We start from the raw sequence: 102,400 nt of genomic DNA, 5'->3' as shown, positions 1-102,400 counted from the left end.
TCCTGAAAAGTTAAAATTCAATTTGGTAAGGCAAACTGCTTCAGCCCCAGGCAGACCAACACAATATTGTTCTTGACCTTTTGCCTTTACAGAATGCCTTACGTTTATTGACTGTTCTCTGTTCTGCAACTCCAATAATAGCTATCTGAATTCTTTACTATATGCCAGGTAACAGGTAGATGCTATTAGTTTCCCCATTCTACCTATGAGGAAACCGGCTCAGAGAGGTTAAGTAACTTGCTCAAGGTCACACAGTTGGTAATTGGTCACCCTTGATTCAAACCCTGGTCTCAGTCCAGAGCTTCATACTTGGGATTTATTTCATTTTTCCTGCATCACAGTGTTTATAGTCTTACTATCTAGGAGTATGCTAATGTGATTGAAACATCTGACTTTGGAATCATACAAAGCTGATTTTTATCTCACTTCGACCACTTATTTATATAACTATGGGCAAGTTACTTTATCTGTAATATCAAAGGTATATCTGGGTTTGTGAGGAGCAAATGAGAAATGTAGGTGTAATAACATAGGGAAATCATTTTCTGATAGCTAGAGAATTGTTTTGTTGGGCAAGTGGTTAAGCTGGTGCTGAGGGACATGCACGAGCTGTCTTCTGTGGCCACTGAGCATTTTGTGTCGTATGGGGCATGTAAGCTGGGGGTGGGGTGGGGTGGGGTGGTGGTGGACTCAGCTGTTACTATCAAGGGGAAATCGTTTGAAAGAAGAGAAAGTGGAATACGCATGACGAAATTCTAAGTGTCTGATCTCTTCCTCACCTTGCCACTGTATCTTTTATAAACTGACTTTTTGTTAATGTGTTGTGGCGGTGGGTGGATTTTAGTAGTATTTTCAAATTTTCGAAGACAGCTGAGCTCTATCTCGAGGGTTCCTAGCCAATCTGTTGACTGCCTACTGGATGCCAAGCCCTGTGCCCTTGGTGTTTTCGAAATGTGTGGGTGCTAGCGAGGTTCGAGATCTCCCAGTTTAAGCGGGTTTATGTTCATTACTCATTCAATACGATCCTATGGAGCAGCACAGCAGGTTCTCAAAGTCAGATGACTTGCTCAAGGTCAGACAATAGAGCGGAGGATTTGAACAGAGGTGAACGGAGGTACTCAAGCCAGGCTGCAGGTGAAGACTCTCGCGGTGTGCACCGCCCCTGGCCGATGCCTCCACCCCCACACACCTTTGGGACTACATTTCCCAGCGCCCCTGACGAAGCCCTCCAGCCGCTCCCGAAGCCTCTTCCTAGCTTTTGAACTACATTTCCCGTGGGACTTTGCGGCTCTGCCCTGGTTTTCCCCTACCTTTGCCGGCCGCGCAGCCTCCTTCCGGACTCCACTTCCCAGCAGCGCCCACAGCGGGCTGGGCGGGGCGCGGCGACCCGAGGGGCGGGGGCGGCAGGCGGCCCTGCGCGGGGGAGGCCAGCGCCTCCCTGGGCCTGCCGGGGCGGCAGCCTCCGCGATGCCGCTGCTCGTTGAGGGGCGGCGAGTGCGGCTGCCTCAGTCCGCCCGGGACCTCGTACGAGCCCACCCGCCTCTGGAGGTGAGCGGGACCCGGGCGCGAGGGCTTCGGGGCGGACCCGAGGGTAACCTGTCGGGCGGGAAGACCTCTCCTCTCCCCACCGCCACCGCCCCACGCTCCCTCGAAAGAGATTTTAAACTTGGTGCAGCCGAGGTGCGGTTAGCGCATCCGGAGCCGCGGCGGCCGACTTTCTGTTTTCATTTGAGAGGTCTGTGGAGCTTTTTGCCTTCTTTAGACCTTACAGGGCATCTGCCGAGGTTCCTCTTTTAGAGGCGGGGACGGAGGCCCAGAGAGGTTAGGTGACTTGCGCAAGGTCGCACAGCACCGCGGCTTGAGGCTCCCCGAACTCCCGATTCCCAGATTGGGCGGTCCCTTCTCCCATAACGGACGTGGCCGGTTAAGGCAAATCTGGGCACCCTTCCTTGGCCACTGGCACTCGCAGAGGACCTCCTCCCCGTGGTGAACGTTGCCTCGTCCACGTGTCTTCAGGAAGCAGGAGGTTATTCCAAGGTGTGCTTCGCACAGCGGTGAGCAGGAGCGTCCTGGCGGGGCCCCTTGCCGGCCTCCTGGGGCACAGGGCTCCCGGTTATTTTTAGCCAGAAGAAAGGGCTCTGCTTTTCCCCAGCTGGGTCGGTGGAGAGGACCACGCCCTGATGGAAGGGTCCCCCCCCACCCCCGCTTTTGTCCTCAATTAGATTTCTGAACGCTTGAGATTAGATTCACATGCTCATGTAGGGACCGTTTGGAAGGTGAAAAAATTCAGGACCAAACATTCGACTCATCACAGATCCAGTTAGGGGATAATCAAGCCCCCATTCACTGACAAGACATTCTTAGGCTGGGCAGGGTCCCTGCTCTCAGGGCAGTTAACAGTCTAAAGGAGGGGGGTGTGCGGGATTTTTTAATCAAAGAATGGCTCAAATATCACAAACCATTAAGTGCTGTAAAGAAAAACATGCCTTTTCACTCTGAGATGTGAAACACAGGGCCTGGCCTGGAAGGTTAGGGAAGTTATGCTTGAGGATGCTTGAGGTTTCTTCTGTAGCAGTTGCACAGTGTGGAATTATTGTGTTTGCTGCTTACTTGTTTTGTTTATTCTCCTTTGAACTGTCTCCCAGATTGTAAACTTCCTGAAAGCAGAGTATCTGTCATTGCCTTTGTATTCTCAGAGCCTTGGGCAGCCCCTGGTGTAAGAGTGGGCATTCTGTAAATAGTTGTTACATAAATGAGTGAACAAAATGACAACTGAACTAGGGTTTGACGGATGACATGGAATTACTGACAGCAAGAAGGCAGACAGCTCTGTGTGATTCGCAACTTGCATTTCACAGACAAACTAGTGATATTAGCCACATTTATGGTGGCCTAGGAGATCTAGGCATTTGCTAAGCGCTTTCCTTGGACCCCATCAACTGTCACACTTGTTAACCAGCAGAGGACTCACCAAGGAAGACAATTTCAGCTGCCTTAAGAGTTTAGGTGATCTCTCTCCTTTTTGAAAATTTCCATGATAAAAAGTTAAAAGGATCGATGTCCCAGGCAGGGCACCGAATGTGGAGAGAGGGTGGGGTCTGGTGACATGTCAGGGCAGCTCCTTTCCCAGGAGGTTGTGGCCTGTTAGGGAGACGTGGCCTAGAAGGGCTGTGCGGTAGGGACAGTTCTCCTGAGTGGAGTGTGGAGGAAGGAGGATCCCTTTCCCCTGAAGCAGTCTCAGGGCAGGAGGATGGAGGCAAGAGAGAGATTTGAAAAGGAGAGGGTGGGGAGGGCATTCTCGTTGGACAAGCTGACTGCATTTGTGTGGGGCTGCGGGGCTGGCCAGTGTCCCTGGTGCAGTGAGTATGAGAAGGGAAAGAGTGAAAGACAAACCTGGAGAGGTAGGTTGTACTCAGATTGAGTGATTATTGTACTTAGAGTGCTCATTATTTCATCCAGTAAGGGATGGGAAGAAATAGAAGGATTAATTCTTATTTTTATAGCAAGTAGCCTGTCCTCTTTGTAGAAAAATAGAAAATAAAGATATTAAAAAGAAGGAAGAAACTTACCTATGATCACTGCTATCTTCACATTTTGGGGAATACCCTTACAGAGGTTTTTCATTCTACGTAATATACGTTTAAAAAATGGTAACATACAATATAGTCTGTTTTATAATGTGCTTTTTTCATGTAACAATATGTTGTGAGTATGCAGCACCAGATGTTGTGTAAGCTTTCCATAGCTATGCTAAGAATATAATAATGATAAAAATAAAAACAGTAACAGCAATACAGTGGAACTTGCGGAGCATCCCAGCCCTATGAAGTAGTTGCTATCTCCATTTTACAGATGAAGACTGTTGAGGCACAGAGAGGTTGAGTAACTTGCCCAAGGTCACACAGTCTGTAAGTGTTGAAGCCAGGATTAGAACCCTGGCAGTCTGTCCTTGAGTCTCGAGCTGTGCTGCCCCATAAAATAGCCATGAGACACATGCAGCAGTGACATTTAAGTTAGTGAAAATTAAATAAAATATTAACATTTTTCCTCCGTCGCAGTGGCCACATTTCCAATGCTCAGCAGCCACATGGGGCTCGTGGCTACTGTCTGAGACAGCACAGAGAGAGACCATTTCCGTCCTGCAGAAAGTTCTCTGGGGCAGTGCAGTCTGGAGCTTTCACCCTTAAGCAGTCACTATATGCTCGGTAGCGATTGCCGCAACATCTTGTTTCGTGGGTCCATAGATTTCCACAACATGAATGCAACATAATTTCGTTTCTGCAATTTAAGCATGCAAGATAATTATGTTCCCCCTGTGAACATTCTCAGAACTAAATCTTTATAAGCCCCCGTAATTAGTTTCTAAAGTTTGTATTCCTATATATTGCTGGACTTGGAAAGGTTTTTGATCAGAAAAGTGATGTAAGAAAATCTGTGTTTTGAAGCAGTGATGCTGGCAGCCATCAGTAGGATGGACTGGGTAAGGGATACTGGAGGCAGGGACACAGGTGGAGAATGGTGGCACCCACTGGTCGAGTGCAAGCCTGTTGCACACCTCTTCTCCGCCCGTCATTCTCCCCATTGACCAGAGCAGGAGACGGAAGCACAGAGGGTCAGCACCTCACCCCAAAGCGCCCAAAAGGTCACGGTTAGTGGCAGAGGTGAATGGCAGGGTAGGGCCCTGTACCCAGCAGCGTCTTGCTCTGCGTCTTCTGCTTGTAAATTATATTTTAGTAATTTAAATGTAAGATGATAAAGGACTGAATTAAGGCGGTGCAAGTGGGAATGGCAAAGAAGGCTCAAATTTAGAGCTAATAATCTCTCACAACCACTGTGCTTTACAGCTCACAAAACACTTTTATACTTGCTCTCCAGTTTATGAAAGAACTGGCAGAATATGGCAGCCCAGCTAATGGGCTCTAGGATCATCCCCGAGGTTACAGCTGAGGGATTGGCTGAGTGAGACAGGAATCAGCAAACTACAGCCCACGGGCCAAATCCTGTTTTTGTACTGCCTGCGAGCCAAGAATGGGCTTTGCCTTTTTAAGTGGTTATAAAACAAGTAACAAACAAAACAGTATTCAATGATGTGAAAATTATAGGAAATTCACATTTCAATGTCCTTAAATAAAGTTTTATTGGCACACAGTCATGCCCATTTGCTTACATATTGTCTCTGGCTGCTTTTGAGCTGAGTAGTTGCAGGGGAGTGTACATTCTGCAAAGCCTAAAAAATGGACTATCTGGTCCTTTTCAGAAAAAGTTTGCTGACCCTGGGTTAAGAAAATAGAACTGTGAATAAATATTGGGAAATGAGGATGAGGGGTAGTAGGAGAGACTGAGGGAAAAGATACTAGTGAATATTAGGGTCCTCACAGTATTAGAATTTGAGAAAACTGGGGCTACTTTTATTTCAGAACGTTCATGAGTTTATAAAATAGGACTGTGCATTTTTCCCAAAAAGAAGCTGTTGGGCTAAACATTTTTTCATTCCTTAAAGTGGAAGACAAAGCAACATCCTGTTTTAGATGTTGGTGGCATCGTGTCTTCTGAGAATTTTTGCTTTTATTTCTTTGGGAAATAGCTGTGTCGAAAAGAGCAGTGATTTTTGCTTTTGTTATGAAAGTGATAATTCATTTCTAACGAATAGCTTTGCTTTTGGGTGGTGACCCAGTTGTGAAAATGAGGGGTAAAAATTTGCCTTTACTCAGCTCACCCACCCTCTCCCCCCACCCCCACACCCAGGAAAGAACAAAGCAAAACGTAAGTTAATACTTACTTAAGGAATAATAAAAAGGGAATTCTGAATTCTCTCTTATGTTATTTTAAATTAAGGTGGGGTGAGAAGTGGTATGAAAATGAAGTTCTCACTGATACCTGGTGTTGTAAGCGTTAGAACAATCAACCACATCCAATTCTCTTTGACTTCTACACCCAGCAAAGCTGTCTTGCTAATTTAATTTTATACCACCATTGCACCTTTAGTTTATATCTCAAGTAGAGAGTCTTGTCTCCTTTTGATCACTGCCTTGCTTCCAATTAATGGAAATTTTTTAAAAGGAGAACACGCTGTCCCTAATAAACTGATCATTGTATTGATTGCATCTTGTATTGTTTTAACTTTATTTATCAAAAAATTAAAAAACAAACAAAAAAAATTTCAAACAAAACCAAAACAAAGGAATAAGAAAAACAAATAACCTAAAATAACTACATTGCTTCCAACATGTTCCTTCCACACCCCAAGAAAATTAGGAAACCATAACCGAGAAAAGGAATAAGAAAAACTAATAACCTAAAATAATGACATTGCTTCCAACATGTTCCTACCCTAACCCAAGAAAATAAACAAACTATAACCAAAGGAATAACAAAAACAAATAAACTAAAATGACTACATTGCTTCCAAAATGTTCCTACCATACCCCCCAAAAATTAACAAACCATAGTCGTTCCTGAGTATTCCCATAACATTAAGATTACTCTCCATAACTTATCTGTTATTAGATTATCGTTCCCCCTTCACTATTTGCTGTCTATCGCTAGGTCCTCTACTAATTGCATCTTGAACTAATTGCATCTTGAATTTTAAGTAACCAAACACTAATCTAAATTAGCACCAGTCATGAGAAATGGTGAGAAACCTAAATTTTAAGACTACAAGCATTCTCAAGGCAATATCTACATACGCAATATTTACTCAATTGAATAAGAACTTGTGGCAGTTAAAAAGGAAATTATGATGTATTTCAGTGTTGTCTCAATTTGACATTACTGAAAACAAAAGTTTAATTCGGGTTTCATTCATGAAGTTAACCACCTAACTTTTTTTTTTTTTTTTTTAACAGACTTATTGCAGAAGAATGTATGTAAATATTCTATTAGTCAAATTTGGGGCACCTAATACTAACATATCCCTTTCATAAATTTGTTTATTTATGAGAGGTCCTTTTTGTTTTTCCATTTAATAATAGCATAACTGTATCATAGAACATTTAGAGTATAGCGAAAAGACCACACACAGCAGTAGACTCACTCAAAAATCACTCACATTTGCTCCATTCCCACACAACCTTGGTCATATTGGTGAATTTCCCTCCGGTATTTTTTCCTATGTGTATCTTCATTTTAGCAGTGTTATATTAACAGTGTGTTTATAGCTCTTTTTTCAAATTTTTGTCTTTGTATTTTACTTTTCAGTTAACATGTCAAAACTATTTTCCTACAGTCTTCATTTTTCACAACTGTGCAGCCAGTGGTTGTGAGCTGGTTCAGCATAATTCACTCACCTCTTCTGATGCTGTTCCCAGCTTTTTGCCTCACTGAATGACACAATGCTAAATGCATTTGGGTTTATTTCCTCAATAAAGATTTCCAGAAGTGGGGTTTCCAGGTTAAAGAGATTAGGGGATAGGGAAGTTCTTAACCCCTCTTCCTCTTTAAAGTCAATGAAGGGATGTGATTTCTGAGCCACCCAATCCATTATTCCATGTAACTGGATTCTCTTTACAATTGTAAAATTGTTGAGAGTCTCACACTCATTAGTAAAGAACTGTGATCTTGTTTCATAGGTACTAAAATCTTGATTTGTAGGCAAAAACCCAGAATTTCATTGTTTTCTTTGCATTGTTCCAAGTGCTTATTATTGTTGCCTTTTTATTTTAGCCTTTCGGTCAAGTAATACACACACTTCTGACATACTAGTGTTTCCCACTTTGAGTACACTTTGGCTCTCTCCTCCTCTCTAGTTATTCAAGCCTCACTAATTTACATCACTATTTTATTTTTTTTTAATTAAACAGGAAAGAGCCAGACTTCTCAGAGGTCAGTCTGTTCAACAAGTGGGACCCCAGGGCCTTCTGTATGTTCAGCAAAGAGAGCTTGCAGTGACCTCCCCAAAGGATGGTAGGTTAGGAAGCAGTGAATTGGGCATGATCACAAAAGGCTATTGGATATTTTATTTTATTTCTTTTTTAAACAGGCTCCATCTCCATTCTGGGTTCTGATGATGCCACCACTTGTCACATTGTGGTCCTGAGGCACACAGGTATGAGAGAGATGAAGGAAATCATTACTTAACCGACCCAACATTTGGGAACTTATAATTTTTCAATTTGAGTTTCCTGGTGTCCTATTTGAAACCTGACTTTGCTCACCTTTTTTCTAGCCTGCATGGTATCTCCCTGTGGCCTTGGTCAGAATGGGTTGGCTGGGCAGCACATGCTGTCCTATTTCTTTTCTTGCAGGACATTCAAAGATGAGGAGGTCCAAAGGGACAGGAGTAGACTTGGCTTGCTTTTTGAGTTCTCACTGGAAATAACATGAGTCCTTTCACCCTTGTTCTTCAGGTAATGGGGCTACCTGCTTGACACATTGTGATGGAACCGACACCAAAGCTGAGGTCCCCTTGATCATGAACTCCATAAAATCCTTTTCCAACCACACTCAATGTGGAAGGTGAGCTCCACGACACACTATTATGTGACATTGGGAACTGTGCACCATTGTGTAGAGGAAATGGCTGTGGAAGCGGTTACGGCAACATAGAATGTCAGCATCACAATGTCTGCCTTGTTCCCCTAGAGCAGAAGTTGGCCCAGTGTTGGCACTCGGCCAGTAGTTGTTGAGTGAATAGATGAAGCGCCTGGGCAAGGAAGCAGTACTGGATTTTAAATGGAAGGTTTGATGTTGAACCTGTAGTTTTATTTTCAGTATGTTATTGAATATATGTTACTGTGTCATCAGGCTTTGTTCTGTTATCCTAGATGTGGTATCTCTTCTTTCAGTTATTCATTCACTCTGCAGTTATCTGTTGACTGCTTCCTGTGAGCAAAAACCTATTATAGGTGCCAAGGACATAGCAGTGAGCTGAGTAGATGAGAAAACCTGCCCCCCAAGGTCTTCATATTCTAATGCAAGGAGACAGTCAATAAACTATATAGGATGTTAAATGGTGAAAAGGACTGTGGAGAAAAATAAAGCAGCAAAGAGGCATGGGGTTGGCTAGGTGGAATGGAGTGGCAGTTTTAAAATTCACTGGGTCAGTGGTTTCTCCGTGGGCTGCTGTAAAGGACTGTCCTCTGATCTGACCATCCACTACAGCATCTGATCCTCTCAGTGGTTATAGGAAGTGTCTGCTGTCTCCATTTTGCAGAGGAGGAGGTTGAGATTCGTCTTACCTGGAGTCACAAAGCTGGCTAAGTGGCCGGCCTGGGACACAGGTCTGCCTGTAAAACCAGTGCTCGCACATGTAGCCCCTCTTCCTGTCTCCCCATTTCTCATTTTCTAGACGTTGCAGGCATTTCTCTCATTTGAAGTCTAAGGTAGCCATTGAACAAATAGTTCCTGTTGCGTACAAGTTCTTAGGGCCCCAGGGATTTAAAAACAAAAACCCTTTCTTTTAGGGTTCCATTAGTGTAATACAGATCAACTTTTTATTTTAATTCTTCTTCCAGCTGAGTCTAGGCCACAGGCAGGCCTGGCTTCGGGGGCCTGTGACCCGTGCAGTCACACCGGACCCTGTGCTTCCAAAGGTCCTGGAGTTTCATTTTGCACTGGGCTCCGTAGATTAAATAACTCCACCTGCCCACAGGCCAAGTCTGTGACTCTCAGAACATGACTGTGAGATAGTCCCAGTCTCTTGGGCACGCTGGAAGGTTTGCTGAAACTGTGATTCGGCAGGCAAACATGGCAGTTCAGTGGAGGGCAAAGCCTCTTACTACTTTAATGTCTGTTATGAGGCCACTTGATGCTAGGCCTGGTACTGGATACACATAAGATTCTGGCTTTTTCCCTGGAAGTTTTTGTCTCTCAGTAGAAGGCAGTGTGAAATATGGCAGTGCTTTCCCAAGCACTAGTTTCCCAGGTTGTTGGAGGCCATGGAAAAGGGGGTTTGGTAGACAAGTGGGTGGGAAACTCAGGGTTAAAGAAAATTAGTTTGGTTTTTAAATTGTGCAGTCTCTTAGAGCCTTATTTTTTGCTAATGTGCATTGTGACTCCCTAGGGAGGGACTACTAAGACAGGATTTCTTGTACTTACTTAATTCCAGGAACATCTTTTTTCCCCGTCTCATGTGGATAATGTTCAGAGGAACACACTTTGGGAAAAGTTAGTGTAGTGGAATAGAACAGGTGCCTTAGAAACAGACAGACCCAGGTTTTATGTGAGGACCCCCCAGTTTCCTCCTCTATAAAGTGGAGATGAGAATCTCTCTCTCACCAAGACATGGTGGACATGAAATAAGAAAACCTTTCAAGGATCTAATTCAGTCCCTCCACAGATGGGCTTTTAATCAACAGAAGTTTTCTTCCCTTCCCAGTCCCACACCCTAGTCCTCTTAGGCTAAGACCTTTAAGAGGTTTTTGGAAGTATCCTGCTTTGGGTGGGTAAATAACGTGATACGATTGTATTCTTCTAGAACAGCATCTCTCATTCCCTGTATCTAGGCATAACATTTGTGTTAAGATGTAGGTCTCCTCAGGCCTCAGCAGATTCCCAGAAGCTCCTGGCCTTGGCACCCTCACTCTTTGCCCGGTGTGCCATACCGTCAGGATAAAGGCTCAGAAGCACTGCTGTAGAACAATGGTTCATGGACGCTGAGAACTAAAATTCAAAGTGAAGCCAGTGCCCACTGTCAGTGTGTTGTGCTGGCCTCTGACCTCCGTCCCATCTCTTTGCCAGGCTGGAAGTACACCTCGTGGGAGGCTTCAGTGACGATAGGCAGTTGTCACAAAAACTTACTCATCAACTTCTTAGTAAGTTCCCCCCCCCCCCCAAATTTGATAAAAATTTCTACCTATTTTTGCTTGGATAAAAATCCCAATTAATACAAAACCTAAGAGAGGCACAGTACTTGAGCAATGTAAAGAAACAGGAACCACTCAGTTTGGAATCTTAGCATAAAGATTGCAAAGCATAGAGCTAAATGGCTGGGGGCTGACAGGCATGGAGACAAGATTGTCATTTAAAATAGAAATTGATTCATTCCAAAATGGTAAACATCCTGAATTGTGTAAAACCGAACCAGCCTGCTGGCAGAAATGTCTGTTTTCATCTGCTGCAGAAAATTAAAACAACACTGATTTTCTTTATTAAATTTGCATTTTTTTCTGTTTTAAAAAAAAGAGATGGTTCAGAGTTAACCATGAGGCAGTGAGGTAAGCAAACTCACAGTGCTGGAAAGTAAATTGGGACAACCTGTTGGGAAAGCAGTCTGGCACCGTGTCCAAGGTCTTTAAAAGGTTCGTATCCTTTGACCCAGTAAGTCCTCATCTGGGAATCTATTCTAAGAAAATAATCTGATATGTGCAGAGATTTGTGCCCAAAGATGAGAGGTAAAGCATTAGTTATAACAGAAAACAATGTGAATGACCTTCAGAAGGGGGATAATTACATGGCCATTAAATTAATACTTAGGAAAAGGTTTCAATTACATGGAAAAATGCCTGTGTGCAAAAAAATCCGGATATAAAATTGTCTACATGGGATAAGTGGATATAAAAGTGTCTACAGGGTATGAACTCAGCTGTGCACAGAAAAACATGGAAGATAATACAATGATTATCAACAGTGTTGAGCTTATGGGCTTTAAAAACCTACTTATACTCTCTTGTATTTTCCAGACTTTTTACAATGATCAAATTTTTTATGACTCCGATAATCAGAAAAGAAAGTTACTTAGGAAAGGAGTAAATATGTTCTCTTATGAATCTGTCCCCCAACCCTCTCAGAATGAAGAGAAAAATGGAAAGCCTTGGTTGTCATTTCCTTTGGTCTTGAGGCTAAGAATGTGTCTGTCACTCGGCAGTCGGGGATCTGTGGGTCATTCACGAGTCTGGCCTCTGACAGACAGGCCAGGTTGTGGCTGAAAGAGTAGTGGAACGGAGATTGGTCAGCTGGCTTCCGTCCCTCTGTCCTCTTATATTGCTCAGAGTATGTTCTGCTAATTAAAGAACTTTTTTAACATCCAGTTTTAAAATTCTAATTGTAGGTGAATTTGACAGACAAGAAGATGATATTCACTTGGTGACATTATGTGTGACAGGTAAGTGCTGCTATCTTTCCCAAACAAAGCAGATTTTAGGAACTTTTTATACCCTTCTCCTGCAAGTAGGACCTTGCATCAGTACCTCAGTGGGAGAAGTCCAATTAGCTGGGGGCTTCGCTGACTTTGGGCTCTGGCTTTTCCCATCTGCTGGAACAGCCTTTAGTGCAGATGCTGAGCCCCGTTAAATACAACTCATTGTTCCATCCTTGAGATTTTCAGAAGCTTCTCTGTACTCCTGGAAAGGAAAAAGGGACTGGATCTCAGAGGAGCTACCACCTTGCACAGCAGATTGCCAGGAGGTGCAAATTCTGGGCATGGCAGTTTGTTCAATATTAATCTGACTGCCGTGCCTCTCAGCAGGGAAACAAGAAAACAGTCCCATTTATTTCCTGGATGTGCCCACCACCACCACCACCGCCACTTTGCAATGGCCGGGATCCCTCCTGGCCACTATTATGCAAAATATTAAACAACTGTTTAATATTTACATTTTTCTTTTTATTTGTTAGAATTAAATGACCGAGAAGAAAATGAAAAACACTTTCCAATAATTTATGGCATTGGTAAGTAGGTGCTTATTTCAGCATTGGAGGCTTAGGTACACATTGACAAGGTGGGCAAAATAGTGATTCCCCACTGCTGGCAGTCTCTTCCGCCTGAGGTTCATATCCTACCTAGCTCCTCCGTATATTCACTGGGGGCCTTGGGCAAGTAGCTGGACCTCTCTAACCTTTTCCTAGAAAAGAGAGAATATCCACAGTGTAAGACCGTGAAGAACAAGGCAGTAAGTATAAAGTATAGATGTGCCCTCCCAGAACACTCTCCGCATTTCTTCCCTCCATGGAGGCCAGGTGTGCTGGGGTCAGGGAGGCATTTTAATCTTCTACATAGGGAACCAAGTAAGGTTTCAATGGAAATTCTACAAAAGGAAGTGTAAAGCCATCAGGCTAAAGAAGACCCCACAGCCTCCCTCCTGTGACAGCCCCTAGTATTCCGAGCTTACGGGATAAAACTGGCTGTGCTTGCAGAGCGCTTCTACCTTATCTGTTAATATCTTATTATTTATTTATTTTATTCTCTTTAAATATGTCTGTAATAGTAAAGAGTAAAAATTCACACAAACAAGAACAGACTTTGCTAGGCTCGCAGGCCAGCCTTCTGTTCCCAGCCATACGTAGCACATCTGGCCGCAGGGCTGAGCAGGGGGCTTCGGCCCATGCCTGCTTGAAGAATGTGCATCCAGGGGGGTTAGCTGTTCTGTGTGAGGAGCAGCTCTCTTTGGAACAGAGTCTTCCGATGAGTAGCTCAACTCAGGCCTCAACTATTTTCAGTGAGATGCTTGGCTAAACGGTTGTATATTTCCCTTTCAGAAGGGGGACCTAGAGGCACTTAAGGGTAATTTTGTTCAATTTCCATTCTTCTCTCTCTCACCGAGTCCTTTTATCCATATTTTTTTCTCTTCCTTATGGTTGTAGAAATGTAAGACTGTATACATTTTCCATTTTAAGTCTTTTGTCAGTTGAAAGTCATCTGTTGTCCCTCACAGCTGTCAACATTAAAACTGCAGAGATATACAGAGCCTCCTTTCAAGATCGAGGTCCAGAGGAGGAGCTGCGTGCTGCGCGAGCTCTAACAGGAGGACCTGTGAGTTTGAAATTTTCTTTGTGTTATGGGTTGGGGGGGGCATCAAACCTATAAGCCTCGATTTTTATAGATCTTAGAAATGACAAGTTTATGTCAACTTCTTTGAAGCTGTAAATTATCAAGGAACAACACACACACCCGTAGAAGAAGAATAAATGTTTTTAGAGTATAGCTCAAGAACTTAGTTCTCTGCCTAAAGGTGTAGAGAGAGGGGTGTGTGAGAACCCACAGCATCCAGATCTAAAGAAAATGAATCCTTTTTACTTTGTGAGGACTTTACATGTCAACAAAGCAAGGAAAGCCAGGAAGGGGCAAGAAAGAGGTTTCTCCCCTCTGCACCTTGGGATCTTGCATTCCTTTGGACCAAGTCACTGAAGATCAATTTGCTGGTAGGACTTAATTTACCTGCAAGAGTGATCAAATTAACTTAAAATTCTGATTTCTTTAGGGTGCTTTTCAATAAAAAAATTTAATTTTAAAAGCTCATGGTAAAAATCTAATACATGCTATTTGAGGAGTGGGTGAAATAATTCTTTTAAATTGCTTATAGGGTGAAAAAAACAGATATCACCTTCAGAGCACCCAAAAAGAAATCTCATTTCTGTAATGCTGACATTCTCACTGGAGAGTATGTTTGGATTCAGTGGTTTTGTAAACCCTTTAACATTTTTAGGATTCCTTATGCAATTTCTCAAGTAGCATAATAAACCTTAATTTAGTTAATATTCAGAAGAATATATTTCAGTCTCAGAAACCAAAACTGAACACCGCTGGTTAAGCTGAAAACTACCACTGGAAATTAAGAATTCAGAGAACTGGTCAGTTGGTAAATTAGTTTTTGCAAACTCGTTTTTCCTTTCTTGTGATGGGGCAACAGGCATTGTGTGCTTGTAAGTTGCAATTCACTTGGGGTATAAATGAAGAGGCAATGTTTATGTAGCAGGGAGGAGCATGGACTTTAGCCAAACACACTGGGTGTGATGCCCGGCTGCTCTGATGCCTTGTGGACAGGTGGCTGTGGGCAGTGGGCCTCACCTTTCTGAAGCAGGTTTTCACCCAAAGTGGGGGAAATGCCATCTTCCTGCAGGAGTATTGTCAGGACTAAACAAAATAGTGTCTGTTACCCGTAAAGTGAAGAACCAAACACACTGTAAGTATGCAGTAAGTGGCAGCTTTTGATCTTACGTGAGACAGAATTTTTAAGAAGCTTTTTATCCTTAAATACTAGATTACACTGGAGCTTGCATGAATAGTAAGGTTTGAGAGGTGGATGACATTCCTGAAATTCTACCTTGAAATGTTCTTTTTTAGATGATTAGCATATATGATGCAAAGACAGAACAACTCCGTATAGGACCGTATTACTGGATGCCATTTCCACATGTAGATTTCTGGCTGCAGCAAGATGATAAGCAAATACTAGAGGTGAGAATTTACAGGTTGGATAAGTCTTAAATCTCTGGACCCTGGTTCCCCATCTGTAAGAAAAAAAGGGTTGAGACTAGGTAACAGCTGCTTTTCCTTTTTTGGGCATGGTTTTTAGGATGCAACTTGCAAAACCCCATTTAACGTCTATATCACTTGGGAATAAGATGTAATGTCTTGGATAGGAATCTGCATAGGAAAGCAGAAGCAATCCACTGCTTTTTTCTCACTAACCCAGCAACTTGTTTCTTTTGAAATTTTACAAGTTGTATATACACACAGACACACAGTATTCCAAAAATATCTTGATCAATGTCTAAGAAACACAAAGCAATTTGTGTGTAGGGGAACAGAGCAAAGTTACTCTTCTCGAATGGTAATAATCTTATTTTTTCAGAACCTTTCCACATCACCTCTGGCTGAGCCCTCCCACTTTGTTGAACATATCAGATCTACCTTGATGTTTTTAAAAAAATACCCGTCTCCAACCAACACGCTGTTTCCTGGAAATAAAGCTCTACTCTACAAAAAAAATGAAGACGGCTTATGGGAAAAGATCTCTTCTCCAGGAAGCTAAAACTAGGAATTACCAAAGAAAGCAACTTTTTGACATGACAAAGACCATTGGTGGGGTTGGAAAGACTATGAATTTGTAATCTATTTCGGCTGAGTCCTGGGCCTCAGACTCAGTGTCTTTCACATGACTTTCTAAATAAAATCTTCTTATTTTGGCAAAGGCAATTGTTTAGATTTACTTTTTGCTTTACTAAAAAGTTGATGTCCAGCTTTTTCTTTCTGGTTAGTAATAAGGGGCAGCAGAGAAGCTACCGGTCTCACTTGTTCTATATGCAGCTATTTCAGATACTTAGATAAAGTATTTCTAATTCTGCTAAATTAGCGAATAAAGTAAACTCTACAGTTGAGTGTGGAAAAAAAATTAAAACACAGTATAATTCAGTAATAATTTATATATCCCAGAGGTTTTTTTTGGCCCCAAAATATTTTAGTTCTCCAAAACTGGTTTCTAAATAAATGGGATGAAATGTTTAGAGAGAAAAATAGGATTTGATCTCTGTTCTCCAATATAATTATCTCTAAAATTGCTTATCTATTATGAAACCAAATTTAATCTCAGAGTCATTAAAAAAACCACTGATAAATCTACTCTTTTAGGTATTAGGTCATTAAATAATGCCTTAACTGTGGTTATTATGCAAGTTTTATTTTTAGACATTATTTTTCTGAAGTTGCTTTCCACAGGAAGTCAAATTAAAACACACAGAAAAGTTCATATCCATGTCAAATTAATAATAATATTTAAGAACTGAACTCAATGGTAACAATTTCAAGAAACTTTATTGAAACCAACATTCAAATAGTATCTTAAGGGTGAAATTCTGTTTCAGCAAAACCAATGTAACAATTCCAAATATAAAAACATTTAAAAATTAATCTTGTTAAAGGTGATAGTTTATCCCGCCCCCATTTTATCTGCTATACTTCATTGCACCAAATAAAAAGATAGGGAAGACTTTGTTTAATCATCTGCACCCCTCCCCCAAAAAAGGAAAACTACTTTGATGAGTGCCAAATGTCAGAAATGACATGAAATCAGAGTGTAACTTCCAATTACTACAGTCCACAAACCCAGTGTGAATTCCCCACCATTTTAAAAAGATCGTCTATACCTTGAATTTGCTGGACTAAAAAGGCACAGGGGCCATTATTTGTGATAAACAAAGTTATGCAGTACTTTTGGAAAAGTAGCAACAGAAAGGCAGTAATTAAGGGCTTCCAATTATATGAGCAGCCTGAGAAAGATGACTTTTCTGGTTCCTTTTTCTGAGTTGGGCCCAAGAGGGTGAACTGCTAAAGGAACAGAAGCTACATAAGCTTCATAAATGTGAGATAGGTCAAAGGTATACTTATTTTAAACTTAACTAGATGCTACACAGCATATTTAATACTAGGCTCTTAAGGATAGCATCTTTCAGGTGTTCTGATATTAAATGTAGAAACCAGCACACTCTGTACTTGTGTGCCAATTTAAAAGCTTTACCAGCAATAAAAAAAATTATATATATATATGGTCAGATTTTATAATTATTCTTAATAGATGAGTTCTTTTAATCTGTTTACAAATAGTATATAAAGGGAGAAACAGATTTGTGGCAGGGGAAAGTCACAGACAGAAGCACTGCCCAGTCTAACTTGCTTGATAATCCTGCCACAGCCTGAGTGGACACAGTCCTTACTTATGTCTCCAGGAAAAGCAGCAGTTAGGGATGGCAGGAGAGGGCTTCTGACACACTTGCAATCCCATTGAAACCCATTCTCCTTTAAGCCAAACACAATCCAGTTGTATATTGCAACTTGATCAAACTAAAACATCAATTCAAACAGATGGCAAAGAATGCTGTCTCTCCTCTGTAGAAGTACAGCAGAGAACCCGGAGAGTTCTAAAAGAAAGCTGTTTTACGAAAAAGTCATTATGTGCAACCTAATAATTTACACCTATGTTTAGAAAGAGCAAGTGTTTCAAGTGGCAGGCACTTGAAATGCCAAGTGTTCTTTTTGAATAAAAAGTGTTCACGGTAACTCAGGGAAAAATGGTATTACTACAGTCGGTTAGGATAGAAACAATAGTTGTTTGTTGCTCAACATACCACCAAATTAACACTCAATTCCCCTCCTAAAAAGCTTGGCTTTCAGGCACATATTTGTGCAAAAAACTCCCAGTTAAGCACAAATAACAGTAATTCCTATTGTATTAGCATGTGGCACAGTTCACATTTTCAATATAACTTCATCTTCCCTGAAACAATATTCAGGACAGTCTCAAACCAAACACTGAATTTTATCTTAAGCTCTCCGGCTCTTCTACCTGTGGGAAATCATCTGGGCGCTGGGCCCCATCCTGGAGGGCCTCGGTCTGGTCTGCTTCCGGAAGGGTGGCATCCCCTGGGTGCTGCCCAGTGCTGCCAGCCTCTAGGGTGTCTTGTTCCAGCCCACTGGACAGTTGCTCCATCTTTTCTAAGTCTTCAATGTGACTGACTGAGCTTGTCTCACTGAAAGCATCTGAGCCTCTGAGGGACCTTTTAAAAGGCTTCTGGCCTAAAGGAAGATTGGACGAACAGTGCTGAAAGGCTGGTACAGGATGCGACTGCAACAAAAGCTATCTGAGCAACAAACAATTGCTTTGCTTGGTTTTAACTGCTTCAGCATTCTGATGCATTTTGTTGATAGCATAGGCACCAAAGTTTACCTTAATCAGGAAAAACTTAGGAAAGTAAATACCCCAGTTAAACATGATCTCAAGACCCTAACTTCCCCCTTGGAGTGCACGCAGAGGTTAGTTCTCTTCAAGGCTCAAGCCCTCCCTTGGCTACTGAAATGGCTGTTTAAAGGAACAGTAAAAGCTAATCTTAAATGGAGAGAAAAAGGACCTTGGATTAAAGAACCAAGAAAACAAAGGACTCTAACTACTTGTGAAATTGTACTTTCAAAGTTATCACTGTTAAATATTTATGTGTGTGTGTATATACATATATGTATATATTAAAGTTAATTAAAAAAAAAGGAAAAACAAAGGAATGTAGATAACAACAAACTTAGGGGGACAGTGTTACATGATGCAAAAGTCTATTTTCCCAAGAAAAATATAACCAATTTTCTTCGATATGAATGAATTCAAACATGGAGATGGAATGTACCTGGAAGTCTCTGTCTAGTGCGAGTGCCTGAGGGGGTCGGAGGCGGTGTTACTCCTGTACCTTGTACTTTGGAGACATATGTGTGTTCCGTGGATTCCAGAGAGCCTGCCGGGAAAAGAAAGGAGAGGGGTGGGCGGTAGCTCCTGGCACAGACTGTTTTGGGAGATGCTACCTGCCCTCACTCAGCCTTGTTTGCTGATGAGCTTCTTCCAGCTATTCAGCTTCCCACAGACTGATGGAGGCTTTGGTCCTCCTGAAATGTTCCAGGAACTGTAGAAAGTCACCTCACAGCTGTGCTCACGAGTCCCAGTTCTGCAGGAGTGTCTTACCTTCTCTCCCCAAGTACCCAAAGTACATCTGAAGACACTCAGCCAGCAGTGGGCTCAATCAAACGTGTCTGGGGAACCAGGCCCAACTGGGAAATGTACTTTATCAGCAAGAAATGGATGTTTCTTTGCTAAAGGCTGAGGTTTGGCTGATTAAAAATCAGATTTTATTTTTCTATCATACGACAATGTAGTCATCATTTCCTGGGGAAAGAATAGAGGAAGGGACCTCAGGTTTAGGGACTGGTTTCCTTGGTAGAACACCAAGGAAAAGACGAGTCATGTGGTTTAATACCAACTTCCCCAAATCCTAGGAACTGGTGATATTTGCTGGTTGCCTGTTCTGAAGTAACATGTTACAGTGGTACTTACAAGAATCTTTTAATGTCCCCTTTCAAAAGAAGTCCTTTACTGGAGCAAAACACAAACAAGGACTGTAAGGAATACTAACACTGAACCAAAATGCCCAAGACACTTTATCCCGAGTATCTGAACAGCTGAATGAACACATTTCTTATTGGATTCCAGGAAGATGAGTCTGCTTGCTATAAGGAACAGTATCTGCTTTCATATTATTTCAGCAGTCAGGGGGTGGGAGAAAGGAGATGACAGAGTAACTGGGGCAGATAAATCTGGTATCTTTAGACAGATTCCTGGCCCAGGACTCATTTTAAGAATGAGACCTGTAAAGGCTTCCCAGCATGAGGAGTGTAGGGACCCAAGGGCATTTGGTCAAAATTCTTGACGTAAGTGAGCTCTGTGGAGAGGCTAGTTTGTCCTACCTGCTGTTAAGTTAAAAGTTCTTCCCTTTCGTGAAGATTGTACTGGAGAAAACCAATTCAGCACGGATCCTACTACAGGGATCTGCCGTAACACTCCCTGTAAAACACAACCCGTTGCTCAAGGTCAGCTTGTTGCATCCGCTCCCAGCCTGATGCCAGTTGGGAAGTTCTAATCTGCAGCCTCACCTCTTCCAGAAGTCGTTCCTCATTTGCCTTCTGCAGCTGAACCTGTGCTTCCTGGATTCCTTTCCGAACAACTTCTGTCATGTTTTCCAGAAGCTGTATTAAGACCAAGAAAGGCAACTTGTCTAATGGTCTTGACTGAAGCCTAAAAGAACTATTAACACAATGCTGGGGACAGTTTTCAAAAGTATGTCAGTAAATGGAATTCTGTTTTTTAAAATGTCAATTTAAAAACAAAATGAAAAGTCAAATAGAAAAGGACAAAATGTTATCACCTAACTGACTGAGGCCACTATATGGCTCTCTTTCTACAGAAGGGCACCTGGAGTACTGACCCTCCACCCTGGCTGTATACTGGAATCACCTGGAGACCTTAGAAAAGGTCTGATGCCGGGGCCCCAGTCCATCTCAACACTGTGATTCAATTGTCCTAGAATGGTACCCGTGCTCAGAGCACGACAGTCATTTTTACTGTAATACAGTGCATAGGAGTGTTGATAAGAATGTCATGTGCTGCCAAATCTGTCCTAGGGATAAACTTCTGACAGACTCTGCTTACACCTCCTCAAATCTATAAGAAGTCTTAGACAACTATATGTTGTTCTTTAAAGTGTTTGATCATTAGGATAATAAATTGTCATATCTTAAAAGAACCAGGTACTTAGGGAAAAAAAAAAATAAAATAGAAGAGGACAAAATGCTCAAGGAGGCCTAGGCAGACATACCTTGGTACCAGCCTCATCTCTGCCAGGAAACAGAGAAGAGAAAGATAACCGTTCCTATAATTTGCATGTCATATCAACAGCAAACAGACACACAACTTAACATTTGTGCAAATGGAGCCAGAAGTAACAGCCAGGTTTGGAAGAAATCTGAAGTCTACCCAAGAATGAATAAAGCTGGCCCCTCAGCCTCATTTCACACTTCTCCACCATTACCAAAAATGAATCCCATGACATGTTTCTATCTCCTCTCAGGCCAGTCTTGCTGTGGCACCTTTTTCTCTCTGATTAAAAGATTTCTAGTGAATCAGACATCTGCTTTGGAGAATGTCTTTTAAGCTTTGTAGCCGGGTCCTCCGTGCCACCTGGCCGATAAAGCGTAGGACTATTTACTGGTGGGAAGTTATGGTACCAAAATACCCGTCTTGTGCATCCTTTAGGACCCGGCTCCAATGTTTCCTTTTTCTGGAAGTCTTCCCTAACCTTGTCAGACAGAGTTGGATGAGTCTTCCTTGAGGCTCACCCACCCCTAAATCTACCCCAGAGTGCTCACCACACCACTTTGCTACATGTATCTTCCCCCCTGTCCCCCTAGCCTGGGAGTTTTTCAAGGGCTGGTACTGTGAGAAACCCACCTGAGTTCCTAGCGTCTGGGACAATGCCTGGTGCAATGCTCCAAATGCTCACCGGAGGCATTTAAAAACGTTTTGTCAAAAAGTGAATGAACAGACATTTCTGAGAGGAGCTTATTCCTTCATGACCCCAGCTGGTTGGATAGGCCAACCCCAGAAAAGGAATGAATCACCAAATTAGTCTTACAGACCCTTGAGTTTTCCTCAATTTCTCGGGCTGTGACTGCAATTGTCTCCACTAGTTCAGAAATATCGACGTCATCGCTTGCCATGCCGATGTAAATACAGCTCTTCATACTTTTATACTCAGGGCCTGCAGAAGAGACCGCAGACACAATCAGTTCCCAAGTCCTCTGTCATGAGTCAGATGTTGGTCTGCCCTCCTAAGCATCAACATGACCCTGCGAAAAAGGAGCCTTCCTTTATGGGGTGAGGAAAATGGTTCTCCTAAGGGGAGGGGAGGCCCTGCAGATGGGGAAGGGAGGTGTGAGAATGAGATTAAGTTTAGCTTTCACACAGGATAAGCATGCCTGGTAGGGTGGGGCAGTTCAGAAATTGGCAGAGGGTTAAAAAGACAAACTGTAGTCCACAGTCAGTCCCCCTGTTTATCTGCCCACTATCCACGGTCAGTTCCCCTGTTTATCTGCCCACTATCTACTATCCTTGAAAGGCAGAGACTCTGGGGTAGAAGTTCCCAAAATAGCCTCATAACTTGTTACCAAACTAGCCCAGACTGGCTCTAAAGAGGCCTGGGCATAACCATTATAGCCAGGGGTGGAGATTTGTTCCACCTGTTTCAAATGTTGCAAATTCGTGGGGGAAACTTATTTCAAATGTTTCCAGTTTGTGCCAGCTGCATGTTTCAAATTTGCACGGGCTAGTTAGGCTTGTCCAATAGAATGTAACCTCTGAAGTATCAGCCACTAGAGAAACAGGGGAGGGACTTGCGAGTTAGGTGTAGGGAATAAATCCTGCTGGGTCTATTGTTCTGGGCGCCAACCTCCCACATTTCAGTTAGGCGCCCATTCTTGCAAGATGGTGAATAAATTCTTTTCTTCTCCACAATCGGGTGAGCGTTTATTCCTTTTAGGAATAGTGCTCATTTCTCACAGAGGTATCTGACCCTAGGAAGAACCACACCTTCATGGAACTAAACCAGTTTCCTCCAAAGAGATAAAACATATTTTCCTTTGAGCCAGCTAGAAAACATCCTTCCAAAATTCACAGTTGACTTACAAAAGCAGTAGTTACCCATTTTAAATGTAAGGTCAGATTCCAGTTCATTTAACTTTTTCAGGAGTCCAGCGTGGATTTTTTCTCCTTCAGGATCTGATTTCAAACAGCTCTTATCATCATTAGCATGTTCATACCTATAAACAATACCAAACAGAACTATCTCAATCTACAAAGATCAAATGTCTCTTCAGACAGAGCAGTATAGGCAGTTTCAACAAGAACATGAAACAAGATAGGTGGCAAAGGAGCCATGACACTGTCTCAAGACTGAGCACTTTCAAGAATGTCACAAGGAAAGTCATGAAATGTAGAAAACAAGGCAAGGTCTGGAAGTCTCATCATTTGCAGTATTAAAAGAAAAAAGACAACTTGTAATTCTCTGTATACCCTAGTTAGTAATCCTTTGTCAGTTATGTGCCTGTGTGTGCTTTTTCCTAGTTAATTAAGAACTGTCACATATAGACAGAACACACTTTAGGAGAGTCGTATGCTCACCAAGCACAGTGGCGGGCAGAATCACCTGCTGTACTATGCTTTCTTAAATGCCCAGAAAATCTAGTTGAAGTTTTGTAAGACACTTATATTTGTGACTACACATAGTCATCTTGGATTTCTAAGCTTGTTCAGAAAATGACACACCCATGTTCTGTATGTAACAAAGAAAAATTAACATCACCGGATCAGAAGACAAGCCAGAACTTTACCTGACAACCCCTATTCCAGGCCAGTTGGGGTCATCAACATATAAAAGACCTTCCGTTCCTTCCACTTCCTGCTTGAACTCTTCTCTCAGCTGGAGGGTACAGGTCAGGACCGGCAGCTTGCTCTTTATGCAGGCTACGAGCTGATCCACGTCCTCTCCCTGAGTTCCTAGAACTGAAACAGAATGCTCACAGAATGTTATGAGAAATGCTATTGGAATGGCTGAAAAAATGAGAAGCAGGATTCCCACTTCTGCTCTCAGAAAGGTCAAAAGCTCTAGGTATATCCAATTAACTGAACCTGAGGAGTTTTTTAAAAAGCTACCAAACCCAAGTACAGAAGAATCAGATTTTGAAAATTAATGCTGCAGGTGTACTGGTTTCTTACAAAGAGGATTCTGATAACTAGGTAAACGGAAAGTTGACTGATCCCAACAGCCTGGACTTTAATAGACATGTAATTGTTTCTCATCAGAACAAAGCTCCCAAAGTGAGAGAAATCCAGAGACTAGCTACCTGCTGCTGTCATCAAAGGGCTGAACCGCACACACATGCCCTCGACTTCCAGATCCATGACAGTGAGGCCACTGGCAGGCACCAGCTGTTTCAGCTGTTCTCCCAGCTGCGGAGGAAAGGGCAGGGTGCACGCATTCCCTCAGCACGGAGGCCACATCCCTTCAGGCCCCACCCTCATCCGCTCAGCCCCAGACCGAGGAGGCTGCTAGAGGGCTTCAGTTCCCTTCATTTTTCGATTCTCTGAAGACTTAAAGTAGCTTCCCTTTTAAAACAGTATGCTTTATATTTTTCTTATTAAAAACCACAAGTTCATTGTAGAAAAATCTAGGAAATACAGGGAAACCAAAACAATAAAATAAAAGTTACCCAGAAAACACTATTCAGAAATACCTTTTGTTATCATGTCGGTCTACTGCCCCCTCGTCTCTCCATGTGTGTGTGCGGAGGGGTGTGTTTGAGTTTTTTTGTTCTTGTTAAAAAAGAGAAATTCTACACAAAGTTTTCTTACTTAATTGATGATGACCAGTCCCTCTGCCTTAACATTCAGCTACACGGCTTTTAATACTACTTTGAACTCCACTATATGGCTGTCCCATAACTTATTTACCAAGGGTTGGGCACGTCCATGGTTTTTCTGAGATGAATACTGCTGTGGTGATTGTCCTATTTTTTTAGCATATCAGTGATTAATTCTTTAGACTGAAATGCAAGAAGTAAATTCTGGTGTCAGAGTTGAGGCTGCCAAAACCTAATGCTTTTTGCTCTAGACTGCCAGACTGCCAAAGGTGTTCAGGAGACTCTTCTTATGTGCTCTCTGACACTGCTAGAGAATGCTCACCAGACCTCCAAAGCAGCTGCACTGTAATAAGTATTGTGCATGTTGTTTTACACCCTTGCAGAGCAGCAAGGAAATGGTCACATGAGGAAATGGAGGGAACTGTGTTGAAATGACTTGCCAGAGGTCATGCAGTACGTGAGGTAATGATTTAAGATCAGAATCCAGAAGAGGAACAGCACCCTTGGAGGAGGCTCATGCGTATATGATTTCCCATACATGACAACTGTATTATCCAAAACCGTCAGGTCAGGTGACAATGCTTTGGCATGTAAAAGAAAAAGCAGATGGCTACCATTCTTACCCAGCGATTCAGTGCATCGCAGGAATGCCTCTCCCGGCCGACTACTGAAGGCGCCATATTGGGCACTGGTACTGCCTTAAGCACTGGATCTGACCCCAAAACACAAAAAGGGGATTCACTCCCAGAAACACAGCTAACCCAAACAAACACCTCCAACACATATCACCTAGATCCCAATATTAACCCCAAGGAATATTCTCAAATATTACTGAAATGAAACACATATCTGACAGAGAATTTATGGCTTCCACACGTATTTTCTCACAAAAATTATTACACTTGAATACACTCACGCAAACAGAATTCTTAATTTCATTAGAAAATAATTTTCTTTCAAGGGATTTTTGGAGGAAATCAAAGTGTAAAGTTACACGTTAGCAACTAGTCTACCATGCACTGTGCAAGGTAAATCAGAGTACCTAATAGCATCCAAACCGGGCTTCACAACAGAATTATCCTTCGCCCATCAATTGGCTTGAGTGCCTACTCGTGCCAAGTACTGTGCTAGCCCTCAGGATAGGAGACAGACAAGGTTTTTGTCATCTTGGAGCTTACATTCTAGTTGAGGACACAGACCATAAAGAAAGAAATAAAATCACTATATATTGTTGTTAGTGCCATGAAAGAGGGCGAGGGCTCTAATATAATACGACGGAGTCACCTGAGAAGGACAGATAAGGAAGTCCTCTCTGAGGAGCTGGACATTTAGTTGAGAACTAAGTGAAAAGAAGAAGCCAGCCATAAGAAGAGCGGGAGGGAAGAGAGCACAGCAAGTATAAACACCATGCATTAGGAAGGGGTGAGGAATGTTCTAGGAAAAATAATGGTGGCTTAGACTTGGATGGTGGCACTTGGGCCATTCTTTAAAAATAGGGATCCCTGAGTCCAATGTACTGAATCAAAATATCTGGGGAGTAGAGCCCAAGAATCTATATTTTCAAGTGATTCTTTCTCAGCCATACCAGCACCGGTCCAGGCACTGCATTTGGGAAATACTGGTTTAATTACAGGAAACTATCAGGAAAATGCTAAAGCATTTAGGACTGTAGTTATTGTGAAAATTGTTAAATTCTTCTTAAATGATGACCGAAGATTTTAGTAATAAAAAATATTTTGGATTATCTATTTGACTTGAGACAGTTTCAAATTCAAAGGTCTTAAATGCAAATACACAAATAGCCCTCTTTTAAAGAAAAAAATCACCTACTTGTGCCTGGTAATTCCTGGAAAAATCTAAACACCACTACCGGAGAACTGAGCTCATCTTCCACCTGAAAAATGGAAGTTTGATATTACTAAGTAACAAATTAAATTCCACACACCTACAAGATGAAAAGGTGAGCTTGAAAAACAGGCCAGAGATGTTTTTAATTAAAAAGTTCAAGGGCTAATTTCAGTTGCTAGAGGAATCAATGGTTTAGTAAAATTCTTAGACATAACTATGAACAGTCCTAAAGTACAAACTGCTGGATTATAAATTGTTGTGGGTTTTTTTTTACATTTTTAAAAAAATTCAGTTTTATTGATATATTCACATACCATAAAATCATCCATGATGCACAATCAGCTGTTCATATACCATCATACAGTTGTGCATTCATCACCCTAAGCAATTTTTGAATCTTTTCCTTACACCAAAAAGAATAAAAATAAAATATAAAAGTAACAAAGAACACCCAAATCATTCCATCCCACCCCCAACCCACCCTATTTTTCATTTAGTTTTTGTCCCCATTTTTCTACTCATCCATCCATACACTGGATAAAGGGAGTGTGAGCCACAAGGCTTTCACAATCACACTGTCACTCCATGTAAGCTACAGAGTTATACAATCATATAAGTTTAATTTAATATTTTACACAGGTGCATTGAAACTAAAGCAGGAGGGAATTTTAGTAATAATGGATAAACATAGTTTCACATAAAAGGATCAAAAAAGGCAAGGAAAAGTGGAAACAGAATCAGTGTTGAAGAGAGTCAATCCTTTGTTTGGAATATCCCAGAAATTATGCCAATCTAATCAGGTCTGTACCTTTTTAAACTCACTGGAAAAAAAAAAGACAAAAGTACTTCCCTCTCACCTTGTAAAACTCTCAGAACAGGATGCAAGTCCTAATAGCAATGTAGATAACCAGAGTCTAGAACTGAGTCTATATATTTTCTGTCACTGAAGCAGTATTTATAGTCAAGTAGACCACTACTTCACTAATGGATTTCATAAACAGATAACAACATGCACTGCCTTAAGATAACACAGCAATACATTCATGCTCTCCATTGAACAAAAGTATAGTCAGTCATCAGCATTACCATGGGATCAGGATACAAATGGAGGAGCAACGCCTTTCACAGACTTTTCAGTAATTTTGGCCTGGGTGGGGCTTGGGGTGGGGGACAGGGAGAGGATGTGCCTGGGGAAGATCTCTTAAACAGTCAACAATTCCAGTATTATAATTCCAGTCATAAAAGCTATGTTTCAAGGTTCTGAGTGCAATGACTCATTAACAGGGCCACAACAGGAAATGCTGACTTAGAGAGGAAGGAGTTGGCCCAAGATCTTCGCTACTAACTTTTCAAAGGACAGTGTGTTTACAGTTCATATCAAGCGAGCTTTACATTCAAAGAGCCACTTTTTTTGTTGAGCCAGCTCCTGTGCAAAGTGTATTCACATCTGTTATTTCCTTTAACTTTCATATAAACAAACATATCTATGAATATTTTTAAACTTACAGGGCCTTACTATCAAAATAGAAAGGAATAAGCCCAACAAGCAAGAAGGAACAAAAAAAAAGACCACAAAATTGTCCACTCATTCTCCATCCTATGTTAGGATAAGGAAGAATGATTTGTGTGCCTAGACATGTATATATAGATTGTCTTTTGTTTCCTTCTTTCTTTGAGCTCAGTGGCCTCAGACATCAGTGTGCATAAGAAATACTGTATGTAGACTTCTGGTTCTAGCAACATATTCTAGCTAGTATTCTAGCTAATACTGAAATCATCAATTGTAAATACCTAAAATGCTGGAATAAATAATACAATAACCAGAAAAGTTTAAATCATTGCAAAGGTCACAAAAAAAGTGAATCCCAGAAATGAAGAGAAAGCAGAAAGAAGATTTCTGAGTGTGTAAGCTAAGCTATAGGGGGCAGTGGTTGACATGTATGGGTCTGGAACTTGGTTTCAATGGCTAGGATCTTGGGTTTTGATGCCCAAGTGAGAGTCAGGAGACAAAACTTGGGGATCAAGACAGGTGGTGAGCTTGGAGAGTCACCAAGAATTCCACATAAATCCAGGACCTTTGAAGAACATTCCTTATGAAAGGAAGGACAGAAAAACTCTACCCACTGACCAGCAAGAAAGCTTAACTCTGCCTGAGGCTCTGGATAGGGAGAAAAACATTCTCTCATAAGAAGTCAAAATGGCAGGTGTACCCCACACCCAGGTTTGTGTCCTATGTAGTGTAGGACTCCTAAAGCCATGAAAGTAACATTAAAAAAATGGACCTAGGCTAGTCAAACTGTTGACACACCTACTCAGGTTACATACAATTCCCAAGGGGAAAAACATCTAGCTCATAATAAAAAGTTATAATACACAGGGGGCAAGAATCAGTAAACACAAAGGAGAGGATGATTTGTACCCCCAAGTACTGAGATACTAAAACAATCTGAAATAGACTATAATGACTTTATTTACTGGAGCTACCAAAGCTCTACTGAAATGTATCAAATCTGGAGAAAATCATTCTAAGTTGTTGAAGGTAAAAGTTATTTATTTAAAAACAGATGAAGTAATATACTATACCAAAATTTTGATGTGGTTCACTTTCTTCAAACTTTCTTGCAACCGTTGACTCTACAAATGACAATAAAAAGCCTAAGTAATTTCATTAGATTGTCACGTTAAGAAGCAATTTTTTAAAATTTTTATTCTAGTAACATATGTACAACCTAAAATTTCCCGCTTTTAACCACATTCAAATATATAATTCAGTGTAGTTAATTAGGTTCACAATGTTGTGCTACCAGCACCGCCATCCATTACCAAAACTTTTCTACTGCCCAAGTAGAAACTCTACATTTTAAACCTAATTCCCTATTCCCTATCCTCACCCTGTCCCCTGGCAACCTAAGTTCTGACTCTATGAGCTTGTTTATTTTAAGTATTTTTTTTATCAGTGAGATAATATATTTGTCCTTTTGTGTCTGGCTTATTTCACTTAACATGGATATCAAGTTTCATCCATATTGTCACATTGATCAGGACTTCATTCCTTTTTATGGCTGAATAATATTCCGTCATGTGGATATACACATTTTGTTTACCGGTTGATGGACTGTTGGGTTGCTTCCACCTTTCAGCAACTGTGAATAATGCCACTATGAACACTGGTGTGCAAATATCTGATTAAGTCATTGTTTCAATTCTTTGGGCATATACCTGGAAGTGGGATTGCCACCAGGTCATTATGGCAGTTCTATACTTAATTTTTGAGAAACTGCCAAACTCTCTTCCACAGTGGCTACATTTTACATCCCCACCAGCAATGAATGAGTATTCCTATTTTTCTATATCTTCCAACACTTGTAATTTTTTTTTATTTTTAATAGTAGCCATTCTACTGAGTGTGAAATGGTATCTCATTGTGGTTCTGATTTGCATTTCCCTAATGACTAATGATATTGAGCATTTTTGCATGTGCCTTTTGGTCATGTATATATCTTCTCTGGAGAAGTCTTTTGCCCATTTTAAATTTGGTTGTTTGTCTTTTTGTTGTTGAGTTGAAGGATTTCTTTATATATTCAGGATATTAAACCTTTATTGGATATGTTGTTTCCAAGTATTTTCTTCCATTGCATACACTGTCATTTTATTTTCATGATAAAATCCTTTGATGCAGAGAAGTTTTTAATTTTGATGAGGTCCTATTTATCTATTTTTTCTTTTGTTGCCTATGCTTTGGGTATAAAGTCTAAGAAACCACTGCCTAACACAAGGTCCTGAAGATGCTGCCATATGTTTTTTTCTTGCAGTTTGATAGTCCTGGCTTTTATATTAAGGTCTTTGATCCATTTTGAGTGGACTTTTACATGTGGTATGAAGTAGGGGACCACTTTCATTCCTCTGCAAATGGAGATCTTATTTTCCCAGCACCATTTGTTGCAAAGACTATTCTTTCCCAGTGTCAAAAATCAGATGGCCATACACGTGAAGGTTAATTTCTGAACTCTCAATTTGATTCCATTGGTCTATATGTCTGTCCTTGTATAGTACCGCGCTGTTTGTACTACTGTGGTTCTGTAATAAGTTTTAAGATTGGGAAGTGTAAGTTCTCCAACTACATTCTTCTTTTTTAAGACAGTTTTGGCTATCTAGGGCCTCTTAACCTCCAATATATATTTGATGATTGAGTTTTCCATTTCTGCAAAGAAGGTTGTTGGAATTTTGATTGGGAATTGCATTGAATCTGTAAATCACTTTGGGTAGAACTGACATCTTAAAAATATTTAGTCTTCCAATCCATGGACATGGAATATCCTTCCATTTATTTAGGTCTTCTTTGATTTCTTTTAGCAATGTTTTGTAGTTTTCTGTGTATAAGTCTTTTACATCTTTGGTTATATTTATTTGTATATATTTGATTCTTTTAGTTGCTATTGTAAATGGATTTTTCTAAGTTCCTTTTATCGATTGCTCATTGCTGGTTTATGGAAACACTACTGATCTGGGGGTGTTGATCTTGTACCCTACCATTCTGCTGAGTTCATTTTAGCTCTGGGAACTTTGCTGTGGATTTTTCAGGATTCTCTGTATATAGGAACATGTCATCTGCATATAGGGAAAGTTTTACTTCTTTCTTTCAAATTTGGATGCCTTTATTTCTTTTTCTTGCTTAATTGCTCTGGTTAGAACTTTCAGTACAATGCTGAATAATAGCGGTGACACTAGGCATCCTGTCTTGTTTATGATCTTAGAGGGAAAGTTTTTAGTCTTTCACCCGAGTACTATGTTAGGTGTGGGTTTTTTCATATATGCCCTTTATCATGTTGAGGAAGCTTCTTTGTATTCCTAGTTTTCTAAGTGTTTTTATTTAAAAGGGTGCTGGATTTTATCAAATGCTTTTTCTGTATCAATTGGACTCATCACGTGTTTTTTTTTTTTTCCTTTTTTTCTCTTAATGTTGTATATTAATTGATTTTCTTATGTTGAACCACCCTTGCATACCTGGTATAAATCCCACTTGATCATGGTATATAATTCTTTTAGCGTACTGTTGGATTTGGTTTGCTAGCCTGTTTTGAGGACTTTTGCATCAATATTCATTAGAGATATTGGTCTGTAATTTTCTTTTCTTGTGGTAACTTTATCTGGCTTTGGTATAAGGGTGATGTTGGCCTCAAAATGAATTAGGGAATATTCCCTCCTTTTCAGTTTTCTGAAAGTTGAGCAGGATTGGTGTCAATTCTTCTTGGCATGTTTGGTAATCTTCCCCTGTGAAGCTACCTGGTGTTGGACTTTTGTTTTTTGGGAGATTCCTGATTACTGATTCAATCTCTTTACTAGTTATTTGGTTTGTTGAGGTCTTCTATTTCTTCTTGATTCAGCAAAGGTAGTTTATAGTGTTTCTAGAAATCTGTCCATATCATCTAGGTTAATTAATTTGTTGGTATACAGTTGTTCGCAGAACCCTCTTAGAGTTCTTTTTATTTTGGTGGGGTTGGTAGTAATATCTCCCTTTTTATTTCTGATTTTGGTTATTTGTGTCCTCTCTTTTTCTTCATCAGTCTAGCTAAAGGTTTGTCAATTTTACTGATTTTTTTCAAAGAACCAACTTCTGCTTTTGTGATTCTCTCTCATTTTTTATTCTCTACTTAATTTATCTCTGCATTAATCTTTGTTATTTTCTTCTTTCTCCTTGTTTTGGATTTAGCTTGCTCTTCTTTTTCTAGTTCTTCCAATTTTGAAGCAGTTTTATGAGAGAAAATATGTGAAAACCATATATCAGATAAGGATTTAATATCCAGAAAATATACAGATATCCTATAACTCAACAACAAAAGACCAACAATCCAATTAGAAAATGGGCAAAAGACTTGAATAGACATTTCTCCAAAAAAGATATACAAATGGCCAATAAGCACATGCAAAGATGTTCAATATCATTAGCCATTAGGGAAATACAAATCAAAACCACATATCAAACCCTTAGTAAGGCTACTATTAAAGAAAAAAAAAAAAACAAAAAACACTCAACTCATTGCTGGTGGGACTGTAAATTGGTTTACCAGCTGTGGAAGAAGTCTGGCAGTTCCTCGGAAAGTTATAGATAGAATTACCATATGATCCAGCAATTCCACTTGGGATTGCTGAATTGAAAGTAGCAACTTGAACAGATATGTGCACACTGATATTCACAGTGGCATTATTCACAATTGCCAAAAGACAGAAGCAACCCAAGGGTCCATCATCAGATGAATGGATAAACAAAATGTGATATATACATAAGACGGAATATTATTCGGCTGTAAAAAGAAATGACATTCTGATGTATGCTGCAACATGGATGAACCATGAAGGCATCACATTGAGTGAAATAAGCCAGACACAAAAGGAAAAATATTGTATGATCTCGTGGATATGAAATAATTAAAATAAGCAAATTCATAGTCAAAAACTATGAGACAAGTTACCAGGGTCAGGGTGGGGATAGGGAATGGGGAGTTAATGTTTAATTGGTAGAGTTTCTGTTTGGGGTGATGGAAAATTTTGGTAATGTATGGGGGCGATGGGAGTACAACACTGTGAAGGTAATTAATATCAATGAATTGTATACATGAATGTGATTAAAAGGGGAAATTTTAGGTTGTATATAATTTACTAGAATAAAAACTTTAAAAAAACTTTAGGAGACTGTACAATACAGTGAATCCTGACATAAACTACAGACTATAGTTAATAGCACAATTATAATAATACTATTTCATTAATTGTAACAAAGGCATGCCCAGTATTAATAATAGAGAAAGCTGCAAGTGTGAGGGAAGTACATGGGAACTCTGTATTTTCTGCACAATCTTTCTGTAATCCTACAACTTCTCTAATTTTAAAAAAAAAAAAACAGTTTTGTGAGAGTCTTGGCAGGACTGCCAGCAAGCATCTCAGGCATACAGGCATCTGCAACTTAATGATTTCTAAATCTGGTTGCTTATCTTTGCATTTCAACATCTGCACATATTCCCCAACCTTTCCATTAAAAGTTACATTTCATGGTTCAAGAAACACTTTTTCTAATGAGACGTGAATTTGTCATATTGCCAATGTAAGTAACTATTGAGTACAAAGCACAATACTAGATATTGGGGAAAAGAGATGAAAGGTAAATAAGAGGCCACAATCAGCGTTATGCTTAACAACAGGGTCTGGGTTCACACCCTGGCCCCGCCACTTACCAACTGTAGAACATAGATAAATTTCTTCATCTGCTACTCACTAGCTATGACTTTGGGCAAGTTATTGAACCTCCTGTGCTTCAGTTCCCCCAACCATAAAATGGGGAAGATGATATCTATCTTACCGGGTTGTTGTGAAGATTAAATGGGTTGAGATACACTAAGTGTTTAAAAACAGTGACTAGAACATAGTAAGCATTACACAAGTGATGGCTACCATCCCTCATCACCACTGATGTTCAATTAATCTCTCAATCCCAGCTCCATCACTGATATGGTGATAATGATAGTATCTACCTCATGGGATTTGGGTTCATGAAATTAGCAAATAACTTACTGAATATTGAACACTGGAGACCCTCATGAAAACTACTTTTTAATATCTTGTTATTAATGGACCTTACATTCTACTGCAATTGTGATGATCAAATGAGATGATGCATATAAAGTGCTCATAGTGCTTGGTGCCATGTAAATACTCAATAACTGCTACTCATGATGATGGGGCTGAGGATAAGGAGGAGGACACGGAGAAGAAGGATACTGATTTTTGCTCTCAGGAAATCTATGATGTAGTATGGAATATAAGACATGAGGGTACACAGATAACCACATTTGCTTAATTTCCAAGCAGATTCACATATGCCTACATTTAACAGTGGTGAGTCAGCAACAGATATCATTCAAGTCCTCACAAGTATTTGAGATCACTTTTTGCTTGGAGGAAAATGCCAGAGTTGTGGTGACTTCAAGGGTTTGGTAGTTAATGTCATCATTCTTTTCCTGTACTCCATAGACCAAGGGGAATTAAAAACTCTCCCTCGAGAACCCAAACCTTCCCCAAATTGAGTAAGTTATTATGGCAATAGTCTTCTCTTTTCTCAGAACCAAAACTCAAGACAGAGCCAACAACACACTGAGAAAACCCTCTTTTTTTTTTTAAATGTACTTTTAAAACATAATATGCATAAATCTTATTATTTTTAATGTAAAAATGAGCGATCCTAACATACTATGAACCAAAGGACTACTGCTACAGCAATATGAAAATACTGATTCTTCTTAAATACCAGAATGATAGCTTAGGAAATACCAACTCACCAAGAATATATTTAAAACGAAGATTTATTGTGAAACCTTTATGCATGGCTCACTATATGATCAGGCACTACTGGAAGAGCTTTACATGCATGAATTCATTAAATCCTCACAACAAACTTTTCTTATATTATTATCCCCATTTTACAGATAGGAAAATGCTTTTAAGCTTAAGGGCTTAGCTCTTAAATTACATACATATGTTTATTTGTTTTCTTAACTACAGCATTATTTACATGTTTTTACAATTAGGACACCTCAAAATAATGAAAAGAGAATTTCAACTGCTTCTAGAGCCCTGCCTAACACTTGGGAACCCAAGGCAGCTGGTGTTAAAAATACACATGCAATGCATAATCAACTCCTAACCATCATAGTCCTTCATGCTCAGGAGTCAGTCAGTCAAGTGGAACATTTATCCCCTCCTTTTGCATATCCTTCTCCACTCTTGGCTGTTATCTTTTACTTGTTTTCTGATACCATGCTGACACTTGTTTTCATTTTAATCTGGTTTCACTGTAACACAAATCCTGACACTCTTTTCTAGAACTCTGAACAAGTACCATATACATGCAAGACAATTAGTCTGCTTGCTCATAAAATGATAAATCCAGACAATGTAGTTATTGGATAGAGGGTAAATAAATGAAGTCTTGTTCTGCTTTTACTTTTGCCACAGAATATTTGTGGCCCCTTTAATAAGGTTTCTACTCACCAATTGACAGGCATGCTTTATTCTCTCCACAATCCCATCAAGTCCCAAGTATTGTAAAGATAACCACAGTGGCAGGGCACGGAGTTTGTCTGCTGGCTTATTTGATGTAAGACCGGCGACTAAGGTCTGAAAAAACCAAAAGGGGTTTATTACTCAAAGCCATTAAAATCACACAACCAAACGAACTAGCTACCATTTATTACACACTTAGCATGTGACAGATACTATGCTAGGTGCTTTGCTTGCACTATACATCTGGTCAGCCAACAATTCTATGAGGTAAGTACTCTAGGCAACTCAGCTCAGAGACCTTGCTTTGTCCAACGGTTCACGACTAAGAAGTGGCAGAGCCATGATGAGAATTCAGATCAATCAAATCCCAGAGCCAGAGCTCTTTGCCACTCAAGAGACAGCCCCTTCCACAGCTGCTCTGAGTGCCCTCAAATACCTGAACATTATCAACTAAGCAAAACATGAATGTTTTAGTAGTAAGCACTTAAAGCTTATGTTGAATGTGTCTATCACTAACCAATCCACTCTCAAGAACCACTGCTATGGTTTTGTATAAAATATCATGTTACAACCTTTTGGGCAATAGGATCAGGAGCCTTAAAATACTCCAATTCAGTAATTCCACTTCTAGAAACATATTCTAAGGAAATAATTTGAAATATAGAAAGATGTTCATTGTGTCATTATTTCAGTAACAAAAATGTGAAAACATCCTAAAAGTTCATAAATGGAGAACAATTAAATTGCTTACTAAGTGTGCCAGTTTGAATGTATTATGACCCCCAGAAAAAGCCACATTCTTTGATGTAGTCTTCTGGGGCAGACATTTTGGTGCTGATTAGATTTCCATGGAAATGTGCCCCACCCAACTGTAGGTGATAACTCTGATGAGATATTTCCATGGAGGCATGGCCCCACCGATTCAGGGTGGGCCTTGATCAGTGGAGCCATATAAATGAGCTGAAGGGCAGAGGGAACTCAGTGCAGCTGTGAGTGACATTTTGAAGAGAAGCTACAGCCAAGAGGGACACTTTGAAGAAAGTACAGGAGCTGCAGATGAGAGACATTTTGAAGATGGCCGTTGAAAGCAGACTCTTGCTCCGGAGAAGCTAAGAGAGGACAAATACCCCAAGTGCAACTAAGAGTGACATTTTTGAGGAACTGCAGCCTAGAGAGGAACGTCCTGGGAGAAAGCCATTTTGAAACCAGAACTTTGGAGCAGACGCCAGCCACGTGCTTTCCCAGCTAACAGAGGTTTTCCAGACACCATTGGCCATCCTCCAGTGAAGGTACTCGATTGCTGATGTGTTACCTTGGACACTTTATGGCCTTAAGACTGTAACTGTTTAACTAAATAACCCCCCTTTATAAAAGCCAGTCCATTTCTGGTGTTTTGCATTCCGGCAGCATTAGCAAACCAGAACACTAAGTGGTAAGAGTATTATGCAGACATAAAATGTCATAAAAATTCTTATAAGCATAGGGAAGTATGGGGAAAATGAATAGGAAAATATATGTTACCATTTCACTTACATTAACAATATTTTCTGGAAATGATTAGAAGGAACCACAAAAAAAAGTACTAGAAGCAGAATAAAGGAAATTTTTTGCCTTTCCCCTTTACATTTCTGCATTTAGCCCCAAACTGAATGATGATTATTAGCCACTCCTTATCCTCTTCCTTGTAAGAGCAAGCTTACCAAGGCAGGATCGTCATGTTTGTAAAGTGTCACTGCAGGAACTGCTGGCAAGCCCAGCCATGGGCCAGGAGTCAATGTCATGCTATCACATTTGGTTGCAGCCTACCAAAAGGAGAACAACTTTTGTCAGATTATCTGACAGAATACATAAATTCAACACCCTCTTCCATTCATAAAAACAGTGGTTAATTTTTAATTCCTTCTTAAAAACACCAATATTTAGTAAATTAACAACATACCAGCACTGATGAGGAGACATAACCTAGAGCCAATGTTGCCAGATTCACACTGGAAGAAAAGACACCAGTCTAAGGATGAATTATTTACTGTTGCATATTCACTATGCAGGTACTTAAAAAAAGGCTGGGTTGTTGCAAGCTGATATTTAAATATCTTTCATCTGTGTTATTGGCTTTTATGACAACAGAAAATGTGGTTTATACAAATTTCAGGAAAACCTTGAAAATACATTTTAATCAAGATATATTTCAGGGGATACCTCCTACTTATGTTGTCTAATGAGTGTACCATTTTTTATCTTTCATAGCTTTTTTCTTTCCAGTCATTATTCTTTCCCTGAAGGATAAAATAAAAAAGAAACCTACCTAGCATGACCTGGTGGATATGGGCTATTGTGGGCTGTCCTGCTTTCTCTCTCCTTTCTTCTCTTAATGGCACGCCAACTGCCTTCTGGGAACCACCCCGATCTCTTCTATCAGACCACAAGCTTTGGGTGGAGGAGATACCACAACTACCTGCTCCGGAGGCAAAGAACCTAACTCATCGATGTTACATTTCCCTGGCCACAGTAACTGATTGGTTCAGTAGGAGACTTCTGCAGGAACTTCAGGCCCATTGAACAAGAACTCTGAAAGGCCGGAGCTGCTGCAACTACCTTGCATCATATTAGGAGATTTTCCTCTGTGGAGCCAACACAGAGGAAATTAAGAGGGAGAGAGAGAGACACAGACACAGAGTCCTGATTGACACTATGCCTACAGCCAGTCCTAACACTGGTCTTTTCAGGTATCTGAACCAATAAAATCTCCTCTTCTTATGCCAATCGGTATTATTTTGTCATTTAGGAATAAATAGGAATAAATGTCACTACAAATAAGAGCCTGCATTTCCTTCCTCCATGAACAGCTGTGTGCAGGGCCAACATGGAGCAAACGTCATCATCTACTTACCCCTCCACATGAAGCCACATGCCGTACTTCTCACAGAGTTCTTTCAAACGTCCGATCTTATCTGTGTGCCCTACTGCTGCAGTTCCTAGGATTAGACAAACAAAAACAATACTAAAAGGAGCAAATACTTTCTGAGTCTTTATAGCATCACAGCTTTTACATAAAGTGTCTCCTCATGGGGGAAGTAACTTACCACATTCCTATTTCATTGAGATTTTCTTTGTGGATTTTTAAATCAATTTTTGCAAGTTGATTATGCAAGTTTTGAAAAGAATGTGTACTTTTATATGTACCTATTAAATCAAGCCTGTTAATTGTTGTTATTTAAATTCCTCTCCTATACTTATTTTCTACTTCATCTGTTGATTATTCAAATATCCCACCAAGATGGTGGGTTTGTCAATTTATACTTGTATTCTAACAGTTTTTCCTTATATTTTTTCAAAGTTACATTCATAACATTCATAAACATTCAAACTGTTATATCACTTAGATTATAACTTTCATTAATGTGAAGTCTATTTCACCTCACACTAATACGCAACAGTGCTTTCTTTTTGTTAGCATTTGCCCTAGACAGCCTTTTCCACCCTTTTATTTTTTGTGTCACTTTCTCAGTTACTTTGATTTAGGTGTATTCCTCATAAAGAGTGCACAGATGAATTTGTTTTTTCATCCAATTTGAGAGATTCTTTCTTTTAATATAGGTCATGTATTCTGAAGCCAGTTAAAAATGTTAAACACTCTGCCAGTTTCTTGGTAAATTGTTACACAACAGATTTGCTGGGCAGATCCTCTCTTCAAAGACAGAGCATAAATAAAATGTAGGGTCATGCACTCTCCCAAATGTTAAACAACTAAGATTTTAAAACCTCACCAAATGCCTCAAAACACACTAAAGAAAATGACTCTACTGTGCCAGGAAAAGGACTGAAATCCACCCCCACCACACACATACATAAATGTATCTTAAATTAAAAAAACAAACTTAACTGACACATTTAGTGTGGTTGAAACAAGATCATATGCCAATGTATGGGTTATCTCACATGACCTTCACCAAAATATAAAGCAAAGTGCTGTGCTTTAGTGACAGGATGGCAACCAGATTCCCTTTCCAAATGTTCTGGCAATGTCTGCTGACTGGGAATGTGTACTCTTACGTTTAGGTCTATAATCCATTAGTATTTAATTTTTGCACACAGCGTGAGGTAAGAATCGAGGTTCAATTTTTTCCCAAATGGATATCTCATTATTCTGAGATCATTGTTGAAGAAAACTATCCTTTCTCTATTGAATAATTTTGGTATCTTTGTATAAAAAATCAGGTGACCATATACATGAGGGTCTATTTCTGAATTCTCTATTTTCTTCAATTAATCTCAAATAATCTTAATTATTTGTAACTTCATAGTAAGTCTTGAAATCAGATTGGATAAGTCTTCCAAATTTGGTCCCTTTCAAAATTATTTTACCTATTTTTATATCCGTTGTGATTCCATGTAAATTTTACAGTCAGCTTATCAATTTCTACAAGAAAGTTTGATGAGATTTTTGATAGGAATTGGGTTGACTCCATAAATCAGTTTCAGGAAATTTGAGTCTTTCAATACCATGTACACATACATGGTATAACTTTCCATTTACTAGCAACACCCTGAATTTCTCTCAGGAACAATCTGTAATTTTCAGTGCACAGATCTTGAATATAGTTTAGGTTTATCCATAAATGTTTCATGTTTTTTGATGCTATTATAAATGGTATTTTTAAATTCAATTTCCAATCATTCATTGATGGTATGCAGAAACACAATTGATATTTTCATGTTGACCACACATCTTGCAACTTTGCTAAATCCATTTATTAGTTCTACAGCTTTTCTTTTTACTTAGGACCTTCTATCTATGCAATCAAGTCATCTGCAAACAAAGACAGCTTTACTTTTTCCTTTTCAATTCCTATTCCGTTAATTTTTTTTTTAACCCTATGCCCTCTCCAGGACTTAAATACAATGCTGAACACAACACAGGAGGTAGACAGGAGGTAGAACAGAAACAAGTAGTTGACCTGCTGTCTACAAGGTAGTATTTAAATATGACTTTTTTTTTTTTTTTTAGGAAGAGTAAGATGAGAGAAGCACTTACAATCTAAATTAAAAATTATATACCAGGGCGACGGCACAGAGAGAAGTGGAAGGTAGTTAGTCCCCGGGAACAACTAATGAACAACCAGGAACAACTAGTAAGTAATCTGAAATAACTGCTGGGGGACAACCGTGACTGTCCACACATCGTACACCAACCTGGATTGAGAGGAATGCCTGAGACTGCAGCATAAAATCTGTAAGGAAAAGCTGCAGAACCGCACTGGGAGACCTCCCCCAATGGCAGGCTGAACAGCAAAACCTCGCTGTGGTACAAAGCAGCACTCCCTGAACAAGCGAATATACCTCAGTCCAGCTCCAATTGGGGATTTAATTAACAAATGTGGACTACTCAATACAAGTTACAAATCCCCAAAAAGCAAACAGAAGCTTTTAGTGATGACTGACGTTAAAGAACCAGAAGACTCCGCTGTCCCAAGAGGGAGAGCCCAGAAGACCAGGTGTTACCTCTGGCCGATGAGTGAAACTGGGGGTCCGTGGACTGGCTCTGAAAGGGGGCTTTCTGTGCCTTTTTCTCTCTCAACTTGAGTGGCTCAGTGGAAAAAACCTCAGCCATTTTCAGTTTGCAGTGCTTTGACCCAGACAAGGGTAGAGATAGCAGAGTCAGAGAGACAAAGAACCTATTTAAATGAAGATGATAACTCCCTAGGGGATGTATCTTCTCTAAGAGGAAGGAGGTGGTGCCCAGCTCTACTACCGGCCTTCCATTCAGAACCAGACCCCAGAGCTTGGGGGAAAACAGCCAAACAGAAACTAAGGGGGCCTCACCTTCTTACACCAGTCAGGAGCAACAGGCTGACAGGTGCCACCTGCTAGGCAGGTTAGGAAAAGCACAGTGGCTTGAGGCCTCACAAGGTGTGTCAATCTTCTAAGACACATCCTCAGGGAAACCTGATACTGAATATTGCCCCCTTCTGAGACCTGAGCCAGTTCTGGTCTGGGAAAACATGATTGGGGTAAACAAGGAAGCAAGATACAGAAAACTACAACCTACACTAAGAAAAATGAAGATACGGCCCAGTCAAAGGAAGAAACTTACACTTCAACTGAGATACAAGAATTTAAACTACAAATGCTAAATCAATACAACAAGTTTAGGGAAGATATGGCAAAAGCGATGAAGGGTATAATGAAGACACTGGGTGAACATAAGGTAGAAATCGAAAGTTCGAAAGAACAACTGGAAGAATCTATGGAAATGAAAGAGGCAACACAAGAGATGAAAGACACAATGGAGACATACAACAGCAGATCTCAAGAGGCAGAAGAAAACACTCAGGAACTGGAGAACAAGACCCCTGAAATCCTACACACAAAAGAACAGATAGGGAAAAGAATGGAAAAATATCAGCAAAGCCTCAGGGAATTGAATGACAACATGAAACGCATGAATGTACGTGTCATGCATGTCCCAAAAGGAGAAGAGAATGGAAAAGGGGCAGAAGCAATAATAGAGGAAATAATCAATGAAAATTTCCCATCTCTTATGAAAGACATAAAATTATAGATCCAAGAAGTGCAGCGTACCCAAAACAGAATAGATCTGAATAGGCCTGTGCCAAGAAACTTAATCAGATTTTATCAAATGTCAAAGACAAAGAGAGAATCCTGAAAGCAGCAAGGAAGCTTGATAAGACTATGTCCGGATTTCTCAGTAGAAACCATGGAAGTGGTGTGATACATTTAAGATACTGAAAGAGAAAAACTGCCAACCAAGAATCCTATATCCAGCAAAACTGTCCTTCACAAATGAGGGAGAGTTTAAAATATTCTCTGACAAACAGACAATAAGAGAGTCTGTGAACAAGATACCTGCTCTACAGGAAATACTAAAGGGAGCACTACAGACAGATAGGAAAAGACAGGAGTGAGAGGTTTGGAACAAAATTTTGGGTGATGGTAGCACAACAATGTAAGTACACTGAAAAAAATGACTGTGAGTATGGTTGAAGGAGGAAGATTAGGAGCATGAGGGACACCAGAAGGAAAGAGGAAAGATAAAGACTGGTACTGTATAGCTCAGTGAAACCTAGAGCTCTCAACAATTGTGATAAAATGTACAAATATGTTTTTACATGAGTGAGAACAAATGAATGTCAACCCTGCAAAGTGCTAAAAATAGGGTGGTACTGGGGAAAAAATACAACCAATGCAAACTAGAGACTATAGTTAACAGAAACGTTGTATTACGCTTCTTTTAATGTAACAAAGACAATATACCAAAGCTAAATGCCTATAAGAGAGGGACATAAGGGAGGGGTATGGGACTCTTGGCATTGGTGATGTTGTCTCTTTTATTGTACTTTAGTTTAATTCTATCTTCCTTTTGTTGCTTCCTAGCTGTCATGTTTTTGTTTTGTTTTTCTTCCTCTTTTTTCTTTTTCTTTTGTCTGTCTTCTTTGATTCTTCCTCCTTCTTTGTGGAAGAAATGGGGATGTCCTCATATAGTGGTGGTGGTGGTGAATACATAAATACATGACTACACAGGGAACCATCAATTGTTTACTTAGGATGGAATGTATGCTGTGAACAAAACCGTCATAAAAAAAAAAAAACAGGTTGATGAAGAAACCTTGAGGGCACTATATTGAGTGAAATAAATCAGACACATAAGGACACATATTGCGAGGTCTCACTGATATGAACTAATTATAATATGTAAACTCATAAATATGAAATATAAGTTACCAGGATATGGAACAAGGCTAAAGAATGGGGAGCGGTTGCTTATTATGAGCAGAATGTTCAACTAGGTTGAACTTAAATGTTTGGAGATGAACAGAGGTGATGTAAGCACGTTATGAGAATAACTAACAGTGCTGAATGGTGCATGAATGTGGTGGAAAGGGGAAGCTCAGAGTCGTGGATGTCACCTGAAGGAAAGTTGGAGGTTAAAAGATGGGAATGTACAAAGCAGTGAATCCTGTGGTGGGCAATGTCCATGATTAACTTTACAAATGTTAGAAATCTCTTTCAGGAACTAGAACAAATGTATGACACTATAACCAGAAGTTAATAATGCAGGCACATATAGGGAAAAAAATATACCTATTGCAAACTATATACTATAGTTAGTAGTATTAGCATTCTTTCATCAACAGTAATACATGTGCTATACCAATACTATGAGTCAATAATGGAATGGGGGTGGTTAGTGGTATGGAAGGATTTGAGTTTCCTTTTTTTGTCTTTATTTCTTTTCTGGAGTAATGAAAATGGTATAAAAATTGAAAACAAATTAACTGTGGTGATGGTTGCACAGCTGTATGATGGTACTGTGGGCAACTGACTGTACACTTTGGATCTCTGGATAATTGTATGGTTTGTGAACAATCTCAATAAAATTAAATTAAAAAAAATTATACACCAACACGCATAAAATAACTCCCCAAACAAACTGACAACTAAAGGGACTCTAACAAGCCAACTTTAATTTTAATTAATTTAATTTTAATTAAATATTATAATTTTCATCATAATGCTGTCATAGACTATCTTAAACATGAGACTCAAACATTTATTTTTTAGGCTAAGTACCTAGCTTCTCTCTCATATATCCAAAATGGAACATTCAGGTTTGTGATACCTACCAGCATTTGCAACAAGCAACAGGGGCAGTCTTCCTCGTTCTGTATCATCTTTAATCAGTTTCTCCAAGAAGGCAACATCCTGGGACCAAAAGACAAACCAGAAAAACATAAGATGACTAGCATAAAAGTTACTATAACGAAAAATTATGACTTCCAAAAGAAGCAGATGACTCCCAAATTAACCTTATCTCAAACCACGTCTGAATGTTCATGAAGGTTGGCTGACATATGGGTCAGAAGCATGTGGCTCTTAGGGAATCGTGTAATTACTATGTCTCCTCTTTTAAGTAGAAACATAGCAGTTCAATTAAGCACCAGAATTTCCTTCTAAACATTTAAACATTGAAGGCAGATGACTCTCAAACTAACCCCTTGACAGTTTTGTTTTCTCAAAGCGTAAGAGTGGAAATCAAATAGTTTTCCTTAAAGACTAATTAGAAAAATTAGTTGACGTTAGACTTGAGTTAAAATCTGTGCATACACAGGACCAAAAATTCTCTAGTTTTAAACATTTACATTTAAAGAAAATGTTCTGCACCCACCAAAAATCAGCCAAGAATGCATCTCTAATGTTGCATCTGAACCAGAAAATGCAATTACCTTGGGGAAAAAACAAACAAATTAAAAAAAAAAAAAAAAACAATATACAGAGCCCTAAAATCAATCTCTTTTGCTTCTGGCTAAAGTATGGAGATGCTTATCAGTGATACATCTTAAAAAAAAAAAACTCTAGCAGAACCCGAACCAAAGATTACAATGTAGAACCTCATTTTCAAAATCTGCCCGTTCACAAATCCAGACAACAATGATAAACCTTTAAAATTAAAAGTGTCAGAGGGAAATTCTGGTGCCTAATTGGACTGCATGATTCTCTTTAAAAGAGAAGACATCATGAGTACAAGACCCCTAAGAGCCACATGCTTCTGACCACATGCCAGCCAAACTTCATGGCCATTCAAACAGAAAAGCAATGAAAAGAGCTAAGCAATAAATCAATTAGCTAATACTTCTCTGGAGACCAGCGAATTTCAGTTGAAAGGAATACACAGTTTCAAAACACAATTTTGTGCTACTATTTTACAAATCAAAAGGCTAACTTACCATCTGATGTTGAGATCCAAACATAGTGTTACAGGGCACACGACACAAGCAGGGAAAGGGCAAGCCCAGCTGCAAGGGGGAACACACAAATTTACAAAAAAGGATCTTTGTCACCATTCACTTTTGTCCCCAAAAGACAAACCATAATTATTTTTAAAAATCTCTCTCTTTAGGAGCTCTTAATATTACAATAGATGTTAAACATTCACAAAGTCAAGCAAAAAAAAAGTGAATTCTCAGAAGTTGAGATGTCTTATAACGGGATTTAAACAATGCAGAATTTTCTAAATTAGTCAAGTCATTATTTCTGGTATATGCTAGAACATACCAAAACACAAAAACACCTTCCCCAAAAGAGAAACAACTGAGTTCTGAGCATTTTGGGGGACAATTTGGGATTCTTCCTCCAGACATACAGGTAAATAACATCAGCCAAAGGCAAAGAATATTACCTTATTTCTGGGTGCACCCACCCCTAAAATGTGATAAATATGGACTAGCAGATGTACATTTCTTAAGAGAAGTGAAACCACTATTATGGAAGGAGACAATTACTGTCAAATTAATTTTAGATTCTTCATTTTTAGCTTCCAAACACATGAGAAGTTTATAGTTTTAGGAATTTTAAGCAGTTGTAGCATACTTTCTGTACAACAAAGACAATAACATTTAAAGGCAAAAATTTAATAAGCATTTAATTCACACATTTTCTTCACTAAAGGATGTTTTAAAAAATATTGAGATACCAATAAAACAAACAAAAAATACAGAGATTAAACCACCAATCTCCCAATATTAAACTTTAGCACAAAATCTTCCAGATATTTTCTCAGTATAAATAAATGTATTTATACACAAATATATTTTTATGGGTATAGAAACATACCTACCAGAGTATTTGTAAAAATAACATTTTTGGAAAATAAAAATGTATATAATCCATGCAAATAATAACCCAAAAAGAGCTTGGATAGCTATACTCATATTAGACAAAATAGACTTTAGTCAAAAACTATTAGAAGCGAAAAAGGACATTATATATCGATAAAAGAGTCAATTCAACAAGAAGAGATAACAGTTATAAACATATATGCACCTAAAAACAGGGCCCAAAAAATATGAAGCAAATATTGACAGAACTGAAGGAATATACAGACAGTTCTCCAATAATAGCTGGGAGATTTCAATGCACCGCTTTCAATGTTGGATAGAACATCTAGACAAGGAAACAGAGGACTTGAATAACACTACAAACCACCTAGATTTAAAAGACATTATACAATACTTCATCCAACAACAGAAAGATACACAATCTTCTCAAGTTCACATGGATCATTCTTTAGGCTAGACTTTGTTAGGTCACAAAGTAAGTATAAATAAATTTTAAAAGATGAAATCATACAAGGTATCTCTTCCAACTACAATGGAGTGATGCTAGAAATCAATAACAGAAGGAAAACTAGAATATTAACAAATAGATATTACATTATTAATTTAACAATTAATTGGTAATTGATAATAATATTAAACAACACACTCTTAAACAATCAATGGCTTAAAGAAAAAATTAAAAAGGACATTAGGAAGTATCTTGAGACAAATAAAAATGAAAACATAACATACCAAAACTTATGGAATACAGCGAAAGCAATGCTCAGAGGGAAATATATAGCTATAATGCATATATTAAAAAAGAAAGAGTTCAAACCAATAAGCTAACTACACATAATGAAGAACCAGAAGAAGAACAAGCTAAACCAAAGGTGGAAAAACTCCTAGAAAGGCAAATTACATAAACTATCCTAAGAAGAAATAGAAAATCTGAACGGATATGACAAGTAAAGAAACTGAGTGGCTAATCAAAACTCTTCCAACAAAGAAAAGTCCAGAACCAGATTGCTTCACCAGTGAATTCTACCAAACATTTAAAGACAATTAACACCAATCCGTCTCAAACTCTCCCCAAAAAAGTAAAGACGAGGGAACATTTTCTAACTCATTCTATGACAGCATTGCCCAGCATAAACAAACCTGGATAAAGACAGCACAAGAAAATTACAAAGTAGTTTCCCTTATGAACATGGATGCAAAAATTCTCAACAAAATACTAGCAAACTGAATCTTACAGCATATTAAAAGGATTATATACTCTGATTCATTGGGATTCATTTCAGGAATGCAAGGGTGGCTCAACATACGAAAATCAATGTAATACTTCACATTAATAGAATGAAGAAAAAAAAATACAAGGACATCTAAACTGACGCAGAACAGGCTTTGACAAAATCCAACATCCATTCATGATAAAAAATACTCAGAAAATTAGGAATAGAAGAGAATTTCCTCAACATGATAAAGGTCATATATGAAAAACCCACAGCTAACATCATACTCAATGGTGAAAGACTGAAAGCTCTCCCTCTAAGATCACGAACAAGACAAGGATGCCCATTGTCACCACTGTTATTCAGTATTATACTAGAAGTTCTAGCCAGAGGCATTAGGCAAGAAAAAGAAAAAAGGGCATCCAAAAATGGAAAGAAAGAAGTAAAATTAGTCTCAGAAGACATGATCCTATATAAAGAAAACCCCAAAGAATCCACAAGAAAGCTACTAGAAATGATACACATATTCAGCAGGGTGAAAGATAAACACACAGTTGTGTTTCTATACAAGAAAACAATTCCATTTACAATAACATATAAAAGAATAAAATATCTAGAAATATATTTAACCAAGAAAGTGGAAGACTTGTACACTGACAACTACAAAACACTACTGAAAGAAATTAAAGTAGATCTAACTAAGTTTAAAGACATCCTGAGTTCATGGATTGGAAGACTTAATATTGTTAAAATGTCAATACTACCCAAAAAGATCTACAGATTCAAAGCAATCCCTATCCAAATTCCAGGAGCCTTATTTGCAGAAATGGAAAAGCCAATCTTCAAATTCATAAGGAATTGCAAGGGCCCCAAATAGCCAAAACAATTTTGAAAAAGAAGAACAAAGTTGGAAGACTCACACTCCCTGATTTCAAAACTTAGAACAAAGCCACAGTAATCAAAACAGTGTGGTACTGTCATAAGGATAGACATATGGACCAACGGAATAGGATCGAGAATTCATAAACAGTCCCACACATATATGGCCAACTGATTTTCAACAAGGATACCAGGTACATCCAATGGGGAAAGAACAGTCTTTTCAACAAATGGTGCTGGGAAAACTGGATTTCCACATGTGAAAAAATGAAGTTGGACCCTGATCTCACACCATATACAAACATTAACTCAAAATGGATCAATGACCTAAATATAAGAGCTAAAACCATAAAACTGTTAGAAGATAACATAGTGGAAACCTTCATGACCTTGGATTTGGCAGTGATTTCTTAGATTTGATGTCTAAAGCATGAGCAACAAAAGGAAAAAGAGATAAAATGGATTTCATCAAAATTAAAAACTTTGTATATCACAGACACTATCAACAAAGTGAAAGACCTATAGAATGAAAGACAATACCTGAAAGTCATATATCTGATACAGGGTTACTATCCACAATATATAAAGAATTCCCACAACTTAGCAACAAAAAGACAACTCAATTTAAAAATGGGCAAAGACTTTAACAGACATTTTTCCATTGAGGATAAACAAATGGCCAAAAAGCACTTGACAAGACATTCAACAGAATTAGCTGTTATGGACTGAATCATGTCCCCTCAAAAGACATGTTCAAGTACTAACACCCAGTCCTATTAACGTGTTCTCAGTTGTATTTACACATGCTCTTTGAAGGATATGTGAAGAATCTTTGAAGATGTTATTAGTTAAGATGAGGCCAAATCAACCCAGTTTGACTTCAGCCCTTATAAGGAGGGAGAATTAGGACAGAGAGGCCATGTGACAGAAACAGAGATTAAGTCATATCTGATTGCCTGCAAGCCACCATCAGAACCCTACAGACTTCAGAGGAAGTACTGCCCTGCAAACACCTTGATTTTGGACATCTAGCCTCCAGAACTGCGAGACAATTCCTGTGGTTTAAGCCAACTCATCCATGGTACTTTGTTACAAGCAATCCAGGCAACTGAAGACAGTAGTCACTAGGAAAATGCAAATCAAAACTACAGTGAGTGAGGTCATCAACAACTTACATCAACAGCAAGACAGCTACTGAAAACCTCTCCCCAGAGATTCAGCAAAAAAAAAAAAAAAAAAGGACAATTCTCACTTGTTTGGAACCCTGGAGAAGGATCCCACAATCAGGTAGGAGACGTCTGCTCCGGTCCAGCAGTCTTCTCCCATCCCCTTCACTCATCCCACACAGCTTGGAAAGAGCCCAGAGGCAGCAGCTGGGATCCGTCCTACCTCCCACCAGAGACACAGACTATAAAATCTTTCACAGCAGTGAGACAGATCCCCACCTAGATCCAGACACAGAAACCCAAGCTTACAGGGCCCCAAGGCAGGACGTAAGTCACTGGGGAGGGCAGAATATGAAAGGGTAACAAGGAGGAGTTTCCAAAATGGAGGATTAGGGAGGGAACAGCAGAATCCTTCTCCAAAGCAGCAATCAGCCAGGCAGAAACTGCCAAATCAACTATTTGGGGACCCAGGGGAAAGGGGAGGACATCTCATGGCCAGGTCAGTGAAGGACAAAGAATCTGAGAAAACGCAGTCAGAGACTGATTCCAGCTGTGGGTCCTGGTGCCCATCTCCCATCCTTGAGGAAAACAGCAGCGATCCTTGCCTGGGGGACAGCTGCAGGCTGGGGAGGCAGTGGAAATCCTCCGTCGCAAGAACAGTGGGGGAGAGATCCCCACACTGAACTAGATTTTGGCAGGTAAAGTGAGGGCACAGGAACCCCACAGTTTCAGCCCCGCTGAGTCAGACGCTCACAGGCTCCAGTAGGTAAACAGCTCTGAGGACGAATAAGTAGCCAAGGATCGCCATCTGCTAAGCAAGCCAGAAAATGCAGGGCTTTTCAGACCCCTGCCAGACCCTATCACAGGCACACTGGAGCTGGTCTGCAGCCTCTGCATGGGTACCTGGCCCTGTTTTGGCTGAGAAATATGGATGACCCAAATGTGAAAGAAGTGCCCTAATACAAACCCATGCAATAACTAAATTCTGGACAAGAGAGAGAAACTGACCTTCAGAATAGACCCATCAAGATAACGAGATGACCAGATATCAGCAAAAAATCACAAGGCATACTAAAACTCAAGAAGAAATGGCCCAGTCAAAGGAACAGATCAGAATCAGAGGAGACACAGAATCTGGAACAACTAATCAAAGATGTGCAAACAAATCTCCTGAAATCAGTTCAAAGAAATGAAGGAAAATGTGTATAAAGAGATTAAAAAAGACACCAGAAGAGATAAAGAACAATTTGAAAGACTATACAGAAAAAATAACACACTTTTTTCATAATAACAGACATTATGAAAATAAAAGACATTGTAGATGAAATTTAAAATATACTGGAGACACACAACAGCAGATCTGAAGAGGCAGAAGAATCAGTGAACTAGAAGACAAAGCAACCTAATTTGAATGGACAAAAGAACAACTGGAGAAAAAAATGGAAAATGGAAAAATTTGAGCAGGGTCTCAAGGAAATGATTGACAACACAAAGCACACAAGTATATGTATCATGGGTGTCCCAGAAGGGGAAGAGAAGGGAAAAGGGCCAGGAAGAATATCTGAAGGAATAATGGCTGAAAATTTCCCAACCCTTATAAAAAGACATAAATATGCAAATCCAAGAAGCCCAAAGTACTCCAAACAGAATAAATCCAAATAGACCTACTCCAAGACACATACTAATCACACTGTCAAATGACAAAGAAGAGAAAATTCTGAAAGCAGCAAGAAAAAAGTGATTCACCAAATAAGCCAAATAAGAATAAATGCTGATTTCTCATCAGACACTATGGAGGCAAGAAGTTAGTGGTAAGATATATTTAAGATATTGAAAGAGAAAAATTGCCAGCCAAGAATTCTCTACCCAGCAAAGGTGTCCTTCAAAAATGAGGGAGAGTTTAAAATAGTCACAGATAAACAGACGTTGAGAGAATTCATTAAAAAGAGACTGGCTCTATGAGAACTACCAAAGGGAGTTCTGCCTGCTGAAAACAAAAGACAGGAGAGAGAGATCTGGAGGAGGGTATAGAATTGAAGAGTATTGATACGGGTAACTTAAATAATAGAGAGAGGAAAATATAGATTTGACAAATAAACACCAAAGGATAAGATGGTTGAATTAAGAACTGCTTTTGCAATAATAACTTTGAATGTTAATGGATTAAACTCTCCAATCAAAATACACAGATTGGCAGAATGGATTAAAAAATATGATCCATCTATATGCTGTTTACAAGTGACTCACTTTAGACTCAAAGATACAAATAGGTTGAAAGTGAAAGGATGGAAAAAGATTTTCCACACAAGTAGTAACCAAAAAAATGCTGGGGTAATTATACTAATATCATACAAAGTAGGCTTTAAATACAAAAATTTTATAAGAGATAAAGAAGGACACTATATATTAACAAATGGGGTAATTCACCAGGAAGAAATAACAATCACAACTATCTATGCTCCTATTCAAGATGCCCCAAAGTACATGAGGCAAACACTGGAGTAACTGAAAGGAGTAATAAACAACTCTACCATAATAGTGGGAGAGTTCAACACACCACTCTCTCCAATAGAGAGAATATTTAAACCATCTAAACAGAGGATCAATAAAGAAACAGAACCTAAATAATATAATAAATGAACTAGACCTAAAAAACATATATAGACTACTGCTTCACAGGAGAATTTTACCAAGTGTTCCAAGAAGAATACCATTCCTGCTCAAACAGTTCCAAAAAGTTGAATTAGAGGGAATACTACCTAACTCATTCTATGAAGCCATCATCACCTTAATACCAAAGCAGGATAAAGATACAAGAAAAGAAAACTTCAGACCAATCTCTTTAATGAATATAGATGCAAAAATCCTCAACAAAATACTTGCAAATCTAACCCAACAGCATATTAAAAGAATTATATACCATGACCAAGTTGATTTTATTCCAGGTATGCAAGGATGGTTAAACATAAGAAAATCAATTAATGCAATACACCACATTAACAAATTAAAAGGGAATAACCATGTGATCACCTCGATTGAGACAGAAAAGGCATCTGACAAATTTCAGCATCCTTTCATGATAAAAACACTTCAAAAGGTAGGAATCGGAAACTTCCTCAATATGATAAAGGGCATATATGAAAAATTCACAGCTAACATTATACTCAATGATGAGAGACTGAAAGCTTTCCTTTTAAGATCAGGGACATGACAAGGATGCCTACTGTCACCGCTGCTATTCAACACTGTGCTAGAGGTTCTAGCCAGAACAATTAGGCAAGAAAAAGAAATAAAACATCCGATTTGGAAGGGAAGAAGTAAAACTGTCACTGTTTGCAGATGACATAACCCTATATTTAGAAAATCCAGAAAAAATGACAGCAAAGCTACTTGAGCTAACAAATGAAGTCAATAAAGTGGCAGGATACAAGATCAACACACAAAAATCAATGGTATTTCCAGACATTAGTAATGAGCTACCCAAGGAGGTAATCAAGAAAAATATTCCATTTACAATAGCATGTAAAAGAATCAAATATCTAGGAAAAAAACTTAACCAAGGATGTAAAGGACATGTACACAGAAAACTACAAAAACATTGCTAAAAGAAATAAAAAAAAGAACCTGAATAAAGGAAAGACATTCCATGTTCATGGATTGGAAGGCTAAATGTCATTAAGATGTCAATTCTACCCAGATTGATCTACAAATTCACTGCAATTCCGATCAGAATTTCAACAGACTACTATGCAGAAATGGAAAATCTAATTATTAATTTTATTTAGAAGGGAAAGGGGCCTTGAATAGCTAAAAATATCTTGAAAAAGAATGAAGTGGTTTCCTGATTTTAAAGCATGTTTTAAAGCCACAATAGTCAAAACAGCATGGTACTGGCAAAGAGATAAACATATTGATCAATGGAATTGAATTGAGAGTTCAGAAATAGACTCTCAGCTCTATGGTCAATTGATTTTTGATAAGGCTCCCAAGTCCACTCAACTGGGACTGAACAGTCTCTTCAGTAAATGGTGTTGGGAGACCTGGATATCCACAACCAAAAGAATAAAAGAAGACCCCTGTCTCACACCCTCTTCATAAAGTAATTCAGAATGGATCAAAGATCTAAATGTAAGAAGCAGTACCATAAAACTCCTAGAAGAAAATATAAGGAAACATCTTCAAGATCTAGGAACAGGCAGTAGTTTCTTAGACCTTACATCTAAAGCACAAGCATCAAAAGAAAAAATAGATAAATGGGAAGTCCTCAAAATGAATACTTCAGTGCTTCAAAGGACTTTGTCAAAAGGATGAAAAGGCAATCGACCCAATGGGAGAAAATATTTGGAAACCACATACCTGATAAGGGTTTGATAATCAGAATATATAAAGAAATCCTACAACTCAACAATAAAAAGACAAAAAACCCAATTTTAAAAATGGGCAAAAGACATGAATAGACATTTTTCCAAAGAGGAAATACAGACGGCTAAAGAGCAAATGAAAAGATGCTTACCTTCACTAGCAATTAGGGAAATGCAAATCAAAGCCACAGTGAGCTATCATCTCACACCTATTAGAATGGCCACTGTTAAACAAACAGGAAACTACAAATATTGGAGATGATATAGAGAAATTGGAACACTTATTCTCTGCTGCTGGGAATGTAAAATGGTACAGCGGCTGTGGAGGATGGCTGGCAGTTCCTCAAGAAGCTAAGTTCAGAGTTGCCTTACAACTTGGCAATCCCACTACTCCCAGGAAATTCCCAGAGTATTTGAAAGCAGGGACACGAACAGACATTTGCACACTGATGATCATAAAGGCATTATTCACAATTGCCAAAAGATAGAAACAACCCAAGTACTCATCAACAGATGAATGGATACACAAAATGTGGCATACACATATGATGGAATACTATGCAGCAATAAGAAGGAATGAAGTCCTGAAGCATGTGACAACATGGATGAACCTTGAGGACATTACATTAAGTGAAATAAGTCAGACACAAAAAGACAAATATTGTATGCTCTCACCGATATGAACTAATTATAATATATAAACTCATAGGCATAAAATATAGAATATAGGTTACCAGGATATAGACTAAGGCTTAATATGTGTAGAATGCTTCACTGGGTTGAACTTAAATGGAAATGGACAGAGGTTATGATAGCATGTTATTGTAAGAATAATTAACAATGCTAAATGGTGTGTGAATGTAGTGGAAGGGGGACGTTTAGAGTCATGTGTGTTACCCGAAGGAAAGTTAGAGGTTAAAACATGGGAATATGTAACACAGTGTATTTGTGGTAGACAATGTCTGTGATTAACTGCACAAATATTAAAAAGTTCTTTCAAGCACTACAGCAAATGTATGACACTATTACAAGGAGTTAATAATAGAGGGTTGGTTATATGGGGAAAAATGTACTTATTGCAACCTATGGACTACAGTTAACAGTAATATTTTAATCAACAGTAACAAATATACCACCCAAATAGTATGGGTCAATAATCAGGGGGGATAATGGGTATAAGATTTGGTTTTCTTTTTTCCTTTTATTTCTTTTCTGGAGTAATAAAAATGTTCTAAAATTGATCATGGTGATGTATGCACAATTATGTGATGATACTGTGAGCCAGTGATTGTATACTTCAGATGGTTTGAATGGTGTGTGAATCTCTCTCAATAAAATTGCATTAAAAATAATAATAAATAAATACTAAATGAAACTTGGGGGAAAAAACAAAAACATCACAGTGAGATACCACCAGTGAAGGAGTATGATGGAGACATTACAAATAAACTTTACTTTCATGGAGTATATTATACTTTAAAATGCTCGTGTAAGTGAAAAAAGGCCAGGTACGATCATGTAAAAACATGCATATACTCTTTGATTAAAGTCTAGAAAGAAATAAAGTAAAAAGTTTACTGTGGCTACCTGTAGGCAATTAAAAAATTTATATCTTTCAGATATTCTTCAGTTCTAATTTCATTAGCATGCATTTATATTTTTTACAATGACAAAACAAGTATTTAAAAAAAAAAGTTATCTTCCTTTTACCAGAAAAGAACAGCCGCTAGCATGATGAGTCTACACCCTTTAAAAAGTTTTAGGACACAACAAAACATTGCTTCTTTAAAATATCCACCTTATACCACATTACCTGATTACAAAGATATTGGCCCAGGCCAGGCCTAGCAGCAGCACTAAGATATATAACAGGTTTTTTGTTATATAACACATTAAATCCATCCACTACGAAGTCTTCATAGCGAGAATGAATGGCAAGCCTACAGATCTTTGCAAGTCCCTCTCTTTCTTCTTCGTGGAAATAAGCACAGCCATTTTCATACCTGTAAGAGACACCCACATATCAATGTGTTCTTATTTCTTGTTAACCCACATGACATAAACCATAAACCTGTGTCTTTTACTAAATCTGACAAAGGTAATTCCTCAATAATGTCAATGTTATCTCAGTACAAAGCAAATTATAATTTCATAATATATTCTCATCTTCCTTATGACATAATTTCCTTTCTACTAATGTACAGCTAATAATTTGACTAAAACTATTTGAATTCAAATCATTACTCTATCTTCTTTTAATATGTAACAATTAGTAATCCTAAAAATAAATAACTGCTGACATTAAAACCTTACGTCCTTATATTCTAAGTTCTTTACATATATTCATTAACTAATTTAATCCTCCCAACAATTCCATGTAACAGATACTAATACTATCCCCATTTGATAGATGAGGATTAAGAGATTAAGAAATCCTTCCGAGAGAGAGCCAGATTTGAATCAGATTTGGAAAAAAGATGTCTCACAATCTATACCTGACTCATAAATGTCTACCTAAAACTAAAAATTCATAATGTCTTTACCTGAATATTCTGCATAGCCATAAGGTAGTATCCGAAAGTATCCTAGTTGTAAGTTTTCTCAGTTTCTCTTTGTCCAGAGTTGAAATATAAGCTCCAAGACTATGGCCCAACAATGCTATATGACCTTGTTCTCCAATATTCTGGATTCTGTTAATCAAAATTCATTATTTAAAAAAATTACCAGAATCAAGGCATGTAGTTACTAGGAAATAAAACTTGGAGACACAGTACTCCACAGAAATTTCTGACAGAGTAGAAACCTACTTAATGGCCCATAAGGCAGTAATTAAGATAAATTTTGAAAATTGAATACATATATGATATTGATAGTTTGGGGAGAAAAATATTTTTAAACTCCAAGTCCTAGGAGACATAGCCTTCTTTTCATTGATATAAAAACATACAAACTTTTTCTGAATAATTTTCTCTTAAAATCTTTTTCAAAAATTAAATGCCAGCCTTAAGAACTATGGAGGGCAGAGCTGAGATAAAATGCACAGAAAATTGTTTTTAAGAATCACTAACTGAAGATTAATTCCCTGCATTAACTAGCTATTTATAACAACAATACAATAAATTCAAGGAGAATTAGGTACTATTTTATATACCTAAAAGGGATTTACTAACTGCAAATCAATAAGAAAAAGACAAAGAATCAAACAGAATAGTAAGCAAAAGACAGCTCATAGAAAAGGAAATACAAATGGGTCTTAAAAAATAAAAAGTCACTAACCTTGTTCATAATAAGAAAAAAGGCAAATTACAACTATGCTGAAATATCATTTCTCCACCTATCAGATTTGCAAAGATCCTTAAGTCTGACAACACCCTTGCAGGCAAGGTGTGGGGAAAGAGGTACTCTCATACATTGCTGGTGAGACTGTGAACCGGCACAACCTCCTTACAGGGACATTTGGCAATATCTATCAAATTACAAATGTACATACTATTTGACCCAGCAGTCCCACTTCCAGGACTTTATTATAGACATCCTTGCTTCTATGAGAAATGGATGGTTATTTGCTGCAACAATATTTATAAAAGTAAAACATTAATATGAAACTAAGTAAATAAAATATGGTTCATCTGTTCAAAGTAAACCTAAACAGCTCTAAAAAAAGAAGAAAGCTCCTTACGTGCTGATAGACAATAAACTTACAAGAAAAAGGCAAGATGCAGAACAATATGTAGAGTATCTATGAACTGGAGGAGTAGGTACAGATGGTTTTCTTGTATGTGTGTGTGTACAGATACACATACATAAAACATCTCTGGAAGGATACATAAGAATCTGGTAAAATGTCCCCCTCTAGAGAAGAGAACCACGTAGGAAGGCAGATGTAGGAAGGAAAATTCTCTATCTTTTTTTATCTTTTGAATTTGGAATCAGGAAAATGAAAGCATTATTTATTCAAAAAAATAAATTTAAAGAGAAAATGAAACTAAATAAACAGATAAACAAAACAAATGGATAACCCATAGACAATGTGGACTGCCACCCAACCAATTCAGGTGCAACAATTCTTAGCAACCACAAAGAAAGCAGAAAAGCACATAGCAGTTGTTCTTTGGTCTCTTGCCAGCCCCTAAGGCAACTATATCATAATAAATATAGAATTTAGTTTTAATAAATACAGTACCTTCATTTTACAAGATATCTTAAGTCTGAGATATGCCACTCAAAAAGAAAATATAAACATAATTTTAATACTATATGTAACTCAATGAAACATAGCTTATTATTTGAGCAACTTGTAAAATTACAATCAGTCTTGAAATTAAGAACACATATACTTTCAAAGAGAAGCTGCAACCATTCTCCATTACCGGCAACTCTGGGGCTCCTCATCTTCATCTCCGTGAATCAGATTCTGAACCAACTGGAGGATGCTCACCATATCTTGTCCACTGCAGAATAAAAGAAAGTTGATGGGCTGGTGGAATTAGCACACATCACCCCCACAACTCTCCCACTATTTCGCTCATCCAAATTAGCTTTGATAAAGATTTTTTAAATTGAGTAGCTCCAAGAGAAAGAATACGTATTGAAATACAGTATGCAACTTTTATTTATTATTTTTTTTGTTTTTTTTGTTTGTTTGTTTAAAAAGCAATTTATTTTAAATTGAGGTAAAATACACATAACACAAAAATCACTTAACCATTTTAAGTGGCCAATTCTTTGACACCGAGTACGTCGACAAGACTGTGTACCTCTCTCCGCTCTCTATTTCTAGGCTATTTTCAACATCCCAAACCACAGCTCACTCTCATTTAGCAATAACCCTGCCCCGCTGCCCGGGTCAGCACTGCTCTGCTCTGTCTCTGGATCTGCTTCTTCTAATGTTTCACATGAGAGACCTCAAACAGTATCCGTCCTCCGTGCCAGGCTTATTTCACTCGACATGACGTCTCCAAGGTCTGTCCACGTAGTGGCCTGTCCCACACTGCACTTACTTCGCGGCCGAGTGACCTCCCGTCTCGTGCCCGGGCCCGTGTGCTTCTCCGTCGTCTGTGGCCAGCACTGGGCTGCTCCCCTGTGACTCCCGCACCCGGCGCTGCTGTCAACACTGGGGCACAGACGGCCATCCCGGGCCCTGCTGCCAGCGCTTTGGGGCAAATACCTGCGAGTGGCATCCCTGGGCCACATGGTGATTCTATGCTGAATTTTCTGAGGAACTGACAGACTGTTTTCCACGGCACCTGCACCATTTTACGTTGCCATCAACGACGTATGGGCTTTCCCATTTCTCCGCATCCTCATCAACATTTGTTACTTTCAGTTTTTTTCATAATAGCCATCCTACTGGGTGTGATGTGGTATCTCAATTTAGTTATAATTGGCATGTCTCTCCCATGGCTAATAATGTTGCGCATCTTTTCATGTATTTATGGCCATCTGAGTATCTTTGGAATTCTATTGGCCCACTTTTTAGTTGGTTGTCTTTTTGTTGTTCAGTTGTAGGAGTGCTCTATATATTAAAGATATTAAACCTCTATCAGATACCAGGTTTCCAAATATTTTCTCCCATTCTGTACTCTGTCTTCTCAATTTTTTGATAATATGCTTTAATGCAGAAAAATTTTTCATTTTGATGAAGTCCATTTTATCTTTTTTTAAAAATTGCTTGTGCTTTGGTGTACAATCTAAAAACCCATTACAATTACTACATTACTGTCTTTTTAATAAGTGGCTTTTTTTTGGTAATTTAACATTTTTATTCCCCTTTCTTTCCTTTTCTCTATATTTTTCAGTTATTTTCTTAGTGGCTACCTTTGTAATTACAATGAACATCTTAAACTAATAACAACCTAACTTGATGAGTACCAACTTTGTTTCAGGAGTACACACACTCCCTCTTCCTGTATGTCTCCAACCCTCCCCATTTTTATCATTAATGTCTCAGATTATATAAAAACCTGAAATTATGAACTGAATTTTTTTAAAATTAAATTCAGTTTTATTGAAATATATTCACATACCATACAATCATCCAGTGTACAATCAACTGTTCACAGTACCATCATATAGTCATGCATTCATCACCCCAACCTATTTTTTAACATTTTCCTTACACCAGAAAGAATCAGAATAAGTATAAAAAATAAAAGTAAAAAAGAACACCCAAATCATCCACCCCATCCCACCCTACTTTTCATTCAGTTTTTGTCCCCATTTTTTTTACTCATCCATCCATACACTAGATAAAGGGAGTGTGATCCACAAGGTTTTCACAATCACACTGTCACTTCTTGTAAGCTACACTGTTATACAATCATCTTCAAGAATCCAGACTACTGGGTTGGAGTTTGACAGTTTCAGGTATTTACTTCTACTATTCCAAAACATTAAAACCTAAGAGGTATTATCTATATAGTGCATAAGAATGTCCACCAGAGTGACCTCTTGACTCCATTTGGAATACCTCAGCCACTGAAACTTTATTTCGTTTCATTTTGTATCCCCCTTTTGATCAAAAAGATATTCTCAATCCCACGATGCCGAAGCCAGATTCATCCTCAGGAGTCATATCCCGCATTGCCAGGGAGATTTACACCCCTGGGAGTCAGGTCCCATACAGGGGGGAGGGCAGTGAGTTCACCTGCCGAGATGGTTTAGTTAGAGTGAGAGAGAGCGGGCCACATCTGAGGAACAAAGAGGTACTCAGGGGGAGACTCTTAGGCACAATTATATGCAAGTTTAGCCTCTCCCTTGCAGTAAGGAGCTTCATAAGGGCAAGTCCCACGATAGAGGGCTTGGCACATAAAACGGCCACTCCTCAATGTCTGTGACAGCATCAGCATCAGTCCAGGTGAGGAAGTCCAACTCTTCTGCATTTTCCCCCAGTTCCTCAGGGGGACCCTGCAAATATATTTTTATTCTCTGCCCAAATTACTTTGGGATGTGTCACTATTTCACTCTAACCTATACAAACCTACCATATCTCACTTCCTATTCAAAGTTCTGTGTAATTGTGGCGTTTGAACAAACTGACTGTAGAGTTATACTGTTTAGAAAATATAGATCCTGCACCAAATAGACATCTCTTCCCTTGGTCTCACATGGAAGTTGAAGTTTTAAAACACAGTTTCGACCTTTACCCTTTGGCCCGGTTTGCCCTAGTCTTAACCAGATCTGCTTCATTCATATCACTAATTGAAGTCTGGGCTCTTTTTCAGCTTTTTTTTTTTTTTTTAACAGTTGCTTTATGTGCTAATACTGACATTCCTATCTGCCGAGCTCTAGCGCTGGGTTTCAGGTGTCACAGAGATACCCAACTGAACTGAATTCTTAATATAAGCTTCCCTGTGATGAATTAAATCTTCTACCTAAATAGGAGTTTGAATTTTTAAAACTTCGCCAGCATTGCTTTAGCAATATTTCTATACCTCTTAATTTGAATCTTGGAATACAAGACAAAGAATATTTAATAAGCATATTATAAGAGCCAAAAGCCCCTATAAGATGTTGGAAGGTCACCAAAGCAGCAAGAATACTCCATTGCCATTGGTATAGCTAGTTTCCTTCCATGTAGGAATCTTATGTAAGAATCAATTATTACCACCTCTCCACCCCTCAAGCTGTGAAACTTGAGATCTGCTTAATGTGTAAACAGATTTATTTCTATTCAAGATATGTTACTAAATGCTCATTACACTAGGTGAAAACTCTTATAAGAAAAATATGAATAGCTAAAGTAGTAAGCAATGGCAAGGCAACTTGTAGCACATTAATAAGAACATGACTAATAAAAAGTTCTCTTTCGAAAAAGCAGCACTGTCCAAACAATGCCCCAAAACTCATCCTCCACAAGGTGCTGACCCACAAGCAAGAGAGACTCTGTTCTTTAGGGTATTATGTAGAGATCAGGACAAACAGGGGCCCTTGAGGCAGACTTGGGTACTTAGTGCTTCAAACTTGCAAAGCCCCTATGTTATAGAATGGCGGAGAGGACGCAATCAGACAGTACATATAAAGCATTTAACACCATGCCTGGCATATTATTAGTCTCAATAAATGTTGTATCATTAAGTGTGAATACCCCTGACCAAGTGGCTTTAATGCATTACCATTCTGAGAATTACAGACATTCTTGGTATTATTTTTTTTTTTAGGGCAACTTCAGTAGAAACAAGAACAAATAAACCTCAAACCCACTGATCCTCTTTAGTAGTAGTGCTGGGATGAGGCCTCTTATAGGATTTGGTTCCTGTTTTGAGTTGTAGGAAGCACTTTACACCTAGACAGCTTCAAATTAGCACTATGCATGCTGCAAGTAGGAGTGACACTATTTTCGAATATTAATCACTGGGTGTGTGAGATATGATATTTGTTGACACACTGTGATCCTTTCTCCATACATTTCCTTTGCAATCCTGTACATATTTACATCCAAGTCAAAGGATAATTTAAGGGTGTTGTATTATTTAGCTACATGCAGCTTCCTGGTTATAAAAGACAAAAAGTAAGCTTTTATGAGGGAAGTGGGGTGGGACTTTAATTCCAGACTGACTGCTAACATCCTGTGAAAATTTAGTCAGATACTTACTTATTTTCCTGATCTTTTCCCTGCTATTTCAAACCAAAAAAGACTTGACAGATTTCCTTTAGTTGCCAAAAAAATAAATCAGTCTGCCAATAAAATGATTAAAGCTGACATTTTGCTTTCATTTACTATATATAAAATGATAAATTTTATGAAATTAAAATATCTCTCACAATAGAACTCAGTCTACCAAATAGATTACAGGTTTCAAGAGATGAACTAAGTACAATATTTCAGTAATAATAAAAAATGCACGCAATGCTTTTGAGTCATGAGGTTGTATTAAATTCTGCCCAGGAACAAGGGAAGACGGGGGAGGATCAACATTATCACCAACCAGCCAATGGCATTTCAGTTTTCTAATATTATACTGTATATAACTTTATTTAAATTTGCTTTATACTCATTAAAACTAAAATTGTAAATCAATAGATGATACAATCTTGGCTTAAAAAGAATTTTACAATCTACCTAAAGTTACTTATCTTCACTGACACCTACCTGCCCTGGAGTGGCCCTGGAATGTCCCCTGATATGAGCATCTTTTTATTTTCCTCCTCTGTTCTCCTAATTCAAAGGAAATAAAAAAACTGTTTACTTGATTTATCATACCAAGTTTCTAACATTTGAGCATGCAAACATGTGATCATTTAAAACACAGGACTTAGGATTTAAAACACATTTATCACCCTCCCCACACCAGCTCCCAGTTTTGGGTATAATTTGAATTTCAGGGAAAAGAAAACAACACAAAAGGGATAATACTTCAACCTATTTCCTGGTTAGCAGATGCTCTTCAAAACCTGACTATATAGTAAGAAGTATTTATAGATTCAAATGCATATTAGGTAAATGAAATTCTTAATAGCACTGAAAATTGTAAGTCTTCCCTTTCAATTTCAAAATCCTTTAATTATAAATATAAAGCATCTTCTACCCAAGACAAATACCAATTTTAATGTTGACCAAAGCTAAGTATGACACTCTGAATCCAAGAGGTGTCTGACAGAAGAAAACCAGTACCACCAGTTTTACAACAGGTTAAACATGTTTACCAGGATCACTTTGGTTCCACATGCTCACCTTTGACTATCCTCTAGCATCTTCATTGCTTCCTTCAAGTTTTTTCCCATTTCAGCTAATGTGGGGTCTGCTATCTGGGAAAAAAGCCAAAAAAAAAAAAAAACAAAGTTAAATTTTAATAATCTCTATGATTTCTGCAAAATAATTCATCCAGAAAAGTTAAATGCACTCCAAATTTTCTTCAGGATTTATTATAAAATACAAAGATTATAATGTACATGCTTGAGTAGAAAACTTCCAACAGTACAAAAATGTAACGTAAGAAGTCCTCTAGTCTCACTTCCCAAGGAAAGGCACTTTTAAATTTGACATACATATTTCCAAATTTTAATCTTACGTATATACATTTCTGCAATTTTCTGTTTTCTATTTTTTAACAAATATGGTTCTATGTCAGTATATATACTTCACTCTTCTTAGTAATTACACCTATTTTCATTCAATGATGTACCACAGTTCACTTAACAAGTCTTGGATTAATGGACCCTTAGGTTATTCCAGTTTTCCAATATTAGAAGCAAGGTCCAGAAAGGCATGTACAGTATTTGTTTTACCCATTGTGGTAGGCTGCAAAATAGCCCCCAAAAGATATCCAAGTCCGAATTGTTGCAACCTGTGAACATTACCTTATATGGCAGTCACCGCAGATGTGATTAATTTAAGGATTTTGAGAAGGCGGAGATTATGCTAAATTATCTGCGTAGGTCCTAAATGCAACCACAAGTATCCTCATAAGAGAGGCAAAGGGAGATTTGACACCATGCGCTCAGAGGAAAAGGCCATGTGAAGATGGAACAGAGAGGGATTTCAAGATTTGAAGATTGGAGTGATGCAGCCAGAAGCCAAGGAATACTGGCAGCCACCAGAAGCTGGAAGAGGCAAGGATCCTCCTCTAGGAGTCTCAGAAGAGAGAGTGCCCTGCAGACACCTTGAATTCAGCCCAGTGATACTTATTTCAGACTTCTGTCCTCTGGAACTACGAAAGAATAATAGTTCTGCTGTTTTAAGCCACCCAGTCTGTGCTAATTTGTTACAGCAGCCATAGGATACTAATAGACCCATACATAAGCAAATGCTTCGAAAACAGAGCCTATCCCTGGAAGCTTACACAAGGGGATAATAGGAACTAGCTCTGGAGAATAGAGCTGGGTAGATAGGCACAGGGTTCCTTGAGGGTCTTAACACTTCATACCCTTTGTTCCTCTTGAATTTTGTACCATGAGTACATCTATCTTCATTCAAATATTAAACAAAAACAATTTTTTTAAATCCTTGCAGAATTAACACATAGACTTATCTTCCTTTCTTCTTTAATCTCTACAGTGGTTTGGGGGGAGAAAATCTTGTTGTCTTGAATCTCTATATAATACAAAATGTTATAGAAGATCTCTCTTTTGTTCCCTTCTTACTCTTCAAGTGTGCCTATAGAAGGCAGGAGGACCTGTATCTACCTTCTTTTCTCTTCATATCACCTACTGTACCTGGTAATATCTTACATAGAGTGTGCAATAACTGTGTATTACATTTAGTACTAAGTTAACGCATTTTTTTTAAATTTTTAATTTTGAAATAATTTCAAACATATAGGACAGTTACAAGTACAATACAAACCCCATACAGAGAACTCCAACCCCCCCCACCCCAGCTATCCGTATCTACCAATTTTATATCTTCCTTCCTCCCTCCCTTCCTTCCTTCCTCCCTTCCCCTCTTTCTTTCAACTGTATCTATTATCCTTCTATCAATTATCTATCTACTCATTTATTATCTTCTGAACATTTGAGAGCAGTTTGCATATATCATACTCCCTGAAATCATAACACTTCCATGTACATTTCCTATGAACAAGGATATTCACTTATGTTATTAACTGCAGTTAATTCAAGAAAATTAATATGGATATAAAACTTAAATTCTAAATTCCAATTTTTCCTTATGCCCCCTTTGAGCTTTTCTCCTCCATTCTTAGATCCAATCCAGTATCATATATTGCACTGATTGTCATTAACTCTTAATTAACTTTTTTTAAATTAACTATATCAAAAAAGAATTTTTTTTAAAAGATATACAATAAAAAAATATTTCAAACAAACCATAACAAGGGAGTAAGAAAAAGACAACCAACCCAACATAACTACTTTAATTCCAACACGCTCCCACTCCACCCCAAGAAAACAACCCAATATAGCAACATTTCTGTGAACCTGCTCCCACCATACCCATCAGAAAACAACAAACCATAGTCATTCCTGGGCATTCCCAGAATGCCAAACCCACCCACCATAGCTTATCTATTCTTATCGGGTTATCTTTCCTCCTTCATTAACTGCTCTCTATCACTAGTTCCCCTACATTCTACATTATAAACCATTTATTTAAGGAGTGTGTTGTTTAACCTCCACGTGACCGTGAATTTTCTAAGTCTCTGATGGTTATCGACCTCTAATAGCATTCCACTGTGGTCAGAGAATGCACCCTGAACAAGCTCAATCTTCCTAAACCCACTGAGGCTTGTTTTATGTCCCAGCACACAGTCCACTCAGGAGAAAGTTCCGTGATCACCAGAGAAGAACGTGCATCCTGGTGACCTGGGATGCGACATTCCACACATGTCCATCAAAACCAATTCATCCATTAGATTGTTTAGGTTTTCAATTTCCTTATTGGTCTTCTGTCTGGTTGATCTATCTATAGGAGAGAGTGATGTGTTGAAGTCTCCCACAATTATTGTGGAAACATCAATTGCTTCCTTTAATTTTGCCAGTGTTTGTCTCATGTATTTTGTGGCACCATCATTGGATGCATAAACATTTATGATTGTTATTTCTTCTTGTTGAATTTCCTTTGTTAGCATGTAGTGGCCTTCTTTATCTCTCATAACATCCTTGCATTTAAAGTCTATTTTATCTCAGATTCATATTGCTACTTCTGCTTTCTTTTGGCTGTAGCTTGCATGAAATATTTTTTCCATCCTTTCACTTTCAATTTCTTGTGTCCTGTGTCTAAGATGAGTCTCTTGTAGGCAACATATTGATGGTCCATATTTTTGATCCATTCTGCCAATCTATATCTTTTAATTGCGGAGTTTAATCCATTTACATTCCATGTTGTTACTGTGAAGGCATTTCTTGAATCAGCCATACTATCCTTTAGTTTATGTTTGTCATATGTATTTTTTCCCTCTCTCTCTTAATGTCCTTTAATGAACCAATACTGAATCTCTTTAGTACTGGACCTTTGTTCATATCTCTCCCTTTCTTTGTTTCTCTGTCGGTAGGGCTTCCTTTAGTATCTGAAGTAGGGCAGGTCTTTTATTAGCAAAATCTCTCAGCATTTGTTTATATGTGAAAAATTTAAACTCTACCTCAAATTTGAAGGAGAGTTTTGCTGGATAAAGTATTCTTGGTAGGAAATTTTTTTCCCTCAGAATTTTAAATATGTCATGCCACTGCCTTCTCGCCTCCATGGTGGCCACTGAGTAGTCACTACTTGGTCTTACGTTGTTTCCTTTGTATGTGGTGAACTGCTTTTCTCTTGCTGCTTTCAGAACTTGCTCCTTTTCTTCAGTATTTGACAGTCTGATTAGAATATGTCTCGGAGTGGGTTTATTTGGATTTATTCTATTTGGAGTTCACTGGGCATTTATGCTTTGTGTATTTATATTGTGTAGAAGGTTTGGGAAGTTTTCCCCAATAATTTCTTTGAATACTCTTTCTAGACCTTTACCCTTCTCTTCCCCTTCTGGGACACCAATGAGTCTTATATTTGGATGATTTATTTTATCTATCATCCCTGAGGTCCATTTCGATATTTTTTATTTTTTCCCCCATTCTTTTCTCTTTCATTTTCTGTTCTGTGGTCCTCGAGGTCACTGATTCATTGTTCGGCTTCCACTAGTCTTGTACTATGAGTATCCAGAATCTTTTCAATTTGGTCAAGTTTCTTTTATTTCCCTAAGATCACCTATTTTTTTATTTACTCTTGCTATTTCTTCTTTTTGCTACTCTAGGGTCTTCTTCATGTCCTTTATATCCTGTGCCATGCTCTTCATGTCCTTTATATCCTGTGCCATGCTCTGATTGTTTGTCTTTAGTTCTTTGATTAATTTCTCCAAGTACTGTGTCTCCTCTGATCTTTTGATTTGGGTGTTTCAGTTTGGGTTATCCTTATTGTCTGGTTTTATAATATGCTTTAAAATTTTCTGTTGTTTTTGGCCTCTTGGCATTTGCTTTACTTGATAGGGTTCTTTTAGGATATGTAGTATTATTCAAAGATGAATCTCTAATTTGTCAGATCTACAGGTTGGTGGCGTACACTTTCTCTAACTAACCAGTAGATGGCATCCGCGAGTCACCTATTCCCCTCAAGTCAGTTCTCCCCAACTTTGTCTTTGTGGTATGTGGGGGTCTGATTCTTGTGAGGTCCAACTGGTGCACCAACTTTGGGTGTGTTGTTAGTGCTGTCCACCTTGAATATGGGGCATGTTTCTGAGTGGTTAGGGAGAGAGGGCAGCTTCAACAATCAAACCTCCCAGGTGTTCCTGGAGATTTAAGGCTGTTGCAAGAGTCTAAACCGTCATTTCAGTCTTGTCAAAGATTGTCTCTGACACTAACTCACAAGTCTTTGGTATTGGCATATGGTCCCTGGGATTTCTGAGTGGGTCCCTCTTCCAAGCCGTGTCCTTCTAGGGCCTCTACTGAGGGAAGGTTGTGCTACATCACAAGTGCGTGCTGTCCCTCAAGGGAAGTTCTGGGCCGCCAGGCCGTGTAAGGGCATTCCCAGCCTGCTGAAAGGATGGCTGAATGGGGAGTGTTAATTTCCCCCTTTTCACACAGCTCTGCCTTCCCAGCTCCAGGACAATTACCTGCGAGTGCATGAAAAGCTACTGTCCATGCCCGATATTGTGGCGTGTACGTGTGTTGCTGGAAACACTTCCTGTCACACTGGGTTTTTTGGTGCTGCTCTGGCCTGTGGCTCTGGTGCCGGGCAGGAGCATTCCCAGCCCACCAGGAAGACGGCTGCAAGGGGCGTGTTTTTTTTCCCCTTTTGGTTCACCTCTGCCTTCCTTACTCTGAGACAATGAGTAGCGGGTGCGCAAAAGGCTATCTTCCACACCAGATAGTGAGGCATTTGCACAGCCTGTTCCTGCCATGCTTCACCATGCGGTTCTCACTGCTGTATCTGCGGCCACTTTTGGGTTTTGTTTTTTTTTTTAATTCAATTTTATTGAAATATGTTCACATACCATGCAGTCATCCATGGTATACAATCAACTGTTCACAGTACGATCATACAGTTATTTATTCATCACCACAATCTATTCCTGAACATTTTCCTTACATCAGAAAGAATCAGAATAAGAATAAAAAATAAAAGTAAAAGAACACCCAAACCATCCCCCCCAACCCACCCTATTTGTCATTTAGTTTTTGTCCCCACTTTTCCACTCATCCATCCACACAGTAGACAAAGGGAGTGTGAGCCACAAGGCCTTCACAATCACACACTGTCACCCCTTGTAATCTACATTATTATACAATCACCTTCAGGAGTCCAGACTACTGGGTTGGAGTTTGGTAGTTTCAGGTATTTACTTCTATCTATTCCAATACATTAAAACCTAAGAGGTATTATCTATACAGTGCATAAGAATGTCCACCAGAGTGACCTCCCAACTCCATTTGAAATCTCTCAGTCACTGAAAGTATTTTGTCTCATTTTGCATCCCCCTTTTGGTCAAGAAGATATTCTCAATCCTATGACACTGGGTCCAGATTCATCCCGGGGAGTCATATCCCGCATTGCCAGGGAGATTTACACCCCTGGGAGTCGGGTCCCACATAGCAGGGAGGGCAGTGAGTTCACCTGATGAGGTGGCTCAGTTAGAGAGAGAGAGGGCCACATCTGAGTAACAAAGAGGTACTCAGGAGGAGACTCTCAGGCACAATTATACACAAGTTTAGCCTCTCCTTTGCAGTAACAAGCCCCACAAGGGCAAGTCCCTTGACAGAGGGCTCAGCACATCAAACCGCCAGTCCCAATGTTTGTGACAACATCAACACCAGTACAGATGAAGAAGTCCAACACTTCTGCACCTTCCCCCACCTCCTCAGGGGCTGGGGGGGGGGGGGCAGCTGTAAATATATTTTTTATTCTCTGCCCAAATTACTTTGGGATGTGTCACTATTTCACTCTAACCTATACCAACCCACCATATCTCACTTCGTATTCAAAGCTCCATGCAATCGTGGTGTTTGAACAAACCGACCATAGAGTTATACTGTTTAGAAAATATAGATCCTGCACCAAATAGACATCTCTTCCCTTGGTCTCACATGGAAGTTGAAGTTTTAAAACACAGTCAGTTTCAACCTTTACCCTTTGGCCTGGTTTGCCCTAGTCTTAATCAGATCTGCTCCATTCATACCACTAATTGAAGTCTGGGCTCTTTTTCAGCTTTTTTTTTAACAGTTGCTATATGCACTAATACTGACATTCATATCTGCCGAGCTCTAGCTCCCGGTTTCAGATGTCTCAGAGATACACATTGTTCCAGAGACCAATCAGGTTATACACTAAGGGATCAGCATCTCAAAGTTTAGAGATAGGCATTATAATTCAGGAATAGAGTTGACTGCTGTAAGAGCTTACAATCTAGAGACCATTACAATAATCAAGTCCATGTTAGGCTATGTTCTAAGATTCAATTCTGAGTTTACACATTATAGTTAGTCCATATTGGCTAGGCACTATAGTGCCTGCCTTTATTTCTGGAGTACTTCACTCAAATACTGTGTACAGGATCCATTCACCTCGTTGTGTGTCTCACAGCTTCACTCCTCGCAGTTGCTCAATATTCCATTGTATGCATATGCCACAGTTCACCATTCTGTTTCTCAGTCTATGTACCCTTAGGTCACCTCCACCCATTGCAAATCATGATTGCTGCCTCCATGAACACCAGTTTGCAAATGTCCATTCATCTCTCTACTCTCAGGTCTTCAAATGACATACCCTATAATGAGGTTGCAGGACCTTATGGTCCCCACATACTTAACTTTTTGTGGAACCACACACTGACCTTCAAAAAGGCTACACCATTCTACCTGCTCATCAACAGTAAATAGGTACATCCCTCTCACCATGTTTTCTCCAACACTTTTACTCCTATATATATTTTTTCCTACAATTTTATAGAATTATATTCACATACCATACATTCATCCACAGTGCACAATCAGTTGTTCATGGTGAGTTTTTTTTAAAACAGAACTAGTCCACCTCCAAATGCCAACCCTTGTTGGCCACAGCGTGGCTGCCGGATATTCAGCGGCTTACTCACTTGTTTCAGAATGCAGACTCCCAGTTTCACCAAGTGCACGGTCCCTGTGGATTTATCAGACCTTGTCCAGCTGGTGCATCACTGGAACTGGTGTTCTGGGTCACTTTCTGGCTTTTATCTAGTATTTTTCACGGAGGTGTTTTTTTGCCCTGTCTCTCCTAGCCGCCATCTTAGTTTCTCTCTATATTAGCTCTTTAAATACTGTTCCATCTAGTGAAGCCCATGCAAATATTTTTTTTGCAGTGAGGGGTTATGAACTAGTTATGAAATGAAAGACAACATATAATTTTAAAGTAGTGCACCTGCAGTCTCAATACTCAGAGAATGCTACGAAAGTATTGCATTCTTTTCCTACCAATGAACATATTTGAATACATTTTCCCTTATTTAAATCTTGAATAAAGTGATCTAACTGAAAACCTGGGGCCTACTAGGAACAATTTCATGAAAAGAGGTCCCTTTATTAACAAAAAAGTCAACAGATTTCCGACCACTCTTTCGGAGGCCAGCTGGTATTTAGTCTGTTTCCTCTCCATTATCTTTCCTACCATTCCTTAAGCAAGCCAACCCAGGTTGTAAACATTGACCACAACAACTATTCTTTGGCACCTCCTCAAAGTTAAGAGGGCTTAGCCAGAGGTGGGTTTCTAGATGTAAGTGCGGTGTTTTCAGATGCTTTTCTAGGACAGGAAGTTGCAGTCAACACAGACTTCTGCATTGGACTCCTAGGACCTGGGTCACCCTGGGGTCCCTGAGCCTTAATGAGGCTTGCAGCAACTACATATTAAAAATAAAAACAACAAAAAGCAACAAAGCATTTGCAGAGTGTGTCTATCCACATATACTTTGTAATTACAAAACTGATATATGCTCATTGATGAGAATTCAGAAACAGTTATACATTTTATTAGACTGCAAATTTTAAATTATATTTCCCCTATTGTTGATTCTGCTGTGTAATGAAATGGAGTCTGTATTTTTGTTGCAATTATAGCTAAAAAGGATGCATGGAATGGCTTAATGCAATTTCAAGGTTTGTAAGGAGAACAATTCAATTGTATGTATGATAACTGTCACAGAACTGAGACTTTAAAAGGCAGCTAACTCACTTTGTAAAACAAGAAGCCCCACTGTTCATCCCTTTATGATCAATTTTTCAAGAATCATTTTTATACTAGATGATTTCCAACACTTTTGGTCAGGAAGAGGTATTAAAATGCCCTGGCACTCAGAAGAAAGAATATTAAACATGTAATATTAATATATTATTATCTAAATCTCACAATTTAAATGATGGAGAAAAAAAATCAAGAGTCAAATACAAAGTGAAGTAATAAAGGAAATCAAGGAACAATTCTCAAGTTTTCAAAAAAGTCAGTAGGAAATTATGTTTATCTGGAATATAGTTGCATGGATTAATGAAAAAAATCACTTATTTTTGCTTCTGGCTACAATAATGCAAATTCAGTATGACATAACATTGGTACAATTCCTACTTTTATTATTTGAAATACATTCTATTTTCTATTTTAGTTTTTTGTTTTTTTTTTTAGCTCCTGCCATGACCTGCTCAATTGATTTGACATCACCAATATAGGATATAACCTGCAGTTTGAAAAACATACCATTTTAATGGATGTGCCCAATTACTTATAATGGGATAATCATTTGCTAATAAAGTTTATTTATTTTACTACTATGAAGTTGTTTACCATAACCTTTCAACAGTGGAAACTGTGGTAGAAAAATACTAAAAGGATCTCTGGTACTTAAGATTTGAGAACCAATGAACCTAAGTCACTTAAAAAATTCTCTTGGTGTTCAACCATGAAATCAAGCTCTTGGGTATACATTTTCTTCAGTTAAACCAATTTACCTAAGTGTGACTTTAAAAAAATTATATATTTATATTTACATAAATTAGGGAAAAATAAATACCTCACCCCAAATTCACACATTATCGAGTTAGCACAAATCTAAGTTTTTTTTTTAAAGGTGGAGGGCTACCTCTCTGATCTGATCAGGGACCCACTACAATGGGGCACAAGGGAATTTTTTAGAGAGAAGGAAATGGTCAATACTTTGATCATGCTGGTGATTATATGACTGCATACATCTGCCAAAACACAAACTGTACAATTAAAATGGGTAAATTTTATTGCATGTAAACTGTTCCTCAATTTAAAAAAGGGGAGGGTGAATTGATTTAAAGTCAATTAAAAAAAAACTTTTAAGTAAATATTGGTACAATGATGTGACAAAAATCACAAAGAAGTACATGTGTAACTGCTGTTAGGAAATATGGAACTAAATCTTCAAAGAGAAGCAGCCTCCAGAAAAGGAAAAAAAAAAAGGAAGTCTAAAATGTAATTTTGAAAGATGTATAAATCTTAACATTCATCAATAAGGAAGTACATAACTCTGTAATTTCAATAAACAATTTTTTCAGGGAGGAAAGTTTGGGGGGGCTCTAGGGCTACTGAAAGAAGAAAAATTAAAGCATGAGAGAGTACCAGCTGCTCAGATCAGACAGAAAACCTTGGTGTTATCAAATTCTATACAAATGTATCAGACATATGAAACAGTCACTGTTTACTGTGAAGACTGTGTCACTATTTGATGACCACCACCTTTCTTCAACTGATCAAAGCCATTAGACAAAGCCCCAAACTCTGTTTCTAATTTATAAACTACTCTCACCTTCCACAGTTTTCTAACAACGTTAAGCTAGGTAGTGATACCATGCAACCATCACTTCTCCAAAAATCATATATTATCCTCCCAGATGAAAACAAGTATATCTGCTGTCCAACACTACTTAAACAAATGCCCCGAATATTACATATCTACCTATCTCTGAGTAATAAGAACACAGCAGCAATTGCTCCAGGAAAACAACTGTTCCTTACGAGTGAAGGATGAGAGAAAAGGAAAGGGATTCTCCAAGTTAATATAGTGCCTTGCAAATCAGGCACTGATTTCAAGAGAACAGTATTTAATTAAGAACCAGGTACTTTCGGCTCTTTCTGTCTTCTAAGAATTGGTTACTCTTTTAAAATCTTATATTTAACTATCATGGACTGTATGCTTGACTGTGTCTGTGAGAACATACTATAATTATTGGCTCATTAAGCACCATAATATTCCTAGTTGAAAAGGGATGTGCAAGTATTGTATAAGGTGTAACTATTAGTGTTAACCTCACAAATTCCTAAGAAGAGAGGCAGAAAAGAACAAATGGGAAAGAGAAAGGCAAGAATACACAACAGGGAGTAAAAAAGGCAGCAAAATTAACACCAGATCAAACTTTAGTCAGAGAAGTATGTGGGAAAAAGAGGGAAAAAAACAGGATCCAAATCACTTGCCTTAAGATATACGCTGGGAATGCTAGGGATCTAAGTCTAAGTTTCAAAAATTGTATTCCTAGAGGTTACTACTTCTGAGGAATCATTTCACTTTGATGTTTTATCATGAGTAAAGCTTCCAAATAACACCACTGATGGAAAACTATCACAAAACAGGCAATTTCTATTTGTAAAAGGTTTACTAGATTATTTGGAATCACATATTTAGCATCATTCTGGAACAAAAAGAAAACTGCTTAAAGGAAACCATGCTATAGTCACTGAAAATAACTCCTTCACTGAGATAAGCTTCCTAAAGGGAATGTTTCCTAGGATGCAATAGTAAGAGATCAAATCAGAAGAATAAAGCTCTTCATTATCCTTATCAGTATCATTATATTCAAAATTGGATTGGATTTATGAAGAATTAGTTAATATTGCCTACTTTATCTTAAAAACAATAAGAGTAATTCTGAAGAAAGGAAACCAAACATTCCTGAAGCCTCTGTGTATCTTCAGAACTTTACGGTTGAACCACATTATAATGCCAATACTAAAGTGTTTTTAACATGCAAAACAGCAACTTCACAGCGGGGAAAAAAGAGAGATACCATGGCAGAACTGTTGGCAAGACCTGCACATACTCAATCCAGTTTCTCTTGGCTGAACCACTTAAATACAAAATGGACTTTGCCAAATGGACCCACCTTTCTGGATTGACCCCATATGGGTCCCTGGTGCAGGATAATACCCTAACAGGGAAGAAACCATAGTCAGAAAAGCCTCACAGAAAAAAAAAAAGCGGGGGGAGGGTGGGGTACTGAACTGCTGTACGACACAACAGACCTGAGAACTGAAAAGTGTAAGGAAAAGGGGGCAATGAGTGAGGGAGAGAATTTAACAAATCATAGGAGCTCAGAGGAAACTTCTGCATCAAAACAAATGGAACAGTTCAAGATTCTTGGAAAAGGAACAGAGAAAAGGAAGCTTCCTCCTGGAGGTGAAACACTACACAATTTAAGTGCAATCTTAAAAACTGTACCACATTCGAAGGGCAACAATTAGATAAAGAAGAGCTGAGGAAATCTGAAGGGTTAAACATGAGCTACTCTAAAGGTCCAGAATACACTGGACCAAAGGTTAAAGAATAGCCTTAACACAAAGGCAATCAACAACAAAACTCTAGACAAGAAGGAAAAACAGACCTTCAGAGTTAACTCATCAAGATAATCAGATGCCCAGAAATCAGCAAAAAATTACAAGCCATACTAAGAAAGAGGAAAATATGGCTCAGTCAAGGCAACAAATTAAAACTTCAGAAGAAACACAGAATTTAGAACAACTAATCAAAGAAATACAAACAAGTATCCTAAATCAATTTAAGGAAATGAAGGAAAATTTGGATACAGACCTAAAGGATATGAAGATGACAATGTGAAGAGATGAGGCAAGATGGTGGAGTGGTAAGCTGTGGAATCTAGTTATTTCTTTAGAGCAGCTGGTAAACAGCCAGGAACTGTATGGAATAGACACTTCAGGATCTTCTGTGACCAGATACACATCATATGCCAGTGTGGAATGGGTGGAACGGTAGAGATCACAGCAAAAAACTGCCTCCCAAGTATGGCAGACTGTCATGGAGCTGGTTCCCCAAAGGAAAAAGAAACAGTCTATGCTGGGAGCAAGAAGGGGTTCAACCTGGCACCGAGTGCAGAATTAATTAACAAATTCAGACCGCTGAATAAAAGCTCTAAGCACAGATAAAGCAGGAGCAGGCACCAAAGGAGTCAGGAGGAATCTGTTTGGCAGAAAGGAGGCAGGGCAGACAACAACAACAACAACAACAACAACAACAACAACAACAACAACAACAACAGAGACTTTAGGAGTCAGAGGTGTTCAGAATACTGGAAAATGGCTGGATTCCAAGAAAAAGCAAATAGAGACAGCTACCAAATTGGGTTCTGGCTTCCAAACCTGGGGAGGTGGGGAAAGGGTAGAATTAAGAATTCAAGTTGTCTAAGAGTAACTATTCAGGAGGAACAGATAAGAGCTTAAAGGGCTTATCTTTAAACAGCCCATACCAGGACTGAGAAAACTTGGGAGCTGGGGAAAGGCCTTGAAACGGGTTTTCTTTCCTTCTTTTTTTTTCCTTTTTTAGTCTTTTTGTTTTTGGAAATAACTATTCTAAGTAGCTCATTACAGAAAGCCTCAGATATTTGTAATTGGACCCTGGATCCAGGCAAGGGTGGAGCTAAGATAGGTCTGAGAGACAAAGCAATGAGTCTAGTGGGGGAGACAACTCCCTAAAGGAAACAACTTCTCCAAGACAATGGGGGCAGGGCCTAGTTCAAGTGGTGGCTCTCCCTCAGAGAACTCAGACCCCAAGGGCTGGAAAACAGAAACCAGCTTAAGTCAGCCATGCCCCTGGCAGGGACAGGGTCTGCAGAGAATTAAAGGCACCTGTGGCACCTCTTTACACTAGCAGGGAACTGCAGTCTGACAAGCACCACCTGCTGTACAGGATAGGAAAAGCACAGAGTCTAGAGGCTTCACAGGAGGGTCTGACAATCTCAGGGTCTCTTTCTCAAGGAAACTCCATATCCCCCTCCTGAGAATGGGCCTGTCTGGACCGGGTAAATCTGATTGGGGTCAAGCATATCTGTGGAGACCTTCTCAAAAAAGGTTACATAGAGGCAGGGCAAGAACCAGAAAAACAAGAGGTGAAAAATTCTGATCAACTAAACAGAAGGTATGTTAGAGGTCTAGAATAAGATGAGCTGAACACCAAAGGATAGAGAACAAAGCCAAGCAACAAGAAAACGCTATGTAAAAGAGTGAAAATGAGTTCCAGAATAAACTAAACAGGAAAATCAGGTGCCCAGACAGCTAAAAATAACAAGCCATACTAGGAAACATAAAAATATGGACCAGCCAAAGAAACACACTAACACTTCAACTAAGATATAGGAATTGAAACAACTAATTAATAATCAAACAAATCTCCTAAATCAATTCAAAAATCAAATCAACGAGCTGAGGGAAGATATGGCAAGAGATGAAGGATATAAAGAAGAAATTGGGTGAACATAAGGAGGAACCTGTAAGTTTGAAAACACAAATTGCAGAACTTATGGGAATGAAGGGCACAACAGAAGAGATGAAAAACACAATGGAGACTTACAACACCAGATTTGAAGAGGCAGAAGAAAGAATAAGTGAACTGGAAGACAGGACATCTGAAATCCTACACACAAAGGAACAGATAGGGAAAAGAATGGAAAAATATGAGCAGGGTCTTAGGGAACTGAATGACAACATGAAGCGCATGAATAGACTTGGTATGGGTATCCCAGAAGGAGAAGAGAATGGGAAAGGGGCAGAAAGATAATAGAAGAAATAATCACTGAAAATTTCCAACTCGTCTGAAAAACATAAAATTATAGATTCTAGAAGTGCAGCCTACCTCAAACAGAATAATCCCAATAGACCTATTCCAAGACACTGATCAGACTGTCCAAAGTCAAAGACAAAGCAAGAATTCTAAAAGCACCAAGAGAAAAGCGAACCACTACATACAAGGGAAGCTTGATAAGACTATGTACAGATATCTCCACAGAAGCAATGGAGGCAAGAAGGCAGGGGTATGATATATTTAAGGTACTAGGGTAGAAAAACTGCCAATCAAGAATTCTATATCTGGCAAAATTGTCTTTCAAAAAAGAGAGAGAGATTAAAATATTTTCAGACAAACAGACACTGTGAGAGTGTGAACAAGACACCTGCACTTCAGGAAATACTAATGGGAATGCTACAGGCTGATGGAAAAGACAGGAGAGAGAGATTTAGAGAAGAGTGTAGAAATTAAGACTATCAGGAAGGGTAAAAAGAGACAGAGGAAAAATAACATGACATATAGAAACCAAAAGACAAAATGGTAAAGTACTGCCCTTATAGTAATAACACTAAATGTTAATGGATTAAACTCCCCAATAAAAGACACAGAGTGGGAGAATGGATTATAAAACAAGACCCATCTATATGCTGTCAACAAGAAACTCACTTTAGAAACAAGGACAAAAATAGGCTGAAAGTGAAAGGTTGGGGAAAGATATTTCACACTAACAACAACCAGAAAAAAAAGTGGGAATAGCTATATTAATATCAGACAAATTAAACTTCAAATGTAAAACAATTAACAGAGATGAAGAAGGATACTATATATTAATAAAAGGGACAAGTTATCAAGAAAACATAACAATCATAAATATTTATGCACCAAGCCAAAGTGCCCCCAAATTCATTAGGCAAACACTGACAACAATGAAGGAAGAAGCAGATACCTCTACATAGTTGGAGACTTCAACACAATGCTCTCATCAATGGATAGAACATCTAGACACAGGATCAATTAAGGAAATAGAGATGTTGAATTGTACAATGAATGACCTAGACTTGGCAGACATTTATAGAACACTACACCCCACAACTGCAAGATACACATTGTTCTCAAGTGCTCATGGATCATTCTCTAGAATAGACCACATGTTGGAGAACAAAGCAAGTCTCAACAAATTAAAAAAAAAAACACTGATATACAAAACACCTTCTTGTATCACAATGGAATGAAGTTGGAAATCAATAACAGGCAGAAGGTCAGAAAATTAACAAATAAATGGAGGCTAAATAACACACTCTTACACAACCAGTGGGTAAAGGAAGAAATTATAAGAGAAATTAGTAAATACCAAGAGGCAAATGAAAATGAACACACAACATACCAAAACTTATGGGATGCAGCAAAAGCGGTGTAGAGAGAGAAATTTATTGCCCTAAATGCCTCTACTAGAAGAGAAAAAATTGAGGAACTAATTGTTCACCTGGAGGAACCAGAGAAAAAGCAGCAAACTAACCCCAAAGCAAACACAAGGAAAGAAACAAGAAAGATTAGAGCAGAAACAAATGAAATTGAGAACAGGAAAACAACAGAGAGAATCAACAAAACCAGAAGTTGGTTCTTTTAGAAAAATCAATAAAATCAATGGTCCCTTAGCTAGGCCAACAAGAAAGGGGGGGGGGGGTAGAGGGAGGGAGGATGCAAATAAACAGTCAGAAATGGGAAAGGGGACATAATTACCCCACAGAAATAAAGGCGACAATGAGAGGACTATGACCAACTATATGCTAATAAATAGACAACTTAGATGAAATGGACAACTTCCTAGAAAAGCATGAACAACCAATAATGACTTGAGAAGAAATAGATGATCTCAACAAACCAGTTACAAATAAAGAGTATGAGTCAGTTACAAAGAAGCTCCCAAAAAAGAAAAGCCCAGGACCAGATGGCTTCACATGTGAATTCTAGCAAGCATTCAACAAAGAATACCAATCCTGCTCAAACTCTTCAAAAAATTGAAGAGGAGGGAAAACTACCTAACTCATTCTATGAAACCAACATAACCCTAATATCAAAGTCAGACAAAGATACCACAAAACAGAAAATTACAGACCAATCTCTTTAATGAATATAGATGCAAAAATCCTCAACAAAACACTCACAAATCAAATCCAGCAGCACATTAAAAGAATTATGCACCATGACCAATTGGGATTTACTCCAGGTATACAAGACTGGTTCAACACAAGAAAATCAATTAATGTAATACATCACATCAATAAATCAAAGTGGAAAAACCACACGGTCATCTTGATCAATGCAGCAAAGGTTTTTGACAAAATTCAACATCCGTTTTTTTATTTTAAATTTTTTTAAAATACAATTATCCAAAGATCCAAAGTATACAATCAATTGTCCCCAGTACCGTCATACAGCTGTGCATCCATCACAATTTTTTTTTCAATTTTTAGAACATTTTCATTACTCCAGAAAAGAAATACAGACAAAAAAAAAAGGAAATTCAAATCCTCCCATACCCCTAACTACCCCCACTCCATTGTTGACTCATAGTATTGGTATAGAACATTTGTTACTGCTGATGAAAGAATGTTAAAATACTACTAACTGTAATTAGTTTGCAATAGGTATATTTTTTCCGTATACGCCCCTTATTTTTTTTTAAGTTTCAGAATAGTATTTAATTTTCAGATATTTATAGTCATCTTATTTGATATCACAAAATAGTAGCAGTGTTATAAATTTTACAGACGAGGATATTGTTGCACTATTCTCACCATACATAGGTTGCAGAATAAATCTGAATACAGATCAATACTTCCCCTTCTTCCTCCTCTGTATATTTACAAACATGCCTATACATAACCCTTGCTATTCAAATTATTTTTATCTGAACCAAGGAACTAAATGCATTGAGATAATTTTGTTTTGTTTTATAGGAATTCTCACTGTAAACTATACAAGCTTACGGATCAGAGAATAAATAATTTTTTTTTTTTTTTGCCAAACCCTCTATCGGAACTCAGAAGCTAAAATGGCTCAGTATTTTTCATTAACTATGCAATAAATAGCAAATCTTGGGTCCACAATTAATGTTCTTTTGTTTCAGTGTATGAAATAGAAGTTAATAATTGTCACTTAAATTTAGTGGTTCAATGACTACAATAACAGATCTCTCCATATATAAATAGACATTTTCACCAACACTGCTCCCTATATGCCTTTGCTCTATATATCCCAAGACTATCTCCTGACAATGGCATCTAATCTCCACCAACCAGTAAAACATAATTGAGAATACACATTTTTCAATGCTCTCAAAAAGTATAAGAGTATTCCTTTGGATTTTCAAAAGAAGTCTATATTTTCAGACTTAAATTTAATAGTTTTTAATTATTCTTAGTCTAATTCCTGTTTTATCAATTAGGAAACTAAGAGTCATCTTACAAGTTAAGTGAGATGACCACATTTACAATCAGCAAGTCGGAAAAATGAGGCAACTATCTTCATCTTCTGACTTCTAATGTTTCAGAAAGAATGTCATACGATAAACCTGAGTTATCTATTTGAAACACAGTGAAAGAAATGGTAGCATGGAATAGGATGCAATACCAAGTATGTTTTCTCCTTCATAATGTCAACATTTTGCAATGTCTATTTATTCGTCTCTGAAACACTGAATTAAAATAATTTAATATAGGGTCGTGTCTTATGATGACTATGATGATAATAAAGCCAAACATATTCAATGGTCACTACATGGCTTAAAAAATGCATCTTCATCTAATATTACAGAATGTTTCTCCATCTCTCACTCTCCTTTCTTTGTTTCTCTGTCAGTAGGGCTCCCTTTAGTATCTCAAGTAGGGCAGGTCTTTCATTAGCAAAATCTCTCAGTATTTGTGAAAAATTTAAGCTCTCCCTCAAATTTGAAGGAGAGCTTTGCTGGATAAAGTATTCTTGGTTGGAAATTTTTCTCTCTCAGAATTTTAAATATGTCGTGCCACCGCCTTCTCGCCTCCATGGTGGCTGCTGAGTAGTCACTACATAGTCTTATGTTTTTTCCTTTGTATGTGGTGAATTGCTTTTCTCTTGCTGCTTTCAGAACTTGCTCCTTCTCCTCGGTATTTGACAGTCTGATCAGAATATGTCTTGGAGTGGGTTTATTTGGATTTATTCTATTTGGAGTTTGCTGGGTATTTATGCTTTGTGTATTTATATTGTGTAGAAGGTTTGGGAAATTTTCCCCAACAATTTCTTTGAATACTCTTTCTAGACCTTTACCCTTCTGGGAAATCAGTGAGTCTTATATTTGGACATTTTATATTATCTACCACATCCCTGAGGTCCATTTCGATTTTTTTTATTTTTTTCCCCATTCTTTCTTTTGTTCTTTCATTTTCCATTGTGTTGTACTCCAGGTCGCTGATTTGTTGTTCAGCTTCATCTAGTCTTGTACTATGAGTATCCAGAATCTTTTTAATTTGGTTGACAGTTTCTTTTATTTCCATAAGAACATCTATTTTTTTTATTTACACTTGCAATTTTTTCTTTATGCTCTTCTAGGCTCTTCTTCATGTCTTTTATATCCTGTGCCACACTCTTCTTCATGTCCTTTATATCCTGTGCCATGGTATCAGTTTGTTTTTAGTTCTTTGATTAATTGCTCCAGGTACTATGTCTCCTCTGATCTTTTGATTTGGGTGTTTGGGTTTGGGTTATCCATCTCGTCTGGTTTCTTCACATGCTTTAACATTTTCTGTTTTTGGTCTCTTGGCATTTGCTTAACTTGATAGGGTTCTTTTAGGATATGTATGCTAATACAAAGACTTCTCTCTAATTTGTCAGATCTACAGCTTGGTGGCATACACTTTCTCTAACTAACCAGCAGGTGGAGTCTGTGAGCCATCTATTCCCCTCAAGCCAGTTCTCCCCAACTTTGTCTTTGTGGTGTGTGGGGGTCTGATTCTTGTGGGGTCCAATTGGTGCACCAGTTTTGCGTGTGTAGTTGGTGCTGTCCACCCTGAATGTGGGGGGTGTGTCTGAGCGGTTAGGGAGTGAGGGCAGCTTTAACAATCAAACCTCCCAGGTGTTACTGGAGATTTAAGGCTGTTGCAAGAGTCTAAACCTTCAGTTCAGTCTCACCACAGACTGTCTCTGCCGCTGACCCACAAGTCCCTGGTATTGGTGTATGGTCCCTGGGGTTTCCGAGTTGGTCCCTCTTCCAAGCCGTGCCCTTCTAGGGCCTCTGCTGAGGGAAGGCTGTGCTATGTCACAAGTGCACGCTGTCCCTCAAGGGAAGTTCTGGGCCACCAGGCCGTGTAGGGGCATTCCCAGCCTGCTGAAAGGATTGCTGAATGGGGCGTGTTAATTTCACCCTTTTCACACTGCTCTGCCTTTCTAGCTCTGGGACAACTAGCTGCAGGTGCACTAAAGGCTACTGTCCACACCAGATATTGTGGTGTGTGCGCGCGTTGCTGGAACAGTTCCCGTCGCAGTGGGCTTTTTGGCGTGGCTCTGGGCTGTGGCACCAGCCCCGGGCAGGAGCATTCCCAGCCCGCCAGGAAGATGACTGTAAGGGGTGTGGTTTTTTCCCCTTTTGGCTAACCTCTGCCTTCCTAGCTCTGAGACAATTAGCAGCGAGTATGCGAAAGGCTATCATCCACGCCAGATATTGAGGTGTACTCACAGGTTGTGAAGATGCCGTTCCTGCCACGCTTCCCTGTGCAGTTCTCACTGCCGTATCTGCAGCCGCTTTTGGGCTTTTAAAAAGAGCTAGTCTGACTCCAAACACCAACCCACAGTTTCCCCATACCACAGTGTGTCTGCTGGATATTCAGCAGACTTACTCATTTCAGAACGCAGACCCCCGGTTTCACCAAGTGCACAGTCCCTGTGGATTTAGCAGACCTTGTCTAGCTGGTGCATCACTGGAACTGGTATTCTGGGTGACTTTCTGGCTTTTACCTTGTATGTTTTCACCCTGTCTCTCCTAACTGCCATCTTCCAGCAGTCTGGATCCACAGTTTTTACTTACAGATTTTATGCTGTGATCTTGGGCATTCCTTCCAATTCAGGTTGGTGTATGATGAGTGGACAGTCACGTTTGTCCCCCCACAGTTATTCCGGATTATTTACTAGTTGTTTCTGTTTTTTTTTTTTATAAGTTGTTCCGGGGGACTACCTGGCTTCCACTCCTCTCTATGCCACCATCTTAGATCCTCCCTCAATATCCTTTCTTGATGAAAACACTCAAAAGGAGAAGAATAGAAGGGATCTTCCTCAATAAGATAAAGGCAATATATGAAAAACTCACAGCTAACATCATACTCAACAGGGAAAGACTGAAATCTTTCCCACTAAGATGAGGAACAATACAGGGATGCCCATTGTCACCACTGTTATTCAACATTCTGCTGGAAGTTCTAGCTAGAGCAATTAGGCAACAAAAAGAAATAAAAGGCATGCATATTGAAGAGGACGAAGTAAAACTTTCACTGTTTGCAGATGACATAAACCTATATATAGAAAATCCAGAAAAATCTACAGCAAAACTACTAGAGCTAATCAATCAATACAGCAAAGTGGCAAGCTACAAGATCAACATGCAAAAATCAGTAGTGTTAATATACACAAGAAATGAACAACAGGAGGAGGAAATCAAGAAAAATATTCCACTTACAAAGAGCAACCAAAAAGAATCAAGTATTTAGGAATAAACTTAACCAAGGCCACAAAAGACCTATACAGAGAAAACTATAAGAAACTGCTAAAAAAAAAAAATCAAACAGGACCTAAAAAAAATGGAAGAACATACTATGTTCACAGATTGGAAAACTAAATACAGTTAAGATGTCAATTCTACCTAAACTAATTTATAGATTCAATGTAATGCCAATTAAAATCCCAACAACTTATTTTGCAAAAATAGAAAAACCAATAATCAAATTTATTTGGAAGGGCAGTGTGCCAGTTTGAATGTATTATGTCCCCCAGAAAAAGCCATATTCTTTGATCCAATCTTGTGGGGCAGACATATTAGTGGGGATTAAGTTGGAACATTTGGATTAGGTTATTTGCATGGAAATGCGCCCCACCCAACTGTAGTTGATAACTCTGATCATTTCCATGGAGGCATGGCCCCACTCATTCAGGCTGGGCCTTCATCAGTGGAGCCATATAAATGAGCTGACAAACAGAAGGAACTCAGTGCAGCTGAGAGTGACATTTTGAAGAGGAGCGACAGCCAAGAGAGACAGTTTGAAGAAAGCACAGGAGCTGCAGATGAGAGACGGCTGTTGAAAGCAGACTCTTGCTCCAGAGAAGCTGAGAGAGGACAAATATCCCAAGTGTAACTAAGAGTGACATTTTTGAGGAACTACAGCCTAGAGAGGAACGTCCTGGAAGAAAGCCATTTTGAAACCAGAACTTTGGAGCAGACACCAGCCATGTGCCTTCCTAGCTAACAGAGGTTTTCTGGACACCACTGGCCATTCTCCCATGAAGGTACCAACTGCTGATGTATTACCTTGGACATTTTATGGCCTTAAGACTATAATTATGTAACCAAATAATCCCCCTTTATAAAAGCCTATCTATCTCTGGTGTTTTGCATTCCGGCAGCATTAGCAAACTAGAACAGGCAGGATGTCCCAAACAGCCAAAAATATCCTGAGAAAGAAGAACAAAGTGCGAGGTCTCACACTACCTGACTTTAAAGAATACTACAAATCTGCAGCAGTCAAAACAGCACGGTACTGGCATAAAGATAGATATACCAATGAATGAAATCGAATTGAGTGTTCAGAAATACACCCTCTCATCTATGGATAACTGATCTTTGATAAGGCAATCAAGCCAAAGCAACTGGGACAGAGCAGCCTCTTCAATAAATGGTGTTTGGAGAACTGGATGTCCATATCCAAAAGAATGAAAGAGGACTCTTCTTTAACGCCTTAGACAAAAATTCACTCAAAATGGATCAAAGATCTAAACGTTAGCACTAAGACCATACAACTTTTAGAAGAAAATGTATCTTAAAGATCTTGTGACAGCAGGTGGTTTCCAGAACCATACACCCAAAGCACAAGCAATCAAAGAAGAAATAGATAAATGGGATCTCCTCAAAATTAAACACTTCTGTACATCAAAGGACTTTGCCAGAAAAGCAAAATGTCAGCCTACGCAATGGAAGACAATATTTGGAAACCACATATCAGACAAGTATTTAATATCCAGATATAAAGAGATCCTACAATTAAACAACAGGAAGACAAACAACCCAATTAAAAAATGGGCAAAAGATATGGACAGACACTTTTCTCAGTAGGAAATATGAATGGCTCACAAACATGAAAAGGTGCTCAACTTCACTGACTATTAGGGAAATGCAAATCAAAACCACAATGAGATATCATTTCACACCTACTAGAATGGCCATTATCAATGAAACAGAAAATTACAAGTGCCGGAGAAGATGTGGAGAAAGAGGCACGCTTACTCACTGTTGGTGGGAATGTAGAACGGTGCTTCCTCAGGAAGCTAAGTACAGAACTGCCATATTATCCAGCAATTCCATTACTAGGTATATACTCAGAGGAACTGAAAGCTAAGACACGAACTGACATTTGTAAACTGATGTTTACCGTGGCATAATTCATAATTGCCAAGAGATGGAAACAGTCCAAATCTCCATCAATAGATGAGTGGATAAACAAACTGTGGTATATACACATGATGGAATATTAAGCAGGTGTAAGACAGAACAAAGTCACAGAAAATATAATAATGTGGATGAACCTTGAGGACACTATGTTGAGTGAAGTTAGCCAGAAACAAAAGGACAAATGCTGTATGGTCTCTCTAATATGAACTAACATTAATGAGCAAACTTTGAGAGTCAAAAGCTGAGAACACAGGTTATCAGCAGATAGAAAGAGGGGAGACATCGGGTATTTGATGTTGAAGGAGTACAGAATGTTCAGCAGAATTGACTGTATAGATCCAGAAATGGATAGCATAATACTATGTGATGGTAACACAATATTGTAAGTATACTGAACAAAGATGTCTGTGAGTAAAGCTGAAAAAGGAGGGCTAGGAACAAATATGACAGAAGGAAAGATAGATCATAAAGATTGGGACTGTATAACTTAGAGAAACCTAGAATGATCAATGATGGTGACTAAACGTATAAATATAAGAATGTTTTTACATGTGGGAGAACAAATAAATGTCAACCTTACAAGGTGTGGAAAAAGGGAAGGTACTGCGGAAAAACATAATCAAAGCAAACTGGAGTCTATGGTTAACAGTAACACTGTAATATGTTTCCATTAAATGTAATAAAAGCAATATATTAAAGCTAAATGTCTATGAGAGGGGGATATAAGGGAGGGGTATGGGATTCTTGGTAGTGGTGTTATTGTCTGACATTATTATTATATTGTATTCTATGGTATTTCAATGTTATCTTTTCTATTGTTCTTTAAAATTTTTTTTGGAATAATGACTATGTTCTAGTGCTCATTGTGGTGATGAATGCACAACTATATGGTGATACTGTGATTTTATATCTCTATAAAATTGCAGGGTAAAATATAAACAGAGTGACACAAGTGCTGGAGAAAACATGAAGAGAAGGATGTACCTATTTAGTGTTGGTGGGGAAGTAGAATGGTGTAGCCTATCTGGAGGACATGTGCCAGTTCCACAAGAAGCTAAGTACGTGGGTGCCATAATGTCCTGCAACCTCATTATGGAGTATACACTTTGAAGATCTGAGAGCAGGGATACGAATGGACATTTGCACACTGGTGTTTATGGCAACAATATTCACAATTTTCAATGGATGGAGGTGGCCTAAGGGTACATCGACTGACGAACAGAATGGTGAACTGTGGTGTATGCATACAATAGAATTCTGAGCAGCTGCAAGAAGGAATGAAGCTGTGAGACACGCAACTACATGAATGGATCTCAGGGACAGCATTCTGAGTGAAGTATGTCAGAAACGAAAAGACAAACATTATAATGCCTCACTAATATGGCCTAACTACAATATGTAAACTTTTGAGACTTGAATCTTAGAGCAGAGCTTATCAGGGGAACACTTATTGTAATGGTCCCTAGATTGTAAGCTCTTATAGCAGTCACATCTGTTCCTGAGTTGTAACTTGTTTCTCCAAATTCTGAGACGCTGAGCTCTTTGTGTATAACCTGGTCAGTCTCTGGAACTTTGGGTATCTATGTGACACCTGAAACTCAGAGCTAGAGCTTGCAGCTATTAATGTCAGTATTACCCCATAAAGCAACTGTTAAAAAAGCTGAAAAAGAGTTTAGGCTTCAGTTAGAGATATGAATGAAGCAGATCTCATTAGGACTAAGGCAAATCTCATGCCAAAGGGTAAGGAACGATACAGCGTTTTAAAACTTCAACTTCTGTGAGAGACCAAGGGAAGAGATGTTTATTTGGTGCAGGATCTATCTGTATATACTGCAGCACAGTAAATAACTTAACTTGTATGGTCAGTTTGTTCGAACACCATAATTACATGGAACTTTGAATAGGAAGTGAGATCTGGTAGGTTTGTACAGGTTAGTGTGAAATCCTGATACATCTCAAAGTAATTTGGGCAGACAATAAAAATATATTTGCAGGACCCCCCTGAGGAACTGGGGGAAAATGTGGAAATGTTGGACTTCCCCAACTCAATTATTACTGATATTCTCACAAATATTGAGGACTAACAATTTAGTAGGACAAGCCCTTGATCTTGGGGCTTGCCCTTATTAAGTCTGTTATTGCAAAGAAGAGGCTAAGCCCACTTATAATTGTGCCCAAGAGTCTCCCCAAGAGAACTTCTTTGTTGCTCAGATATAGCCCCCTCTCTCTCTCTAAGCACACTCGGCTGGTGAACTCATTGCCCTCCCCTCATGTAGGACATAACTCCCCAGAGTGTAAATCTCCCTGGCAGCATGGAACATGACTCCCGGGGAAGAGCCTGGACCCAGCATTGTGGGATTGAGAAAATCTTCTTGACCAAAAGGGGGAAGCGAAATGAAACAAATTCAGTAGCAAAGAGATTTCAAATGGAGTCGAGTGGACACTCTGGAGGGCATTCTGATGTGCTATACAGATATCCCTTTTAAGTTTTTGGTGTACTGCAATATGTGCCAGTTTGGATGTATTATGTCTCCCCCAAATACCACGTTCTTTGATAAAATTTTGTGGGGGAAGACATATTTAGTCTTGATTATTTCCATGGAGATGTCTCCTCACCCATTCAGTGTGGGTCTTAATTAAATTACTGGAGCCCTTTTAAGAGCTCAGACAGAAGGAGCTCAGTGCTACAGCCAAGAGAGACATTTTGGAGATGGCCACTGAAAGCAGACTTTTTGCTGACACTTTGCTCCACAGAAGCTAAGAGAGTACAAAATGCCCCAAGAGCAACATTTTAAAGAACACACAGGAGCTGAGATAGGAGCTGGAACACAACCGGGATCAGCAGATGCCAGCATGTGCTTCCCAGATGTCATTAGCCTTCCTTCAGTGAAGGTATACTCATGTTGATGCCTTAATTTGGACATTTTCATGGCCTTCAGACTCTAAATTTATAACCAAATAAACCCCCTTTATAAAAGCCAATCCATTTCTGGTGTTTTGCATAGCGGCAGCATAAGCAAACTGGAACAGAAGAGCTAGAAGGAAATACCTGCAACTGTTGAACTAAAACCCAGTAGTAGCCTTGATTCATGAAGATGATCGCACAGCTATGTAGCTTAAGTGGTGTGACTGTGTGATTGTGAAAAATCTTGTGGCTCACACTTCCATTATCCAGTGTATGAACAGATGAGTAGAAAAATGGGGACAAAAACTAAATGAAAAATAGGGTGGGATGGGGGGGATGGAATGCTTTGGGTTTTCTTTTTTTCTTTTATTTTCATTCTTATTTTTATTCTTTTTGGAGTAAGGAAAACGTTAAAAAATTGATTGGGGTGATGAATGCACACCCATATGATGGAATTGTGAACAGCTGATTGTACACTATGGATGATTGTACGGTATGTGAATATATCTCAATAAAACTGAATTTTAAAAAACCCAGTATTACTGTATCCTCAATATACAACTCTACTCTTTAATTCCTGTAAGAGTCAGAATAGAATTGAACAAGAAAAAGGCTTATTTCCTGATAATGGACATAGAAAATATCAAGAGGTAATCAGGTAATATGGGACAAAAACAACATAAAGAAGGGAAACAGAGGGCAATGGGAGGAGAGAATGTATATGCTATTGAAGGTAAATTGCTATCTTTTCAAATTAGTAGGTTATAGATGTAGTTTGTGTAATATAAACCCCAGAGTAACCACAAAGAATTTATTTTAAAAATATACAGAAACAGGGCATAGAGAGGAGTGAAAGCTAGTCAGCCCCCTGGAACAACTAATAAACAACCAGGAACAACTAGTAAACAATCTGGAATAACTGCGGGGGGGACAAATGTGACTGTCCACTCCTCATACACCAACCTGAACTGGGAGGAATGCCTGAGATCACAGCATAAAATCTGTAAGTAAAAACTGCAAATCTAAGCCAGGAACCTCCTCTCCCCATGGCCAGAACTGCAAAGCCTCGCGGTGCTAGAGAGCAGCACTCTCCAAGCAAGCGAATATAGCTCATCTGAGCTCCAACTGGGGTTTTAATGAACAAACGTGGACTGCTCAATACAAGCTACGAATCCCCAAAAAGCAGAGAGAAGCTTTTGGTGATGACTGACCTTGGAGAGCCAGAGGACCTCTCTGGGAGGGAGGGGAAGCCCAGAGGACCGGGTGCTGTCTCTGGCCAACAGGTGAACCAAGGGTGGCCACAGACTGACCTTGAAGGAGGGCTTTCTGTCCCTTTTTTGGCTCAGTGGAGAAAGTCTCAGCCATTTTCAATTCCCAGCACTCAGACCCAGACAAGGGTGGAGACAGCAGAGTCAGAGACTATTCAAATGCAAATAACCTCTCCCTAGGGGGTGTAGATTCCCTAATAGGAAAGAGGTGGTGCCAAGCTCTACTACCCACCTTCCATTCAGAACCAGACCCCAGAGCCTGGGGGAAAACAGCCACACGCCACACCTCCTTACACTAGTCTGGAGCTACAGGCTGACAGGCACCACCTGCTGGGCAGAAAAGCACAGTGACCTGAGGTCTCACAGGGTGTGCCAATCTTCTAAGACACACCCCCAGGGAGACCTGATACTACTGCCTCCTTCCAAGACCTGAGCCCATTCAGGTCTGGGAAAACCTGACTGGGGTAACCAAGGAAACCAGATGGCTAGACAACAGAAAACTACAACCTAAACTAAAAAAAACAAAGCTATGGCCCAGTCAAAGGAACAAACTTACACTTCAACTGAGATACAAGGAATTGAAACAGCTAATGCTAAACCAATTCAAAAAGTTTCGGGAGGATTTGGCAAAAGAGATGAAACATATAATGGAAACACTGGGCATACTATAAGGTAGAAATCGAAAGTTCGAAAAAACAACTGGCAAAATCTATGGAAATGAAAGGCACAACACAAGAGATGAAAGACCCAAAAAAAGACATAAAACAGCAGATCTCAAGAGGCAGAAGAAAACACTCAGGAACTGGAGAACAAGTCACCTGAAAGCCTACACACAAAAGAACAGATAGAGAAAAGAATGGAAAAATATGAGCAACGTCTTTGGGAATGTAAGGACAAAACAAAATGCAGGAATGTACATATCATGGGTGTCCCAGAAGGAGAAGAGAAGGGAAAAGGGACAGAATCAAATATAGAGGAAATAATCAAGAAAAATTCCCCATCTCTTATGAAAGACATAAAATTATGGATCCAAGAAGCACAGCATACCCCAAACAGAATAGATCTGAATAGGCCTTTGCCAAGATACTTAATAATCAGATTATCACATGTCAAAGATAAAAAGAGAATCCTGAAAGCAACAAGAGAAAAGTGATCCATCACATACAAAGGAAGCTTGATAAGACTATGTGTGGATTTCTCAATAGAAACCATGGAGGCAAGAAGGAAGTGATGTGATATATGTAAGATACTGAAAGAGAAAAACCACCAACCAAGAATCCTATATCCAGCAAAACTGTCCTTCAAATATGAGGGAGAGCTTCAAATATTCTCTGCCAAACAGATAATGACAGAGTTTGTGAACAAGATACCTGCTCTACAGAAAACACTATAGGGAGCACTACAGACAGAAAGGAAAAGACAGGAGTCAGAGGGTTGGAACACAACTTTGGGAGATAGTAGCACAGCAATGTAAGTCCACTGAACAAAGATGATTGTGAGTATGGTTGAAAGAGCATGTGGGACACCAGAAGGAAAGAGGAAAGATAAAGACTGGGACTGTGTAACTCAGTGAAAACTAGGGTGCTCAACGACTGTGATAAAAGGTACAAATATGTTTTTCCATGAGGTAGAACAAATGAATGTCAACATTGCAAGGTGTTAAAAAATGGAGTGGCATGGGGGAAAATACAATCAATGCAAACTAGAGACTATAGTTAACAGAAACACTGTATTATGCTTCCTTTAACATAGCATAGGCAATATACCAAAGCTAAATGCATATGGGGGGGTTATAGGGGAAGAGTATGGGACCCCTGGCATTGGTGATGTTGTCTGACTCTTTATTCTACTTTAGTTTAATGCTATCTTTCCTTTTGTTGCTTCCTAGCTGTCAGGTTTTTTTTGTTTTGTTTTTCTCTCCCTCTTTCTTTTTTTCTTTTTCTCTTGTCTCTCTACCTTCTATGACTCTTCCTCCTCTTTTGTGGAAGAAATGGAGATGTCCTTATACAGACAGTGGCAATGGTGGTGAATACATAAATACATGACTATACAGGGAACCATCGATTGTTTACTTAGGATGGAATGTATGGTATGTGAACAAAACTGTCTTAAAAAAATGGGTTGATGAAGAAACCCTGAGGGCACTATATTGAGTGAAATAAGACAGACACACAAGGACAAATATTGCAGGGTCTCACTGATATGAACTAATTATAATACATAAACTCAGACATGAAATGTAAGTTATCAGGATATAAAATGAGGCTAAAGAATGGGGAGCGGTTGCTTATTATGAGCAGAATGTTCAACTAGGCTGAACTTAAACATTTGGAAAGGGACAAAGGTAATGGTAGCACATTGTGGGAATAACTAACAGTGCTCAATGGTGTGTGAATGTGGTGGAAAGGGTAAGCTCAGAGTCACGTATGTCACCAGAAGGAAAGCTGGAGGTTAAAAGATGGGAATGTAGAAAACAAGTAAATCTTGTGGTAGACAATGTCCGTGATTAACTGTAAAAATATCAGAAATCTCTCTCATGAACTAGAACAAATGTATGACACTATAAGTAGAAGTTAATAATAGAGGGGCATATAGGAAAAAAATATACCTATTGCAAACTATATACTACAGTTAGTAGTATTTTAACAAGCTTTCATCAACAGTAACAAATGTACTATACCAATACCATGAATCAATAATGGAGGTGGGGTGGTTAGGGGTATGGGAGGATTTGAGTTTCCTTTTTTGAGTGTGCCTTCATTTCTTTTCTGGAGTAATGAAAATATTCTAAAAATTGAAAAAAAAAATTAATTGTGGTGATGGATGCACAGCTTTATGGGCAAGTGATTGTATACTTTGGATCTTTGGATAGCTGTATGGTATGTGAACATTCTCAATAAAAATATATATATACAGAAACAGTAATGAGAAAGGGATCAGTCAGATACATAAAAAAAAAAAGATCAACTATCAGAAAATGAGGCGGCAACAAAGGAAGATAGAAGAAAACAGAATTACAGACCAATTTATCTTATGACTTTAAAAATCCTCAACAAAATACCAGCAAATCAAACCCAACAGTTCATTAAAAAAAATTATACACAATGATCAAGTGGGTTTTATTCCAGGTATGCAAGGGTGGTTTAACATACAAAAATTGATGCAGAAAAAGCACTAGACAAAATCCAGCATCCTTTCTTGACAAAAATACTTAGGAAACTAGGAAAAGAAGGAAACTTCTTCAACATGATAAAGGGCAAATATGAAAAACCCACAGCTAACATCATACTCAATGGTGAAAGACTGAAAGCTTTTCCTCTAAGATCTGGAGGACAAGGATGTCCACTGTCACCATGGTTATTCAACATTGTTCTGGAAGTTCCAGCCAGAGAAGTTAGGCAGAAAAAGAAATAAAAGGCATCCAAATTGAAAAGGAAGAAGTAAAACTTTCACTGTTTGCAGATGGTATGATCTTACATATGAGAAATCCCAAAAGATCTACAACAAAGCTACCAGAGCTAATAAACAAGTTCAGCAAGGTGGCAGGGTATAAGATCAACATGCAAAAATCAGTAGTGTTTCTCTACACTAGTAATGGGAAATCTGAGGAGGAAATCAAGAAAAAAATTCCATTTACAACAGCAACTGAAAGTATCAAATATCTAGGAATAAATTTAACCAAGGGTGTTAAAATTTGCTAAAAGCAATCAAGGAAGATCTAAACAAATGGGAGGACAGTCCATGTTCATGGACTGGAAGATTAAATATTGTTAAGATCACAATTCTACCCAAAATGATTTAGAGATTCAACATAATCCTAATAAAAATTCCAACAGCCTACTTTGCAGTACCAACTATCAAACTTATTTGGAAAGGTAAGGGGCCATGAATAGCCAAAACCATCTTTTAAAGTCACTTCCTGACTTTAAAGCTTATTACAAAGCTACTGCGGTCAAAAGAGCACGGTATTTGCAAAAGAATAGATACATAGACTATGGGAATCAAATTGAAAGTTCAAAAATAGACCCTCACATCTGTAACCAACTGATTTTTAGCAAGGCTGTCAAATCCACTCAAGCAGGAAAGAATACTCTTCAATAAATGGTGCTGAGAGTACTGGACATCCATATGCAATACAATGAAGGAGGACTCCTATCTGAAACCATACACAAACATTAATTCAAAATGGGTCAAAGACCTAAATATAAGAACCAGAACAATAAAACTCCTAGAAGAAAACGTAGGGAAGCATCTTTAGGATCTTGCAATAGGCGATGGTTTCTTAGACTTTACTCCCAGAACACAAGCAACAAAAGAAAAAATAGATAAATGGGACCTCATAAAAATTAAAAACTTTTGTGCAACAAAGGACTTTATAGGTGAGTGAAAAGACAACCCATTCAACAGGAGCAAGTATTTGGAAACCACATATCCTATAATGGTTTAATATCAAGACTATATAGAGAATTCCTATAACTCAACAATAAAAAGATAAACAACCCAATTTAAAAATGGGCAAAAGACTTGAATAGACATTTCTCCAAAGACGACGTACAGATGCCTAAAAAGCACATGAAAAGATGTTCAACATTATTAACCCCTAGGGAAATGCATATCAAAACCACAATGAGAGACCATTTCACACCCACCAGAATGGCTACTATTAAAAAAACAGAAAATTACAAGTGTTGGAGAAGTTGTGGAGAAATAGGAACACTCCTTCATTGCTGGTGGGAATGTTAAATGGTGCAGCCATGGTGGAAAAGTTCTGCAGTTCCTCAGAAAACTAAGTATAGAATTACCATATGACCGGCAATCCCTGTTCTAGGCATATACCCAAAAGAATAGAAAGCAGGAACTTAAACAAACATTTGCACACCAATGTGGCATTATTCACAATTGTCAAAAGATGGAAACAACCCAAGTGTCCATCAACTGATGAATGGATAAACAAAATGTGGGTATGGTATATCCACAAAATGGGATACTATTCAGCCATAAAAAGGAGTGAAATTCTGATACATGTGACAATATGGATGAACCTTGAAGATATATCCATGTTGGGTGAAATAAGCCAGACACAAAAGGACAAATATTGTATTATCTCACTGATATGAAATAATTAGAATAAGCAAACCACAGAGTTAGAATCTAGAGTATAGATTACCAAGGACTGAGTTGGGGGTAGGGAATGGGGCTTAATTAGTACAGAATTTCTATTTAAGTTGATTGTAAAGTTTTGGAATTGGAGGGTAGTAATGGTAGCACAATATTGTGAGTATAATCAACAGCACTGAATTATATATGCAAATGTGATTAAAAGGGGAAGTTTTAGGTCATATACATTAATAGAATAAAAATTAAAGGATAAAACACAGGACTGTACAACAGCGAAACCTAGTGTAAATGATATAGACTATAGTTAATAGCACAATTATAAAAATGTTCTTTTATGAATTATAACAAATGTACCACTCCAATGCAAGGTATTAATAGTAGGGTGGTATATGGCGAAAAAATACACCCTAATGTAAACTATGGACTATAGTTAATATACAATTTTAATATTCTTTCATCAATTGTAACAAAGGTACCATAGTAAAGCAAAGTGATAACAATAGGGAGATACATGGGAACGCTGTATTTTTTACATGATTTTTCTGTAAATCTACTTCTCTAATTAAAAAAAAAAAATTTTAAGGAGAAATGGTGTTCTTTTCCCTTGATTTGTGTGCTATCAGCAATAACATGAGGCTCAATTATAAAGTAAGAATCTACCTTACATTTATACTAAATACACACATACACTTTAGAAAGCCTAATTCTGAACTAAATATTCTATCCTAAAGAGAAAGTCTCTTACATAAAATCTTTCCTGGTCACTTACTCCATATGTTCCCTGCTTGTTTCTTAATATCTGTGATACTCTTTACCCCCTTGCTGTATAAGGATTTGTCTAAAAACGAATGCCCTTACTAGAACGTAACCTCCTGGAGAGATCATGCAGTATTCACCTTATGTCCCCCTCAGCACTCAGCACTAGGTTGTGACTGATACCAAACAGGTTTCTGCTTTAGGTAAAAACAGATGACATTAATCTCAAACTATCCTTACCTATAATTATAAGTCATAATTCTACAGGATCTAGTATAGCTAGCGGAACAAACATGGGGCTGAGAACCACCAACAGCTCTGCTACTAACTACTTCTACAACCTGGAGTAAATCAAGAATCACTGAGGCCATAAACTTTTAGGATCAGGAACTCTGTACCATGGCTAAATCCCATTAGTGTTCCCTGACACCTAGCATTCAATAATCATTTACCACCACAGCCACCAGATACCTGTATGCAAAATCATCACCTAGGTGAATATGTAAGGATCGGCCCATCAACTCTTCACAGAAGTCTTCCTGTCTTATACAAAAGAGTGATATCTACAAACGCATAAGCACAAAGTAGTCATAGGCACAAATTGGTCATTTCAAGCTTGGCTACTAGGGTTCTTTTCTTGCACTTTTTAAGTGGAGTGCAGGAATAGAAATTCTGGCAGTCCCCATCAGTAAGCAGTGATCAGGAATGTTCCCTTCATGCTGCTCCTGCTGCCCTTTATAAACTTTGAGTATAACAGGAAGGCGATAAAGAATTCTCCAAACAGGCCCGAAGGGGAAACTTAGCTCAGTAGGAGTACAAGAATTCAAAATAGGCTGAGTTGTAATTATTTAGGTCAGAAACAGAGTGAAAGTTGCCCCTTTCAGAGACGAGAATTCAACATAACAACAAATAAGTTACATTGTGTCTAGCTTTTTAGCCCCATCCAATAGAATTTTCTGTGTTGAAAGAAATGTTCTATATCTATGTTGTCCAAAATGGTAGCAACAAGCTATACATGACCGTTGAACACTTGAAATGTGGCTAGTGTGTCTAAGGAACTGAATTTATAATTTTAATTATTATTTTATTTTAATTATTTTAATTATCAAAATGTAAGTAGCCAAATGTGGCCCAATGGCTACCATACTGGACAGCATAGCTCTAGATGCTTTAAGTCAGTGATTCTCAACCAGGAGTAATTTTGCCTCCCACTCCAGGGATCATCTGGCAATGTCTAATGTCATTTTGGGGTATCACAATTGGGGAGGAAGGGGATCCTACTGGTACCTAGAGGCCAAAGAGGCTGCTTAACATTCTACAAGGCACAACAAAGAATTATTTGGCCCCAAAATGTCTGTAGGGCCAAGGTTGAGAAACTCTGCTCTAAGTTTACTTAAGGATGGAATTGAAGTAAATGAAAAACAAATTGCAGCACACCTTGTCTAAACGTAATACCCAGGAAGAATGAGATTTTCTGCACAAAATGAAAAAGGCCTAGGCTGCTTTACAAGTTTAAAGTAGCAGAATTTTATTAAAAAGTGTACATGAACAACTTATTAAGATCATCATCAGAGTAATTACTACCTGCAGCATTTTCTTACTTGAAATTAACAAAAGTAAACACTATGAGACAAGATGATATGAGTAATTTATCTGATTACCCAAACTTTTACAAGGTCTTAGATATACTGCACTGGAGGACTGAAGCCCCCACTCCCCTCCCTGTTTGAAATTTTGTTCCCTCAATTAACCTATCTGGTTTCTTGAGATGTCACTAATTTCAGATACAAGAAAACTGATACTGTGTGAAAGAAAAGCAAATCAAGACCAAAAACAAAAACAAAAAAAGGCTGTTGTTGAAGGTCTGCAGAGAATCATATATTGACCAAAGAACATGTACTGAGTGTTTCTACTAAATGATAATAGCACATTACATTTTAGAGTGAGAGATATTACTTGAAATTTTAGAAGATGGGTATCAAATAACACTGTTTCCTGAGGCAGTATAAATTACGCAAGGATCAGTTTAAATGGGATCATTCAGAATTGCTGAAATAGTTCTCAAATTAATATTAGCAAAGTAGAATTTAACCCAGAATGGTCTAATCCTCAAGGAAACAGAATATTGTGTTTACTTTTATTCAAACTACTTTTCAGAACCCAAAGTCCTCAACATCACATTATGGCAATGCTTTTTCTTTTCTGCCCACTTAGCACAACAGAAATTGTTTATTACACACAAGCCTCTTTATTACTTTAGGAAATATAAAAATAAGATGCAGTCCTGTTCTGAAAAAGTTACATTCAGAATTTTCACACTGGCTTTCAGCAGAGACTTCCAGCCCACATGTTCTGAATTCCTAAAAGATCACTGCAATTTTCGTGAGGGCTCCAGTGTTCAGCATGCTGGAGTTTCAGTATTTCTTCAAATCTTCATTTGAAGAGTTGAAGATCTTTTATTATCAATTAACACTTAGGAGCACCCACTGTAATCTAATCAAATGCCAAAAAAAGTAATGTTTAATGCCAGATTCCAGCCCACTCTGTCTTGCAGATTTGTCTATAAGAAACTATTCTTGGAGGAAAGATCACCCTAGTTCTTTAGGTATCTAACTGAAATGACACAAAGCCCACCCCACCTTAAGAAACTGGAAAGGAAACAAACTGAAGGGCCATTTTTAGCATCATCATTTGTATTCAGACTGGTATTACACACATGATTCAGAGCAAGGTTTCCCAGCCTCAGCACTATTGACATTCTGAGCAGGATAATTCTCTGTTGTGGGGGACTGTCCTGTGCATTGTAGAATGTTTAGCAGAATCCCTGGCCTCCACCCAGTAGGTGCCACCCTGCCCTAACCCCGCCTCTCTCCCAGTTGTGGCAATCAAAAATATCTCCAGTGGTTGCCAAATGTCCTCTGGGAAATAAAATCGTTCCCCGGTTGAGAACTACTGATGTAGACTGAAACTCAAAGTACCAAAAGTAGACTCTGTGCTAATCAAAAGCCTGAAAAGACTTGATTTCTCGCCAGGAAAACATGGGACATTCATCAAAGAGGCAGCTCAAAAAAATAGATTTTTCTTTTCTTGACTGCCTTCCACTCAACTTATGCTAAACCACCCAGGTGGAAGATATTCCATCGTGTACTCGTGAAGACATCTGGGGGCACTTGTACAATTACTCCTTTCCCCAGTGACAAATGAACAAATATATAGAATCTACTGCATTGAAAAATGGCAAAATGTTATTTCTGCCAGTTCAAAATTAAAAACGAAGCAGACTAAGAACACTAGCATTGCTCCTGAATTCCACACGTATGAGAAACTGGGTCTAGAGCAAAGTGGAGAAGCAGAACCCCAAGCTTGAACAGGCAGAAGGAGTTTGAGGGAAGGGAGAATGTCAGTTACCATAGATAGGAACACATCAAGAAATCCAACCACTGTTCTCATTTACAAGCCTTAAATTCGGGACAATTAGAATCCATTCCGCATACCAGAGCAGTCAGCCAGGTTTATCACGCTGCTGTTCCCCAAGGGGAAACAAGAGGTAGGCGCTGCTACAGTGGATTCCCTCTATCGTAATGGGGGAGTTAGGAAGCTGTGGCGCAGCTGTGATGCCCGAAACCAAATTCAAGATCTGAAGAATACCCACCCCTTTCTGGACCCCAGAGGTTTTTAACCGGTGATCAGAAGCTACAGCATCAGAATCATCTGCGGAACTTGTTAAACACGGAGATCCGGGTCCCGCCCCCGGCAAGAGGCTCTGAAGGGAGGGCTGAAAATCTGGATTTTTACCAAGGGCCCCAGAAGATTCCTATTCACGCTGAAGTTGGGAAACCACTGCTTTAACATTTTTCTTCCCAACTTTGGAGACCTACAGGTTTGTAATTGGTTCCGAAATAACTAGGGGCTTCTTCCAGGGGCTTCCTGGGGCCGCAAACTGTTAGCTCCTGACACCCAAAAGGACAAGCGGATCTCAGGCCGGCCCCTCACGGAACCCTGTCAGGGACCTAGGTCGGCCCCGCGGCCCTTGCCTGCAGGCCCCTCGCGGCCCCGGGCAGAACCCAACCCGACCCGGCCCTTCTAGGCCCTAGCGGCCCTCGGCCCGGTGACAGGATCAGACCAAAGCCTCGGGCACCGAATCGGACGCCCTCGCGGCCAGGCCTCCGCAGGCGGACCCATTAGCCCCCGGCCCTCTCTCCTAGTCACAATGGCAACTCGCTACGAGAAGACAGTCCGCCGTGGAGGCGGGGACCCCGGGCTGCAGCGCCACCCTCCCTCCCTGTACGGACCTTCTCGAGGGACGCGTCCATGGCTGACGCGGTCGGCGGATCCCGATGGTGGCTCGGCGGTCCCGGAAGCTACTTCCGCCTCCCGCGCCCTGCCGCGGTTTCCACGCTGGCAGCTCTGACGTCCCCCGCGCCCGGAGCCGGCGGCCAGAGAGGAGGAGGAGCCGCCTGGGGACGCCACCGGGTGGGGGACCTGAGGGAAGCCCGGAGGCGGGGTCCCGACCGGGGGGTGCCCTGTGGGCTTCCGTACCTGGCCCTCACGCCGGCCAGCCCTAAAGTCCCCAGGTGAGAGGGGGAGGAAGGACGGTCACTGTTTTCAGAGGCCTGTTGCAAACCATCAGAAAGAAGAAGAAGAATCACAGGGTATTATTCGTGTGGTGAAACGCTTGCACTATTAGTAACGCACCTGAGCTTCCGGGACCAAGCTTCCAAGACCCCCCGTCATCTTCCCTTAGGAATGGAACAAGCCTTTCTACGCCAAAGGCGGGGCGAGCGAGAACTCTTGGGCATGCGCAGGATTGATAGTTTCCTTGGTGATTCGAGATTTGAGGATTTCAAGAATTGGGCTTCTGAGCGATCGCTCTTCTGAAGAGATGTGGATCAGAGCTGAATTATTTGTCCCGGACCCTACCATAGAAGTCTAGACGGAAAAGACTTTTTGAGACAGCTGGTCGAATCTCCTTCATGTCCAGCCACAATTATGATGGATGGGCAATAATATTGAATAGTTGCTGCTCTTCCATTTTATCTTATAATAAACCTATGATGTAGAGATCATTATTCTCTCGATTTCATAGTGCCGTGCTAGGTAGGATTCAGACCCAAGCACCCTGTCTCCGGTGCCTGTACGCTATACTGTGCCCCTCCATAGCTGCTTCCACCTTTGCTATCTAATAGTAATGTGTTTCTCAGGAATGAGAAAGGGCGTCATTTTGCTTGTTATATTCCTTGGACCCTAAAGAGGAAAACTGAGATAGTTTACTTGCGGTTGCAGTCAGTCAAACTCTTCACCACTAGATAACCAATGACGTTGCAACCACAAAAATCATTCCCTTCCTCTCCTGTTTGATAACCCTCTTCCGAAATCTGTGTAAATGAATGCGTCATTTTGTATTACGTAGTAATAACCTATTTTGAGCTATCTCACTTGTATTTGGTAAATTGTCCAGATTTCCTTTCTACTAAAGGAAACCTAAAGTGCCGGTTTAGAGTGTACTTGTAGGAACTGTTCTGATTTTCCAAAGAGCTCAGCAGACAGAAGGAATGATCGATTTATATCTTCCAGGAACTGAAAGTCGAATGTACTACTGCTTGAACAAAACTAGTCATTTTTTTCAACATGTTATGAAAATTTTCAAACATTTAGAAAAGTTGAAAGAACTGTGCAGTGAACACCCTTGTGCGCCCTACCCAGATTCTAGGATTAACATTTTGCTATATTTGCTTTATCACGTATGTATCTATCTACCCACCCATCAATATATCTTATGTTTTGATGCATTTCAAAGTTTCAGACATCAGTCTGCTTCATCCCTAAACATTTCAGCCTGGGTATCATTAAAAACTAGTAATTTTTAAAGCCACTTCCAAGTATCAGTTGATTACATTACCAAGTAGATTCCACAAAAACAGATACTGGAGAGATGAAAGTGAACTTTTCTATTTTAAGAGGAGATTATGGAAATCCAAACTGAAGATAGTGGGAATAATTGACTATTGACTGCCATCTCTTGGACAGGTGCTAGAAATACATACAAGGGGAAAAAAAAAAAAGAGTCTCTGCCCTGGAGACAAACACTGTTTAGGACCAAGAGCTTTCCTTTAGAGCCCAGGAGGAGATCTGTGAAGGAACCATACCCCAAATTTTGTGTGTGTAAGTTCATTTTTCTGGGGAAAGTAACCATAGCCTTCATTTTATATTCAAACAAGTCTATGACATAACCCACCCCCACCCCCCAGGGTGAGGGGTGGAGGGAGACTTAAGCCATTTGGCTTGCAAATGGACAGATATTTAAGCTGAT

At 38.9% G+C, this 102,400-nt stretch overlaps 2 protein-coding genes across 8 annotated transcripts; one reads left to right on the top strand and one right to left on the bottom strand.

Moving 5' to 3' along the window:
- Nucleotides 1-1,398: 1,398 nt before the first annotated feature.
- On the top strand, nt 1,399-15,856 carry NTAN1 (N-terminal asparagine amidase). 4 transcript variants are annotated; one of them, XM_037814194.1, is made up of 10 exons: nt 1,399-1,548; nt 7,803-7,905; nt 7,982-8,047; nt 8,349-8,457; nt 10,681-10,754; nt 11,990-12,043; nt 12,556-12,609; nt 13,593-13,690; nt 15,002-15,115; nt 15,513-15,856. In XM_037814194.1, the coding sequence occupies exons 1-10, from the start codon at nt 1,468-1,470 to the stop codon at nt 15,690-15,692; spliced, it is 933 nt and encodes a 310-aa protein (XP_037670122.1). In that variant the 5' UTR covers nt 1,399-1,467; the 3' UTR covers nt 15,693-15,856. The 4 variants fall into 4 exon arrangements, with proteins under 4 accessions (XP_037670122.1, XP_037670124.1, XP_037670123.1 ...); XM_037814197.1 differs by lacking the exon at nt 1,399-1,548 and adding an exon at nt 2,038-2,054; XM_037814195.1 differs by lacking the exon at nt 7,803-7,905 and having other exon boundaries at nt 1,423-1,548.
- A 596-nt stretch (nt 15,857-16,452) lies between these two features.
- Nucleotides 16,453-100,617, bottom strand: PDXDC1 (pyridoxal dependent decarboxylase domain containing 1). 4 transcript variants are annotated; one of them, XM_037814138.1, is made up of 23 exons: nt 100,383-100,617; nt 63,275-63,344; nt 62,693-62,758; nt 57,972-58,052; nt 56,145-56,291; nt 55,415-55,604; nt 45,091-45,159; nt 43,990-44,068; nt 38,235-38,319; nt 37,284-37,332; nt 37,045-37,146; nt 35,333-35,458; nt 28,874-28,924; nt 26,273-26,336; nt 25,066-25,154; nt 23,927-24,032; nt 23,414-23,585; nt 22,725-22,843; nt 21,665-21,786; nt 20,123-20,215; nt 19,937-20,033; nt 18,829-18,933; nt 16,453-18,229 (listed from the first exon to the last, which is right to left on the bottom strand). In XM_037814138.1, the coding sequence occupies exons 2-23, from the start codon at nt 63,322-63,324 to the stop codon at nt 17,973-17,975; spliced, it is 2,319 nt and encodes a 772-aa protein (XP_037670066.1). In that variant the 5' UTR covers nt 63,325-63,344; nt 100,383-100,617; the 3' UTR covers nt 16,453-17,972. The 4 variants fall into 4 exon arrangements, with proteins under 4 accessions (XP_037670066.1, XP_037670064.1, XP_037670065.1 ...); XM_037814136.1 differs by having other exon boundaries at nt 63,275-63,348; nt 100,383-100,532; XM_037814137.1 differs by lacking the exon at nt 100,383-100,617 and adding an exon at nt 99,743-100,262 and having other exon boundaries at nt 63,275-63,348.
- Nucleotides 100,618-102,400: the final 1,783 nt, after the last annotated feature.

This window comes from Choloepus didactylus, chromosome 21 (genome assembly GCF_015220235.1).
Source record: "Choloepus didactylus isolate mChoDid1 chromosome 21, mChoDid1.pri, whole genome shotgun sequence".
In the NCBI taxonomy this organism is placed as follows: Eukaryota; Metazoa; Chordata; class Mammalia; order Pilosa; family Megalonychidae; genus Choloepus; species Choloepus didactylus.
This window is presented reverse-complemented; position numbering and strand designations above follow the sequence as displayed.

Bases quoted from the DNA above. Each gene is read 5' to 3' on its own strand.
- PDXDC1 (XM_037814136.1), bottom strand. From the start codon at position 100,403: ATGGACGCGTCCCTCGAGAAG. The intron at 37,147-37,283 runs GTATGTTGTTAA...TCCTTTTGGTAG, and splicing joins ATGTCTCCTCATCAGTGCTG to GCTGCAACCAAATGTGATAG. The intron at 22,844-23,413 runs GTAAAGTTCTGG...TATTGTTTATAG, and splicing joins CCTGGAATAGGGGTTGTCAG to GTATGAACATGCTAATGATG.
- NTAN1 (XM_037814194.1), top strand. From the start codon at position 1,468: ATGCCGCTGCTCGTTGAGGGGCGGCGAGTGCGGCTGCCTCAGTCCGCC. The intron at 8,458-10,680 runs GTGAGCTCCACG...TCTCTTTGCCAG, and splicing joins AACCACACTCAATGTGGAAG to GCTGGAAGTACACCTCGTGG. The intron at 10,755-11,989 runs GTAAGTTCCCCC...TTCTAATTGTAG, and splicing joins ACTTACTCATCAACTTCTTA to GTGAATTTGACAGACAAGAA.